The following is a 144,179-nucleotide window of genomic DNA, read 5'->3' on the forward strand; positions in this document are numbered from 1 at the left end:
TCCTGTCTGACTTTGGACGGCATCTTAAGGATGGGAAACTTTCTGAATCGACATTTGCAAAATGTAAAACTCTGATTACTTCTGTTGTCTTTCTGGCAGCAGCTGTCACCACGCCGACGGGATTGTACGAGAACTGCGGCTTCGGCGTGGAAGCCACGTAGCGGAGGGTTTCCCACGGCTTTCCAAAGCTTTTCTCTTTCATTTCTTTTTTTTCAGTTGTAAAATCATATAATTTTCTGTTGCTTGTTCCACGTTGTGGCATCTTTATTAGAAATTCTCTGATCACATGACCCCCTGTAATGAAACACTTATTTATTTTGCAGGATCGTAGGAAGTCGGCAAATAATGAACACACAAACTCTCTGCCAAATGATTAACTCAGCGTTTTATTAACCTTGCAGCACAAGAGTAAGCACATCGGTTAAGGCACTTTTCAGTTTCCAGCTCTTACCGTAACGCGGATAGGTTGGGGAACCCACAACCCCGGTAGAGAGTGCCAAAACCAGCTGGGCGTCCTGATCAGATAGACCCGCAGCAGACTCCACCGAAGTCTGGGGCTTCCCCGCTTTAATACCCCTCATTCTGCAACATAACGTGGGAGCGCTAGGGAGGTGGCCAACCATCCCCCCACACACACACACACACCATGAGACCATAACTTTTGTTGTTTCACACGCTCAGTTTACCTTCTTCAGTGATATAAGCAAGCAGCTCTGCAAAACAGGATTCTCTTCCCACAACACCATTGAATGAGGGCACACAACATCACTAATAAAGTTTATACTTCATTCCACTCTTGATGTTTTGTGACATCATTCAACTTATTCCCGTCTCACGACACCATTGAGTGAGGGCACACAACATCACCATTGAAGTTTATACTTCACCCCCCCACATCACGTCAAGGGACACGAGAAAGAAAAAACGTGTTTCCATTTCGCTTTTGGATATACATGAATGTCGCTGCGTCTGAAAAAAAAACCACCTCATGACTGCATAGAAACGTAACGATGTTTGAGAGTTTTTTAAAATGTAGATTTTTCCGTTAAAGCTTCTTTTTTTATTGTGATAAAGGTTTTGCACAATTCCAGGTGTGGAAACGAAGAAACAAGGCTAATGATTGAAACCTTTTTAGACACACACACACACACACACACACACACACACAGACTGTGGAACAACTATTAACCCTATTTCCGTTGTCCAGCTTTTGTCCCAGGCGGTCCGAGACCCCGTCCTGAAGCGGTGTAGACATCACGCTGGAAGTTTCGCTACCTGTAACAAGCTACACACACAGCGCAGACACGTACACACTCGCTGCAGCAAAGTAACATGGTAGTAACACACACGTTTCTGTGACGCTAGCATGCTAACACTGTCCTGCTCTCCGGTTTTCAGCGTGAAACTGAAGAAAGTTTGCTGCTGTTGGTGCAGTGACGACCAGCTTACACTTCACGGCACCCGTAGGACGCTAAATGCAGTCGAGGAACAGCTTGCACCACAGAGTTGGACTTAAGGGTGACAACTTTCCCCGCCTGGCTGTTTCACAGCGCTGCTTGTTGTCAAAAGGATTTGCATTCCCTGCTTATGCTGACATGATGAAATCAGGTGAAATCAGGTGAACAGGGACAACTGTAACAACTGATTATGTTCTGAACTGTAGCTCTGCTACGAGTGTTTTAGAATTTGTGCTTTTAGTAGAACTTGTGTGTCTTCAGCTACAACTGTCCCAGTACATAGTGGTAAATCTAACCCATCAGTTAGTGGTCAGGTCGGCTGCATTAGATACACGCCTCAACTCAACATTCACACACAGTGAACGGCACATCCTGACGCAAGCAGCGGTTGGCCTGCTTACATCACTGATTCCTTCACAGTTACAGTCAAGCCAATCCCTGTACGAGGCCGTCTCCCAGGCTGAGAAGATGAAATGAAACGGAGATGATCCGTCCTCCTGAGCCCAGCGCTGCAGTGCTTTACCTCTGACCTGAACACAGAATATATTCCTGCTGAGTTTGACGGCATCTTGGAAGTCTGTTTTCTCAGACTTCCAGTAAAAGAATCAAGTATAAAAAAAAGCCTTAAATCTCCCCGACCTTCATCTCAGACATCCTGACCTGCTGTCTCCTCGGACCGCTGAGATCCAGAGACACACACCTTGTAACTGTCCTCACATCCGTTTGGGATGAAATCTGTGTTTTCCAGCGGAACAAGGTGGATCTGTTAAAGCGGTGAGTGGTTGGAACGCCTCAATATGAAGTCCGACCAGCATCTAAAAGGTTTTTGCACTGATGTACAAAGTTTACACGAGTAGAACCCCAATGAATGGAGTCGTAATCTGAAGCTGCTGTGTTTTTTTTTGCCACCGTTCCCTTCCTCCTTCACCCTCCTCATCACCGTTTTCAGCATTTTTTCTGCTTTCTGTTCATCTGTCCCCTGATGAATCAGATTTTTCCTAAGTTGAACTGAAAAATAAACACAAATTATTTCAGTCTTATGAGGTTTTATTGTTGGAAAAAACACTTAAAACAGTTTTGTTGTGTAACTTTTCATTTTCTGAGCCGCAGTTTGAAACTGTTGATTTTCTGGAAGATAACTGGGAGAATGAAGGAAAAAAAGCAGAAGATTCTACACTTTTCAACAGTTTGCAAACAGAATTCCAGCGAACAGGACCATTAGCAGCGTCTTTAGCATCGTGTAAGCCTGAAACAGGAAGTGTCTTCATCCTAACAGGATTGTCAGGCGTTCCCTCCTTCATGCTCGGACCCTCACAGCCACCCGTTGGAGGAGAAGTCCCGTCTCAGCTGCTGAGTCTCAGCCTCTGTGAGCGGCTGCAGAGGCGATCGACAGGCGCCGCCATGGAAACCAAACCACTCCATTGCCTGCTTGAGGGCAGGAACTCCCAACTTTCTGGTAACCTGGTAACAAAAAGCTCCAATCAGCGACCATACAGCCTGATGAGCGGCGCTTTGTTGTTTCATAGCTGGAGGAACAGAGATGATCAGACACGATGGGGACTGCTATCTGGCTGCTGAGCGGCGTGTGCATCCCATGTGACTTCCTCCATGATGCAGTGTGTAGGTGGTGCTGAGCTGTTAGGGCAGTGACATTTAACACACCTTAATGAACATGTTCGTAGCCTGAAGCACACTCAGCAGGACTCACTTGGGCTCCGAACCTCTCGGAGCAGAACAGAACCCACATATCTGACATTTAACTTTGTCAATAACTCGCAGTTCAACCAAAACAACTTCAAGAAAATGTTTTCTGCTTTGTAGGTTTCCAGCAGGAGTTTGACTTTGGAAACGTTTTCCTGCAGAGGAATTCAGCATCGTGTGCACAGACGGCAATGATGCACCGTCTTCCTGTTCCCAGTCTGACCATCATCAGGCGCAGAGTTCCCCCAGATCGCCTCAGTGTGTCGTCTTTGTCTGACATCAGGATGCAGGACAGATGGGACAGGTCAGGCAGTGTGTGTGTGATGGGGACCGGTGTGTGTGTGTGTGATGGGGACCGGTGTGTGTGTGTGTGTGTGATGGGGACCGGTGTGTGTGTGTGTGATGCGGACCGGTGTGTGTGTGTGTGATGGGGACCGGTGTGTGTGTGTGTGTGTGATGGGGACCGGTGTGTGTGTGTGTGTGTGATGGGGACCGGTGTGTGTGTGTGTGTGTGATGGGGACCGGTGTGTGTGTGTGTGTGTGATGGGGACCGGTGTGTGTGTGTGTGTGTGATGGGGACCGGTGTGTGTGTGTGTGATGGGGACCGGTGTGTGTGTGTGATGGGGACCGGTGTGTGTGTGTGATGCGGACCGGTGTGTGTGTGTGTGATGGGGACCGGTGTGTGTGTGTGATGGGGACCGGTGTGTGTGTGTGATGGGGACCGGTGTGTGTGTGTGATGGGGACCGGTGTGTGTGTGTGTGTGATGGGGACCGGTGTGTGTGTGTGTGATGGGGACCGGTGTGTATGTGTGTGTGTGATGGGGACCGGTGTGTGTGTGTGATGGGGACCGGTGTGTGTGTGTGTGTGATGGGGACCGGTGTGTGTGTGTGTGTGTGATGGGGACCGGTGTGTGTGTGTGTGTGATGGGGACCGGTGTGTGTGTGTGATGGGGACCGGTGTGTGTGTGTGTGTGATGGGGACCGGTGTGTGTGTGTGTGTGTGATGGGGACCGGTGTGTGTGTGTGATGGGGACCGGTGTGTGTGTGTGTGTGATGGGGACCGGTGTGTGTGTGTGATGGGGACCGGTGTGTGTGTGTGTGATGCGGACCGGTCACACCGAGCCACCGCCACGGTGTCGCGCTCCATGCAGCTTATCGGTGGAACGACCCGATCAGGGAGAAGTCCGCTGGAACCACCACAGAAAAGCGGAATAAAAATGTTGGAATTTTCCTCATGAGGTTTGTAGTTTGGTGAATTCCAGCTGAAGTCGATCTTTAGAAGGTTTCCAGCTCTTTAACTGATGAGGATTACTGGGTTTTATTTTCAGTGCTGGGTAATGTGGTTGGACGGAACATTTCTCAGAGGACAGATAAAGTTTAGTTTGGCTCAACATCAAACTGTCTTCGCTTGTTCCCGACACGAGGACGGCTGTGGTTTTACCGCCAGGAGGATTTCAGGCTGATCAAACCTGCCGTCTGGCTGCTTCGTGGCGCGCCTGATAAAAGCATGCAGCAGATGGTACTCACGGCGGCGTTGGGCTCGATGAGGCGCTGCTGCAGGACTCTGGCTTCCTCCCAGCGCCCGGACACACACAAACGCTCCAGCTCGCACAGCTCCCGGCCCAGAACGTTAGCCAGCGCGCACACGCCACCAACGGCACCTCAACACACACAGAAAACCTGCTGAGAAAGCACCAAGCAGGAAACACGACAGAAAGGTTTTTTCTCCGGCTCAGGAGGAAGAGCAGTCGTCTTTCAACTGGAAAGTTGGGACACAGATTCCCCTGACTGCATGCCAAAGTGTCCTTAGGCCAGACACCGAACCCCAAGTTCTCACACCCGCGTGCCTATCGGGGGTATGAGTGTGTGTGTGTGTGTGTGTGTGTGTGTGTGACATGTCGCACTTTGACTGGAAAAGCTCTTTTTAAGGTCAAGTCTGTTTACCTAAACGGGTAAAATGATCGGCTGCTTTATGAGGAAAAGAAAGTCTTTGTTGTAATCATCATGTTGGGTCATTTATTAAAGAAGGAAAGTCCAGTTTTTCCTGATTCCAGTTCGTCTTTCTGATGTTTGCTTCGCCAATCAACAACCTCAGAGTCAAATCCCACAAGCTAGCAGGGAGTTTTTTTCATTTTCTATACCATTCGGTCCAATGCAGGGTCCTGGTGGAGACCCTGCATTTCAGTCCTGATGACTTTGTTCTAAACAAGCTGATCAGTCGATCAATGCAGAAAGTGATAAAAGTTCTTGTGGGCTCATGTATAGAGTTTATGTGTCGGTAAGTGACACGCAGGCTGAACTCTACAGCTACGTGATGCAGCTGCTTCACCTGGCTTCACATCTTCCTCACACACAGCAGATGAAAGGTTTCGTTCCGCTGTAGTTCCATCAGTTCTGGTTCTGTTCATGTTCCTGGAGGAGGCTGTAATCACAAAGGCTAATCTACATTTGTTTTTCTCTTTTCTCTGGTGTTAAACTACATGTAGAAACCCTTTTAATCCCCGTCAGCATCCAGACGTGATGTTTCCATCTGCAGATGTCAGATTATGAGGCTGGAACGTGTATCAAGGCCCAAACAACCAAAACGGAATTTATGACCAACAGAACTTTGTAGAAGTAACACACAGATGGACATTAACGAAGACTTTTCTCATCCGTAAACATTTTTATTTTTATTGGCATTATGTCTGCTCAGGGGGAGGGGCCACACAGCAGCTGGGGCTCCGGCCCACTCAGAGCTCATCTTGCATCCGACCCAAACTTTGCCGTTTTGTGGGGCTTAAATGAGATTAAACTATTCAGCGTTTAATCCAATATTTAACTGATTGATAAAACAAAAAAACAAATCAACTCATGAGTCCCTGTAAATGAGGGACACCTCAGTGAACCACGAGTTAAAATAACCGTTGTCAGGGAGACCCTGCAGCCCACATGGCGTCCCAAGATCATTTCGCCAGTGGGGGTTGCCAGATCATGGCGTTATCTTGGTGAGAGAAGCTGATTGTTACACCAGTGAACCAAATCCACCAAAAAGCACTTTATCCTCCTTATTTCTGAAGATTCTGGCAGTTTTCACGCCGACGTTCAGACGATGCTGCAGGATGAAACATCTGCTGTTTCCCCAATAACCACTCAGTTGTCGATCTGTCGGGATCTAAAGTGGTTGCAGTTTGTGATTTAGATCAGGACAGTGGGTGGAGTTGAATCTGATGGGCAGTGGGTGTGGAACAGGACACTCCACACAATGAATCTCTGTGGTTACTCATTTCATACATATCCAACTTTTAGCCCAGTTTTGTGGAACCGGATTGCAGATGAGTTGAGCCAGGATGACCAACGTATCCCTGCTTCATCCCTTCTCAGCCCAGCACTCGATGAACCAATCAGGTCTGCAGAAACCTGAGTGGAGGTGTGTGTCGGCACAAAGCTCTGAGCTCTGAGGGGTTAAAGGGCTGTCTGCAACCCAATCATCAGGAGGGTTGTTAACAAGACATGTTCAGGAATCCTAACTTCACTGCGTGGACACGTTATCATACGAATCAATCTGCTCTACGTTGCTCTGCAGCAGCTGTGTCAGGCTCACATATCCTTCCATATTTTACATGTGCAGATGAGATGAAACATCAGACAGAGCGTTAGTCTGAGAGCTGGCAGCAGAACGCCACTCATTAGGTTGTAGAGCGTCATGCTGACGCTCATCCCCAGCATGCTGCGCGTGTCCAGCATGGTGGAAGGCCTTCACTTCACATCGCTACTGTAATAAAAGTGCTCAGACTTCATCATTTACTGTAACTTCACACTAAGGAGAACCTGCGTTCCCACAGGATGAAAACACGGCCAGAGAAACGGGAAAAATGTGGGACTGCTACGCTGAAGGGAGGACGATTATCCGCTGCTGGTCTCCTGCGTGCAGGAGCCTCACGAGAAGCAAAATCCCCGTTTTTCTGTCAAAAGTATCACCAGGATGTGGGCTGTGCTGTTCTACGGCTTCTCATCATCCAATCACGCGGCAGCATCTACTCATGTAGACACGGTGAAGATGACTTGCTGAAGTTCAAACTGAGCATCAGAACGAGGAAGAAAGGAGATTAAAAGGTCTTTGAAAGCAGCTTGATTGTTGGTCTGGCTTTGTCAGAAACTGCTGATCTGCTGCGGTTTCCACACAAACATCTTCTCTAACTCGTAGAATTTAATCTAAACCAGAATAAAGATTCTGTGAAGAACCAAAGTGAGACGGAACCGAGAGAAACATTTACCAACACCACAGTCCGAGTATGATTTCACATTTCAAAGTTCTGCTAAAACTCAGACTCAGTAGCGATTATATGAGCTGGTCGGATGGATGTTGATCTAAAAAACACACAAAAGAGCATCTGAACATCTGAGTGGTCTGTGTTCTTCAGGATCCTCCTGAGGAGAGCTGCAGCGTTCCACAGGAGAGAACCAGAAAGTTCAGCTTCCATGAAGATGCTTAATGCAGACCTCACACTCATGAGACACACAAAACATCTAAAAAGTGAAATAAAATCTATTTTATTTGAACCATGAAGAAATAAATTAAATTCAAGTAAAAATGCAAAACAAATAAATCTCAAATAAAATAAAAAGTAATTAGATAATTAAATAAAGCAAAATAAAATAAAATAAATTAAAAAATAAATAAATAAAATAAAAAACTTTAAATAAGGAAAAGCTCCACGTGAGGAGCAGAAGCTGTTGTGGCTTCCTTACCAACACAGTAAGCTGCCATCAGAAACCCCGCTGAGCCGGCCAAAACCTGGAAATCCTGCATCTTGGTTCTGTGCACGATCAGGCCGAGCCGTGTGATCTGAGGATCATGTGAAAGAACACAGAGGAAGAGAGAAGAAAGTGTTTCATCATCAGCTCTCTTCCCTGGTGCCACTGCTAATATCTAGCAGAGTGTTTTAATCCCAGGAGAGGCTGTCACAGGAGACAACAACAAACTCAGCTTCTCACAGGGTAAACAAATCGCAGAAAATGAGACAAGCGTCGTCTCTTCACAGCCACGTTTCTGAGGCGGATCGCTCGAGATCCAAAAGGAAAACAGATCAGCCCCAAGTGAGACAGGAAAAGAGGAATCGACTTCAAAGACGGGAGGGACGGCGTGATGGGAGACGCTCATGAATATCAGCTTCCTGTTTTGTTTTGCCTCTTTTAATTCTCTTTTGTCAGTCCAGAAATGAAGCACAGAATCCAAATAAACCTGAAATGTTCAAAGAGAGCAGAAGATAGAGCAGCTGAAAGCTCCACAGGGAAAACCCACCAATCCTGCTCCCGCCACAAAGAGCCTCTATTTTTAACTGCCGCCTGTCAATCACCTTCCCCACATTAGTCATTTCAAACATGCAGGACTGTAATTGATCGGTCAGTCAATCAGGTTATAAGAGCTCCTGCTGCTCTCCTGAAAGCTTAAGCACTCTGGCTATTTAGATATCGCTCCCTGATGGGAAAAATAAGGTTAGACTGAAGTCTCCCTGGGAGACAGAAACACTCATTAGCTTCATGTTTTTAAGGTCTCATTATTGTCATCAGCCTTGTGTGTTCAGGTTAAGGGAAAACTCAAGTTTCAGCTCTGCTGCCACCGCAGTAGGTCCTGTCACATCATCACGCTCACAGAAGGAGTCAGCGCTCACATCGTCCTTGTTTTAGCTGCGCTAACTGTTAATAACATGTCATCCGGCTGAAACACAGCGCTCAGTCGCACAAAGACAGTGAGGTCATCACCAGCAGGTATGGGAGCTGAGCCAGGCCAGGTAAACCTGCAGAGTTACCAGAACATAGAACACGCCTGGCATGATTCACACGGTGTCCAGACAGCGCAGACCACACAGAGCTAAAAGTGCATGAAACCACGCTGCCAACATGCAGCGAGGCGTCACGGTAAAGGAGTCCGAGCTGCCCGGAAGGATTTCCCAAAATCCCTTTTTTTTTGTTGTTTCTTTGGGGAAAAATCTGTCATTTGTCCTGGTTTCAAGTCAGCAGGGAGCTTGTTCCATTCTTTAATGGCTTCAACACAAAGTGCTGACTGAGCAGAAGCAGCTTGCATTTAGGAGCGCCACAGCGCCATCTACAGGCAGCTCTGCTTACTGTTCGTTTGTGGAGATGTGAGGTGAAAAAGATCTTACGACGCAACAGAACTTGTGCAGAAGACTCGACACAATAAGTCCCCCCCCCCCCCCCCCCCCCCGATGAAGAGCTGTTGCTTCTCGGCCTGCTGAGGAACAGAAACGCTCCACGCGAGTCTGGAAAGCTTTTAGGTTGGGAAGTTGCGTAATGTTCCTTGGAGGTGGAGCGTCATGGATGGGTTAAAAAGTTAAAAGTAAATCTGCAAATGATTTTCCAGCCATCATGTCCGGGAACTGCAGAACAACTCTTTAGTTTCTGTTAGTTTTGAACCTCAACTCTTTCAGTTTCTAACGAAACATTTGGTCTCTCCGACCGCGGCCGACCGGATCAGCTGACCCGACATGTGGTTGCAGCAGCAGAGCTCCATGGAAACGCAGCCATGAGTTAAAAAGAAAACAAATCCAGCAAACTCCACCATGCTTGTTGGATGAAAGTGTAGGAGGACTTCCTGCTCAGTCAGGACGTGGGGACACGAGTCTGGGACTTGTGCTCGAGTCTCACTTAAGTCTCACAGTGACTTCAGACCGGACTCAGACCAGTAAACCGTCTTTAAAGGTCCCACATCATGAAAATTCCCTTTGTGTGTCCACTTGTCCAGTATGAAACATCAGAACAGTCTGTCTCCTCTCTCCGACTCGCTCCTTTTTCAGCAAACGTGTGCTCACAGTCCGAGATCTTTCCTCTCGGGATGACGTACTGGGAGACGTCCCACGACGTACTGGGAGACGTCCCACGACGTACTGGGAGACGTCCCACGACGTACTGGGAGACGTCCCACGACGTACTGGGAGACGTCCCACGACGTACTGGGGGACGTCCCACGACGTACTGGGAGACGTCCCACGACGTACTGGGGGACGTCCCACGACGTACTGGGGGACGTCCCACGACGTACTGGGAGACGTCCCACGACGTACTGGGAGACGTCCCACGACGTACTGGGAGACGTCCCACGACGTACTGGGGGACGTCCCACGACGTACTGGGAGACGTTCCATGATGCACTGGGAGACGTCCCATGAATTACTGGGAGACGTCCCACGACGTACTGGGAGACGTCCCACGACGTACTGGGAGACGTCACGACGTACTGGGAGACGTCACACGACGTACTGGGAGACGTCCCACGACGTACTGGGAGACGTCCCACGACGTACTGGGAGACGTTCCATGATGCACTGGGAGACGTCCCACGACGTACTGGGAGACGTCACGACGTACTGGGAGACGTCACACGACGTACTGGGAGACGTCACACGACGTACTGGGAGACGTCACACGACGTACTGGGAGACGTCACACGACGTACTGGGAGACGTCACACGACGTACTGGGAGACGTCACACGACGTACTGGGAGACGTCACACGACATACTGGGAGACGTCACATGACGTAGTGGGATTCATCCCATGATGCACTGGTCTCCTTTCTGCTCTCTTTACTTTTCATGCAGAAACATCTGACGATGTCGTCTTTATATTTAGTTTCTCTTCTTTCTCATCAGGATCCTGGATCAGAGTTCTGCGGCTGGTTGATCTTCTTCTCCCCAACTGGTCCAGGCAGATTGCTGTTCTTCCTGGTCCTGGTTCTGAGGGAAGTTTTCCCTCCTGGTTCCAGTCCTGGTGGAAATTTTCCTGCCTGGTTCTGACGGAGGTTTTCCTCTCCACTGTCTCCTCGTGCAACTCAAGAATCAGAAGGGAGGATTTGATCCAATCTGTCGGTTTCCTTAGCGAGGTCAATATTTCATGAGTTAATATGAACCCAGTTATCACAAACTGGACTAATGTGGATCATGTAATGGATTTGTTTTAACTGGAAGATAACTGGTAAATAATTAATTAGATGTTTTCTGTAAAAGCTGCATGAATACAGCAGAACCGAGTGTTTAAACCGGTGGATTAATTGCAACAGTCGAACCATCAGGAGGTTTTCAGCTCTTTGTCTTACTGATGAGTATAAAATCCTAACCTTCATGCTGTTGGTCTCACAGCCGCGGCTTTTTCAGGAAACAACCAGCAGAAATCCAGTTTGGAGCGTCGGTTAAACTGGACAACCGAGTCTGCCAACCAACACGACCGTTGTGGGGAACAAACATTCAGATACCAAACACCAGGGAGGCAAAGCAGGCTGAAAGGGGAGATATTTCACCAACAAGCTTCAGCACATTTAAGTTTAAACGTAATTTTATTGGAGAAAAAGGTTTTTTTTAAAGTTGTGGAGCAGGAAACATTTGCATTTCATGTTCTAAATAATGTTTGTGCAGCTTCTGTTTCCCTGGAATGACCCATAATCCCTTGTTTTCTGCGTTTGTCCTCATCACGCCCACAGCTGAGCCGGGCCGCGCTGTACTTGAACTACACCCACACGCCGTCTCACAGCAAGTGGACAAACATGTTGTTTCCCAAATCACAAATCCATCTGCAACTTCTGCAAACACTTCCCACACAAACTGCAAGGTACGGCGAGCTCGCATCATTTCGTTTCAGAGACGGCAACATCTGCAAAGAACAACCCATAAAACCCAGAACTGGTCACGTCTGGGTCGTTAGTCAGTGGCAGATTTCAGCTCCGACAGCCCTGGGGGGAGTCCTTCAGCCTTTACTCTGACTTTCCTCCCAGAGAAACGCTGGATTTTAACAGGTGAACGAAGCAATCCGATGTTCTCCGAGAGGAAAATAAAACAGAAAAAGAAAGATGACAAATTTCTGAAAAACCTGAAAAAACCTTCGGAAAACATCGCCTGGTCGGCGTGTTGTAACTGTGTGGGTTGCAATAAAACCGCTGGTGTAACCGGGTTCTTCAGAATGTAGACGGGTTCTTCAGAACGTAAACGGGTTCTTCAGAACATAAACGGGTTCTTCAGAATGTAAACGGGTTCTTCAGAATGTAGACGGGTTCTTCAGAATGTAAACGGGTTCTTCAGAACATAAACGGGTTCTTCAGAACATAAACGGGTTCTTCAGAATGTAAACGGGTTCTTCAGAACATAAACGGGTTCTTCAGAATGTAGACGGGTTCTTCAGAATGTAAACGGGTTCTTCAGAACATAAACGGGTTCTTCAGAATGTAGACGGGTTCTTCAGAACATAAACGGGTTCTTCAGAATGTAAACGGGTTCTTCAGAACATAAACGGGTTCTTCAGAATGTAGACGGGTTCTTCAGAATGTAAATTGGTTCTTCAGAACATAAACGGGTTCTTCAGAACATAAACGGGTTCTTCAGAATGTAAACGGGTTCTTCAGAACATAAACGGGTTCTTCAGAACATAAACGGGTTCTTCAGAATGTAAACGGGTTCTTCAGAACATAAACGGGTTCTTCAGAATGTAGACGGGTTCTTCAGAATGTAAACGGGTTCTTCAGAACATATACGGGTTCTTCAGAATGTAGACGGGTTCTTCAGAACATAAACGGGTTCTTCAGAATGTAAACGGGTTCTTCAGAACATAAACGGGTTCTTCAGAATGTAGACGGGTTCTTCAGAATGTAAACGGGTTCTTCAGAACATATACGGGTTCTTCAGAATGTAGACGGGTTCTTCAGAACATAAACGGGTTCTTCAGAATGGAGACGGGTTTCTTCGGAATGTGAACAGGTTTTCAGAACATAAATGGGTTCTTCAGAACATAAATGGGTTCATCAAAACATAAACGGGTTCTTCAGAACATAAACAGGTTCTTTAGAACGTAAACAGGTTCTTCAGAACGTAGACGGGTTCTTCAGAACCTAAACGGGTTCTTCAGAACTCGGACAGGTTTCTTCGGAATGTGAACAGGTTTTCAGAACATAAATGGGTTCTTCAGAACATAAATGGGTTCTTCAGAACATTAACGGTTTCTTCAGAACGTAAACGGGTTCTTCAGAATGTAGATGGGTTCTTCAGAATGTAGAAGGGTTCTTCAGAACATAAACAGGTTCTTCAGAACATAAACGGGTTCTTCAGAATGTAAACGGGTTCTTCAGAACATAAACGGGTTCTTCAGAACATAAACGGGTTCTTCAGAATGTAAACGGGTTCTTCAGAACATAAACGGGTTCTTCAGAATGTAGACGGGTTCTTCAGAATGTAAACGGGTTCTTCAGAACATAAACGGGTTCTTCAGAATGTAGACGGGTTCTTCAGAACATAAACGGGTTCTTCAGAACATAAACGGGTTCTTCAGAATGTAAACGGGTTCTTCAGAACATAAACGGGTTCTTCAGAATGTAGACGGGTTCTTCAGAATGTAAACGGGTTCTTCAGAACATATACGGGTTCTTCAGAATGTAGACGGGTTCTTCAGAATGTAGACGGGTTCTTCAGAACATAAACGGGTTCTTCAGAACGTAAACGGGTTCTTCAGAACATTAATGGTTTCTTCAGAACGTAAACGGGTTCTTCAGAATGTAGATGGGTTCTTCAGAATGTAGAAGGGTTCTTCAGAACATAAACAGGTTCTTCAGAACATAGACGGGTTCTTCAAAACATAAACGGGTTCTTCAGAACGTAAACGGGTTCTTCAGAACATAAACGGGTTCTTCAGAACGTAAACGAGTTCTTCAGAATGGAGACGGGTTCTTCAGAACATAAAAGGGTTCTTCAGAACTTAAACGGGTTCTTCAGAACTCGGACAGGTTTCTTCGGAATGTGAACAGGTTTTCAGAACATAAATGGGTTCTTCAGAACGTAAACGGGTTCTTCAGAACATAAACGGGTTCTTCAGAATGTAAACGGGTTCTTCAGAACATAAACGGGTTCTTCAGAACTCGGACGGGTTTCTTCGGAATGTGAACAGGTTTTCAGAACATAAATGGGTTCTTCAAAACATAAACGGGTTCTTCAGAACATAAACGGGTTCTTCAGAACATAAACGGGTTCTTTAGAACGTAAACAGGTTCTTCAGAACGTAGACGGGTTCTTCAGAACTTAAACGGGTTTTTCAGAACTCGGACAGGTTTCTTCGGAATGTGAACAGGTTTTCAGAACATAAATGGGTTCTTCAGAACATAAACGGGTTCTTCAGAACATAAACGGGTTCTTCAGAACATAAACGGGTTCTTCAGAATGTAGATGGGTTCTTCAGAACATAAACGGGTTCTTCAGAATGTAGATGGGTTCTTCAGAACATAAACGGGTTACTTCGGAACGTCAACAGGTTTTCAGAACATTAGTGCCGTGTCACAATATGAACCGTTCTTCGAGAGAACAATCGAGTCGAAGTCAAGTAGAATTTATTTAAAAACATCCTCAGTCGACCGGAGTGTTGCACACAGCAGATAAAATCCCGTCAACGGTAAAATAAAATAAACCAACGTATCTAATAGAAGAGTAAAACAGAAATAAAATCAAACACAAATAAAAACAAGGAGACATTAAAAGTCAGATTAAACTGGATGAAAAACCAGAATGACTGAAAACGCTCCGTGTTCTGGACAGGTCTGACAGTAAGTGTTCTGGAACAGAAACTGCTCCGCCTCGCCGCCTGTACCTGCTGCTAGGAACCAAGAAGAGCAGCTGCTCTGCAGATCTGACAGGACTGAAAGGTAAAAGCTCTGATGGGTCCGGTGGCGCTGCAGGACCTGCAACCGTGCAGGAAGCCAGAGACGTGGATTCAGCACCGGCGTGATGTGTTCAGGTCGTTTCCTCCCTGTCAGAAACCGAGCTGCTGATCCCAACCAGAAAGACCAAAAAGCCAAACGGCGGGGGACGAAGGCCTGAATAGATCTCTGACCTCACCTCGCTGTAAAGGAAACTAGACCTGAACACAGAGCTAATTTGTTTTTTACATTTACAACCAGAATCAAACATCCAAAGCGCTGAGAATGACGTTCCCTCCAAACATCTGAGTCACTTAAAGCAAAGAGTTCTGTCTTGTCCCTGTTTTAAAACAGGAAGTTCGTCCCAAACCATGAAGGAACTTCTGCAGGTCAGCTCCGCAGCGTCTTTAGCTCGACTGGACCGCATCTGTGCGGGTTGGGGTTTGTAGGTCATCAGCAAAACAACGTTTCTTCTGAACATGAAAAGCTTCATAAGAACATGAGCGGTTCTCCATAACGTCACTTTCCAGCTCCTGGATATCAGTCGCTTTGAATGCAAATGTCAACAAAAGCAGAGTTGAAAAGACAAGAGGCAACATCAGACCAACTTTTACTGGCAGGAGAGATCTTAGAGGAGAGACAGGATGAAGATTATGCTGGATTAACCGACTGCAGAAGAAGTTCACTGACAAAATCTGTCAAAGCTCGTAAGTCCTTCATAAACTCTAAGGTTTCCGTTCAAAACACGGTTTAATTTCTCTGAGAGAAGCTACGAAAACATCCATCCTATCCACCCATCTACTGAAGTCCTGTGACATAAAACAAACGCACCCCCAGAGAGGCAGCGACATCACAAAAACCATTCCAGATGGAATTTTTCATCGTGTTTGGAAATCCAAGAGCGAACAGAGAAACTGAGTTAGTAGAAACACAGAGAGTTCGATCCCTCGTTCCGAGAGTTCCCTTGTTCCGAGAGTTCGATCCCTCGTTCCGAGAGTTCGATCCCTCGTTCCGAGAGTTTGATCCCTCGTTCCGAGAGTTCCCTTGTTCCGAGAGTTCGATCCCTCGTTCCGAGAGTTCCCTGGTTCCGAGAGTTCGATCCCTCGTTCCGAGAGTTTGATCCCTCGTTCCGAGAGTTCCCTTGTTCCGAGAGTTCGATCCCTCGTTCCGAGAGTTCCCTTGTTCCGAGAGTTCGATCCCTCGTTCCGAGAGTTCGATCCCTCGTTCCGAGAGTTTGATCCCTCGTTCCGAGAGTTCCCTTGTTCCGAGAGTTCGATCCCTCGTTCCGAGAGTTCCCTTGTTCCGAGAGTTCGATCCCTCGTTCCGAGAGTTTGATCCCTCGTTCCGAGAGTTCCCTTGTTCCGAGAGTTCGATCCCTCGTTCCGAGAGTTCCCTTGTTCCGAGAGTTTGATCCCTCGTTCCGAGAGTTCCCTTGTTCCGAGAGTTTGATCCCTCGTTCCGAGAGTTCCCTTGTTCCGAGAGTTTGATCCCTCGTTCCGAGAGTTCCCTTGTTCCGAGAGTTTGATCCCTCGTTCCGAGAGTTCCCTTGTTCCGAGAGTTCGATCGCTCGTTCCGAGAGTTCGATCCCTCGTTCCGAGAGTTTGATCCCTCGTTCCGAGAGTTCCCTTGTTCCGAGAGTTCGATCCCTCGTTCCAAGAGTTCGATCCCTCTCTCCGAGAGTTCGATCCCTCGTTCCGAGAGTTTGATCCCTCGTTCGGAGAGTTCGATCCCTCGTTCCGAGAGTTCAATCCCTCATTCCAAGAGTTCGATCCCTCGATCCGAGAGTTCAATCCCTCATTCCGAGAGTTCGATCCCTCTCTCCGAGAGTTCGATCCCTCGTTCCGAGAGTTCGATCCCTCGTTCCGAAAGTTCGATCCCTCGTTCCGAGAGTTCGAGCCCTCGTTCCGAGAGTTCGATCCCTCGTTCTGAGAGCTCGAGCCCTCGTTCCGAGAGTTAGATCCCTCGTTCCGAGAGTTAGATCCCTCGTTCCGAGAGCTCGAGCCCTCGTTCCGAGAGTTCGAGCCCTCATTCCGAGAGTTCGAGCCCTTGTTCCGAGAGTTCGATCCCTCGTTCTGAGAGTTCGATCCCTCGTTCTGAGAGTTTGATTGCTCGTTCCGAAAGTTCGATCCCTCGTTCCGAAAATTCGATCCCTCGTTCCAAGAGTTCGATCCCTCGCTCTGAGAGTTCGATCGCTCGTTCCGAAAGTTCGATCCCTCGTTCCGAAAGTTCGATCCCTCGTTCCGAGAGTTCGAGCCCTCGTTCCGAGAGTTAGATCCCTCGTTCTGAGAGTTCGAGCCCTCGTTCCGAGAGTTCGATCCCTCGTTCTGAGAGGCACACCAGTGCAGACTTCCTGAGTCTGGAGATAAAGGAGAAAAGAAGACAAACATCCTGCTCACATCTCCTCCGCTGTCTTTCAGGCCCAGGATGTTGGCGTGATGGGAAAGCTCTACCACAGCGTCCAGCGGCAGGTCCAGACCCGTGTTGGCCGGGACGCTGTACAGAAGCACCGGCACCGGGCTGCTGTCGGCCACCTGCAGCACGAAACTTAGTTTAGTTCTTCGCTCTGACAAAACTTCTCACAAATCCATCTGTTTCTCTCCCTTTTAAATGGAAGCACATTTCCAAGGCGACGAGCTTCTGGCTGATGACGGTTCGGACGTAAGCGCCAGTTTGGGCTTCATGTGGGCAAAGACGGCTGCAACCTGCCAGCTGGATGAACGGGGTGAGGAGGAACACCTGAGAGTTCATGTAGAGCTCAGATGAAACGGTGTCGATGTGGAAGAAAAGAACGGACATCGTGTTGCTTTACTTCCACATGTTTGTGCTCGCTTCTGATTTATGTAATAAACGAGTTAATCCTGCATATTTACACGTTTTCATTAATCCCAGAATATCTTCACTGATCAGAAACTCACGGAGAAGAACATTTGATTTCAGCATCCGAATAGTAAACCTTTACTGAGTGTATGGATGATGAGGATGATGATGGTGGAGATGCAGCCGACAGTCTTCATCCATCTGGTTGTAAAATAACTGCGTGAACATTTAGTGATTTGTCGTTTATTTCTGACAGGTTCGAACTTCCACCGAACACCAGGTGACGCCTGCCGTCTGAAACCGATGGCGATGCACGCCGTCCTGAGCTTCACTCGCTGTTCATCAGCATCTGTGTGTGTGTGTGTGTGTGTGTGTGTGCATCGTAACGGCGCTTCACGCCTCCTGAGACGACGGTTCTCTTCAGCGTGTTTGTGTCTGGGTTTCCAGACACAAACAGGTAAATGTTGATGGAAGCAGCGACCCGGCGGCGCCGCTAACGACACGCTCGCTCCGTTTAAAGCCTTTCTGGTAAAAGCTGACCTTTGTGAAGTGACCAATCAGAGCGCGGCTGTCCATCTTCCCCTTGTAGAAGCAGGGGGTGACCACCAGGGCGGCGTCGGCTCCAGCTGCTGCCATCCTCTCAGTGAGCCGGACTGTGGCTCTGGTGGCTGCAGAGGAGAAGCAGCTTTATGGCTTTTCCGTCTCATATCTGTCGTTTCTCACATACTCGTGTTTTTTAATGGTTTTATTCCTTCGTCGCAGCAGTTTGCCAAGAGGTTCCACATGAGCAGCATCTCGGCCAAGGAGGCAAAAAGCCTTTAATGCAACATGCAGATGTCCCTGGAACACACTCTGAATCTGTACATCTCCTGTTCACGTTAAATTATTGATGAATCCAACAGTTTTTTTTATTGATCAGCGGGAAAAGGAGGCCGAGAGAAGATGGAGCGAGTTATCTCAGAACACTCAGAGGCTGCGGCAGCTTTACATCGGATGGTTCTGTAACAAGCTCACTGAAATCTGTAACACAAACATGCCAACAGATTCCAGCTCATAAACATCTGAATTCTTCTGGTTTCATTCAAATGATTGGGAAGATCGAGATCAGAGGAAGTTGCATGTTCCGTTTGCATCGTCTAAAAGCTGGAATTACCTGATAAAGTTTAACGCTCTGAACGTTTCCAGATGTTCTGACACAACATGAACGTCACGCTTTACACACAAACACACTCATACATACATTCACATCCTGATCCGGCGATCAGCAGTTTTCCAGCCGGCAGGGATCGTCTGACCGTCCTCACCACCTCCACTTGCTCCTCCTCCGTCAGGTACGGATACTCTCCGTTTGAGCCCTGAACCACCAGACCTGCAACACCAAACACGTCATCTCTGCAGAGAAGCGCATCTGCTTCTGCTCCTGATCCAGGAGAAACGTCTGCTCAACATTATCGTGCATGTGTAACATACGACTTATAAGTTCTAAACCATTTAGTGTGGAGCTGTGGATACCTGCAAATGTTTGTTTAAATGTTCACACATATCAGGCAACTACGAAACAAAAGTAACTTACAGATGCACAAATTACAAAAATGCACAAACATTGATAATGTAAACAGATTTTTACCTTCAGAGTCACAAATGAGATAATTCTGTTGTCAAAAAAGGCTCCAGCGCAGACGACAGGTTAAATATGTGCACAAATCGCCCGACGCACAATAAAGCGTCAGTCTGAAAACGCATCAAACTGTTGGAAACCAGAGATTTTCACCATTTTTAAACTCTGATGGAGGTAAAGAAGCGTTGGCACTCTGTGCTTCTGGCAGCTTTAAACCATCTCAGCAGGCGACTCTGAAGAGCAGTAGAACGCTGTGCACAACTAGAAAACTTTATTTGCAAATTTTTTTCTAAATCGCCTGTTTTAAAGTAACTTAAATTTATACATATAATATATAATTATAAATATAATATATATAATTGTAAATTTATCCATATAATATATATATTATATATTATGCCCTGCGATGGACTGGCGAGCTGTCCAGGGTGTACCCTGCCTGTCGCCCAAAGCCAGCTGGGATAGGCTCCAGCTTCCCCGCGACCCTGAATTGGAATAAGCGGTTCGGAAAATGAATGAATGAATGAATGAATGAATTATATATTATATGACATAAAACAAACAGATGTGGTTGTTTATCTCTACCTCTCTTTCTATCTCTTTCTCTCTACATACATAAAGGTATATATATATATATATATATATATATATATATATACACACACACACACACATACATATATATATATATATACAAATATGTATATATATATATATATATATATATATATATATATACATACACACACACACACATACATATATATATATATATACAAATATGTATATATATATATATATATATATATATATATATATATATATATATATATATATATATATATATATATATACATATATATATATATATATATATATACCTTTATGTATGTAGAGAGAAAGAGATAGAAAGAGAGGTAGAGATAAACAACCACATCTGTTTGTTTTATGTCATATAATAAGTTAATTTATTTCTCAAGGAAATTATCACTAATATTAATATTTGACCAAAAGTAAAGAATTCAGTCATTCAGTTAATTAAAACTCCTACAGAATTTATTGATGTCCTTCCAACTTGGAATATCCAGTTAAATCCAGCTAATCCAGTTTTCCACCCACATTTAAATGCGTGAAATTTCCACATTGTGCATTTGGACAAACATGCAGACAGTTTATTAATAATGTGTTACACATGCAGGATTATGTTGAGTCAACTTTTTCTCCATGATCTTAAGTCCAACAGTCATCCAAAACAGCTCTGACTGGACTCAAATATGATGGAGATTTAGGTAAATGTATTAAAATATCTTTGTGCAGATAAATGATCAGAACTTTATCAATAATGTGACCACTTGTCTGTAGTTCCACTAGATAACCAGCAGAGGGCGACACACCACCAGATAAACCAGCGGGTTGAACTTTGCTCCTTCTTCTTCTCCACTAAATAACCAGTAACTTACTGGATAATAACCAGACAACTAGTCCCAGTTTAGATAAGCTGTAACTTCTGAGTGAACCCAGTACCGACCCGCTTCTGGATTCCTCTGCTACAGAGTTCGGTTCGTGCACTATGGCCTGACCTTTAAACGGTATCTTGGCATATTTCTGCAGGTTTTCCTCCAGTTTTTTGTAGTCGACGTCCTCCGTGGCGGTGAACGGCGTGGCGATGGGCGGGTAAATTCCACTCAGGTCCATCCGGACATCGGCCGTGTGGTTCCGGGACCAAAGCCACGGTCCGACCCGAGCAGCTCTGCAGAGGGAAGTACGGACCCGCTGCATGGTGAGGCGCTGTGTGCGCGTGCGGGTGCTGTGGAGCTTTGCTGCTGCAAACATGCTCCAGTTAATCAGTAACCTCCTCCAGAGATTACACCCGCTCACCGAGGCGGTCCGGACTGGACCTCACGGACCGGAACTCCAGCTGGCTTTCCCGAAACGGGAACATTTGTTTCTGGTTCGGAAACAAATGTTCCGAAACATTTTCGGAAACCTTGGCCCCGCCCCCTGCACGGCCAAGGTTCATCCAGTCCAATCACCCCCCCCCCCCCCCCCCCCCCCCCTCCACACACACACACACACACACCCCATAGGGTCCCCCGGCGTCTTTACTTATAAAAAGGATGTAAAAAATTATTAAAGTTATTGATTGACACATTTCATCTTCATCTTGTTATCAACTAGGTATAATATTATAGCCAGGACAAACTACCAGACCACAAACTTCCAGAAGAGACAACAAACTACCCAACAACAAACTATCAAAGTGGACAACAAACCACCAGATGAGACTGTCACAACCGTCTCATGAGCAATGATGACAAAGCAGAACATGAGACGTGTTTTCAACCAGAAGTAACAGAATTTACTAAGTAAAGTGAGATAAAAAGTAACGACAGCAAGAGTAACGGAGCAAAGGAACGGAGTTGGGGGGGAATCAGACTGCATGTGCTTTGTGAACTCGCCACATGCTTCCAGTAACCCTGGTGGGCTCCACCCACCCTCCCACCGATCCCTGCAAAGGAAAAACCAGACTAGTGAAATGGAAAACAAAGTCTAATGAATGCATAGAGGGACTACTACTACTGGAGGTGACAGATGTCCAAAGACAACAAACTAGCAGATGAATATCTAAACTATCAGATCCGTTTTAATCTGGAAATCAGTCAGGAGTTCTGATTGATTTCCAGAGTAAAACGGATAAATAACATATGAATGTTTTTAGATTTGTCAGATCTCTGTTTCAGTAAAGCAAATAAACCCACTAATACCCACTATCACCTGTATTAGTATTAGAGAGTGATGGCTCAGGCTTGGTAGCTGTAACACTACCGCCACCATGTGGACAACTGTGTAACTGCATTACCAATTGAAGAGGGGTGTCTACTGCAGTTTTATGCATAGGAGCATTCACATTATTGAGATCCTGTTCGGCCATTTTTATTATTATTCCGCCAAACTTTGGCACGCTACTCCTCCTGCGGCGTTCAGGTCACTTCAACCATTCACATCTTAAACCCTGCAGCTCCTTCAGGAGAAGTGAGGTATGACTTGTCGTTTCAAATCTTTGTAGTTTTTGAGGTATGTAGCAATTTGTAAAAAATTAATTCGGCCTTGTGATTGGATGAAAGTCTTTTAAACCCACTGTGCATGGGACGTTGCAAAAATTCAGCTCTGTGATTGGTCAGTTTTTGCATAAAAAACTGAAAACTGCTTCGACAAGGTTTTGGAGTTCTGCACCAGTTTGCAGTGTCCGGTTCATCAAGTTCCCGTCCCCATGGTCTTTCCTGCAAAATGTTTGGCACGCTACTCCTCCTACACCTTTTGTCTCACTTCAACCATTCAAATGTCAAACTGTTCAGCTCATTCAGGAGATATGTGCCATGACTTCTGGTCTTTCTAACATGTAAACTTTTTAAGTTATTCACATTTTTGCCAAATGTTAAAATCCCCCCCAGTGATTGGACAAAACAGAAGTCAGCTCAGCGATTGGTCCATTTTGTGCACCGCTACACAGGTCCACATACAAGGCATGGGTTCAAATGCAGCATTTAACATATAGTTCTGTTGTTGTTTGTTGGCTGTTGCTTGTATGATGGCGTGCAGTTCTACAGGGTGCTCAATGTGAACTATTGGTCTCAGCTGCACACTTCAAGCAGCAAAGGAATTTATTTGCAAATGTCACAGTTACATAAGAAGGATTTGTTCCAACAATGCTCCCTGCAACATTTCAACACTTTGATAAATCTTAAACACATTAAAAATAAGTTTCTCACATTGAACAAAGTCTTTCAGATCTTCACTGGAGTTTAGCTCAACCTTGTACATGTTTTTGTAATCCTGCTAATTCCACCCTGCTGGAAGTGAAAAAAAAGGCGTTCCCATCCCAACTAGAAAAATCTTCAACACTTTCAGGAACATCCAGTCTTTAATCTCCTTGATCTATTTACCAAGATCATGCACAGTTCCTCGCTCTCCTGGTGACATTATGATATAAATCTGCATGTCGTCTGCCTAGTTATGGTAACTAATGTTGTTCAGGATGAGCCCTTATAGGGTGGCGACAGCATCAGGAGAACGCATCACATCGTTGAGAGACTACAATGACCAATACAGAATACTATATTTGTAAGTATTGATGCAGACAAAGCATTCAATTTCTGTTCAAAGTACAAATTCCTTCCATCTTAAATGGACTTTCTAAAAACATAGAAATTGGTCAATTAATATTAAGAAAGCACATTTTGAACTTAAATTTAAAATGTATACACATGCCAGAAGTGTATGGAGTTTCTATAAACTTAAATGGAATGCAAATAAAATGTTTGGGAAGAATACTTACAAAAAATGATATGGCATTATTAATGAAATAGACAAAGATTTTCAATAAGATATGAGTCCACACTGCAGTTAGATTCAAGATTCAAGACAATGCATATGAACAGGTTTTACATTTCAGTGAATATTATTTGATACTCTCCAGACATATAGTACTGCATTACATGGAGCAAAGAATAATATAGCTATTTGGGGAGGGAAAAAAATCCCAAAGTTAAGTACAAATCTCTTCAGCCCTTCAGATTCAGAGATGGATATTCCAAAACTGGTAGTGTAACTTGCACAGTTTAATTTCAACTTACTGTATGTGTATTTTGTTATGGTTGATTGCCACCAGAGGGCACTGTGGCGCAAAGTGGGCTTTAATTTGCAGAAAAATTTCATTCTGTTGATAGATGTGATCTCTCAAGTAAAAAGGAAACCTGGACAGTAAGTTAAAGCCTTGAGAAAAATGAAGTAGGATAAGAAGAAAGAAGAAACAGCTCATTCCTCTCTCAGTACTGAGCCAACAAGGTATTGTTTGGCCCATTTATTTAATAGTTTTCTCATATCTGTCAATTGTTTTTATTTGTCTTTTAAGATAATTATTGTTTTGTAGGTCTTATCCAGCGAGGCCAGTTGTGTGGATGGTGACAACTGCATTCAATGTCAAAGATGGCTAACTGTCAGAGCTATTTTATTCTGTTTTTATAAGAATTTCCTTTTAGTAACCAAACTGACGAAGATAAATTGGCAACAAAACAGTTTGATCCAAATCTGAATATCAAGCACATTTCCATGAAAGGTGGGAAATCTTATAATCAAGGATTTTCACAGCAATGGTTCGAACAGAACAGCTGGCTGGTGGGGTTGAGGGTGGCAGTGTGTCGTTCCACCCTGATGGGGGTACTTACTTTGACCTTCATCTTGTGGACAACTACAGGAGTTGCTGATCTGCACCGCCTGCCTGAAAAGGTGAACAAACAAGAGGCGTACAAGATTCATTGGGAACAATTGTAGTTTTCAATTTCTGGTCGCTAGTGAATTGGATGATGTTTTTGAAGACCAGAAAAACCACTACAGTTCAGAGAAACGTCAGAGATTGTGAAAAACAAGCTTTTGGAGTGTATGCTAGCTGCCATCTGCAGTTAAGTCTGCTAAGGTTGTCGTGATCCAAGGTGCTAAAACCACCGATGACTCGACACAGATGCAGCTGGCGGTTGTGGTGAGGCACGTCGATGCACACCCAGTGGGAGAACGCTTTTTTTTTTTGTTTCTTCCTGTTGCAGATTCAACATTAAACAGGTTTGCCAGTGTACCTGGCAGACTGATCAGGTTTGGACAGACTGAACAGGTTGCTTTCTGATGGTGACAAGGAAAAACTCAGCAAGAACATGATGATGCCATTGTGGCGCAGTACCTCTTTTGTTGTTCTTGGAGCAGCGAGATCATGTGTTGATTTAAGCTTATGGATACAATGTCTAACGATAAACCTTTGAAGAGACCTTAACGGACACAAGTCCACTGGCCCTGATAACATCCCGTTTTTAAGACCTACAATGAGAAACCTGCTCCAGCATGGCAACACATATTCCACCACATATTGTCCCATCAGACTGGAAAATATGTCACGTCATTCCAGTCCAAAGAAAACATACCCAAATGAGTGTAAGTATTATCGTTCTAAAGCTCTGACTTCTCAGCTGGAAAAAAATCTTCACATCTTTCTGTCTTTGTTTAATTCAACATACTCAATATACTAAGACAAGAGGAGAGCCACCATCCCCCAAATAAGCATTCCCACGCTACGTGTCCTGCTGTGTTGCCAAATCAGTAACATTCAGCTTTTTAGCAAGGAATTGTTATCCTAAATATTGCACGGAGTAATGGCATTCTTGTGCAACAGTATCTGGAGAAAATACAACAATGCCTCTGGAATGTGGGCGCTTCTTTTTCAATATTATACAGAGCTACCGATGGAGCAGCTCTTTGGGGAAGTTTGGTGCAGCTGAAATTAGCCAAAACTGGCAACTCTGACCAATAACCTCCGACTGCAGCCTTAAGAATGGGGCAGGGCTGGATGTTGGGCGGGGTTGGACTTCCAACCCTGCCTCATTCTCCAGGCTGCAGCCAGGACCCTCTTACCCTGACAGGTCAGTTAGGGCCGTTACAACAGCAAAGTTTCTGCAAGCAGTCTGCAGCTCTTGTTTGTGGAGAGAACTGCACCGTTGAGGATCATTATGACTTGTTCAGATAGCTGCTTCATGAGCTGCAAGCCAAGAGTCAGTGAGCCGCATGCGGTTTGCGAGCCTTCAGTCATTTTATTCCAAGTATCATTTAAAATCTTTAAAAGGGCCGTTTCTGCACTGTGGTTCACCCTAAAGTGAGATTGAAATGTCTCAAGAACACAGTTTAAAAATCAGTGTTCTTGAATAAAAGCAAGATCTTTTCTGCCCAGCCCATGTGGACAGCCTGATGACCTGATACATCTTCTTGAATCAGCTAAATTCACTGCTGAGCTTCAGGAGACGAAGATCTCAGACATCTCAGTTCCATCGGCCAGATGAGGAAGAGACCGTTGCCTCATTTCTGCCACTGATGGACAACATTGTTGTCTGGAACACAAAAACAGGTGGAATGATAAGAGGCCAAAACAAATGTTTACCAGGAGCTGAGTGAATAGGAAGAACCAGAGTGATCCAGGGAAAATGATCTCCACAATCCAAACTCTCAAGGTCAAAAACAGTCCGGGGTCCACACAAAAGACAAGGGAGAGAAAGAAATCCAAGGGGCGAGCAAGAGGCAAGGTCAGATTCAGGCAGGGTTCAGCAACAGGTGGTCAATCTCATACCAACAAGGATGAAGCAAAGACAGGGGTTGGGGACAGGCAGGGTCAGGACCAGGTATTCTCTCAGAAACAGACACATGAACAGCACTTGAAGGCTGTGGAAACCGACAGACGATCCCACACCGAGCAGATCTAGGTGTTAGATAGAGAGCAGCACAGGTGAAGATAATCTGCAATCAGGCAGGGGAAGAATGCAGCTTGTTTAGGGCAGAGCAGAAATCATGACACACATATGGTTCAGTCAATAAAAACAAAACAAGGGCACAATCATAAAACCCTGCTGACAATCTGAGTAAAACATCGGTTTCAGACCGAAACTTTTGCTTGTTCAGGTGTTCTTTCCACTCAGTTACACACATCCATTCATTTTCTGCTTATTCCAGTGTAGGGTCATTAGCAGGTGAGTGGGTACCTGGACAGGTCACCCGTCCATCCAGGTGACACTTAATCACATCATAATGCAAATAAATGTTTAACATCAGTGTTACAAAAACAAACAAGACAGTCTGCAGGAGCCTCAACTTTATGTCCCTCCAAAGGAAACTAAACCTCTGCAGCTGTAAAAGGCCAGCTTGTGGAAAGCCGACCTGTTCTTGCTGTGGCACCTGAAAGTGATGGGATGACCCTCCCCCCCTCCCCCTCCCACACGCTCCCACACACACACACACACACACACACACACACACACACACACACACACACACACACACACACACTGACTCGTGAAGTCATGTCTAGCAGATTATAAACGCAGATGAGAAACACTTCTATGTCTGTAAACTCCAGGTTATTAACAGAGTGACGTCATGGCGCTGAGCGCGCATCTCCGCAGCATCGTCATAACCAGCAGCATGGAAACGGACTGGTCCCTACTTCTCTCACATGGGCCGGAACCAGGCAGCACCACGTGACACTGGATCCTTCGCCTGAGCCAGCTTCTCATACCGCAACATGGCTGCGGAGGAAGCGGCCGCGCGGCACCGGGTCGGAGCGCCGCTGCGCCGCGGGGCTCCGCTCTCTCCGTCCCGCCTGCTGCTCACCTCCGCCTGCCTCTGCTCGCTGCTCCCCGCCCCGGCACTCGGTTTGCTCGGCTTCCGTCCGGAGGAGACCGGGGCGGAGCTGTCCGTGGAGGACGGGGTGCTGAAAGCCACCGAGGGGACCCGCTTCATGCTGCGGGTTTACTACTCCACCTCCCCGCAGAGGCTCAACCGCACCGCGGGGACCCGCGCCAACAACGCCGCGCCCTGGATCGCCTTCATCGAGGAGCCAAGTCCCGGCAGAGAAGGACAAGTTCATCCCAAGAGAAACATGTGCATGGACAAGAGCGCCAGGACATCCGACATCGAGGTTTTGGGCTCTTTCAAGTCCGCCTCCAGCCAGAACTCGGTTCTGGTCGAGCTGCTGGCCAAAGACCTGCGCAGGGGAGAAAAGATCAAGTACTACTCGATGTGTGCCTTCGACGGATCCAAGTGGGAGCATTACCGGACCCGGGACTTCTGGGTGGCCGTGATGGAGCGCTCTGCTGTCCCCGAGCTGTGGCTGCAGGTGCTGGTCTCCGTCCTCCTGCTCGGCCTGTCGGCTCTGTTCAGCGGGCTGAACCTGAGCCTGTTGGCTCTGGACCCGGTGGAGCTGCAAGTCCTGCAGAACAGCGGCACCGACACGGAGCAGAACTACGCGCGGAAAATCGAGTCTGTGCGTCGGCATGGAAACTACGTCCTGTGCACGCTCCTGCTGGGGACGGCCATCATCAACGCCTCGCTGGCCGTGTGGATGTGCCAGATCCTGGGCATGACCTGGATCTCCACGGCCATCTGCGCCTTCGGCATCTTCTTCATCGGGGAGATCCTCCCGCACTCCGTGGCGTCGCGCCACGGCCTGGCCATCGCGTCCAAAACCATCTGGGTGACGCGGCTGCTGATGGTGCTCTCCTTCCCCATCTCCTACCCCATCAGCAAGCTGCTGGATCTCATCCTCAACCAGGAGATCTCCAACTTCTACACCAGAGAGAAGCTCCTGGAGATGCTCCGCGTCACCGACCCGTACCACGACCTGGTGAAGGAGGAGCTCAACATCATCCAGGGCGCGCTCGAGCTGCGCACCAAAACGGTGGAGGACGTCCTGACGCCGCTGACAGACTGCTTCATGCTGGCCTCGGACGTCGTTCTGGACTTCAACACCATGACTGAGATCATGCAGAGCGGGTACACCAGGATACCAGTGTTTGAGAACGAGAGATCCAACATCGTGGACATCTTGTTCGTCAAGGACCTGGCGTTTGTGGACCCGGACGACTGCACACCCCTGAAGACCATAACCCAGTTCTACAAACACCCGCTGCACTGCGTCTTCAACGACACCAAGCTGGACGCCATGCTGGAGGAGTTTAAGAAAGGTGAGCAGTAGGAGTTGCAGCCAAGTTCAGCTGCAGCAGTCATGGGAAATTCATCCACGCAGATCCTGCTGCAGGTCACACACACACACACACACACACACACACACACACACACACACACACACACACCATAATGAAGTTTTTCTGGGACTTTTCAGCCATCAGAGATCAGAGTCTGGATCAGGATCAGAATTTGGTCCCAGGATGTTGACAGACTCATTTTCCTGCTTTGTTTAAAAAAATATTCTGCAGCTGGAGCTCAGAAAATATGAAATAACATTTATTGAGTAAAATTTCAGGTAAATTCCATGTTAAAAATACAGTGTATGTCTCAACAAATACATGAAATCTTTCATGTTCAATAAAACATGTTATATAATAACAACTGAAATACCTATAAATTATTTGAAAACTGCAGAAATGGCAGCAGATGGTTCTTCTCATTTGGTTTTAGTCTGAAAACTCTTTTTTAAACATTCTGCAGTGCAGAACAATAAAACACATTTTATTCTAAATATGCTGAATTGATCCCCTCTGCTTTTAAATCATCTGTGTGGATCATCATGAAGTGGGATGTCTGATGCTGCGGTTCCCAGGAGCAGTCGGGAGGTGAGGGCTTAAGGGGACCTGAACCTGGATCCTGCAGGCCCCACTTTACCGTCCAGACCAACTTTATGTTATGTACTGTATTTATGTACACAAATATGAATGACAAACTGATATAAATTCCCAGTGTCAACAGTCCTTAACTTTTATTTTGCAGTTGAACTATTTTCTTTAGAAATAGAATTTCAGTGAAATTAAGATAAATATAAAAATGACTCAGAAAAGCCGATAAATAAATACGATGACATTCAAAGCACATAGAGTTACAGAAATAATAAGCGCATCCACCAACATCAGCAGTCAACATAAAAACACATTAGAGCACAGAAGGAGAGTTAGACTAAACATGAATGTCTGTCGTGCTCCGTGAGGACAGGAAGCCGTTGGATTGTTCTGGCTTGACTTCCTGTCTGTGACGCTGCTGCAGGTGAAAGTCTTCCAGCAGGTCGCTGTGGGGTTAGTTTTCTGCTGCTTTCCTCAGTCTGCAGGTCAGAGCAGCTTCTGCAGGCGGACGTTTTGGTGGCTCTCGCTGCTGTTTTCCCACCTGAGCCTGTGATGATGATGAGTTGATCCTCTGAGATGTGCAGGCCTTCGTCGGAGCACTTCAAGGCCGACGTCCTCGCCACTCTCTCGTTTTTAGCAGTGTGGAGAAAATCCTGCAGTCTGCAGAGTTTCTGCCTCATTCTCAGTCCAGCCTGCAGTACCTCTGCATCAGAGAGTCATCAGCTGGGCTTACAGAGGGTGGGGTTGAGCCGGTCCAATCACAGGCGCTGCTGCTGCTCGCTGCCTTCCTGCACAGTCAGCGGTTTGTGTCGGCGGCGAGGACAGGAAGCAAACAGAGCAGGACACCTTGACTCAGGCAGCTTCTGTTTACAGAACACTTCCAACAGCAGCTTCGCCTTCAACATGATCCATGACCACAGCACCATCAAGCTTTAGATTACTTTTAGGAGCTTTTAGTGCAGCAAAATTATCTTTAGATATTTTATAGGTGCAGGAGTGGAAGAGTTTTCCAGACCTGCAAGATCTTCTAAGTGAAGCTCTTTTTCTTCCACGCTGAATCTTGAGTCAAAGTGGATCCTATCTGTGCTGTTAGTGTGTTTAAATGTTCTCTCCTGTCTGTGCACGTGGTCCCTGAGAGGCTTGTAAGAGGACAGATGTTATCAGACATGAAGAGTGAACAGAAATGGTTGTGTCTGCACCGGGATCATCTACGCAGGCAGAGGATTAACAAGCTGTTGGCCTCCATCTCTCTGCGCCGCTGTTTTTCCTCCCCTCCTGGTTTCAGGCACTGCAGCAGAAAAATGCTGTTGGCCTCTTTCATCCCACCAGGCTCCTGCAGCCGCTCCCGCTGACGCAGCTGTTCAGACTGAAGGCCAAAACGTGTCCTGAGCAGGAGCAGGGTTGTAGAACGGGAGCAGGTGTTTACGCTCTCTGAGAGGCTGAGGGATCTACAAATGTTTGGTGGATTTGGTTAACGTTTGCAGCCGCTGCCGGGATCACGAGACGTAGTCAGGGAGAGAAGGGCTTCTAGTTTGGGGCCCTCAGGCATCTTGTTTTGAGGACCTCAGGCTTCTGGTTTGAGGACCTCAGGCTTCTGGTTTGAGGACCTCAGGCTTCTGGTTTGGGGCCCCCAGGCTTCTGGTTTGGGGACCTCAGGGTGGCTTCCTGGTGGCCACAGCTTAGCGTGAATCGGTTGGCTGGGAAGTCGCTCCTCCAGTTGAACACTGTGGACTGATGAGAGGACGGAGGAGAAAATGAATCAAGGATCTGGACTTTGTTCTGCGTTCTCCGTTCCGGTCTGTTGCGGCAAAGATCTGAAAGGAAAAAACTCTTGTATTGTTCATCGAGTTACAACGTCACCTTTAAGCACCAGATTTGGGTTTTAACCAAAAGAATAAGCTACAGAAACAAGGGAGTGAAATGAGCCCAGAAACCTGGACGGGTCCCAGTCTGGAGCCGCTGCTCAGAAGCTGGAGGCTCCAGGCACATCCATGCTGCCCCTGGAGGGAATGTCCCTTCTGGGTCGGGAACGCTGCGACGTCCAACAGGAGGAGCTGGAGAGAGGGAGGTCTGGGTCTTCTGCCTTCATGACCCAAACTTGGACAGATGGAAGAACAGGAAACCCACTGCATGTGTTTTCTTGACCACTGTGAAGTTTATTTCAGCTGTTTACATGCCAGCCAGTATGCTCACGGCAACACGGTAAACAGCTTTATAAGCTCGATGTGCATCGAATGGATGTTAAATACATTATAAAGAAAAGTGGAAGCTATTTACCAAATCGTAGAAACTCGGTTGTAACTACTTTTATGGCGTCCGTAGAGTCGCGGTAGCAAGCCTGCAGGTCTGATGGAGCCTCTGAGGGAATCTCTGGCCTGAATGCTAATCAGCGAGTCTGGCACAGATAAAACCAGCCCAGAAGCACCGCAGCAGTGTGCTGGTAGGGGAACCATGTCAGCACCAGGCAGACGGATCTTTCCACGGCTGATCCTTGATGAGTTTGCATGTCCTATATAACATAAAGATGCCGAAATTAGTCCAGCTGGAAAATAATCCACGATGCGCCTCACTTTGTCATCACAGCTGAAAAATGTCTTCAGGACTGAAAAAAGGACAAATTCTAGTTTAATTCTGTTAACTTTCTAATGTATTATAGTTCCCTTCCTTCTCCTCGTCCTGGTTCGTGTTGCCTCCCAGGACAAAGTATGAAATATTAATAATGCTGCTTTTTCATCTTCTCTCTCTGCCGTCTGTTCCCTGCATTCATTGTGCTGAGTAACTCGTCATGACATACAAGTATGTGTGTGTGTGTGTGTGTGTGTGTGACAGGAGAAACTTGACTGTATTCACTAAATGACAATAATGAATCATTTCCGTCCATAATAAACCAATAAAAACTGTAGTTGGTTCAGTTAAAGCCTCCTCTTTCTCACTAAACATGACTGTTTCTGGCCAGTGTGTGTGTGATTCCAGCGTTACACACACAACGCAGCCTGCTGAACCTGCTGGCTGCGGTTGCTATGACGACAAAGACATTTCTTTCCTGCTGAGTCACTCAGAAAAGACACAAACTCAGAGCTTTAAGCTGATTTATGGCTCAGTTCATGGCCTTGAACAAACGGTTGGTCTTCACAAACGAAAAGTTGTTCAAAAAGAACCTTTTGAACTGCGAGCAGCAGGAAAAACATTTACATGTCATTTTTATTTATTTAGATTTTTATTGTTCATCTATCTTCCATGTAGATCCTTTATTGAGGAGTTAAAAAACACTTCTGAGCTGAGAGGGAAAGTACGTACAGTTGAAGTGAATGGAGCCAGCATTGGGTCACTGTTTGACAGGAAACCATGAGGCATGTTGCAGTGGTGGTCATACTGGATGAAAGCCAGGAAAATGCCAACGTTTGTTTATAAGTTTTTATGAGAAAGTACATCTGAGTTGTAGAGCTCCAAAGTAGACTATTTCAGCAGACCCCAATTCATCTCAATGGGTCAAAAACAACATTTTCTCCCAATCAAGATGCACATTTTAATGTAACGTTTGTGAGATAAACAGCAGAAAATAGAGCGAGTAATGGAATAATAAGCTGATTGCACTTATTCCTGCAGTCATGTAATTTCCTAACATGAGGAAATAAATAAGTTGAAAATACCCAGGAGGTCCACTTTCCAACATTTTCTTCGATCATTAATATTAGAAACCATCCCGCTTTGTTTCCTTGTGACTCCATGTTTCCCTGCAGTGATAATGGACGTCACAGGACAGTTGTAGTTTTTGGAAGAGACTTTTATTATCATCCTATTCCAGTATTTTACAGCTTGAAGCTGTGGAGTTACAAAAACAAGACAATACAGCATTTAAATACGGCTAAAAACTATAATTTTATAGTTTTGTCCAAATGAATCTCATGAGATGAAAATCAGTCAAATGTAAATCCGAGCAAAAATGTCCAGCAGAGTGATGCCAGGTCCATTTAGACTCGACGCAGAGGACGGATACGTAGATGGATGTGCAGATAGACAGATATGCAGATGATAGATACGCACATGGACCGATGCGCAGATGGACAGATGGACAGATACACAAGGAAAATACCTGGTTTATCCAAGGAATAGTGGTATTCCAGGTTGGATAAACCAGGAATACCTGGTTTATCCAACCTGACTTAACAACCACAGCAATGTAAAAGACACATGGAAGAATAAAGGCTGCTTTATACTCACGCAGCGTTTGCATCAGGCTGGTTACCGTGTAACTGCCATAAGGTGTGCGTAGGTCAGCAGAGGATCAACACGCACCTCTTCGAACCAGAAGGGCATTCTGGCTACAGGAACACAGTTACGTGGAAGGATTCCCTTGTGAATGGTCAGCATGTGATTATGTGTTTCTGGATGTTTGGGTCTTGTTGAATGCCATCATTGTTGTTGTAAAACAGGAAAGTTGTGGGAACTAAAGCGAAGTTTTTAGAGTTTACTGGCTGATGCCAGCCCTTCTGCCACCTGCAGATCCAGACAAGAAACTACAACACGACGCTTTTACCCTACGCTGGAGGATAAACACACACTTCCTCTGCTGGCCCAACCTGACGCAGACTATGTGCATGTATAAACCAGCTATTAGAGCGGTGAAAACATTTCAGACACATGTAACGGAGCATAAGTGGGATTTTTCTGTGTGATGAAAAGTTTTCTTACAGGTTTGAATTTTTAATTCAAAATGAAACATTTTCAGTAAAACAGTGAAATTCAGGTAAAGATCAGCAGGTTGGTAGAAATTAGGAGTTAATCTCAGTAGAGTGTGAGAAAAGCAGCGCTCCAGGCCGAGTCCTCTCAGTCCATGCTGTATGGCCGTCTGACCTACTTATAGAGCAGTGCTGTGAGAATCATGTGCATTGGTGTGATTCTACAAAATGTTTGTGTGTCAGTGTGCATGTGAGGCAGCATTTGGCAGGAAGGGAAGTAAAACCTCAGTGAGGAAGCTGATGCAGAGCCAAACTGTTGAGATGAAGCAACACATCAGAATTCATTTATTGTTTGTTCCCAGAGCCTGAATGTTTGTTACTGAGAACACGTTCTCACTAAAACGTTAGTTTCACAACCACCAGCCTTTTTTTAAAATGTTATTTTTCTGCAGACTCGATTTACACCTTTAGCAGGTTTATAGCAAGTTTATTTAGTCACATAATTAAATCACATAATATTCAACAAATGTATTTAACACAAACATAACACGATATAGTGACTAAAAGGTACAGACTAAAGCATAATGCTTATATTTAAGCCTGTCCTATTAAAAAACTTAAACTACCCGTCAATATGTTTTAGTATTACAAAAAAAAAAAAAAATTCACAATAAAAGCATCTCATCAATAAATTAAACTCCTCAGAAAAGAGAAAAAAATGAAAAATCCGTAACAACCCGTTCATTTTTCACTAGCCTGGCCAGCCAGACCCTCTCGCTGTACCAGCGTAAAGTCTGGGGACTCGCTCGCATCAACAGATTTATAGGGCGGGACAAACAAGGGCGGAGTCAACCAATCAGAAAGATGGCGGACGTGACGTCAATACGGCAGCAGCCTACGATGTCCGGAAGTGTTCAGTAGAGCGACCGCAACAGAAGAAACTAAACATGGCGTTCAGTGCAGAAGACATAAATGACCCGAGTCATTTTTGCTGTAAAATCCTGAGGCTACATGGCGTTACTGGCAACTCGTGTTGCTTTTTGAACCAAATCTTAAGTCAGAAACTACGGCAAAAAGAAACAAACTTCCTCTACGTCCATGCGCCATCTTGAATGTTTGGAAGAATACGTGGTGGCACAAGGCAAGAGTCTCCTCCGATCAACCAATCAGAGTGTCTGGTTTGTTTAAGACCGATGCGATGCTCCATGAAGGGGACGGACTTCAGACTGAGTCGCTCTGTGTTGAAGATATAGAGCTCTCCAGTCTGGCGTGCCAGGCTACATTTTTACCTGATAAACAATGTTTTTGTCGGAGTGTTGCTGTGCACAGAACATTTGTTTTAACTATCTGTTGCCCAGGACTGTTTGAGTAAAGTGCAAACCGAAGGTGTCGAGGTTTGAAACTTTTTGAAAATCCCTGTCCAATCACGGCGAGTCCTCCAGACTATCTTTACGTGAACGTCCCCAGACAATCCTGGTTACAACTTTTGCACTAAAAGCACAGCTTGTTCAGCAGAGTATTATGAGGTACAAGGTGGGGGTAACGTGGTTAGGTCCTGTATGAGAATGGAGAACCTGCATCAGTCTCATGAATGATGTCACACACAGCATCAGCACCTGCTTGTGGTGGATCACAAACAAATATGGCGACGATGTAGGAAAAGAACATGGTTTTCGTCCGACTGCCATAGTTCAACAACTGGACAGCAGATTCTCTCCTTAATTACAGTATTTCCAGGATGACACCATCTGTTGTTCACCTATAAAATCAGACGCCTAACTCTGTTTTTCTGACTTGCCATCGCTTGTATTATATTTCCATCTGGCAGCTCTTAGCCTTTAATTTAACTTCTGCAACCCCAATATGGCTTCTTTAGTTCAGCTGGAATAAAATGCTTAAGAGCATGTCCAGATTGTTGTGGTGCAAGGATATATTTACAAGTACACAAGTTTCCTTGCTTGTACGCACATCAATCACAACATACACACACAGCAAAAACGCAGAGCTTTGTGAAAGTACTGCGTGAAAGTGTGACACAAGCTTGTGCAAAGATGTGAAAAGAAGAAACAATCCTCCTTATTAGGATTTAAACATTACCAGGATTTGAGAATGCTTCATTTGTCCTTAAAATGGTCAATCACACTGCAAATTTAGATGGTTGAACTGGGGTTGTGGGGGAGCGACAGAGTGATGGGTCCAGTCAACAACTGAAATCCCAGCAACATCTTTGTACCTCGAATGAGTCTCCTGCAGAGAAGCTATGTGGCTATCATGATGTTGTCCATCCATCCATCTTCTGCCTTCTTACCCGGGGTCGGGTCGCGGGGGCAGCAGCATAAGCAGGGAAGCCCAGATTTCCCTCTCCCCAGCCACATTTGCCAACTCTGCGGGGGGGATCCCGAGGCGTTCCCAGGCCAGCCAAGAGATATAATCCCTCCAGAGTGTCCTGGGTCTTCCCCGGGGTCTCCTCCCAGAGGGACGTGCCTGGAACACCTCACCAGGGAGGTCCAGGAGGCATCCTGACCAGATGCCCAGCCACCTCCACTGGTTCCTCTCGGTGCGGAGGAGCAGCGGCTCTACTCCGATCTCCTCCCGGATGACCGAGTTCCTCACCCTATCTCTAAGGGAGAGCCCGGCCACCCTGCGGAGGAAACTCATTTCAGCCGCCTGTATACGAGATCTCGTTCTTTCGGTCACGATGCACAGCTCATGACCATAGGTGAGGGTAGGAACATAGATCGACTGGTAAATCGAGAGCTTCACCTTCTGGCTCAGCTCCTTCTTCACCACGACAGACCGGTGCAGAGTCCGCATTACTGCAGACGCCGCACCGATCCGTCTGTCCATCTCACGCTCCATCCTTCCCTCAGTCGTGAGCAAGACCATGAGATATTTAAACTCCTCCACTTGAGGCACTTGTTGTACTTAATGCAAAACCATGATATGTTTCACTGGTTTATTTAGGCCTTTACAACTTAAACTGACACCTTTTAAATCAGGCTTCATGAGCTGTGAATCAATTGAATGGCTCATTACCAGGCCTCTGAAGACCTGATCAACATGTAAATGAGGGCATTGAGCCATTTGATTCAGGTGTGTTGGATATGGGTTACATCTAATCATTGCTGGTAGATCTCAAAGACTGGACTTGGGTACTCCTGTTTAATCCCGTCTGCATTCCCACGAGGCCCTCCTTCTGTTTATCTTTTAAAACAGTCGAAGATTTTATCTTGAGAAGCCAACACCCTTGAAAGTAAACACGGTAGAAGCTCTGCAGACTGTGGATATGAAGCTGATGGATTGTATTTTTTCACGCAGAGCATCTTCTGTGTTGAATCTTCCCTGCTGTTGAATCGTTGACTGCAAACAGACAATCCACTCCTACTCGCTATGAGTCACACATGAAAGGGGTTTAAATGTAATCATTATTTTACAGGAAAATGTTTTCAGGCTTTGTATTTGAGCAACTGCAGGTTCCCAGTTGATGAATCAAAGCAAACAGAGGAAGAAAGGTCCAACAGAATCAACAAACTCCCTCAACTTGAAAGATGTTGACAAAACTGAGACGGCACAAAAAAACCTGAAAGATTTTCATACCTTTCTCATTGGCTTTTTTTTGTAGCAGAATTGTAGTGATTCTATGAAGTGCAGCTCCTTGAGGTAAATTCAAAAGTAGCAATAAAGATTATTTAAAGGCCATCTCAGTAACAATAATCTCTAAAACAGCTCAGAAAACAACATGAGTGAAAATCACAAATTGCCTTTAATGGCGCCGACTCTGGACTCCTTTCTGTCTCCTTCCTCTAATGCAGCTTCTGACACCATCTAGCATCTGAACCATCTTCTCTCTGTTGAATAGACAACGCAGATCTTTTCTGTTAACGTTATATCTTTCCAGTCACACCCACTTCCTCCGATTGAACTACCATTCCTAGCCCTGCACAGTCAGCAGTGGTGGAACCCAAGGCTCTGTCCTGGGGCACCTTCTGTTTATCATTTAGTTTCTCCATCTGGTTTATAGTTTCAAAGACAATTTCTATTACGCTGCAACCTGGATGATACCTTCCTCTTCGTCTCCTCCAAGCCCACCACCACACTTCTTCCTCTTCCTCCCTCCTCCACCACTTACAAGATAATATAACTTGGTTTGTTGCCATTTTTCCACACCTGGAGCAGAAATCTTTTTTACTGACACCAAACTTAACTTTTTCATTGCTTAATGATGCCTTTTGTTAACCATCTTCTCCACCGCACACATCAGTAACATCAATCGGTCTGATTACTTGCACATGTGTGACATAGATTCCTTCTGGCCATGGCTCCCCACTAAGAGCACTGCCACACCAGTTAATGGTCAAATCTGCTCTTAATTACTGCAGGTCTCTTTTATTTGGTTCATCCCCCAAATTCCTCATCATTTTCAACTGTTCTAGCACTTTCTTCTGACAACATACCACCCCTTTCCCCAAACAACTTCACACTGGTTTCTGGTGGTGCAGCTATGCTTGCGACATCTCAATATGCAACCACAAGCAAAACGTCCTGAGACAGTCATTCAACGACTGCAGAATATGGACAGACCTCTCCTTCCATGCATGCTTTTTAGCTTTATAGCTAATGCACATTTACAGAAATGTTCTTCAGTGTTTACTGTCCCTTTACTGTTTACTTTTATTACAGTAGCGATGTGAAGTGAAGGCCTTCCACCATGCTGGACACGCGCAGCATGCTGGGGATGAGCGTCAGCATGACGCTCTACAACCTAATGAGTGGCGTTCTGCTGCCAGCTCTCAGACTAACGCTCTGTCTGATGTTTCATCTCATCTGCACATGTAAAATATGGAAGGATATGTGAGCCTGACACAGCTGCTGCAGAGCAACGTAGAGCAGATTGATTCGTATGATAACGTGTCCACGCAGTGAAGTTAGGATTCCTGAACATGTCTTGTTAACAACCCTCCTGATGATTGGGTTGCAGACAGCCCTTTAACCCCTCAGAGCTCAGAGCTTTGTGCCGACACACACCTCCACTCAGGTTTCTGCAGACCTGATTGGTTCATCGAGTGCTGGGCTGAGAAGGGATGAAGCAGGGATACGTTGGTCATCCTGGCTCAACTCATCTGCAATCCGGTTCCACAAAACTGGGCTAAAAGTTGGATATGTATGAAATGAGTAACCACAGAGATTCATTGTGTGGAGTGTCCTGTTCCACACCCACTGCCCATCAGATTCAACTCCACCCACTGTCCTGATCTAAATCACAAACTGCAACCACTTTAGATCCCGACAGATCGACAACTGAGTGGTTGATTGTTAATCAACCTATTAATTATTCCTTTTATACCAGCTGAACATCTGGTATTTAAACTGTAAGCGTCCTCATTTCCCTGATGCAGTCAGTCCCAGCAGTCTTAAAGTTTGGACTTAAATTGCTAGATTCTTCATAATGCAGATCAAAGCACATGATGTTAAACACTTTTCAGGCCAGGAGAAAAAAATAACTTAAAAAAATAAAAATGGTGCATTATCAGAGTTTATGAGTAAATAGATGGCAGTTTTTAAAAAGCAAAAAGACTCAAATACATTTTTCCCCTCTGTGATGCTTTTTATTGATTTATTGTCTCCAGGAAAGTCCCACCTTGCCATCGTGCAGCGTGTCAACAATGAGGGTGAGGGCGATCCCTTCTACGAGGTGATGGGCATCGTCACCCTGGAAGATGTCATTGAGGAGATAATCAAGTCAGAGATCCTGGATGAGACAGATCTCTACAGTATGTAGGCAAACACACACATACTCACACATTTATTAGTTAAAATGTTTAAGAAATTAACAGACGGATGTTTTTTGACTCGCTGTGTGTTTCTAAGCTGATAACCGCACTAAGCGGCGTGTTTCTCACCATGAGCGGAAGCAACAAGATTTCTCCATCTTCAAGCTGTCAGAGAACGAGATGAAAGTCAAGATTTCTCCTCAGCTGCTTCTGGCAACACACCGCTTCCTCTCTACAGGTACTGGCCAATCAGCTCACGGTTGTTTTGATGCTTCTTCTAACCAATGGAACAAATATTCTCTGACAGATGTTTACTGCATTTTGACTTTTGCAAACCTCTCTGTCTCCTGAAATCAGAGGTGGAACCTTTCAAACCAGCTTACATCTCAGAGAAGATTCTGCTGAGGCTGATCAAGCATCCCAGTGTGGTTCAGGAACTTAAGTTTTATGAGAAGAACAAGCGAGCACCGCAGCATTTCCTGTTCCAACGCAACAAACCTGTGGACTACTTCATCTTAGTACTGCAGGTACCAACAGCATCCCCGCTTGTTACCAGGGCAACAAGCATCCATGGCTGTGATATATGTACAGTTACAGATGGATTGGTTTACTAACATGACGTTTCTCTCCTGTGTTCATAAGGGTCGAGTTGAGGTGGAGTTTGGAAAGGAGGCCCTGAAGTTTGAGAATGGAGCTTTTTCATACTTTGGAGTACCAGCCATCATGCCAAGTGGTATGAATGCACATTCATACAGCTTTACGTAAACAGGCCCTACAGTGTACCAAAAATCCTTAATCACATACATCTCTGCATGTCTTTCTCATCCTATGATGAGTACTGATGAGAGATGGGGGGGACGATACCAGTAAGAGCAGTTTATAAAACTTTGAAATTCTTCTACAAGTAACTTAGTCAAAACTGTAAAAGATCTAAAAAGTCCTTTTCAGACACTAAAAGTTGTATTCTTTGTGTCCAGATTAAAGTTTGAAGGAATTAGTACGTGACCGAAACTTCTATGGTCAGGTGGATCATGAAAGTGAGACCTGGAAGAGAGTAATTGGGAAGCATGTAACACCCCCCCCTTCTTCTGTGCTCATCACGGATTGTCCAGAACAAACGCCATATTTGAATATAAGAGAGTTCATGTGCACACCTGGTATCAGGACACTCTGGGCCACTGTTTGATGTTTGACTTTGTAATTGAATCGTCGGACCTGCGGCCACACACTTTGGACGAAATTGTCAACTGATCACCACCTGGTGGTGAGATGGCTCAGATGGTGGAGGAGGAAGCTGGTCAGGTCTGACAGGCCCAACCGTGTGGTGAGGGTCTGCTGGGAACGTCTTGCAGAGTCCCCCGTCAAAGCGAGTTTCAACTCCCACCTTCAGCAGAGCTTCAACCATGTCCCGGGTGAGGCGGGGGACATTGAGTCAGAATGGGCTGTGTTTCATGCCTCTATTGTTGAGGCGGCCAGCTGGAGCTGTGGCTGTAAGGTCGCTGGTGCCTGTCTTGGCGGTAATCCCAGAACTCATTGAGGACACCTGCAGTGAGGGATGCCGTCAAACTGAAGAAGGTGGGCCTTCTTGGCCTGTGGGACTTTGGAGGCAGGAAGGTAGAAGGAATACTTTAAAGACCTCCTCAATGCTACAAACATGTCTTCTGATGAGGAAGCAGTGCTGGGGAACTCAGGGGTGGACTCTCCTATCTCTGGGGCTGAGGTTGTTAAGAAGCTCCTTGGTGGCAAGGCCCCGGCAGTGGATTAGATCTGCCTGGAGTTCCTTAAGGCTCTGGATGCAGTGGGGCTGTCCTGGCTGACACGCCTCTGCAGCATCGCATGGACATCGAGTACAGTGCCTCTGGACTGGCAGACTGGGGTGGTGGTCCCCCTAATCAAGAAGGGGGACCAGAGGCTGTGCTCCACCCAAAGGGCAATCACACTCCTCAGCCTCCTCGGAAAGATCTATTCAGGGGTTCTGAAGAGGAGGGTTTGTTGGATAGTCGAATCTCAGATTGAGGAGGAGCAGTGTGGTTTTCGTCCTGATCGCGGAACAGTGGACCCAGCTCTATACCCTCTTTGGGGTCCTGGAGGGGCATGGGAGTTTGCCCAACCAGTCTACATGTGCTTTGTGGACCTGGAGAAGGCGTTCAACCGTGTCCCCCAGGGGCTCCTGTGGGGGGTACTCTGGGAGTATGGGGTGCCGGACCCCCTTGTACGAGCTGTTTGCTCCCTGTACAACAAAGTGTCACAGCTTGGTCCGCATTGCCGGGAGTAAGTCTCTGACTTACCTTTTAGGGTTGGACTCCGCCAAGGCTGCCCTTTCTCACAGATTCTGTTAATCATTTATATGGACAGAATTTCTAGGCGCAGCCGAGGTGTTGAGTGGATCCAGCTTGGTGGCCTCAGGATTGGGTCCCTGCTTTTTGCAGAGGACGTGGTCCTGTTAGCTTCATCTGGTCGTGATCTCCAGCTCTCCCTTGAGTGATTTGCAGCTGAGTTTGAAGTGGCTGGGATGAGAATCAGCACCCCCAAATTAAAGACATAGGGTGGATTGTCCTTACTGGGTTGGGAGTCAGGTCCTGCCTTAAGTACCACAAGTCCCTCAAATGGAGGCGTTTAAATATCTCAGGGTCTTGCTTATGAGTGAGGGAAGGATGGAGCGTGAGATCGACAGATGGTGCGAGAGGAACCAGTTGAGGCGGCTCGGGCATCTGGTCAGGATGCCTCCTGGACCTCCCTGGTGAGGTGTTCCAGGCATGTCCCTCTGGGAGGAGACCCCGGGGAAGACCCAGGACACGCTGGAGGGATTATATCTCTTGGCTGGTCTGGGAACGCCTCGGGATCCCCCACACTGAGTTGGCTGCTGCCCCTGCAACCCGACCCCAGATAAGCTTCAGATGATGGATGAATTACTAGATGAAAGTATTACTGAGTTACAGGGCTTCAAAGTTTTTGTAAAGGATTAGATACAGGCCTTAAAACACTGTAAAAATACTTCATCACATAGATCCCACAATGTATTTCTCTGTTTGATGAAAATATGTCCCTCTAGTCCACAGATCCCCCTCTCGTAGCAGTGGTCTGGACCGTTCTGAATCTATGCTGTACGGGGGGAGCATGAGTCAGCTGAATGGAGGAAGCAATGTCTACCTGCCAGACTACTCGGTCAGACAACTCACACCCCTTCAGGTCATCAAGGTAACATCTAAAACTCAGACATGTGAACGTTCTCCACCATTTGAGTTGGTGACAGAGAGTCAGCACAGTTTGGATCACATCTGAATGGGATGAAATGTGTAAAATAATTTCAACTTTGACTAAAAAGAAGTTGAATAAAAAGTATATATTAAAAAATGTCAATAAAAAATAATGTGAGGATTCATAAATTTTACAAACCAATGTTTTAGTTTTAATAAAACAAAGAACATGATATCAGATACTGAAAATGAGACATTTCTCATTAATCTGATGAGCGCAGCATATCTCACCAGTTGGTCCAGGTCCTAGCATTCAGTGTCTCGTCTGCAACAGCATGGAAACATCTGGAACTGAGGAGAGCAGCTGCTGGACCTTTACAAGAGGAATGCTGTCCTGTTCTGGTCTGACAGAGGATTCTAGCTGCTCATCAGTCCTGTTGGCATATGTGGTTTAGCATTATTAACCCCTAACCCTAAAAAACTGTCTGAACTGAGTGGTATTCTGGAGTTCACTGAGTGGTTGCAGATATTTTAATGACTCCTGGACTCATTGAGTCGCTCACTGACACTTGATAACAGCAAGCATTTGGTTGACTGCTCTGCAGAGTTTTCAGCTGAAACAAATAAAATAAAACAACAATATAGCATCCAGAGGCAGTGTGTTGTTGACGGTCTTATCATAGTCCATAAAAAAACCAAGGCTGTGGCTGCAGGTAGGTAAGATAAACTAAACTGAGACGTCAGTAACAACAGACTGTGCATGCAGGTTAACAATGTATTAAACTCACTAGAAACAAAACTACAGATTCAGACAGACAGACTTGCAGGAAGCCTAAACAATATTGAAGATGATGAATGACTGTGATGACAAATGGGGGTCTGACAGAGAAAAAAGGAAAGCGGGTAGATCATTTACACAGGGACTGATGATGAGCAGGAAGCAGGCAATCAGGAAACCAGCCAGTCAGAACCTGGTGTGACAGATGAACAGGGCGTGACCGCAACAGAATACAGAGAGGGAAAACCTGGAAAACAGGCTGGAGATGAAAACTAGGATAGATGAATAAAAACCGAATTATAACGTGAACTTTAAGAGGCAAAGATCCAAAACTAAGTCGGCAGAAAAAAACCGATCTGTACCTGCAAAAACCGACCCGTATCTGGAAAAACCGCCCGATACTTGCAGCGAAAAAGCTCTAAACCTCTGAGTTTGTTTAACTTTGTTCAGATCTTTTAAAGCACCAATTTTCCCTAAAAAAAAAAAAAGAGTAAAAAATCAACTGGAAGACATTCAGACTGAATGAAGACTTAGTTTAGGCTGAGTTTCTTGCTGCAGTTATTTTCATGGCTTCATGTTTTGGTCCAGACAGGACAGAAAACACACAAATATCCTGCTGAATTTCCAGTCTGAAAACAAAAATATTAATTTCTCTAATCTCAGAAACATTTCAAGTGTCAAACAAAAGAAACAAAATGTTTTCCCATCATGAGGAGGATCCACCGAGGTATTGTACATGTAGGCCCATCAAGTTTAGTTTGGAGAAAACCTTTCAGCTTGTACGTCAGCCTAAAATACCCAGAATTCTCTGCTCCTGTTGTCAGATCACCCGGAGCCACTACCAGAACGCATTAACAGCCACCAGGATGGACAGCTCCCCTCAGACGCCTGACGCTGAAGCCCGTCTGACAGAGGGCAACACCCCCACCCCAGACCCCCCATCCTCAGACCGCACCACCATGCTCTTGCCTCCCGAGCACGCCACCGCCACCCTCATGCCGCCACCCCGAGAGCCCAGCCGGCCCAGCTCAGCTCGGACCAGAGGACAGCAGTCGAGCGTCACACACAGCACCTCCCTGCTGAACAAGAAGAACCGCATTGTCCGTAAGTGTCCAGGAGGTCCGGTGAAGCGGGTCAGACCCAGGTCACAAAAAGATTATGTGATCAGCGAGAAGAGCTGCAGGAAGATCTAGTTTTTGTCTGTTAGGGTGTAAAATTTCATTTTCTGCCCAAGAGTTAAACTTCAAGCAAACCAACAGTTTACATGGGACCTTGTTGTAGTTGGTGTGTGACATCCAGCATGTAGGCTGAAGTCTGCTGAACATGCTGACAGCAACATGCTGAAGCTGATATTCATTCATTCTTTACTGAACCATCATGTTGGATAAACTGTCAGCGAAAGAAAACCTGACGATGTCTTTCTGTGTGTGTATGTGTGTGTGTTACAGGAAGTAAGTCTGATGGCCAAAAGAGTCCCAGTGATTCAGTGTTCCTCAGGATGGATGAGATCCCCTACATCCCAGAGGACAGACCTGACGACGACCAGCATGACGGTGTGTCTGATTTCTTCTGAACGCCGGCAGAACCAGTAAAAATGAAGCTTTTGAGCAACAAGAATATTTCTTAGAAATAAACAAACGGAAATCCCCAAAGACTGAAACTCAACCTGTGAAAGCTGCTCCAAAATATTTTGTAAGCGTTTCAGAGAACTTTTATAAAAATCATGTGAAATGATGTTGCATTCAATGACAACTGGGAATTTCCACATCTGAATCAACATGCATAACTTAGATGTTGTTTCATTTGGATGACACATTGGCAACATAAGTTTTGTGTCCTTTTAGCTCTTCTGGGGTGTTTTTTGTGCGACTTGAAGGACAGCCTGGTTTTTTTCCTCGTTCCACACATCCGACATCAGGAAGAGTAGATACCGCGCAGCATGATCATGTATCACATTCCACAGACAGTTTAAGGTGTCTTCATGCCTTTTCCTTTGAGGAAAGGCCAGAATATTATTAATATGGACATATTTGACCCTTTAATGACTGAATTTAGTTACAATGATATAAGAACAAAAATAAATTCAGTTAAAAAAAAACGAAAAACTGGAATAAAATACACAACAATGAATTTAAAAAAAAAAAATGATAGCACACGAATAAAAACAGAATAAATAAATAGATTCAAGTGAAGAAGAAAAAAATTTAGATGTGAAAAATTGGAGGTGGAGCAGTAGCGGATTGCTGCAGGTTTGTGAGAAAGCGATGAAAGAATCTCACGGCTGTTCTGTTTTAATCATTCAGAGAATTTATTACAAAATGCAACGTTCCTTTTTCCGCACAGCCAAACGTCCCAGAAGTTCCCTGTTAGGACTTTTCAGTGGGCCCCACAGGATACTAATCTGTCCTCTGACACAAGCCTAACCTCTCTCTCCCTTTCTCTTTCTCTTTTTCAGACATGGCCTCTGTTCCCATGGAAACGGACACGTCTCCTTTCATCAGCAGCCTGTCGCTGAGCAGCTCGGAGGACACGCTGGGCAAGAAACTCCTGCTGAAACTTAGTCAGTTCACACACACACACACACACACACACACCCTCTCCTCCTCGCTGACTCTGATTCACATTCAAACCACACACACACACACACACACACACACACACACACACAGGAACTGCCTGCTTTGTATTCTCATGTAGTTTCTGTAAAAGCCTGCTGCTGTTCCTTCGCTCCACGACGGCCCGGATCAGAGTAGTTCTTTGTTCTACGTTAAAAACCACTGCAGAGATTTCTGAGCGGATGTTTCTCAACCTGAATGAAAAATGAAATGGAGAAATCAAAATCCAACCACAACGAAGCTAAAGTAGAGTTTCAGGTCCTGATTTTCTGCAAACCTTCAGACAGACAAACGGACAGATTATTTACTCTGAAAACAAGTGAAATTTGACATTTTCAGCTGTGAAACTGATCATTACATGTTAACGCCTGAGAAGAATGGAGTGATTCTTTTTTCTCACCTGCATGAGAACAAATCAGAGAGAAATAGTGAAACTTTTCCTTAACTGGTAACCTGTCTTCTTCCCTCAGGCCACAAGAAGAGGAAAAGATCTCGTGAAGGAGACAAGACCCCGGAGGACCTGTCAGAGCAGCCGCTGGTGAAAACCTAGCAGGACGCGTGTGAAACGGACCTGAACGCCTCGTCATGCCACGGTGATGTTAGCGGCGGCTGAACTACAGCTGAAAACACACTCCTCATGCCTGCACTGCTGGAGACAGAGAAGTGATCCATCACCACTCATGGGCGGAGGACACCACCTCATCACGAAGGTGCAGGAGCAGCGTCGGCTTTATGAACGCTTCACAGCCTCCTGCTGAGCTTCACGTTTAAAACCAGACTGTGAATGTGAAGCAGAAATCTTAGTTTTTATACACACGGAGCAAACTGAATGTTAGCGCACAGGAAAAGATGGAGGACACCAAAGAAGCTGTACTCTGAGTACTGCTCCACACACAGCTGAGAAAACATCAGCAGAGCAACAACAGTCACTGTATGTTGATAAAATCATTCACCTTTTAATGAAATATGTTTAACCACAAGCTCATACCAGAATCGGTGGCTTTGGATGTTAGAAATGCAGATGGACAACAGATCACACGTCATCACGCCTCCGTTCGTCCCTCCGGGTTTCCTCCTGCTGACGTCCGGACCGAGCTACTGGCTGCAGGTTTTCCTGCAGTGTGTCGTCTGCACTGCTGACATGTTCATGTCTGTGTGCATGGATCAGGAGTTTTCCCAGTCTGATGAAGGTGGTTTGACCTGAGCTCCAGTCTGTCTTTCTGTTCCGGGTCTCAGTGTTTAAATGTGAACTGGATCCAGGAAAGGTTGTTGGATGGTTTATCGTCCCCAAAAATCTCTTTTTTTTATTTACTATAAGATGTTTCAAACATGTTTCTTATTAGTTAAACTTGTTTATTTAGCAGGACCATCTCACTGCTTCATGTTTTCCTTTTATTTTATCGATGTCTTCACTTCCACATGTGCATGTGATTCCTTTAAATATGAAGAAATCCAGTCATTTAGATGAATGTAGGTGGAGCTCAGACACAGCTGAGCAGCTTTCACATCACCTCATCTTCATAAATGGATCTCATTATTTATTCTTCACTGCAGGAGAAAAGAAATCAAACTAGCGGCTTTTGGATCTTTCTCCTCTTGGATTTATTTCTGATTTTCTGATTTATTTATTTCCGTTTCAAGAAAAGTTGGAAAGTTTCTGAAATGCAACAAACCTGAAACCTGTAACTGGGATAAAATCTTCAACTTCCTGTTAAAGACACAGTTTTTCCCCAGTTTGGAACTGACCAAGCTTGTTTCAGTCGTCCCAGTCGAGTTGTAGTTCAGCTTCATCTGAGCAGCTCTGCTTTACAATAATCATCTTCAGGTACTTTCACAGGAAGTCCAGTTCAGGCCAGTCAGTTAAAACTGATCTACGATTCACATCAGTCCAGTTTAGAATAACTCTCTTCATACGAAGCAGTTCGTAATGATCCACTAAGGAACCAACGGACTGGATCAAGTCTGATTCAGTTCTCCATCCTGATCTGCATGAGGAGACAGTGGAGAGGAAAAACCCAGCAGAACCACTACCAGGAAGGGTGGCCATCGTTCTGGGCCAGCTGGGGACGTAGAGGACAGGAAGGAGGAATAAAACACACGTGTCACTCTGATCCTGCCTGGTCGCCGACATCCTCCACCATCACAGTCTGGAGGACGTTTCCCATGTCTCCATGGAGAAGCAGACATCAGTTTGTCCTGAAAGCAGCTCATCTGGACTCATCTGTCCACAGGACATGAGCTGGACAGGAGATGAGCCGCTGTCCGGAGAACTCCAGAGTCTCTACACGTCTTCCTGCTTGTCAGGTTCTGGTTCTGGATCCAGTGGTGGACTGTACCGATTATGATGGTTTCCTCACTGCTGCCTGAGGGAACTGACGACCCAGCAGTGGTTTCTGTTCTCCGTTCCAGTCGGAGATTCTTCCAGAACCCCAAATCGTTTTCCAAGCCTCTGCTGAAACGGTCTTCTGTTGTTGGTTCTGATGGAGTTTGGACCAACGTATTTAAACAATAAGTCCCTCCTGGCTCTGGTTCTGATGGAGGTTTTCCTTCCTTGTTCTGGTTCTGATGGAGGTTTTCCTTCCTGGTTCTGGTTCTGATGGAGGTTTTCCTTCCTGGTTCCTGTTCTGTTGGAGGTTTTCTGTCTTGGTTCCTGTTCTGTTGGAGGTTTTCTGTCTTGGTTCCTGTTCTGTTGGAGGTTTTCTGTCCTGGTTCCTGTTCTGTTGGAGGTTTTCTGTCTTGGTTCCTGTTCTGTTGGAGGTTTTCTGTCTTGGTTCCTGTTCTGTTGGAGGTTTTCTGTCTTGGTTCTGGTTCTGATTGAGGTTTTCTGTCTTGGTTCCTGTTCTGTTGGAGGTTTTCTGTCCTGGTTCCTGTTCTGTTGGAGGTTTTCTGTCTTGGTTCCTGTTCTGTTGGAGGTTTTCTGTCTTGGTTCTGGTTCTGATGGAGGTTTTCTGTCTTGGTTCTGGTTCTGATGGAGGTTTTCCTTCCTGGTTCTGGTTCTGATGGAGGTTTTCCTTCCTTGTTCTGGTTCTGTTGGAGGTTTTCCTTCCTGGTTCTGGTTCTGATGGAGGTTTTCCTTCCTGGTTCTGGTTCTGACAGAAGTTTTCCTCTCTACGGTCTCCTTGTGCGGCTCAGAATGTTGAACTGAATCAAGAGAAGGTTTGATCCAGTCTGCTGGTTTCCGAACCACAACAGTATTTTAATGAACTGGTTTATAGAAACATGAACAACATTTTCTCTGGTTTTATTTCATAATTTCCACTAAACTGGTCAGTAGGATGTTTCCACCAGACATTGACCCTCCTGAATGCAACCCACATTTCCACCATACAGTCATGTAAGCGATCATAACTTTTAGCATTTGCTTATGACCATCAGGAAACATGGTATTGTGCAACTGAACAGGTTATTGATCGACTCGCAGCCGCTCAGCTGCTGAACTGATTCATTTGATTACTTTCAGAAACGAGCCCAGAATCAACGAATGTAGGCGTTTCCAGTTCTGTGTGTGCATCGTGCTGCAGGGGCAGGATGGGGTCAGGCACCACCAACTGCAGCCCTGAGCACGAGGATGGCTGGGATTGAACTGGAAATCCTCTTAAAGGTCTGGATTTTATGTCGGGATATAAAGATGCTGCCTTTCCAGCGAGTTTTTAATGTTGGTGTTTCAGCTGCTCCAAAGGAAGAGTTTTCTCTGGATGTTTGAAACATGTGATAGTTTTTATGGCTTTCCCATCTTTTAATACAGAAAAGTTAACTGGGAAACAGTTTCCACTCACATTGGATGACATTCATCAAATGAAAGATAGTACTGGCAGCGGATGTTGACGATTAATCACATGCAAGGATCAGACTGGACAGGCCTTCTGCTCTCTCATTCGCTGCTGGACCAGAGCGGGGGGGAGGAGGAGAAGCATCCCTGCTGCGTGGACACGTGAGACCTGCTGAGTCACTGCTGCATCAGAGCTGCAGCCAATCAGCATCTGTCCCTGTGATCCAGCGCGTCCATTGTGTCCTGCGCTGGACGGACCAGCAGAGACATGTGGACGCCGTCCCTGGAATCACGTGAACTTAATCCTTGTAAAGTCAAATACAACTCTGTGAGAGTATTTTGCATCAAAATACTACAAAAATATAAATGCTAAACTCTGAAAGTCTGATGTTTTTACACACTGATTTTACATTGGAAAGTTTAAAAATGATCCAAATGAACCCAGCTGCAATCTGATCCTTCAAACAGACACTTAACCATCACGATAATCAATTTTACACACTTCTTTACACCTTTTCTTACATGTATCTGCCACATAACCTGCTCCACCAGTTTCCTTCAGAACTGCTCTCATTCTTCATGTTACAGAATTCAGTTCAGGTGTTTCTGCTTGAGTTTTTTTTTTTTTTATTTTGGAGGTTTTGTTGACATGGAAACAGTTTTGAGAGCTTGAAGAATCATCAAAATGTAATCAAAAATCAAAATGAAGTGGGGCTCATGAAAATATTTTAAAACATACCTGTAGTCGAAAAGTTAAAAGCTAGTTGGTAGGCCACAGCTTGTGTGTCCGGTCAGCTCTGGTCGGTGGGGTGTACACCCAGCTCCAAGGTGTTATGCAAGTTGTATTTAAGTGTCAGAGAGTTTTGTTTTCTAATTAAACTCATGGATGTTATGTGTGTGTGTCTCATGGCTCTTTGGATTCACTGAAGTTTATCTCAGACACCGACGAGGATTATTTTGCCAGGTGAAGTCAGCTGAAAGAGGACATCCCACATCACTAAGCAGACCATCCGTCCCGAGCAGTATGGGAAAGTTAAAGGACCTCTCTGGGGCTGCTAAGTGTGAAATAGTTGAGTCCATCAGACAAGGTCTGAAAACCCTTGGAAATCTCCTGAAAACTTAGAGGTGATTGTCGTACCATTTAGAGATTTGTGGCGGATTCGGTGTAATGAAGGTTTCTGCCAGAAAACACGTCGCATGAAGAAGGCAGCTGCTAAAATGCCATCAGAAAGCAGCAGGCGGGTCTTGGAAGCTGCTGGTGCTTCTGGAGTCCTGCAAACATCAAGGTGTAGGACTGATGATGTAGGCAGCTTGTATTGGGCCACCACCACCCCTGAACAGCGCTCACAAGCAGAAACAGCTGCAGCGGGGCCAGAAATACATGAAGACTCCTTTTCAGCCTTGCTCAGCGATGAAGGCCGAGCAACCCTGGACGATCCACATGGCTGGAGCAGTGGAAGGTTGGCAGATTCTGGCCACTATGTGCCAGCAAGGAGATGATGAAGTCATGTTCTGGGCCAGAGTCATGGCGAGAGGGTTGGCTGGTCCCTGAAAGTGTGAAAATAACCTCCTGAGAAGTACGTGGTGTTTCTGACTCTGTTTGTCCATGGTACAGAAAGTAGAACCATGCTTCCTGAAACAACAATCTTCATGCATGACGATGCACTGTCTCACGCTGCAAGGAAAACCTTTCAGTCCACAGCAACCTGGCTGCTGAGGGCTTAAAGGGGAGAAACTCCTGGTGTGGCCCCATCCTCTCCTCTCCTGACCTCAACCCTTCAGAAAACCTTTGGAACATCTTCAAGCACAAGATCTATGAGAGTTGGAGGCAGTTTGCATCCAAACAGCAGCTCTGGAGGTTATTCCGACAGCCTGCAAAGAATTCCAGCAGAAACTCTAAAAACTCTCCAGTTCAATGGAAGAACCTCGACGCTGCTGTAAAATACGGGGTCTCATGTTAAAACGTAACTTACATTAAACTTAAATGTTACTTAACCAACGCTGGGGGGGGGGGGGGCTTCTCACAGAGAATAGGTCGGGAACCACAAACCACTGTCATAGATTCAACCAGGTGTTGGAAATATTCCTCCGTATCGACATGAAGCATCACACAGTTCCACCTCATCACCATGACAACCTGCCATTCCACCTCGTCCCAAAGCTGCTCTGCTGGACGTAGATCTGGTGACTGTGGAGGCCGTTGGAGGACAGGGAACTCATCGTCATGGAGATGATGTGAGCTTTGTGACATGGTGCATCATCCTGCTGGAAGTTTCCATCAGAAGATGCTACACTGTGCTCAGAAAGGGATGGACATGGTCAGCAGCAGGACTCAGGGAGGCTGTGGAGGTTAAACCAGGTCATGGTGGTACTAAGGGGACCAAAGTGGGACCAGAAAACCTCCCCCCACCGTTCCAGCAGCAGTAGCGTTGATCCTGACGGCAGGATGGATCCATGTTGTCATGATGTTTCCAGCAGATTCTGATCCTACCATGTGAATGTGGAGCTGAACTGGAGACTCATCAGACCAGCAACGTTTCTCCATCTTCTATTGTCCAGTTCTGGTGAGTCTGTGTGAATTGTAGCCTCAGTTTCCTGTTCTTACTGACAGGAGGGAACCCGCTGTGGTCTTCTGCTGCTGGAGACCATCTGCTTCCAGGCTGGACGTGTTCAGATGATGTTCTGCAGGATGGAACCAGTGCTGACTGGACTTCCAGTTGTCTTTCCGCCATCTCCAACCAGTCTGACCTCTGACAGGAAGACCAGAAAACTGCTCCTGTTCCTGGACCAAACCAAAAAACCCTCCTGCGTTCGGTCACTTAATCCCCCTTTCTTCCTCATCGTTATCTTCGCCACGTCTCCATGACTTGACTTGCTGCCATGTGATTGGCTGATCAGAGCAGTGAAAAGGTGGAGCTGATGACAGAATGAAATCTAAATATAAAACTGTGAAGAGTAAAAGAGCCCATTTGGATTCCAGCGTGTACTTCTGATCCTGCTCTGATACACACATCACCACATGGACATTTAAACATGCTGATCATATGTGATTAAGCTCTGGACTTGGGCTTAAACTCCAGTCATTTAGGAAGAAATGCGTTCAGATTGACCACCTAGAAGAGACTGGTGTGGAGTAAACATCTTTCACTTTCCAACACGTCCACCAACACATTCAAAAAGATTCATATTTGGGAAACTAACAAATGAGGGGTGAAATTAAAGGACCTTGAATAAGAAACGTAAGTAAGAGACGTATGGGTTCATGTGGTTTAAGTTTATTTGAAACGGCACGAGGTGGGCGTGTACGTGGGAGGCTGACAGCCGGTGGCACCGGAACATAACACTGGCAACATCAGGCACATGCACGTTTCCGCCAGGGAGGATAACCATCTAAATGTGCGTTTACAGTCTTCTTCGACGACTTCATGAGCAGTTTGCATAAATAAACCAAAAACAGATTAAAAGCACTTAAATATTTTTACATTTTAAAGAGGCAGAAAACAGGAAAATGTGTCTTTTACATTTTTCCAGCTGAGAGCAGAAGCAGGAAGCAGTCGGACCGCTTCCTGACTCCACTTTAACCGTTAGATCATACTTTAAATAAACACAAAACAAAATTCACGCGAACCTTTGACACCAGAAAACTTTATATTCATCCCCTGCAGCTCCCAAAAGGTTTACGTGTCCTCCTATTGGTTCATGAGGTAAACCACTGACAGAAGAGCGAAGGTGAGGGTGGGTGGGGCGCTGAGATGATGCGTGGACACAGACAGACTTTACTGGACCTTGGTGACAGCCTCGTGGATGGACTGGGCGATGTAGTCGATGTTCTTGGTGGTCAGACCGCACATGTTGATGCGGCCGCTCGCCATCAGGTACACGTGCTTCTCCTTGATCATGAACTCCACCTGTTTGGCTGTAAACACACAACACGGTGAACAGAGGAGCATCCACCGACTCTAAAGCTTTTCTCAGACTTTCAGAGGAAGAAACGAATAAATGCAGAACCGAACAGAGGTCTGGGTTCAGAGGACGGAGGATGCTGCCGAGTTTCATGCCAGGTTTACGTCTGGGTGGGCAGCAGATCTCCAGCCTGCCTGATCGTCTCGTTACCGAAGCGTGAAGCTCGTTCACTGATCATCTGTTAGACTGCAGAGGCACTGAAACGTACAGTCGACTTTTAATTCTGGGGTTGTATTCATTACAACTCATCTTCTCTTAGGGGTTGACTTGAGAGTAAAAATAATTCTCTGGTTTGAGAACTTTCCACAATAACTTTTCTTCTTAAGTTTAGGAGTCAGACTAAGTTCCACAAATTCTAGGCGCTTTGGAGTAAAAAGTCACGAAGATGCCTGATAAATACGGCTCCCGGTTTAAAACACAAAATCACACGCAGGATTCAGGATCAACGTCTGCTTCATTATGTTTTGGATGTGAAGTGCCGTGCCTCATCAGTAAACGGGAAAACAGCCCACGCTGCATACCAGCCATGTCACAATCACGCCCCGCCCCGCCACGCCACGCCACATCCCACCACGCCCCGCCACATCCCACCACGCCCCGCCACATCCCACCACGCCACATCCCGCCCCGCCACATCCCGCCACGCCCCGCCACATCCCGCCACGCCACATCCCGCCACGCCACATCCCACCACGCCCCGCCACATCCCGCCACGCCACATCCCGCCACGCCACATCCCGCCCCGCCACATCCCGCCACATCCCGCCCCGCCACATCCCACCACGCCCCGCCCCGCCACGCCACATCCCACCACGCCCCGCCACATCCCACCACGCCCCGCCCCGCCCCGCCACGCCACATCCCACCACGCCACATCCCACCACGCCCCGCCCCGCCACGCCACATCCCACCACGCCCCGCCACATCCCACCACGCCCCGCCCCGCCACGCCACATCCCACCACGCCCCGCCACGCCACGCCACATCCCACCACGCCCCGCCACGCCACATCCCACCACGCCCCGCCCCGCCACGCCACATCCCACCACGCCCCGCCACGCTACGCCACATCCCACCACGCTACGCCACATCCCACCACGCCCCGCCCCGCTACGCCACATCCCACCACGCCACATCCCACCACGCCCCGCCCCGCCACGCCACATCCCACCACGCCACGCCACATCCCACCACGCCACATCCCACCACGCTACGCCACGCCACGACACATCCCACCACGCTACGCCACATCCCACCACGCCACGACACATCCCACCACGCCACATCCCACCACGCCACATCCCACCACGCCCCGCCCCGCCACGCCACATCCCACCACGCCCCGCCCCGCCACGCCACATCCCACCACGCTACGCCCCGCCACGCCACATCCCACCACGCTACGCCACGCCACGCCACGCCACATCCCACCACGCTACGCCACGCCACGACACATCCCACCACGCTACGCCACATCCCACCACGCTACGCCACATCCCACCACGCCCCGCCACATCCCACCACGCCCCGCCACGCTACGCCACATCCCACCACGCTACGCCACATCCCACCACGCTACGCCACATCCCACCACGCCCCGCCACATCCCACCACGCCCCGCCACGCTACGCCACATCCCACCACGCTACGCCACATCCCACCACGCCCCGCCACGCTACGCCACATCCCACCACGCCCCGCCCCGCCACGCCACATCCCACCACGCTACGCCACATCCCACCACGCCACGCCACATCCCACCACGCCCCGCCCCGCCACATCCCACCACGCTACGCCCCGCCACATCCCACCACGCCACGCCCCGCCCCGCCACATCCCACCACGCCCCGCCCCGCCACGCCACATCCCACCACGCCACGCCACCAGGTGGGAAGGAAAGGAAACGCCGAGTGTCCAGAGAGATTCGCTGCAGCTGAAGCGAATTTGAGCCAGTCGGAGCGATGCCAATCAGGCTGTTGCTCACGTCGGATCAGTTTAACTGTGAAGATGGTTTTAATCCTTCAAGCTATGAAATCTTCTGGTTCTAATAAAACCCAAATATCCTCCAGATGTTTGCTAATCTGCTCAAGTTGATGTTTCTGTGTGGAAGTGTGTGCTTTCAGCTTACGGTTCAGGCCGGTGAAGCTGAACATCCCGATCTGCTGCGTGATGTGGTCCCAGGTCCCCGGGGTTCCCAGGGCTTCCAGCTTGGTCTTTAGCTGGTCCCTCATCAACAGGACTCGGTCTGCCATGGTCTTCACGTTCTCTTTCCTTCAGAGGGGGGGGAAAGACGGTGAACGTTACGCATCAGATGGAAGAAGAGAGCTGCGTATCATGAGGTCGTGTTTGCAACGGACCACTCTGCAAACAACTCAGGGCAGTTGAGGGTCTTGCTGACGATTCGCGCTCCCTGGGATGGAGGGTTGGACCAGGTGGTCCTCACAATCTTCTCCATCTGGGACAGGATGCAGGTCAGGTTCTCTGTGTCCATGGCAACCACCGTCAGGTTCCCCACCCTCTCATCTGATCACATGAAAACAGAGTGAGGCGCGCGCACGTGGCAGATTTAAAATCACAGAAAACAACACAAAAATGAGTCGTCCGTCCTCACTGTACAGGCCGAAGTTTTTGGAAAAAGACTGAGCAACGAAGAGCTCGAAGCCCTCGGAGACGAAGAAGCGGATGGCCCAGGCGTCTTTATCCAGGCTGCCAGAGGCGAATCCCTGGTAGGCGGAGTCAAAGAACGCAAACAGCTTCCTCCTCTGGAGAACAGAAACACACAGAACATTTCAGAAAACTAGTTCTCCATAATATACACATAAAAAAGATAAAATCAACACGTTATGATCTGAAAACAACAACATCCTTCTACCTTCATGACCTCTGCGATGGTCTTCCACTCCTCCTGGGTGGGGTCGGTCCCGGTGGGATTGTGTGCACAGGCATGGAGGATGAAGATGGAGTGTTCAGGAGCTTTCTGTTAACGGCAGACACGACCATCACCAAACTCCTCATGTCTTTTTAATCTTTTTCATTCCTTTCTTCTGGTTTATAGGAGCTTAGCGTCAGAGAGCTGATAAAGGTGAAGCAACGTTGCTTCAAGGCCATGCGGTTTTAACATTCGCTTCATGCCATCATGTCCTCAGACGTCAGCTCAGAAAACTTCTTCACATCTTAAACGTTCTGTGACGAATATCAGCGTCCTTCCATCCTCACCTCCAGGTCGTCCAGGAAGCCGGTGAGGTCCAGGCCCCTTTTAGCAGCATCCCAGTAGTGATACGGACGGATGTCCTTGAATCCAGCGTCAGCAAACACGCCGTTATGATTTTCTAAGTTAAAAAAAACAAATAGATAAAAGAGGAAAAAAGTGTTAAGTTTTATTTGTCTCTATCCTCTCCTTCCTATTCCACAGCTGTGCACAGACCCCATGTGGGTGCTGACACGTAGACAGGCGTGGCGGTGTTGTTGACGCCGTTGTACCACCGCCTCAGGAACTCTGCCCCAATCCTCAGCGCACCGGTCCCTCCCAGAGCCTGAACTCCTCCAACCTGAAATAAGAAGACGGAGGTGTTGCTAAGCAACATGGAGGACAAAAGACGACAAAAGCCCAACTGGCCTCATCGTGGGTCTGACAGAGAAAGAAAACGGAGTCCAGACGTCACCCTGTTCTGCTTGATGGCCGCGCTGTCGTCTCCCAGAGCGACCTTGGAGGCGGCAGAGCGGAACTCGGGCAGGCCGAGGATGGGTAGATACTCGTGGTTCAGGCTTTCATCCTCCACAATGAGCCGCTCCACCTTCTTGACCACTGGCAGCACCCAAGGTTGGCAGTCATCAGTACGGTACGCTGGAGTGGACAAAAAGCAAGAAACGTCGACTGATGTTACAACGAAGCACAATCAGACGTTAAATCCTTAAAAGAAACTTTTAAAAATCCTTAAAACTTCAAGCAATTTTCCACCTCCATGTTTTTTTCATGTAAAAATGTGTGTATTAACTCAAGTTTTTTAACCCCAGTCAGCTGCAGCCATGACGTCGTCATCCTCAGTTATCAGATTATGAAGCTAAAATGAATATATTAGTAGATACAGCAGCATACAGACCAGCCAGAAGAAACCAGAAGTTTGTAGAAATAACACAGATCAAGACTTTTCTCATCTGCACATTATTCTCTCACATCTTGACTTCTTAGGAGACAAAATATTGGAACAAAACACACAATTATTTGCACCTTTTTGTCAGCTGCATTTTGCTCTTTGACAGACAGACAGATACCACCCTGCATCAAAGACATCTTCTTGGCTTCATTCTGGCAACAGAGGACCGTTATTTATGTTCCTTTCTGTCAGCATTTTCTGGCTGAACTGTAAACCTGCTGGACGGGATACAAATGCCAGGAAGACTTCTGTAGGTCACCGAAAGCGAAGCTCATTCGTCACAGTTCAAGCTTTGGTCTTTTAATGCAGAAACATGTGAAAATCAGAGCAGCTCAGATGGCGTAATATGTCAGCATGACTATTATCCTGTTTTGTTTATACTTTGAGGAGACAACCCATTTCGCCATCTTTCCTTTCCACGTTGTCTTTGAAAAATCATGAGTCCTTTGAGAAATACACACTACAGACAGGAGTGCAACTATAACCACATATATTTCGCTTTCACACCGTCTGCGGGTCACAGAGACTAAACTAAACTGAGCGTTCACATATCTGAAGAACTCAAGCTACTTCACACTGAAGTCAGCATCAAATATCAGGATCAAAAGGCCAATGGCAGAAGGATAAAATTATTTAAGACTTCAAAAGGTCAGAAAGAGCCGTATTTAACCAACTCAGCTTGGAGAAAGTTGTCACTGTGAAATCTGTTTCTGCAAAAACACACCAGCTGCTGTTTCCTGAACCTAAATACAGTTTCTAAAAAAACTGTCTGCTGATCCCAGAGTTACAAAATGCTATTTTTCCTCTTTTCCCATGACAACCCATTAAATACAAATAATTTACTACACACATGTGGTTGTAACAAGATGAAGCTGTGGACTAGAAATGTAGGAGTCCTGACCGTTGAGTAAAAACACTTATCAGTAAGTTATGTTTAGGCTCACACACACACAGAGTTAAAGTTAAGTTTAGGCTCTCACACACACACACACACACACACACACACACACACAGAGTTAAAGTTAAGTTTAGGCTCACACACACACACACACACACACACACACACACACACACACACACAGAGTTAAAGTTAAGTTTAGGCTCACACACACACACACACACACACACACACACACACACACACACACACACACACACACACACACACACACACACACACAGAGGTTTATGTTGCCTTAAAGTTGTGATGATCTGTATTCAGTCAGTCTGGCAGAACTAGTTCTGCTGTCTCTACAGCTTGCTATCAGTACAACGTGTTTTAGCCTCTGACATGTGAGATATTCTTACTGTTGCTACCAAAACACACGTCTAAACATCCAAACTTTCAGTTCCTGCTGAAGGGACACAAGTCACTGGGGAGTGATGCGTTCAAGGACACAGATAGTGGAGCAAGAGAGAAACGCTTTCTAACCATATGAACCGTCATGTCATGCCCCAGTATCTAACTGGGAAAGACTAGCTCCAGTCTCCAACTGGGAAAGACTAGCTCCGGTCTCCAAATGGGAAAGACTAGCTCCAGTCTCCAACTGGGAAAGACTAGCTCCAGTCTCCAACTGGGAAAGACTAGCTCCAGTCTCCAACTGGGAAAGACTAGCTCCGGTCTCCAACTGGGAAAGACTAGCTCCGGTCTCCAACTGGGAAAGACTAGCTCCGGTCTCCAACTGGGAAAGACTAGCTCCGGTCTCCAACTGGGAAAGACTAGCTCCAGTCTCCAACTGGGAAAGACTAGCTCCGGTCTCCAACTGGGAAAGACTAGCTCCGGTCTCCAACTGGGAAAGACTAGCTCCGGTCTCCAACTGGGAAAGACTAGCTCCGGTCTCCAACTGGGAAAGACTAGCTCCGGTCTCCAACTGGGAAAGACTAGCTCCGGTCTCCAACTGGGAAAGACTAGCTCCGGTCTCCAACTGGGAAAGACTAGCTCCGGTCTCCAACTGGGAAAGACTAGCTCCAGTCTCTAACTGGGAAAGACTAGCTCCAGTCTCCAACTGGGAAAGACTAGCTCCGGTCTCCAACTGGGAAAGACTAGCTCCGGTCTCCAACTGGGAAAGACTAGCTCCGGTCTCCAACTGGGAAAGACTAGCTCCGGTCTCCAACTGGGAAAGACTAGCTCCGGTCTCCAACTGGGAAAGACTAGCTCCGGTCTCCAACTGGGAAAGACTAGCTCCGGTCTCCAACTGGGAAAGACTAGCTCCGGTCTCCAACTGGGAAAGACTAGCTCCGGTCTCCAACTGGGAAAGACTAGCTCCGGTCTCCAACTGGGAAAGACTAGCTCCAGTCTCTAACTGGGAAAGACTAGCTCCAGTCTCTAACTGGGAAAGACTAGCTCCAGTCTCCAACTGGGAAAGACTAGCTCCGGTCTCCAACTGGGAAAGACTAGCTCCGGTCTCCAACTGGGAAAGACTAGCTCCGGTCTCCAACTGGGAAAGACTAGCTCCGGTCTCCAACTGGGAAAGACTAGCTCCAGTCTCTAACTGGGAAAGACTAGCTCCAGTCTCCAACTGGGAAAGACTAGCTCCAGTCTCCAACTGGGAAAGACTAGCTCCGGTCTCCAACTGGGAAAGACTAGCTCCGGTCTCCAACTGGGAAAGACTAGCTCCGGTCTCCAACTGGGAAAGACTAGCTCCAGTCTCTAACTGGGAAAGACTAGCTCCGGTCTCTAACTGGGAAAGACTAGCTCCGGTCTCCAACTGGGAAAGACTAGCTCCAGTCTCCAACTGGGAAAGACTAGCTCCAGTCTCCAACTGGGAAAGACTAGCTCCAGTCTCCAACTGGGAAAGACTAGCTCCAGTCTCCAACTGGGAAAGACTAGCTCCAGTCTCCAACTGGGAAAGACTAGCTCCGGTCTCCAACTGGGAAAGACTAGCTCCGGTCTCCAACTGGGAAAGACTAGCTCCAGTCTCCAACTGTGAAAGACTAGCTCCGGTCTCCAACTGTGAAAGACTAGCTCCGGTCTCCAACTGGGAAAGACTAGCTCCAGTCTCTAACTGGGAAAGACTAGCTCCAGTCTCCAACTGGGAAAGACTAGCTCCAGTCTCCAACTGGGAAAGACTAGCTCCAGTCTCCAACTGGGAAAGACTAGCTCCAGTCTCCAACTGGGAAAGACTAGCTCCAGTCTCCAACTGGGAAAGACTAGCTCCGGTCTCCAACTGGGAAAGACTAGCTCCAGTCTCCAACTGGGAAAGACTAGCTCCAGTCTCTAACTGGGAAAGACTAGCTCCAGTCTCTAACTGGGAAAGACTAGCTCCAGTCTCTAACTGGGAAAGACTAGCTCCAGTCTCTAACTGGGAAAGACTAGCTCCAGTCTCTAACTGGGAAAGACTAGCTCCAGTCTCTAACTGGGAAAGACTAGCTCCAGTCTCTAACTGGGAAAGACTAGCTCCAGTCTCTAACTGGGAAAGACTTGATGGGTAACATGAGCAGATGAGGGAAGTTCAGTCAGACTAAGGTCGACATTAACAGACGTGCTACAGAAGAGTTGCATAACTAAAACAACCGGCTAGTTTCCTCCAGAGTCGGCTGGTAGTGACTAGCAGTGAAGGTCATGTCGGGGGAAACATGATGAACCATGCAGGCAGCGATCAGCATGTTAGCTCCAGCATTAGCCGCCAGCGACCAGCTGTTCACCTCCAACTCCCAGGTTGACTTTCTGCGGGTGGCTGTCCTCTCTGAAGTCCGCGGTCAGCTTGAAGACGGCCACAGGCGGGGCTTGGGGGACCTCGCTGAACAAAGACATGGCTGAGGACAGAGCAGGTGGTCTCGGTTTGGAGCAGGAGGAGGTGCAGACACGTCCAGAAACAGCCAGGGAGACTCAGGTTCACCTTCACCCAGCTGGTTCAGCTGGAGCACGGAAGAGGCGTCACTCTGGCAGCCAATGAGAAGGCTCGTAACACCAGGGTAGGTCCTACAACAGCCAATCACGGCACAGAATGGAGCCACCGCGTTTCATGCACTAGAAGACAGCTATGGAAGCCCATTCCCGCCACTTGAAATAATTTTTTTTTTTTTTACAATCTCATGCGATTGTTTGTAAGATTCTTTTATTTCTAGTGGCGGGAATGGGCTTCCTTAGTCAGCTCAATTTGTTTAGCATAAAACATAAAAACATTACAGAGGGGTGCAACGAGAAACAAACAGTTTCAGAGAAAAATAGAGAAGAGAAGGGAAATGCTTCATATAAAATGACTGGGTTTGGAATTAACGGTTATTTTAATAAAAGGCAGCAAATAAAGTTTTTAACCTTGATTTAAAACAGATGAAAGTTTCAGCAGACCTGTGTAAAGATTATTGTTTTTGTTGTTTGTTTTTTTTTGCTTTTCTTTTGTTCAGCATCTGTCATAGTATGGGTGTGAGCTAGAGTAAGTAACTACACATCTATGTACCATTATTGCTAATTTCAGCAACACAATGCCAAGCCACATTTTGAATGTGTTACAACAGTGTGGCAGTAAAAGAGTGCAGGTACTACACGGGCCTGCCTGCAGTCCAGACCTGTCTCCTACTGAAAACGTTCGGCACATTATGAAGCACACAAGACAGACACCCTGTTGAGCAGCTGAAGTTGCAAATCAAGCAAGAACAAGGAAGAACTCTTGGAACAGTTTGTGTCCTCAGTTCCCAGACAGTTCCCTCACTAGGTTTGGTAAAGGATGTTGTAACGGATAACTGGGAGGACCCAGAAATTCAGCCTCACACAAAGGAAAAAAGTGTGATAACCTCTGTATACGTGCAAGTATTGTGTGTGTGTGTGTGTGTGTATGTGTGTGGTATCAGGGTGAAACTCACAGAGGAGCTATGATACGTCATAAAATATCTTGATCATATCAAATGACATCATTACGTAATGAGTTGACTTTTAGTACACAAGACTCAGATGCAGTATCCAAGTAACGTTGTGTCTAATAAACTGCTTTACTTTATGATGATTTGCTGTTTCCTTCATCAGGTCCAGAATCTAACATCAATCCTCCCTCTGAATCAGGATGTTGTCAGACCTACAATGACAAGTACAAAGCAGATGCAGCATTATTTTAACTGTCAACCTCCTGCTCAGTTCCTCCTCTGTCACAAACAAAACTCAGAGTCACTTGAAGCTCCACACTTGAAACAGGACCTCATCCCAACCCAGAAGAAGTATTCCAAATTTTCCTGCCGAACATCATGTTCCTGGATTTGAAGCAGATTCCCATCCCAACAACTCCACACTAGACTGATCTGCTCCAGTAAAAGCTGAAGGTCACAGTCAAGGTTTCCAAAAAGCAGAGCTCATACTGAGGTCACAAAATCTGCCCCCTCATTCCCCCTTACTGCAGCTTATAATCCTTTCCATAACTGTAATGAACCAAAAAGGTGACAAATGAAATGAAGTCAGCAGCAAAATAAAACATGGACAACAGGAATTATTGACCTTCTGACTTCACATCCTTTGCAGATAGTTGTGTGTCTTGTTTGTGGATCATGGGCTTTGCTCTGTGGTGTGTTTATACACACACACTGTTGCTGCTGTTAGATCTGTTTATTTTTTACAGTTATAAATTGTAATAAACTTTTGTCTTGTTCTTTTGCAGTCACATCCCACTGTAGTTATTTAGATTATTTGAAGGTTCAGAGTCAATGGGAGAAAGCATTTAAATTAATTTATTTTTTATCAAAAAGACATCAAAATATACAAACTAGCTCAAATGAAATAATTAGGAACACAAAGTTATAGTTGAAGAAAGAAATGATAGAATAAATAAATATGCTGCCAGAGCCCTGCAAAATGAGCTCCAGGCCACAAATGTGCATGTGTCTGCTCAAACAGTCAGAAACAGACTCCATGAGGGTGGTATGAGGGTCTGACGTCCACAGGTGAGGATTGTGTTTACAGCCCAACACCGTGCAGGACGTTTGGCGTTTGTTAGAGAACACCAAGATTGGCAAATTCTCCACTGGCGAAATATGGAAAGAACAAAGTATTTCATGAAAATATTTAATTCATTCAGATCTACAATGTGTTACTTTAGTGTTCCCTGTACTGAGGTATCCACACCTCAAAAAATATATTAACCAGACTTCAATTTCCTCAGAAAAATAACTTAATCTAAAATAACTGTCAACTCCTGGCTTCAGAGACTTGAGCCTGTTTGGCAGAATACTTCTCACGAAAGCAGATGGATTTTCCCATTTTGCATATCCTTCTCTAATTTGTTGAGAATTAAACTATTTCTGGATTTTATTTGGAAAAATATACCTCACAAACTTAAAAAAAAAAAAGTTTCTCTCAAACATTAAAAATCTAGGTGGACTTGATTTTCTGAATTTCAGATATTAACACTTTGAAAGTTAACTGGATTAAAAATGTCTTATAAACCCTAAAAAAAAGAAATCTATAAAAATTATTTATCCTTTGGATCTCATATAGCTATACAGTCTACATTACTTGTGAATAGTATTACAATAACAGACAGAAACTGTAATAAACATATTTGTCAGACGTTTCAAATGAAAAGAAAAATCACTCTACGTAGAAAACTATTTTGGATATCTCACATTCAAGATGTGAATTGGGAGTCCTGATAAATACTGCATTTCCAACTAAACTAAAGAAATTCATCTTAAGATCCTCCATAATATTTACCCGGTTAATATTAAATAATATTTGAATATAACTAATAAATGCTCTTTTTGTGAGGCAGAAGATGAAACTGTAACACATTTTTTGATTGTGAGAACAAAATGATTTTTAAATGTTCTCAAAAGTGTACGCTTTCAAACTAATAGATATAATTTTCTATTATGAAAACCCACCAGCAATAAACATCTTGAACATGTAGTTAACTATTTCATATTACTAGCCAAATCTTTTATTCATAGACAAAGATTCCTCAAACAATGGCTGTTTCCCTTATTCCAAATGGAAATTAACTCACTTTTTAAATTTCTGAAACTAATTTAAAACAACATGAAGAATATGAGACTTAATTTTTATGAAAATATTTTTAATTGTGTAGATCCCTCCTCTTCATATTTTATACTTTATAGTCACATAAAATTGTATCCTCTCATGTTTTTGTTCTTGCTTCAAGCTGAATTCTAATTAATTTGTATATAACCTTGTTTGTATTATCTGTATTGATTTATTGTTCCTATTTTGTTCAATTTTGTATGTATAATTGGTATTTTTTGTGGTTTCAATAAAGTTTTGTTGGACAAAAAAAGAGGAGTGGAAGGGGTGAAGAGCATTGCTCATTACTGCCATCTGGTGTTGGAAAAAATCGCCTTGAAATCTTACATAATTACATACTCTTTCATACATACCTTTATTTGCCAAATTATCAAACATAATAGTCTTAAAAGCATCAATAATAGTTCATCTAGTCAACGCTCTTCCCATGTAAATATACACCCACCTGGAACAATCCTGATATCCTACAAAATTAAAAAATGCTGAACTTTTCTCAATAGAGCAACCATGGAATAAAGCACTCGGAGGATATCATTATAAACAAAACATTTAGATCTTTTGACATTTTTCCCTCACAACATGGAATCAGTAGCAACACATTTCTAGAATATCAGCAACTTAGATCTATAATAAGTAATGATTAATAACTAAGTATAAACTGAATCTCATAGACTTGCAACTTCCGAACAGGGTAGCAAAGTTTTTAATTTCTCCAATTTACACAATGATGTCTGAAGTGGATGAGACTCTCTCCCAACCTTAAAATGGGAATCTGATTTATCCATTAACCTTTGTCAGATCTTCTGATCACAAATATATTTAAATACCTTCACAATGATTAAACACCCAAACTTATAACTTATACAATATAAAATTCTTCACAGAAAACATTATACAGGAAAAAGAATGTTCCAGATGGGTCTTGCATCATCTAACCTGTCTTCACAGTGCACAAACAACAGACCAGATGACTACATGCATGGAGGGGATTGGCAAGCCTTGGTCGGGGGTCTGCCTGCCCTCTGCCCCCCCCTTCTTTTCTTCTCGATGCTCTTTCTGTCCCTCTTCTGTCCTCTCCGGTCCAGTCCAGCAATACAAACTTTGTAATGCAAACAATTATTCAAAATAAATAGAAAAATAAAATAAGAATCCAGAACATCAAGGGCAAAGTAAATTTGCTCAGCAGAACACAGCACCCAGAAAATCATTCTGCTTGCTTAAATGCTGGACAAGACAAAAAAAAAAGAACTCTTACACACTGCCATTAAAGCATTCAGGGCAGCTTATATACAACAGATCTGTCACACAGAACATCTGCTTGATGAGGGACAGGACGGGGTTAAAAACAGCTTTGTACTCCTGATATTGAACTTCTCCTTACATCCCTTTTTGTTTGCAGATATGTGGTCTCCAGAAAACCAGTGGAACTGTTGGGATCCAGTACTCATCTACAGAGCATGACGTCTGTGGTCCCGTCAGCATTTTGGTATTTCTCTGCAGGGACTGGGACTGTTTACTGCAGTGATCTGGATGACCTGAGACAACAAAGCTGATGTTTTCTCTTCATTTGCTGTTCAAATGAAGAAATAAATTACATATTTTCTTGTGTTTTTACCTTCAGACTCTCCTGAAAACAGGATTAAAAACGTGAAGACAAATAAAGTAAGTAAGTCTGTGAGTACGTTCTCCAGCCAGAACAAAGACTGAAGCAGAATAATGTTCCATGTTTTTAAAGAACACAGAACAAACACCTGCTAGTTTAAAAATGTAAAGAACTTCTTTTACAGCACATTTCATTCGTGCATATCTCGACCCGTTTAATAAGACTGGTCTGATTCTCAGGGACATGTTTTCAGATGCTGGATGTCTCTTCTCATTAAAACTGGAGAACACGTTCTCTCATCTGGGACAGGGAACCTGCTCCTTTAACAACATATCAACGTACACTTCATTAAACAACAATAGTTTTGTTTTTCACATTTTACAACACCACACACTCAGCCACAAACCAGTAAAACTCTGATGCATTATTTAACTCCAGCTTTCAACAGCAGGTTAAAAAAAAAAAAAAAAAGCATCTTCCCATGTTGTGCTTCAAGCAGCCAGGAACAGATCTGAGATCAGACTTCTGATGATTTGATGTTTTTCCTCACTGAATTAAAGACAAACAACAGAACGAGATTTAGAGTTGACATAATTTTTCAGCACAAAATATCATCTAGTTTTTACAGCCAGTTCCAGAAAAGCAAAGTCTCCGTGTGAAATATAGAAACAGTCTCCTCGCATCATAACTCCTTCCCAGTAGGACACAACCATGATGTTACATGATGAGGATTTTATCACCTCATGTAAAATATGAATCTAAATATATAAATATGAGTTTGACTAATTAGGTTAAGTATCAACAGATTGGCAATGTGACCAGTTTAGGTGGTAACAGGTCAGTACCATAACTGGTCTAACTGGGAACACATCAGTACCATAACTGGTTTAAATGGGAACAGGTCAGTACCATGAATGGTTGAACTACCATGGCTGGGTATACAACGTGTCAAATCATGTTTGCTTTTAATGCAGAAGATCACCAGCCTCCAGTCTTGTCCCAAGCATCCAGAGATTCCCTCTGATTCCTTGATTCTGTAGATGATATTCTACAGTGTAGAGTTAGTCAGAGGAAAATCGGAGAGACTGCTTCTCTAAGATGCTCTTTCTATGTCCAGTTAAGTTACCCACATGTTTCCAGTCAATTTACTGAGCTGTTTCCAGTTTAACCAGTAAAAGCTCCTCTATGTATCGCTGTATTGGATTCATATTTTCCATCAGATGATAAAATGTCTCAGTAATACGATGTTTATTTTCTAATGGGGAGAAAATATGACCTGATGAGGTTAATTAATCATTGCTTTTGTACGTCCTGCACGTCGTCGTGAAGTTTCTGGAGCTTTCAGCCTACAGACTCTGACAGGTCATGAAAAGTTTATGAAAATCAGGAAGTGCCTTTTTAAACCTTGGATCTGTTGGATACTGATCAGCTTAATTTTCCTCAGGTCTCTTTTATTAACGAAAGCTCCTTCTTCAGCCGAGACAGCTTGTCATCCAGGCGACCATTCTTCACCTTGGTGGAACTATTGGGGACGAACCAGGCTGCTACAAACTTGCATATCACCACCACATGCTGCAGAAGAAACAACATTTCAAGGAGCTTTTAAACAGAAACGGACAGCACAGTCACACATCTGAGATACGCACCTCAAACAGAACAACAAAGGCAAAGCGCATGGCCAAAACCAGCCAGAACTGGGGGGTGAGCGAATAGTCCTGGTTCCTGTAGTCCTTGTAGCTGCACACACCAGACAGCACACCCACTTCACCCGTTTGTTCATTAATAAGCCAGCATGCTGTGCTTATTCAGTCGTCTTACCTGCACTGGGTGACGTTGAAGTTGTGGCTTTCATTTCCAATTATAAACACACCTTTTTTGTCTGTACTCATGAACGCCGTGGCAAGCGTGTCATTAATGTAGCCCTGCATGCAGCTGCAACAAGAGAACATGTGTGATGACTGACACCGAAACCTGTCTGTTCACATGTACGGAAGTTTTTCACTCTCACTGACTGTGTGTTGGCGATTCCTGTGGCGCATGGGCCATAAAGGTAACGGTAAACAAGACGAGGGATGAAATCTGACGAGAATCCGATGACCAGGCCGTTAGCAATCACTGCCAACACGCTGACGGCCTCCAACACCAGCGTCCACACGCCTACACACACACACACACACACACACATACACACACACACACCATCAATATTGAATATTTATTATGTTCGACGCAGCACACCCAGTTTGTTTATTTACACAGCTCACCAATGTCATTGGTCTTCCTGGGAATCAGACGTTTTTCCATGCGGACCATCTTGATGGCGTCCAGTCGGATTTCAAAGATGTTATTTATGCAGGCCAAAAGGGGGGCGAGAGGGAAGGCCGCCACAAATATGGTGGTGAAGCTGAACTGGATCACTGGAGGAAGCAGAGTAAACACAGAAACACAGCAATGCACTAGCTTCCAACACAAAACATCCATCCATCCATCCTTCCGTCCATCCATCTGTCTGTCTATCAATCCATCCGTCCATCCATCCATCCATCTGTCTGTCCACCCACTAACTGCTTATCCGGGGTTAGGTAAGATAAGGGTCAGCAGTCTGAGCACAGAGATTGGTAATCCAGATTAGTAACTTCTTCCAGTTCATCCAACCAGTTGAGAGATGTAGTCCTTCCAGCTTGTCTTGGGTCTCCCCCAGGCTCTCGTCCTGGAGGGACATGTCTGGAAAACCTCACCGGGGAGGTGTCCTGGACACATCCTGATCAGATATTTGGTCCACCATATCAGGGTCCTTTGGATGTGGAGGAGCAGCAGTTCTACTCTGATCTCCTCCTGGATGACCAAGATTCTATCTCTAAGGTTTGAGTTGAGTTTATTTATCAGATCCCCATTAGCTGCTGTCAACTCACAACCAATACTCTTCCTGGGGTCCCAACAACTTCTTACATCATTATCTTAAATACATAAACATACAAGCACCTAACAACACAGACACCAAACACAAAAACACTTGCTTAAAGTTCAAACATCACAGCCAACACAATGGCATTATGTTTACATTCCACTTTTATGTTAAGAACTGATCCTCTCCCATAATGTTACACAAAAATATCACCACAGTACTATTTTTGCTGAACCCACAGAAATAATTTCAGCCCCTTTTAAAAGCTCACCATTTTGTTTTCTAAGATTAAAAAAAAATCTGGTCATGTATGGTGGTCATGTATTTCAAGCCACCATTGCTCTGTAAATTACTGTCTTTTGTTTTAGAATAGTTCTACATAAAGGCAACAAGAAACGACCTGCTGACATCTGCCTTGTGAAGTGATTGTGTACGTCTGTGAAAAATGACAATTTTCTATGCAATATTCCTGGTGTTTTGGTCATAACTACTTTTTTAATTAAACATATCAGTTCAGACACGCTGAGGAGGAAACTTATTACCTCCGTTAAGTAGGTTATGTTTTACCCGGCATTTATCTGTTTGTCTGTTTGTGTTCAAGATAAGTCAAAAATTCATGGACGGATTTTCATGAAATTTTCAGGAGTTGTTGGAAATGTGAAAAGGACGAACTGATTTCATTTTGGTGGTGATCCGGATCAGCATTTGGATCCAGGAACTTTTAAAAGGCCTTAGCGGAGGTTTGCGCTCTCCGAGAGCTTTTCGAGTTTCAGACATTTGTTCTTGATCTGGTTCTTTGTCTCTACAGCTGGTGATCAGAGGTGAGGGTTGGAACCTGGACGGATGATAAATCCAGATCTTCTCCTTTCAGCTCCGCTCCTTCTTCACTAGGACAGACCAATGCCAAGTCCACATCTCTGCAGACCTGCACCCATCCTCCTCCATCATTCTTTTACTCCTGAACAAGTCCTGAGATATTCCATCTCCTTAAACACATGTAGACTGTCCCTTCCAACAAAAGAGAGTGGAGGGCTGGTCCTTATCCAAAACGAGAGCCAAACTGTTCTTCCTCAATCCGAGGTTCACCTTCCTCTCCAGGACCCCTAAGTAGACTTCACCAGGGAGTCTGAGGAGTGTGATCCCCTGTAGGTGGAGCACACCCTCCAGTCCCCCTTATTGAAGATGGGGACCACCACCCCAGTCTGCCAACCCAGACGCACGGCCCTTGATGTCCATGCAATGATGCAGAGGCGTGTTAACCAAGACGGCCTCACAGCTTCCAGAGCCTTAAGGAACTCTAGGTGGACCCCCCAGGGTCCTGCCACGAAGGAGCTGTTTAAGCACCTCAGTGACCTCCTCCCCGGAGATAAGAGAGCACATCCCTGAGTCCCCGGGTTCTGCCATCTCATCGGAAGAAGAATGGTTAGGATTAAGGAGATCTTTGCACAGCGTCCGTCCACCTTCCCACGACACCCTGAGTCTAGGTCAGAAGCCCCCCATTCCCACAGTACACAATATTGACTGCTTCGCCCCTTGAGTTGGCAAATGGTGGACCAGAGTCACTGAAGTTGTTCTCCACGGCCTCCCTGAACTCCTCCCATCCCCAGGTTTTGCCTCAGTGACTGCCAAAGCTGCCTGCAGAGTCCCACAGGGCAACGAGGTCTAACATGCTCCCATACCTTCCCAGCTGAGGACTTACCCATCTCCAGGAATTCATTGAACAGGCTGTCGGAGTCAGCTAGGTGGTAGTTTTTCAACCAGTCTTGAAGTGTGCAGATTTCACAGGGTTCGACGCATCTCTGCTCATCACGGCAGGCTTTCCTGTAACACTGCCCACACTTCCTCTGCAGCTTCTCTGATTTCCTTCTCTTCATTAAACTCTTCAACCATCTGGAAAAAGTGTGAATGGAAACTACTTTAAGGTCCTATGGACACGAAGCCGTTTACTGAAGCTAAGAGAAACACTCACGGCCCAGTGAACTCAAAGATGTTGTTAAGAGTCTGTTTGAGCAGCATGATCACTGCCATCTGGATGAAGAGGTCCGTCAAACAACCACTGGGATGGCACTAAAACACATCAAAGTTCATGCATCACATCACAGTTGGACTATCTAGAGCTGCTGGAAGGAAATCATCTCACCTCCTCTAGTCTGAACCCTGCAAGCCGCACATACTCGCCTGGATGTCCGTTTATCCTGAGCAGAGTAACATCAGACATCAACATCTTTAACCAGACTGAAAGAGGGAAGGTTCTAGGGACATTAGCTTTACCTGCCCAGAAAAAAGGCCACATAGAAGAGAGAGGAGAAGAGGGTGAAGAACTGGAAGGTGAACATCTTGACTGTGAAGCTCCTCTTTTTGGCAGCCAGCGAGTTCAGCTGCTCTGAATACAGACAGAAACATATCAGACAGTAACACAGTTGTGCCAGGAACTATAAGCCAAGACCACTTTTCTGAAGGTGTCCTGTGGGATCTGGTAGTTGGAGCTGTGATGGCTCAGACACATTGTCTGAGGCCAGTTCTGGGTTTGACCCCAATCGGTCTTAGAGGCACACAAAGCTTGTAGTTAAGCTAATTGCTGGCTGACTGTTGTAGCTCAGACAGCGAACACAAACTAGACTTATGAATTCATGGTGGCAACTGTTTATTTCTATAAAAACCTAGCACATTTACTCAGTAAATGAGTGTTTGGTGATTATTTCTATATTGCAACAAAGCTTCATTGTGACAAACTATTTAAATAGAGACACATCTGAGAGTTCAGGATGGGGGCTCCACCCATGAAGGAGGCACTGCGCTGGTGTCACCAACCTGTACCTGCATTTTGTCCAGCAGAGAGTCCAGATTCTTAAAGACTTAGACTTAACTTTTTCTTGATACCTTTGGGATGACTCCCTCAGGGAAATGAAAATTTGCAGCAGCAAAAGGAAAAGTAGCATGCACATACAAATGAAATAAGTACAAAATAAACTTGTAAAATTTGAAATGAATAATAATTTAAAAAATTAAATAAACAATAATAAGATGCACAAACAACTGACTATCTACCCCCCCCCTTCTCTACTGGATCTATACTCTGTGTCCTCTATGCTCTCTTACCCCCAGCGAGGAGTTATAGAGTGCAATGGCAAGATGGACAAAGGAGTTTTTAAGCCTGTTGGTCCAACACGTAGGAAGCAGCAGTCTACCACTGAACAGGCTCCTCTGGTTGCTGATGACAGTGTGCAGAGGGTGGCTGGCATTGTCCATAACATCCAGCAATTTGTCCAGACTCCTCAGCTCTGCCACCGTCACCAGAGACTCCAGCTTCATGCCAACAACAGAACCGGCCCGCCTGATCAGTTTATCCAGTCGGGATGTGTTCTTCTTGGATATGCTGTGCGCCCCCCTCCTTTGTTTTAGAGCTGCAGGTGGTTAGTGTGGCACCATGTAGCAAAGTCTCCTACCAGTCTCCGATACTCCTCTCTGTCATCCCTGATGCACCCAACGATGGCTGTGTCATCAGCATATTTCTGAATATGACTCAACTCCGAGTTGTGACAAAAGTCTGAGGTGTACAGGGTGAAGAGAAGAGGGGCCAGGACTGTGCCCTGGGGGGCTCCAGTGCTGCTGACCCCCGTGTCAGACGTAATGTTCTTCAGCTCAACATACTGTGGTCTGCCAGTGAGGTGGTTGGAGATCCAGTCCACCAGGTGGGGGTCTACTCCCATCCTGCTCAGTTTGTCCTGAAGCAAAGGGAGACGGATGGTATTGAAGGTACTTGAGAAGTCCAAAATCAGAATCCTCACTTCACCACTTCACTCATCCAGATGGGAGTGGGTTCAATGGAGCAGGTAGAGGATGGCATCCTCCACACCAATACCTGGCCGGTAGGCAAACTGCAGGCGACCCGGGGCGTGTTGCACCTAGGGTCTGAGGAGCCAGAGGAAGAGCCGGTCCAACTTCTTCATCAGATGTGAAGTGAGTGTCACTGGTCAGAAGTCTTTCAGCTCGCTGGACCAGTTCTTCTTTGGAACTGGAATGTTTCTTCCAGAGGGTTGGCACTCTCCCAATCTGCAGGCTAAGGTTGAAGATCCATTGTAGTTGTTCCCCAAGTTCTGCTGCACAAGTGTGTGACGATCCATGGTTTGTTGGGTCGTTGTGTTTTTTTTTTTTAGTTTGCTTTGATTTCTAATTACTTGTTGTTGCAGGTGGAGTTAATGGCTGATTTGTGACAGCTGGCCAGGATATCCAATCGACTATTTAAGATCTGCTTCTCCCACGGCACGGCACGGTCCACAGGAGTTTGGGCCTGGCCTTTTTGGGTTGGATTTTGGTTTAGTTAATATATTTTTGTATTCTGGATTCCTTTTCTTCATTTATTTTGTTATGGTCCTTGCAACAAGTGTTCAGAGGTCTTGGACACTTTTTTCTGGACCTGTGGCTTTCTTGGGTCAGAGCTTCCTCAGCTGTCCTCTGACCTGGACTGTGGTGCTGAGTGGCCAAGATTGTGTGGGTGAGGAGGTGGGGCATGTTGTGGTGTCTGGGGGGATGTGTGTGGAGATGGCTGTGGTGAGGATGTTGGGGGGGCGTTTGTCCTCTCCATTGTCCCCCCTATGGCTCTGGTCTTTTGTTGAGACCTGTGATGGCCCTTTCTCTTGGCTTCTGCTCCACCTTTCTCCAGTAACTGTCCTTGGCTTCCTTCACACAGTGTTTCACCTCCTGCTGTGCTGCTTATATGGCCTCCCTATTGCTGCTCCTGAAGGCAGCCTTCTTCTTGACGACAGTCTTGACTTCCCATGTCACCCATGTCTGAATATTAGGGTAGCAGCGAACAGTCTTGACAGGTGATACCACATCTGCACAGAAGTTCAGGTAATCTGTCATCCCCTCTATGTCCTTTATCTGTCTGTGGTGTTAAAGCAGTTCCTTAAGGCACTGTCCTTCTCAGGGGATCATCTCCTGATGGATCACGTTGTCACTGGTTGCTTTTGGACCAGGGGGTATACAGTGGGGGGAGGAGAGTCTCTCAGTATGGATCCCAAACATTTACATAAAACAGATCAATTGTTCTGTTTCTAGTTGAGACAGTCTATACTTGATGAAAAACAGCCAAATAGAGTCCAAAGTTGCATGGTTACAGTCCCCAGAGATGATCCTGAGTCTCTCAGGGTGCTGTGTCTGCAGCCTTGCTGTGACAGTGTGGATTTTATCACAAGCAGTGGCTGCGTATGCTTTGGGAGGGATGTAAATGCAGTAGGTGATCACGTGACTGAACTCCCTCGGCAGATAACATGGCCGCAGATAATATGGCTGCTGTAATGGGTTACACCATCAGTTCCTGACATACATGATCAGTCCCTCACTTTGCTTTTCCCGCTTGCTTTAGTGTCTCTGTCGACTCTCACAACAGTTCCAGTTCTAGGTAGTTCAGCCATGTTTCTATAAAGATGAACAGGCTGCTCTCCTGCTGGTTGATCAGTGCAGACAGCTCATCTATCTTGTTCGGCAGTAAGTTCGCATTCCTCATGATGGCGGAGGGAATCGATGGCTTCTAACTCACCTTCAGCTTATCCCCAGCCTTGCAGCCCCGGGGCTGTCTCCTCAGCTCTGCCGGGATGGGGTGTCGTATCCCGGCTCGTGCCTTGATCACAGAGCCAGTAGTTCCTCTCATGAATAAGCGAGGAAACTGGCTTTTGGTTCCAATTTAAAGTTGAAAATATCCATGGACATATAACACACAATCACACAATCTATTTGCAAGAAAAGTAAAAGAAAGTAGAAGAAAGAGGTTAAAAAAAAAGAGTTTAAAAGAAAGTTTGAGAGCTACTGGAAGGGCAGCCATCTTTACAGCGCCATGGCAACATTCTTATACATACAATTATAAAACACACATACAAAATTATATATATAATAATGTATATCATATACAAATATACAGCATTCTCATGCAATTCTGCTGCATATGTTGGACCACAGAGTGAAAGTGTGGCGAAGACCTGAGGAACTCTATGCTGGTTTTGTGCTTTCCTTCAGAGGTTTAAAGATCCACCAAACACTCGTTTCCTGAGTTTTTCAGGAGGAGAATTTATCTGATAATGTTCTTACCCATCTGACATAGCTTGAGGGCGACCCATCTGTTCACCTGTAGGTGGTGTTAAGACACACAGAGATATTACAGGGATAAGACTGGCAGGGCTGGGTGACATGACCTCAAATCAATCTCACAATTAATTCAACAGGTTACCTTGATGACCATTAATTAGCAATTATTTCAGTATCTTTTTAGTTTTGAATAGTGGCCTTTCTATGTGGCGTTTGCATGTTTTCCCCATGCATATGTGGATTCTCTCCAGGTACTCCGGCTTCCTCCCACCCACAAGACATGCATGTTATTGTATGGTTAACGATCACTTCTAACATGTAAGTCACTTTGTGTCTGTCAACTGACTGGACAAGAGAATAATTCTTATAAATAATGAGCCTGGTACTACTACAATACTATATAAAATGGGTCCTGTTTGGGATTTCTTGGTATCATATATTAGTTAATATTAGATGTTGTGTGAGACAGACCGGTGGAAATTTTGATGTTGCTTGGTACACAGGTCCACATCTGTCCTTGTCCAACTCAGTACCAGCTGTGAACTGAGCCAATGATGAACTTTTCATCAGTCTAGGTTAAATAGTAATGAGGGAACCTTTAAACTGAATCAGTGGGAACCCCTCCTAAAGACAGACAATCTCTCATCTCAGCTGTTTCTTTTATTTTTCTAATGTTACAAAAATCAGTTCCAGTGTAGTTGCTTTAGACTGCGTTGTGTTTTTACTGTAGTACTATATAATTGTGCTGGTGTGTTATATGTAGGACAATAAACTGGCATGATACTTTTATGTTTATCTCAACATACAGTAAAAGCATCATTGACACGAGTCCTGTTCTGACTGTTGTGTTGAACCCGTTGAAGAGAAAACTAGCCTTGGAATTTGCAGTTTTATGTGCATGTGCTTGGTCTGAAATAATGAGCTTTGGTTATTAACCCGTATGTGTGTACACGCATACTTTGGAAGTGCAAGCACATGCATGCAGTAGTATGTGGTAGTCTGGGGAGTGTATGACTCCCAAGCTGACTTTGTGTCTCAGTCTGGTCCTGATACGGCCTACGAAGGATTTTCCTGACTTCTGTCTGCAGTGATGAAAACAATGTTAGAGAGCACATACCCGGGTCATAATCTGCATGGTGAAGTAGTGCAGAACAGCCCCGAGCATCACAGCCACAGTACTGGCATGGTCTTTCAGGAACTCCCACTCCAAATCAGACAATAAGGGAGCAGCCACCACCCGAAACACCACCAGGGCCTGAGTAAGGCCGATGATCACCATCAGCTGCAACAAAAATCACACAAGCATGGCAGAGTTCAGCTGGACTGGCAGAACTCTTCTGCAGGAATTGTATCTGGGAAGAGGCATCAATCATTTAGTTAATGACCAGAAAACACCAGTTTTCCAAAAATCTTTTCTTTTCTTGCCACAAAAATGACAAAAAAAAAACCTCAGTTTAAGTTACAATTTACTAAATAAAATGGTTCAATCCCATCACCACCAGAAAGCTTTGAGATGATTAACCCAGTAAGGATCTGGGATCTAACTCCCTCCTCCAGGATCTGGGACATGCGCCGTCATGTTGCTGGTTTAGCTCTGAGCCTCAGCAGATGCTGTGTAGCAGTGTGTCTTACCATGATCGTTACCATGGTGAGGACCAGAGCACTGCGAAAGTACGAATGCTTGAACTTATTGGGGTAACCGTTTGGATCATTGACGACCACCATGATCAATTCCTCCTGTTGACAAACAGACACAAGCAGGCAGAGAAGAACATGTTCATCTGTCATGTTTAATGTTGTGTGTTTGTATGTGTGTAATCTGAAAAAGCACTAGTTTAATTATATAAACTCAATACGGGCACAGCTTGTGACAAGTCCTGAGGAATAGAGTCGGTAGCAAATCAATACATGGATAAACTGATCTTCATCAGTGGGAGTTGCTAGATAAAAGCAGAGGTCATGTCAGGTAGCTGCATTCATCGTGCCAAGGAGGAAAGACACCAGCACTGATCTTAGACTGTTGCCGTCCATCAGTCTGGGAAGGTTACTCGGTCATCTCCAGACTATCTGAAGTCCACACATGGAAAACATTACCGACGGCTGCTAATCCTCCAAGGAACATTTCCGCACTTAGCTTAGCTCTTCAGAATGCTCATACGGTGAACAATCCAAGAGCTTTTACACTACATGTCACATTCCTCCTATCACACACACTCATTTAGCGCCTCTACTGGTTTATACTTAGCGGTTTATTTTTTTACAAACACACACATTTAAATCCCAACAAAGATCAGGAGGCAGTGTGGGGTTCAGTGTCTTCCCCAAGGACAATAAGGCATAGAGTCTGAGAAGCCAGGACTGCATCTACTAAAAGCAGAATTCATCCACAGCTATGAGAGAGACAGAGGACATCATCCAGGAAACCATGACTAATACTAGAAGCTTCTAGAAGCTGAAGATCATGGAGAAAAAGCAGTTCTGATTCTTTTCTTTTTCCCCCAGATGGAATTTGTTGGTGTATAATGTTGGAATATTGTAGGATAAGGTGGGAGTAAATTAGAGAGAAGAACAGGCTGTCTGCCATTAGTGATTCTGTCTAGTTTTCAAGTCAGAAAGGAAGCTTTACCTCCTCCTCACACCAGTCATACACCTTCCAGTCACACACATATCTGGCTCTGTGTCTCTTCCACAGCTCCAGGAACAGTGTAGCTGAAATAACACACAGAAAATTAATTGATTTACTCATTCAGAGCATCTCCAGACCCAGAAGAGTGCGGCTCAGATCAGACTTACTCCAGATGGCCATGAACATAGCAAAAGCCACAGTGCCCTCATTGTCGAACAAATGGCTGATCTGCAGAGATACAAGCACATCAGATCATGAACAATCACTAAGCTAAAAAGATAGTTGAGGACACGTCAAGACTGTGACCAAAACCACTTCCAGATGTGAGCTAAGCAGCTAAACACGATGCTTGTGCAACTTAAATTCCAAAACAAGCTGTGACTTATAAGGTTTATAAACCTCATCAGGTAACATTTTCTCCCCAGCAGGAGAACGTGTCACATGTTGAAAACGAGACATTGGATCATCTGATGGGGAACATGAATCTGACACAGCAACACACAAAGGAGCCTTACTGGGAAAAGACTGGTCACATAACTCGTTTAACTGGGAACAGGTTGGTAACTATTTCAGAGACCCTCTACAGCCCCCTTCGTTCCCAGCAGGTCTCTGAGATCCAGTTGTTAAACAAACGGTGACAGAGCCTTCGCAGTGGTGGTTCCATCCCTCTGGAACTCCTCTTCCTCCCCTCTTCATCCCTGCCTGAGATCGGTGGACTCGTCTTTTCTTTTAAAAGCAGCTAAAAAGGCATCTTTTTAAACTTGCTTTTACTTAGTTTTGTTTGTTTGTTTTCCTCTCTGTGTCGTTTTGGGTTTTATAGTCTAGCACTTTGTGATCTTTATTTCGAAAGGTGCTACATAAATAAACATGAACTTACTTAACGTGACTGGTTTAACTGGGAACAAGTTAGTAATGTGGTATAAAAGAAGCATTTTGTGTTCCTCAGACTGAATATCAACCATCTGCAGTGTAGAATATCATCTACAGTTTCAGAGAATCAGGAGGAATCTCTGTATGCATAGGGCAGCGAAGACCTTAAAGATTTCAGCAAAATAATGCTAAACCACATCCTGCATCCATCACAACAGCATGACTTCACAGGAGAACTGGTCTGCCTGCAGTCCAGACTTTTCACCAATGCAAACATCTGGAGCATCAGGAAAGCAGAAATCCAGCAACAAGGTCCAGTAGCTGGAATCCTGCATCAGACCAGGGACACGGGACAAGATTCCTCTCCTAAAACTCCAGCATCTGCTCTCCTCACTTCCCAGATATTTACAGACATATGTTGAAAGAAGAGGAGATGCTAACAATGCTAAACATCATCCTAGAATTATGTTGTACACATGCTAACAGCTGCTAACAATGCTAAACATCATCCTGGATCTACTTTGTACACATGCTAACAGCTGCTAACAATGCTAAACATCATCCTGGATCTATTTTTTTTTTTTTTTTTTTTTTTTTTTTTACACATGTTGCTGCCATCAGGTTCACAATCGGCTCATATTTGAATTTTTCAGCTGCTAAATTTAATCTAAACTTTGCCATGTTTCTTTATTTACTTAGTTATAATGTTTATTCCAGCTGTTTGAAGAGAACAGCTTAATAAAATCCCACCTTAGCATAGGAGCAGGTGTCTGACAGTTCCCACACTTTGCATGTCTTATCACAGCGAGGACACATGACGATGTTGGACTCACACACTTCCTTACTGTGAAGACACATATCAACCAATCAATGCATTAATCAAATCCAAACATCACTTCTTGACAGACTTAAGATAAATTTATAGTTACATTAATAGAAGTGAAAGCAGTCAGAACGCAGTTCAAGTCTTTTTTTTATTCATGTGGGCATTATGTTTTAAATGAGAAGTTCCACTGGTAAAATGATCCCCACCTCCTTGCAGACAGGATCAAACCTACGTTACAACCTGGTGGTCATGTGACCATGAACAGGTTGCTGGTGAAACAAAAGGACATTGTGTAAAATGTAAATAAAAACCGAAAACCATGATCTGTTAATTCTTCTTAATTTTTAAAATCTGAATACACTACAAAGACCAGATACTTAATGTTCAAACTAATAAAAAACAAAAAGCTGTTACAGCGGCAACTAAAGTCTTCAGAAAACCATCGTCTGTTACGAGAGTTCGTTGCTATGTCGACAAGTTAAAACTCGACCATGCAATATCAAAGTACCAGGAAAACAGCATATCTTTGGTATGTGGGTGTTTATTGTTAACGTGCACAGCTGTGATGGCTTCTTAAATGCTGAAAGGTTTGTACAGGTTCTGGAGCAACACCTGGCCTGACTACAGTCCAGACCTGTCTCCCATGAAACATGCAGAATCCTACCGGACTCTGGAGCCACTGAACTTGTGTATCAAGCAAGAATGGGAAAGAATTGTATCTACAAATCTTCAGCAGTTACTGTCCTCAGTTCCCAAACTGAGTTTTAAAAGAAAAGGTGATGCAACACAGAGGTAAACATGATCCTGTCAGCTTTACTAAAACCTGTTCATCACATTCACAATGAGTCAATAAGAAGAAAAATAAAGTTCATCAGTTTGAACATTAAATATCTTTGTGTTGTCTTTGTAGTATCCAGACAAACGAAGGTTAAACATGATTTTCAGTTTTTATAAAAGTTTTCCATAATGTTATTGTAACTGACGTTGTAGATTTATCTTTAATTTTCATAGTTTTCTATAAATATGTGAATAAAATGTGTTCTAGTCGGCTGTTATAAACATATATGTTCCACAGACAGAGAGACAGATAGATGGATGGACAGATGAAAGGACAGAAAGACAGACAGAATGAAGGACACATTTAGACAAAATCATTACGTCCTTTTTGGATACTGTAACTGTAGCACAACTAGAATGGTACTGGTGTGGTACTGGTGTGGTACTAGTGCGGTACTGGTGTGGTATTGGTGCACCTTACTCACATGAGAGGGCTGGTGTTGAAAAAGGCCAGTCCATACAGGAACACTACAATACCGATGGCAGCAGCTGGAATCAGTAGTCTAGTGTACCAGTCCAACCACAGGTAGTACAGAGCCACCTTCTCTCCAAAGTAACACCTGCAGGATCACAAACACATCAAAACATGTTCCTCTAGAGTCTGCACGGAGACTAACATTCAGGATGGTGTGCTAATGCTAAGCTCTGCGGCAGCACATCCTTCTCACATCACACCTGGAATCTGTGTTGATTCAGGTCACAATTTAACCAGACTTGTGTTTTTAAGGCTTCTAGCAAGTTGTTCAAGTGTGAGGATTCTCTGATGAGCTTTAGAGCACATTCACATCAGCCCTTTTGATTCGAATCAGAGTCCATTTGCTCGGAAAGTCGCTTCGTTTGGGGAAATGTGAACGCTCCAAACAAATTCTGATTCGGACTAAAGAGCGGACTCGGTCCGCCTACAAACGCGGGTCTTGGCCCGTTTCAAGCAGACCAAACACAGGAAGGGGACCAAAAAAAGCAGTCCCTTCATGCATTTGGAGCATTGCATTGTGGGTAAATTCAATGGCGTTAAGGGTCCTCTGCCTCGTCTGGTGTTCATACTGCGTCCATTGTTGCAGTGGATTTCTGCAGTATACTTGCATAAGACAATAAAAACCCAAAACAGTGATAGTTTGGTCTTTAACTCGAATGGAGTTTTCTTCTTCACGCGGGTCTTGTTTTCTTATTTGCTAAATACTAAATACTATTGCAATCCTGGTGTAAATTGGGATATTTTATTTTAATGGTTTGGCTCGTTTGACTAAAGTGCAGCGTGGATACACCCCCCTGAAACTAAGCCGAGTCCCCAATCGGACAGAGTCTAGCGGACTATCCTGATGTGAACGCAGCCTTACGCAGTCTGTCGGTGCTCAGCTTTTTCAGAAAAAAAGCTCAACTGCGAGGAGGAAGTCTGCAGTTCCAACATTTCACTGGATTTGCTTGTTGAACACATTTTATTGGAGAAATGGGAAAGAGAGGCCATCTCTGGATGATTTATTAGCCTCGTGTGTGTCCAAGTTTTTTTTGTCTGCCGAGTCCTGGACACCCAGGGCCTCATTTATAAAAATGTGGCATACGTAAGGAAAACAAGAGCACAGAAACTTTCCCATTTATAAAACAGCATGGATACATGTTCTACACCCGTTTCCTTTTATAAATCAACACTAAACTTGCCGCACATGAGGGAGCATTTCGTTATGCCCACATGTTGGCTATGGAAGGTCAGGTGGATGCCTTTGATAAATATTGACTGATCTCATCTCCATGGTGGTTCAGCAGGGAAAAAGGCGAAAAAAAAAAAAAAGAGGAATTTTCTGGAATGTGAGGTAGAAATTCTAACATAAAGTTGTAAAGTGTAAAAACCAAATGCACCAGAGGCCCCAGATGATGCTGCAGGTGGTTTACTTTGTTTCAGATTGTTAAATAAACGTCCTGACACAAATGAGACGTCTTTGACTCCAATTCATTCCGAGATCGGGGGTAACACTTGTCATTGGCTCGTTTAGTGCCATATTATGTAGCAAATGCTCTCACTATTTGCACACCTTTGCAGGTGTGTAACATGTTTCCTCCTGTGCATTGATACACCACAACCTGCCCCTTATAAGCTGTATGGCAGTCCACCAAGGCGTGTCTGACTGTGGTGCACATAGTTCTGTTCCTCTGCGTTCTGGGTTGGTAGAAGGAGTGAGCAGCCCCGACCTGACGGCTGGTTCCCTTTGGAAGGTGCTGGTTTTCAGCGCTTGCAGAGGGACCGGCACGGCCTGGTACCTCCTGGCACGGCCTGGTTCCTCTAGGCACAGCATGGGGCAGTCGGAACCAGCTTTAGAGTGGATTATCTCTGAACATTCACTCATTCCAGTCTTCCATGCGCCATCATGTCTCCCAGCAGGAACAGATAAGTTGATCTGCACTTTTACGTATTTTATACCCAACTATCACTTTTCTGTCCACATTTTCTGTCCATCTGCAAAAAATATCTTTATCAGCTTACTGATGGGCAAATTCACACGATGAACAAGGCATTTTAATTGTAATTAATTTAGAATGTTATTTGTATGGCACCATACTGTATGGCTTATTCATTTGTGTCAACTGGTTTTCATAACATGTAGAACTACATTGTTTCATAATGCCTTCACATATTTCAGTGGTTGACGTTCTTAATAACATTTCTGTTGTAAATCCAGATTTCTTTATGTGGTGGAATATTAATATCAATTTTTTTTTCTTTAATTTCTAAAAAATATTATGAATGTACATTTTCTGTGAATGTTTTATATTTGATTTGTCACAAATATCTCAAATTTCACACCATTTCTTTGGTCTTATTCTTCTGCCATTTTTGTTGCCGCTTCCCGTTCTTCACATGTTGGCTGAGACATTCTTCCTTCATGTCGTGTTTTTATAAATCCCAAAAGTTGACTATAATTGGCATACACTGGGTTTGTATGTATGACAGCTTTGTACATAAGACCTCTGGACTGCAGCTTTTCTGCTTCTTCTAGCTTCTCATGTCATTATTTCCTCACATATGAAAAGACCCGACAACCCCCGAGATTCCAGGTCACCTGGTTCATAGCAGAACCTCTCCAACAACATCATGGCCAGGAAATGTGGTGCAAATAGAAACAGAGATGTTCTAGACTCACTTGATGTCGTTGAATGGCTGTTTTGTCAAAAGAGCAGTCCACCGTGCCCATTTCTTCTCCAGCATTGTTTGCCATTTTTTCTGAGAATTAGGAGAAACACACACATCTCACATTAGATCTTATCATGCATCAGTGTTTCATGTCTGCCACCTGCTCTTTTCCACCCTGAACTTTGCAGCAACACATCAGTTGTGCACTACGGTATATCCTCATGAGGACAGGAAACAACAGAAGGGCTGTGTGGTGACGAGAAGAGCGAGAAGAAGAACAGGATATGCAGCAACATTTTCTAGTTTTATGTGGACTGACAAAGAAGCAGAATAATTTCTTCTTGTGACTCTAAATACCAAATCTTCACATAACCAACATAATATTGACTGGGAGTAATGCCAGGTAAGGTATGCTCAAAAAGCCTCCACCTGCACAGGTGTGCACTTGTTATCTTCTGCATGCAACCTCCGTATTCACTGATGACAAATATTCAACCAAAACTAGTTTTACTCCAACAGAGCAAAGGAATAAATAAAATGCAGCAGCACCAACATGAGATGGAGGTCCACCATGTTGCTGTTTCGCAGTTTCATCAAATGATGAGACAGATGGTTGCCGTTGATCCTCACCACCAAAAGTCTCCAGTTCACACCAACCGGACTCGCCTTGCCTTGGAGGAAACGCTGTCAAATTTTGGTGGTTTTATCTAACCAAAACTCTGTTACCGGGGCAACAAAAGACCCGTCTAGATGTGCGATGTGGTCTGAAAACCAGCCATTTCCAAAATAAAATCCCTTTTGAAAAGTTTTGAACAATGTCATCGGCTCATTGACCACATGATTGAAATACAGATGTAGAGTGATGTATGTTACACCCCTAGTTACCATCAACATGTATGAATCATGTAAGAGTTTTGAGTACCATGTGCAATCAAGCCCAATACAAATCGAATACATTATCGTTATTATTGTTATTATTAGGCGTCCAAGCCCACAGAACAGCGCAGGTTCCCGGCACTACAGCATGCTATTGAGTTTGTAATGTTTTTATTTTCATTATACCGTACTTATAATTCTCGAATTGTCCGTCAGTGTACAGCCTGTACCGTATTTGTATGGGCGATGATATTTACAAGGTTTGCAACAAACCTGGATGGTCAGCAGACAGAAAAATATATATATATAAATCACACCTGTCAAACTATGTCCATGCAGATGTAAAAAAATTAGACTGTATGATGATAATGATGTAGTGTGCACAACAGGCCTGTAGTGTGTCGGGGAAACTTCTCAACAACACACCTTAGCTACTTTCTCATCAGACTGGGATGCACAGCGCAACTACAAGAGATGGAAACCATGTGTTCGAGCTTTGTGTGCATTCATAAAGTGCATAAATGCTGCCATAGAAACAGGTTTTGTATTAAGAGACCCATCCATCCATCCTGCCAATGCCACTTATCTGTGGTTGGGTCACGTGGGCAGCAGCCTAAGCAGGGAAGCCGAGGTCTGCCAGTCGATCTCACACTCAATCCTTCCCTCACTGGTGAACAAGACCCTGAGATACTTAAACTACTCCACTTGGGACAGGACCTCATTCCCAACCCAGAGAGGACACTCCACCCTTTACCGGTTTTTTTTGTGGACGATGGTTCTCAAATTTGGAGATGTTGAACCTCATACCAGCCTCTTCACACTCAGCTGCGAATCCGCCAAACCGGATCCGGCCTCGGCTGCACCTTGAAATTCTGTCCATAAAGATTACGAACGGAATCTGTGATAAAGGGCAGCCTTGGCAGAGTCCAACCCTCACTGAAAACAAATCTGACTTAATACCGGACAGCCCATATAAGGGGATCTGGTATTCCATACTCCTGGAATTATAAGTATTAAGTAAGACTATTAAGAGACCCAAAACCTTAAAAAGATCTAGCAGTGTTGTGTCTCAGGTGTGCAAGTGCAGAAGATGTTACGTTTTGGCATGTAACAAAATACGAAAGTTGCTAAATTAATTATGATCCACTTGATTGATGCCCCATCTGGCCCCGGTTGAATATTTTTGCCGACAGACATTTTTCTGGATCTGTGTAGGAAAATATGTAAAACGTATTTTTGTTACCTTGTCTAATGGTGTTGACCCAATCAGTATGAAATTTTTGCTCATCAAGCAAGAGTCCAAGCTACAACAAACTACTTTAAATAGATGGTCAGACTAAACCATAAGATTTTTGAGAAAGCTATTTTCAAGGAGATCAGTCAGGAAAAATGACCTTGGACAATGCAGGCATTGCTTATAACACAGTTAGGTTCTTGGTTTACATGCTGAGAAATTTCTCAACATGTTCGGACTTCAGATTGTGACCTAAAAGGTAAAGGTCAATGTCACCAATGATTCTGCGGTGCAATGGCTAGGAAAGGCAGCGGACGGCTGTGGCATTGGCTAGACGGGTGTCGCTTTAGGGGTTTGGACCCCATCATCACCTCTTGCAGTTATTATTTTTTCCCCATCTGTTTCCTGTCCTGATGTTTTGTCACCATCATGAACCATCAGACTTCATCTTCCGTCCTGGCGTTGGGTTCAGACTGCTATAAAGTTGTTCGCAACTATCTACCAGCATAATCTCCTTCATCCCTTTCACATGTCCCTCACATCATCATTCTGTTGGAGTTTGTCCTCCAGCTTCATCCAGAAGTTGTCCTTCCTCCTCTTCAGTGTCTCTCAGAGTTCCTGTTGGACCTTCCTCTTCTAACCCTGGTCTCCTGACAGTACAGAACAGCCTTCAGGTGTCCTCCTGTCTAAAAAAAAATAATATCCCAGTATGTTTTCTCAAAGCAGTCCTTCAGCGTTTCAGCAGCGTCTTCAGTCCACCTCCTGTTTGTTCTTCTGTGGGACAAAATTTGGTAAACAGTACAATCCCCCCACCTCTCCTGTTTCCCCTGCTGAATGTATCCCGGTCAACGGGAACACTGGTGGAGCTGGGTATCTCTTTGCTGAGAAGATGTGCCGACGTAAAGCACGTGAAACTGGACCTCCACTTCTTCATCCTGTTTTTGCATCCCAACATCTCCTTCGGGACAACAGGTTCTCCACTCCAGCGCCATCAGCTGGTCATGATTGTGAACAACGCTCCATCGATAGCGTTCCTGTCCTTCAGTCACCAGGAGTCACACCAATAGCGCAGAAACCCCGAGCAAAGATTTTAGGAAATGAGTAGCCATCTGCTTTCTTAACACATCACTCGCCTGATATAAAAACTAAAAATAACAAAAAACATCAAAAAGACATTCAACATGGGAGCAACAGACGACCACCCTCCGAGTTTCATCATCCACCGTGTTTAGCTTCTACTGGTGATAAGAGATGACCTGATGAGGTTAATAGGTCCTTCCTTTACATCTGATACAGTGTCCCAACCATACACTGTAGATAAAAAGATGGATGGAGCCTCCGTAACATCAGCCATAGGTTTCTGAAGAGCTGAACTGAAGCTCCATGGGGGGTTCCTACCATTGCCATCTTGGCAGGGGCATGCATGTCTTCTCGTCTGGAAAATACAAATATGGGGTAGAGCTGAGAGGGGGGCTGTGAGGGTTATGGTGGATGATTGACACTGAGCGAACTCTGAGCTGCCAGTAGCTAAGAGCTAACCGAGATAACAGGAGCTAACCTGATAACAGAAGTAAGCAGGCTAAAAACCACAGTTCTTCTACGTTTTTCTACTTGAAGCGGGAGATCGGGTACCTGTCAATCAAAAGGACACGCTCCTAAATATGCTTAGAGATTAAATTACTTTTAAACGGGTGAGTTAGAAAAAAATTCATTTCATGAAGGTAAACCTGACCTATTAAACCTAAAATGGATTTTTGAACCAGGCTGTAAACATGCTGTGAAGTTGGTCTTTTTAACATGGGATTCTATGGGGATTTGCGCTGTTTTGCAGCCCTAGTGGATGAGGGGGGAACTACAGTTTTATGTACTTCCGCATAGGCTTCACTTTTACCACCAGAGGCTCCGTCCATCTTTCATATACGGTCTATGGTCCAAACGTTTCAGAGTTGTACTTTTTGACTCTTCTGTTACTGGTTTAAACCTCTGAAGCTTCATCCCGTCTGCTACAGGAGACAGTATCTTTCACTGGTCTGCAGATTTTCCTGGACGGTTTAGTTTTATTAAACATTAACCAATTTTATCAGGTTTAAGAGCTGCCGCCATGTACAGAAATACATCAGCTGGTTCTGGCTCAGCAGGTGAACCTGAAGAAAAGCTTTAGCATCCACTCACCTCGTGGAGGCAGAACATAGTTTCAAACACACCCTTCAACATCAGCTCCTCCAAGTTCTCTGAGAAAAGAAGACACAGTATGTCCCGTGAAGATGTTGTGAAGTGCAGCAGTTTCTCATAGCTTCTTCTTAATGCCAATACATCAAACTGCTCACCTCCGTTATCAAGGCAGGTCTTATGAAGGATGTAATGAACAATCCTGATCCTGCAAGAACAAACAGTTACCATGGCAACGATGTGTACTCTGAGGGTGGGTATATACCATCCTTTACAGGACAACCAGGAAAGTTTTACATATATGAACGTGTACATGAACATGGACCGTCCCAGCTGAGAATGAGCAGCTTTACATCTGGATGAGGACACATTCTGGGTGAGAAGTGGACACAGAGACGTCCTCGGCCTGCTGTTTGATGTTTATCACAGCTGTTGTGTTTGTTTACTTTCTAGCAGACAGACTTCATCATGTTCTGATTGCAGAATAAACAGTGTAAGAGGTCAGACCTTTACCAAGCAGCTAACCAAGCAGCTGATTTCCAGTCGATTTTCTAGTCCTACCTTTATTTTATATGAACAGACTATATTGTGGTGTTTGTTGCATGCTTGTTCTCTTGCATGGATGAAAAGTTGTTCCTGTTCTGGATGGTAGGATCCGGAACGTTATTCCTGTTCTGGATGGTAGGATCTGGAACGTTATTCCTGTTCTGGATGGTAGGATCCGAAACGTTATTCCTGTTCTGGATGGTAGGCTCCAGAACGTTGTTCCTGTTCTGGATGGTAGGATCCGGAACGTTGTTCCTCTTCTGGATGGTAGGATCCGGAACGTTGTTCCTCTTCTGGATGGTAGGCTCCAGAACGTTGTTCCTGTTCTGGATGGTAGGATCCGGAACGTTGTTCCTCTTCTGGATGGTAGGCTCCGGAACGTTGTTTCTGTTCTGAATGGTAGGATCCCGAACGTTGTTCCTGATCTGGATGGTAGTATCCAGAACGTTGCCAGGATCCACATCTGTCTTTGATGTCTTGGAAAACCTGTTGGGAACTTCTCCTGGATTTTCGCACCATTTATTGTGGAGTTATATGCAGATATACTGAAAATGGTTCTATCTCGCAAGGAGAAGGAATCCTTTACAGTATTCCTGGGTTCAGATGGAGATCCGGTTCATTCCCTACATTTAACTGAGTCTATGTTAGACTAAGACCCATTTATAGAAAAATATCATGAAAATCCCTCAAGTGGTTTTATGCAAAGTCGTAAACAAACTAAACTAACTAAACAACGACTAAACAACGTAAACGATTAAACAACCACCTCGGTGGAGGTAAAAAAAAAAAAAAAAAAACATTTTACTGACTGGTATCATCCTGGTGTCAGACTGGTCAATCTAAGCTTCTTCTGCACGATTGGATGAGCAGCGAGGGAGCGACAGACGCGGTACTGGGAAGTAACTGAATAAACTGGGAGTGGAAATCAGGTTCATTCAGCTTCAGCCTTCACATTTCCAAGAGTTCTTAACAAACTTGTTTTAAAGAAGTGACGTGATTGCAGCTCTTTCAAGCAGCACTGAACAATGTTCTTACGTCAGGCTGAATTCCAGGTGCACGTCACACATGCACACAGAAAGTTAAAGTAAATTAAACTAAAGACAAACTCTGTACAAATACTTGTTATTCTGTTGGAGAAGAATAAAATAAAAGCAGACGTGGCTGCAGTGGGGCCCGCAGCCCTCCATGACACCGTGCTCTGCATTATGGCCAGACACATGGAAGAAACGTCATTTCTTCTCTGTTTATGTCCTATGGAGGTTGAGCGATGTGGCGAAAAGTGCTGCCCTCAGCCACTAAGATGACATACGTGCACGTGAGATATCACCCTTGTTCATGTGGACATTCACACGGGGACTTGCGACACAACTCCAGCTTCTGGAGAATGCCCTCCTTCATGCTTATGTTTTTCCTGAAATGTTCTTGTGATCTTTTTCTACACAGGAACAAAGAGTTCTTGTGTTGTGGAAAACATCCTGTCTTGATCCAGAACATAAGAAATCCCAACCATCTGGACCAGAAGACTACAGACCAGTGTTCTCAATGTCTCACATCATGAAAGTCCTGCAGACACTCCCTGAGTCTCACCTCAGTAAGCAGGTGGACACCTTTTACATCCTGCTGATCGTTATGTTCTTTTTAAAATGACATCATCTACCTGCTTCAGAGAGACCACTCTCACCTGGACCAATCAGAAAGCAGGATCAGCTGCTCTGTTACGTGAAAAGCATTTGGGCTGTGACAATATGCTTTTGTCCCGATTCGATTCTGATATTTTGGGTGCCGATTTGATTTAAATTGCGATTCTCACAATTCCTCAATATTGCTGATTTTTGTAAACTAATAACAAAACAAAACAAAAAAAAAGGTAGAAAACTTTTTTTTGCCTGTCATTTTTAATTTTTTTTTTTTTAATAAAGGACAAAACAGCACAGTAGCCAGATCATGATTCTGCTGCTGTAATGCCCTAGAAGACAAGTAAAAAGATGAATAAAAACAATAAAAATTTATTGTGGATTATTTTTATCCATTTAAAAAAAAAATAATAAAAAAAATCGATTTTAAAATTGTGAAGCAAAAAATCCTGATTTCAATTTTCCTATTCGATTTTCCCACCCCTAAAAAGCATCCAGCTGGATTAATGTGTGCAGCTGTGAGTGTGTGTACAGGCGTGTGTGTGTCTACACACGTGTGTACAAGTGCGTTACCTGTCAGACTGGGGGATGGCGCCCTTCACGTCTCCAGTCCAGTTACAGGAATCAGACACCTTGAGCAGGTACTGGTAGTCTTTAAACATCTCGTTGGGCGCCCGCAGGCCAAAGAATATTTTGTCATGGTGGACAATGTCCTTCCAGACAACACAGACACATTCAGTGTTTTCTCTGGTTCCAGCCAGGATTCAGCGTTTACAGCATCAGATTTCTTTAGAAAACTCACCATGACTGTGATGTTTTTGTTTTTCAGCTTCTTGATGAAGGCGGCCCTTTTCTGGGCCTTCTGATCCTCGTCTGCATCCTCCTTGTTGCACACCAGTATGTAGTCATACGTCGCCTTAACGGGCTGTTCAGTGAGAACCGTGACAAGGGTGGAGGAAACAAGACGAGTTAAACCGTTGTCTCACATATTTGTACAAAGTACAGACAACTTTATTGATTCCAAAAGGTCAACTGGTTAATAAGCTCCCCATATTCCGACTCAGAGATCACAACAATGGTCCAGTCAGCTCCAGCAGTCCAAACAGATGAAAAGATAACATATTGAGCCCAGACTAAAGTCCAAGTTCATTAGAAAGACTGCTGTGAGAAACGGTCATACAGAATCAGACAGGACATGAGCTGGTCTGGGGGTCCACCATAAGTCACATGTGTCTCATCAGGACTTCATGCTAAACTTTAACAAAAGACAAACTACATGAACCAAGAATATGTTATCCAGCAGAAAAGTTACCCTGGGCTGGGTCAGACAGCTTGATCAGCTTTAGTTACCACGGTAACTAGACAGGACAATTATCCTGGGGTGGGTCAGACCGCTTGACCAGCAGTTACTACGGTAACTAGACAGGACAATTATCCTGGGCTGGGTCAGGCCGCTTGACCAGCTTTAGTTACCATGGTAACCAGACAGAACAATTATCCTGGGGTGGGTCAGGCCGCTTGACCAACTTTAGTTACCATGGTAACTAGACAGAACAATTATCCTGGGGTGGGTCAGGCCGCTTGACCAGCTTTAGTTACCATGGTAACCAGACAGAACAATTATCCTGGGGTGGGTCAGGCCGCTTGACCAGCTTTAGTTAACATTCAATTCAATTCAATTCAACTTTATTTATATAGCGTCAAATCACGGCAATGCCATCTCAAGACGCTTTACAGACAGAGGGGAAAACATAATGAAGGCCAATTCATAATAGCCTATATAAGGAAACCAACAGATTGAGTTGAGTCCAACTCAATCTCCCATCCTGAGCAAGCACACTGGCAACAGTGGGAAGGAAAAAACTCCCTTTTAACAGGAAGGAAACCTCCGGCAGAACCCGGCTCAAGGACAGGCAGCCATCTGCCTCTGCTGTGTGGGGGGAAGAGGACAGAAAGACAACAGACAACAGGAACTGCTACTCCCGACCAGGGAGACCTGCTGAGACAGGAGACATACATGTTAATGATGCAACACTGTTATGGGGGGGGGGGGGGTAAAAGAAAGAGATAAAGAGAAAAAGAAAGAAGCTCAGTGTATCAGGAAATGTCCCTCAGCAGTCTAAACCTATAGCAGCATAACTAAGGGATGCTAACCATCCCTAGCTATAGGACTTATCAAAAAGATAAGTCTTCAGCCTAGTCTTAAAGGTGGGGAGGGTGTCTGCTTCCCTAACACTAACTGGTAGCTTATTCCATAAGTGAGGGGCCTGATAACCAAAGGCTCTGCCTCCTGCTCGGCTCTTTGAGACTCTAGGAACCACAAGTAAGCCTGCAGTCTGCAAACGAAGTACTCTGCTTGGTATATAAGGAACTATGAGGTCTTTGATATATAGTGGTGCCTGGTTGTGGAGGGCTTTATATGTAAGGAGAAGAATTTTAAATTCTATTCTAGATTCAACAGGCAGCCAACGAAGAGAGGCTAAAACTGGAGAAATATGATCTCTCATGCTGGTTCTGGTCAGGACTCTGGCTGCAGAATTCTGGATCAGCTGAAGGGTTTTCAGGGCATATTTAGGACAGCCCAGTAATAGAGAGTTACAGTAATCTAGTCTCGAAGTAACAAAAGCGTGAACCAGTTTTTCTGCATCACTCTGAGACAGAATGTCCCTAATTTTGGCTATATTACGTAAAGGAAAGAAGGCTGTTTTAGTAACCTGCTTAATATGTGGACCAAAGGACAGGTCAGGGTCAAATATTACTCCAAGGTTTCTCACTGTAGCACTGGAAGCTAAAGTAATGCCATCCAGGTTCATTACAAAACCGGAAAATTTAGCTCTGAGTTTTTCAGATCCAACGAGAATTACTTCAGTCTTATCTGAGTTTAAGAGGAGAAAATTTCTAGACATCCAAGTCTTTATGTCTATGAGACAATTTTGTAGCCTATTGGGCTGATTTGTTTCATCTGGTTTAAAGGATAAGTATAGTTGAGTATCATCTGCATAACGATGAAAGTTTATTCCATGCGGTCTAATAATTTTGCCTAAAAGGGAGCATATATAGCGTGAAGAGTATTGGTCCAAGTACAGAACCTTGAGGAACTCCATGACTTACTGTAGTTTGGGAGGAGGACTTGTCATTTACATGAACGAACTGAAGTCTATCAGATAAATATGATTTAAACCAGCTTAACGCTGTACCTGTAATTCCAATCACCTGTTCTAGTCTTTGTAACAGAATGTTATGATCGACTGTATCAAATGCAGCACTAAGATCAAGCAAGATAAGTACGGACACAAGTCCTTTGTCTGAGGCCATAAGAAGGTCATTAGTAACTTTCACCAATGCTGTCTCAGTGCTATGATGAGCTCTAAATCCTGACTGAAACTCCTCGCATAAATTATTTCTGCTCAGGTGGGCATGTAGCTGAGCGGAAACTATTTTCTCCAGAATTTTGGACATAAACGGGAGGTTAGATATAGGTCTATAATTTGCTATCACCTCTGGATCCAGAGATTGCTAACCATGGTAACCAGACAGAACAATTATCCAGGGGTGGGTCAGGCCGCTTGACCAGCTGTAGTTACCATAGTAACTAGACAGAACAATTATCCTGAGGTGGGTCAGGCCACTTGACCAGCTTTAGTTACCACGGTAACCAGACAGGGAAATTATCCTGGGGTGGGTCAGACCCATAGACTGTATATTAAAAGATTGGCGGAGCCTCTGTGACGTCACCCATAAGGTTTCTGAAGAGCTGAATTGAAGCTCGGTGGGCGGTTCCTACCGTCACCATGTTGGCAGCGTCATGTGCGTCGTCTCGCAAGGAAAACATAAATATGGGCAAAGAGGTGGAACTGAGAGGGGGGCTGTGAGCGTCATGGTAGATGATTGACATCGAGCGAACTCCGAGCTTTCTGTAGCTAAGAGCTAACTGAGCTAACCCCGAGATAACGGGAGATAACCAGTTAACAGAGGTAAGCGGGCTAACGCTAAGTCACGTTGTTAACCGGCTAAAAACCGCGGTTGTTCTACGTTCTTCTGACTTGAAGCCAGAGATTGGTACCTGTCAATCAAAAGGACACGCCCCTAAATTTGCCGAACTTTGAGATTAAATTACTTTAAAACGGGCGAGTTAGAAAAAAATTCACTCCCCCCACAGTTGTCATGAAGGTAAACCTGACATATAAACTGAAAATGGATTTTTGAACCAGACTGTAAACGTGTTTATTTCTGCTGTAAACATGTCTATTTCTGCCGTGAAGTTGGTCTTTTTAACATGGGAGTCTACGGGGATTTGCTCTGTTTTGCAGCCTCTAGTGGACGAAGGGTGAACTGCAGTTTTGTGCACTTCCACATAGGCTTCACTTTCAACCGCCGAAGGTTGCCGCTTGGTCAAACCGCTTGACCAGCTGTAGTTAACATGGTAACTAGGCAGGACAATTATCCCGGGGTAGGTCAGACCGCTTGACCAGCTGTAGTTACCATGGTAACTAGGCAGGACAATTATCCCGGGGTAGGTCAGACCGCTTGACCAGCTGCAGTAACCACAGTAACTAGGCAGGGCACTGGTCCGGGTGAACATGACATCTGCTGTCAACAGTAGACATTAACACTTGAAGCTGCAAGAATGTTCCGTTTTGTATCAGGCAGTGAGCAACCAGTTTGCTCCAGTAAACACCAGAAACCATGTTTCATCAGTCCAACAGCTTCCAGATCACGGAGACTTGCAACAGAGATGTTTGCATGTGCCGTTATCTGGTTGGTTTAGGAAAAGTTGTGATGGGATGGGAGAGCGGATTCTTACCCCAGGAGGAAGTAGAGGGTCAGTGAGGCTGGCCTTTATGTCCTGCAGCTCAAAGTTCTTTTAGAAACAGAGAAAAAAAACACAATCAGGATTTTATCTTCATTTAAAATCATTAAAATGTGAAAATCTTACTGTAAATGTTCAGATAGGGGAACAGAAAGTTAAACTTCTGAGAAATAAGTTTGGTTTTGTCCATTCAGGTTTGTCCTGACAACTCCTGTTTGGCTGCTGCTGCATTAACTCCTGATTAAAAGGACAGGAATGAGACAAACCTGCAGCAGGAGCTGTCTGACAGACCTGCAGCAGGTCCAGACCTGCAGCAGGAGCTGTCTGACAGACCTGCAGCAGGTCCAGACCTGCTTCACTCTGGGCTGTGCTGCCATGTGAAACCCTGTTTTACTGCTTTTGATCTGCAGAGATAAGACCAGTTTTTGATCTGGGAGTTCAAATCTACAGTAAACTTTTACAATGGGTGTGACTCCCTTTTACAGCCTCGCTGCAGATCACTGGTTCTTTTTCACAACTTCAGTCCGAACAGCAGCTGAAAGTATTCCGTATGGAAGACTTGCCTTGTTGGTGGGTCTGAAACTCCACAAAGCAAAACACACCATGGACACCAAGAAGCTTACAAAGACACCAGACAGACAGAAACAGAGACAGACACAAGAAAAACTCAAGAGTTAAGTTATAAAAATGAGTTCCAGTTGATCAATCGTCGCTGAATGAAAGGAATCCAACAAGGCTGCAGAAAGGACCATCCACCAGAGGAGGACATGAATCACAGAGACAACAGACCAGAGGACACCTTGCAGCTGAAAGCTTATGCTAAAGACTGTAGGACATGTCCAGGGGACAACTACAGGCTGGACTGTAAGGAAGACCGGGCAGAAAAAAAAACCCCTGCTAACATGAAGACCCCAAACATCTGGAAGAAGGTCTCTGGTTAGATGAAACTAAAACAGAAACATCTCCCATCATCTCATCCTGATGCATGGCAGTGGCAGCATCATGATGTGTTTTAGGCCAGTCGGGACTAGCGGATGGAGCAGGGTCCAGGAAAATGTGGAGGAAACCTCCTGAGACTAGGACAGAATGTCACCAGCAGGACAAAGACCTTGAAGAACCACAGACTGTTTATGGAGAAAAACAGACGTGTGTTGGATTAAAATCCAGTTTCAGTTCAAACTGGATTAAACAAAATAACCAGTGTGAACTGGTCCAGGAGGCTGGTAGAGTCCAGATGGTGGAGACCGCAGAGGGAACTGGTCCAGGAGGCTGGTAGAGTCCAGATGGTGGAGACCGCAGAGGGAACTGGTCCAGGAGGCTGGTAGAGTCCAGATGGTGGAGACCGCAGAGGGAACTGGTCCAGGAGGCTGGTAGAGTCCAGATGGTGGAGACCGCAGAGGGAACTGGTCCAGGAGGCTGGTAGAGTCCAGATGACGGAGCCTGCAGTGGGAACTGGTCCAGGAGGCTGGTAGAGTCCAGATGGTGGAGACCGCAGAGGGAACTGGTCCAGGAGGCTGGTAGAGTCCAGATCATGGAGACCACAGTGGGAACTGGTCCAGGAGGCTGGTAGTCCAGATCATGGCGACCGCAGAGGGAACTGGTCCAGGAGGCTGGTAGAGTCCAGATCATGGAGACCGCAGAGGGAACTGGTCCAGGAGGCTGGTAGAGTCCAGATCATGGAGACCGCAGAGGGAACTGGTCCAGGAGGCTGGTAGAGTCCAGATCATGGCGACCGCAGAGGGAACTGGTCCAGGAGGCTGGTAGAGTCCAGATCATGGAGACCGCACAGGGAACTGGTCCAGGAGGCTGATAGAGTCCAGATCATGGAGACCGCAGAGGGAACTGGTCCAGGTGGCTGGTAGAGTCCAGATCATGGTGACCGCAGTGGGAACTGGTCCAGGAGGTCCTCAGTTGTTTGCGCATCTCTTCTTTTTGCTTATTTTGTAAAGGTTTTTCTCCTGACTGGATTGTTTTGGAGTATTGTGGAAAAACAGCCCAGGAGGATTTCTCTGGATCAGAAACGGCTTCATTGAGGCCATAAAATCAGTTTTCTGTGAAACTTTTCCTGTTTTTTTTTCTTTGCTTCTAAACAGAATGTTTTGCTTGTTTTAGTGAGACAAAATTATCATTTCCAGTTAACAAGTAAAAGCTACACGTGCTTTGTTTACATTGTTTACCAGCTGAAAGCTGTAAACAGGCTGCGATAGAAACGGCAGGTAAACCAGCAGCTGAAGGCGCGCGCAGGGATGAAGTTGTTGCTGGACAGACAGACAGACAATGTCCTTACCTCTTTAAATTTGAAGAACATCCTGGCAGCAGTTTTCTTCAGGAAAGGCTCCTCATCTCTGACTCCGTCCGGCTGGAAAGCTCCTCCGCCGCACGCGACGCTTCCGCGTTCCGCCACAGTTTCGAAGTGCGCGTGCGAGGCGGACAGGTGAGCAGTTTCATCTACGGGCCAATGACGTCACTCCTAACGCTCCTGAACAGTAATGTGATGTTTAAGATCTACGGAAAAGATCGGAAATCCGACACTTCTAAGCCGGTAAAGTTAGATTGTGTTCATGTGTCATAATAAACTTACAAAACCAAAACACAATAAAACAGACAAACGTACACTACATATACATAAACACACAATAAACACGCAAACATATAGTAAATATTCAATAAACACATGATGGTATGATGATCTGCTGATTCCAGTCAGAATCAGGACTCATCAAAAGAGACCTAGACATCAGGACACCCCACAAGTGTCGGCACTTTCCACACCAGAAGAAAACTTATATGAGTTGGGTGTTCCTTCTGGATGTGCAGGACAAACTGGAAGAGAGAGGACAACAGGGACTTCTGTGGTCTTCTGTGGTTCCATCCACCTGAAAGAACTGGCACCAGAAAGCTGTCAGACAAGGTGTTACATGTCTGGACATGTGTGAGAACCCATACAGTGTAGATTTGATGGAACATTACAGAGCTCTGAGAGACATCCATCAACTTTACCACGAGCTGTCTTCACTCAGTAATGTGGAAATGCTTTTACTTGGAAACTACTGAGACCAGTTCTGAACTACAGAACCTGATCAACAGGTCTAGGTCTGGGAGTACTGAATGATGTTCACATAAAGACAAGTGTCAAAACAGTTTATCATCTATCTGTCACACAAGTTAGAGACTGAAAATGTGACAAGTTACAGTCACTTATGACTCAACTTTGTAAATTACTTTCACCAAAACGTAATCTTTTACTGTCAACAATAAAATGACCTGGATTATAGTTTCTGCTGCAGTTCCCTCCTCCCTCTAGTTAATCACCATTTACTGACCGATTGTTTTTCAAATGAGGTAGTCTGTATGTTGTTTTCATGCCCAGATTACAAATCACGAAGCAAGTGGTACAAGAGTTTTGTTTCTTTAGAACAATTGTTATTGCGTAGAAGTAAAAAGTACCCATCTAAATACTTACTTGAGTAAGAGTAAAAAAGTTTGTAGTAAAACCTACTGAAGTGCTGTGTAGCCTAACATCTGGTTTTGTTCAATAAATAACATTAATGCAGTCATTCAATCAAAATAATTATCAGCGATCATAAAACTCATTTACTTTAAACTTTAACTACCACAAAATAAATAAAATGCATTCAAATATAACAGTCAAAGCAACACAATTATTCTGATTTTCTACACAGAAGTGAGTAATCTAGTAGCCTGATAGCAGCCTAACTTTACTTGATAAGTAAATGTTACTTACATCAAAACAACTCCCAAGGTACAATTTACCCAAAAAGTTATGCAAGTAAATGTAACAGAGTAGATTCTACCACCTCTACCTTAACTAGCTGGTTTAGCTAATTAATTGGCCATCTGTCATCTTTAAAGTCCACGCAGGTAATGTGATATATGACATACAAAACAGGATGTTTCTGTTTCAGCTCAGCAGCTCTACATTCAGCTGCATGACTCCTCTTACACGGTTTGTTTGGAAGAAACTGTCTGAAGTTTTTTTTGTCTCTTAGTTGGATTGCTGAACATGAAGTTGTGAATCACATCAAACACATCCCTTGTCTGTTTACACGCGTGTTTGTTGTTGGCCGTCATAGCTTCATCTGCTCACATACGTTCAGGTGCGGCTCAGAAAAACGTGTTTCAACAGGCAAATGTATCAAGTGGTTGTAATGGCTGTTAAAGTGCGGGGGACGTGTCCCCCGTGTACCTCGCGCTCGCTACGCCCATGTGTTTGTGTGTAGTGGGTTGCAGTGTGATTCAGGATATTCTAAGTGGGTTATCAATGTCGTGCTGGATGGTGTTTTTTTTTTTTTTTTTTTTTTAATGCTGAGATAGGCGGCTTTGGGAGTAAATGGAGTGGTTGTTGGTATAAATAAATGTTCAAACATCATCTATGCTTCGATCCCTTAGGTCAGGGGTGTCAAACTTTATTCCTGGAGGGCCAGTGTCCACCAGGTGTTTGTTGTTTCCCTCGACCAACACAGCTGATTCAAATCAAATGGATCCAGCAGCTTCTTGCCAACCTATTTCTGAATTTCAGTCATGCCTGTTGGAGCATGGAAACAGCAAAAACCTGCAGGATATCGGCTCTCGAGAGCTGGAAATACCAAAGGCACAGGTGTCAAAACCTGTGCCTTTGGTATTTTCCAAATAACTCCTGTTACAGATGCAACACAAGAGGTGGAGAATTCTTATTTATTCACAAATTTTTCTTTTTGAGTCATTCATGTCTTTATTTCTCTCCATCTCCTTTACCACCTCCTTGATTGCAATCATTGTGTTCCCTGCAGGGACACGGCTTCTGGGAGGTCAGGGGTTGCTGTGGAATCACTGCCTCCCCCAACCTCAGCAAACCCAGCAGGAGCTACAATATTTTACCGGTAAATAACTGGAGTCAGCGACGTCTCATTTCTGTCTCAGTTCAGTAGGCCCCTGAACTGAAAGGAAAGTTACCTGCATCACCGGGAGCATGAGCAACATGACTCCATGACTGCATCATCTGGGTTTGCTGGTCCAGATCTGAGAGCCTGACATGATGATTAGGTTGGACAGTACCTCCTCTGTCCTGGTGGCATGTAAATGGGACGCGTCCCGCTGGTAAACGGTTACTGTCCTGTAATGGCACTGAACTAAAAGGTTAAGGTGAGCAAAGCTTCACGATCTCCTACGAGTCAAGTCTGTTGAAACTGGATCTGCATGTCCAGAAAATTCTGAATATTCCAGAATATTCTCAGATACGTGGAAGACATCCAGGTTGTTGTTGCTCGCAGCTTTGACCTTTAGCAGCTAGCTCATTTGCCTGTACAGCTGACAAAGCTGTCCGTCCATACAGTCTGTCTGTGTTGACTCCTCTGTTCAGACATGGACCCTGACACGAGGAGAGGACCTCAGTTGTCCTCGTGTCCTGAGTTCTTCCTTAGACCTTCCCTTTCAGCTTCCTGAACGAAGCAAATCCAGGGCTGCAGTCCTCCATAGTCTTCATTTCTGCTGAACTCACAGGTTTCTCTTCATCTTTCCCTCCTCCGTCCGTCTTTTCATGAACTTTTCCAGTTCTTCCTCTCATCTCCTTTCTTTTCCAGCTTATTTCTTCCTCCTCCTCCTCCTCTTCCAGGTGACTGAGGTGCAGCTCATTCCCCTCGGCGGTCTCTTAGGTCTGGAGAAGATCATCTTCTGCTGGACATCGCAGAGGGAGTCCAGCGTCCTGTCTGGCAGCAGACTAGACAGGAAGTGGTGAGCCACCATGCTGTTGGTCTGATTGCTGGAACATCCTCCAGGGTGCAGTGGGTCCAGCGCTCAGGGGGCAGCAGGTAGTCTGGTGGATGGAGTCTGGCTCCTCGTCCTTCAGGCCAGAGAGAAGATAGTCTGCTTCTTCAGGCCGTCCAGGCCTTGGAAGATCCTGTGGCCGTGGTGGGAGAGAGCTGAGCTTGCTCCACTCAGGACGAAGGGACCCTGAGGTGAGGAGGTGGCAGCTGGACTGCACACTTCCCCGTCGTTGTGGTCCAGTTCCGGGTCAAACGGAATGATCTTAAGGCTCAGATTCATCGCTGACAGACAGCTCGTCTGCATCATCACCATGGTCTTTCTGATCGGACATTGTCACCATGACGACGGCACGGCTAAACCAGAAATCTGATGAGGAAGAAGAGAGGAGGTCAGAAATGAGGCGTTAGGAAACATTTAGCAGGAATCAATTTAATCAGATCAGGTCCAAACTGTAACAAAAGTCCGAATCATCATCAGACCAGTAGGTGAAGCCCCTGCCTGTGCATACTAATCTAACTAATATTAAGTAGATAAATGTAATTTCACATACTGGTAATCTAAAATAAAAACCTGAATTATGAAGTCGCTTCCATCATGCCAGAATGTTCAGGAAGTAATCCTCCCACACCACTGATATTTAATTAGTGTAAATGTGAAATAAAGTACATGTGATGATAATCACCCTTAACAACAGGGTTAACCGGACCATACACATTCAGAAGGTGGTGAATAAATGCAAATATACATCTAGGCTGCATTCACATCCGAGTCTGCTAGACTCGGTCTGATTGGGGACTCGGCTCAGTTGTAGGGGGCTGTATCCATGCGGACTGAGATTGCGTTCACGCTGGTCAAACAAGCAAACCATTAGAATAAAATATTCCCATTCTCACCGAAGTATTTAGCAGAAGAGAGGACAAGACTGGTGTGAAGAAGAAAACTCTGTTTCCTTCACCTGTAAGTTAAACATGGAGATGAAACTATGGCTGTTTTTGTTTTTATTGTGTCTTATGCAAGTATACTGATGAAAAATACACTGCAACAATAAACACAGTATGAACACCGGACGAGGCAGAGGATGTATTTACCCACAATGCAACACTATGCTAAAGGCAGGAAGTGACGTTTCTTGTTGTCCACTTCCTGTATTTGGTGCCTTTGAAACAAGCCGAGACCGCTTCTTTGGTCCGAATCAGAATTTGTTTGGTGCGTTCACATTTCCCCAAACAAAGTGGACTTTCTGAGCGAACAGACTTGGATTTGGATCAGAAAGGCTGATGTGTCACAGGGAGGTGGTAGTGTGGACCCAATTACAGGACCGCAGGCTGGAGTGTAGAATCAAGAAGAAACTCAAGCTCGCATAGTAACTAAATCAACTCAATGGACCCGCAAAGTAAAACCACACGAGTTGTATAAATACACAGAACCAAAACGAGACACAGGTGATACAAATGAACTAAATGAAACTGAACTGAAACTGAACTGAACTGAAACTGGAAGACTAAAAATGAAGTTGGTTCCTGAAAAGTTGCTACAAGACTCAAAAAGTGATTGCATTTGGTGTTACTCCAGTTTTTAAGAGAGACTTTTCTGTTTGAGAGGTTTTAAATTGTTTTTATTCCCTTGCTTTTATTATTCTGCAACTCCTGCTGTTTGCAGTTTTACTAAATATTTTACATCTATACATATATCAACCACTTTGGAAGACGTAAACACAACCAGTTTTACTATAATACTTGTAAGTATAACCTATAACTACTGTACATATCAAACAGATTGATACAGGAGGAGGAAAACAAATCAAGTTTTTAACTGATCAGAGAGAGACTGTCTCTGTCTAGCGTGATGTCCCAACACGGCAACAACTATCCACACTAAAACAATAGAAACTGATGAAAGGAAATGTTATCTCAAATTAAAACACATAAATCAATAAGCTGATCAGTTTTTCCATTATGTCTGGGACTGTTCAGTCATTGAAGGCCATTCGTGGAAGTTAGCATGCTAATAACTAGCAGTTAGCAGGCTAATGTTAGCAAGCTAATGTTAGCAAGCTAATGCGAACTGACATAATGACGCAGTTGTAAATGCATTGATAAGCTTTTATCAGATCCACGCCAGTTCAATTTAAATTATTTTCCTGGCAAATTTTATTCTTAAAATGCAAATCGATGGAGAATTAAAGTCTCATTAGTGAGTTTATTGTGAAGTGGTGCTGTTATTAAAGCTGAATAGAACTGAATGAATTGGACTGTATTAAACTAAACTGAATTGAAATGAAAACACTTGTAAGAATTCTGTATGCATGCATGTCTTCTGTTTAATACACTATTAAACAATGATATTTACAAGAACCTCTTGCAGTTATAGACCAGCTGAAGGACGTGCATTAATAAGATAACATTAAACAGATAAGCTAAGAGTCTTGTCAAGCTGTCTGATTAATATCTTAATATGTGAAACAAACAGGTCATAGCAGGAACTCTGCCACAAGAGGTCAGTGTGCTAATGAAAAGGAACATCTCAGTCACTTCAGATGTCCTGATTATTACTCACATTCATTCGAAGACTCTAAAATCCACTTACATTCTCCATCCAGTGTGTTATCTGTTAGTGAAAAGGTTAGATTGAAAAAACACTGGAATCTGTAAGAAATGGAAACACAGTAGGACTGATGTTATCTTAACTTTATCCAATAAACACACCAAGCAAGAACAGGCTTTTACACTGTTGCACAGACCAATCAATAGAAAAGAAACAAATGCTCACATATTTAAAAATCTTTATTTTTCAACATGACAAAAAAAAAAAGCTGATCTGTCTATTCCAGTCCTTGGTCCTGTCCTCATCCACAAATTCTGTGCAATTACAAAGTTTCTTCTGCTATTACACGTGGTAATTGGCTTCACTGCTAACCTGGAAATGTTGTGGGCATGGACACATCTCTTATTTATACAGATCCTAACCGGATAATCAGACGGCACTCTGGGAAAGTAGATAAGGATTAGTCCACCACAAAACACAATGCACTGTGACAATATTTTTACCAGGTTTCCCAGCTGATATGTCAAAAGTTTACCCAACCTCACTTGTACCAGCAGCATCTGTAAAGGGTTCAAAGCACTTTCAGCTTCATCTCACCAGAGTGTGAAATAAAGTGTGACCATATGTGTGATAGAACAACAAAGGAAATAATTTTATACATACATTTTCTAGTGCATTTGAATTTTTAAGACTTTCTACATGTTTTCACTGTAAATATAAAGTTTTGAAAACTTGCGAGCAACTGTCTGTTTTTTCTTTTTGTTTTGGGTGCAAATGTCTGGTGAGATTTTGCCATGGAATTGCCACACATGGTGCTTGATCAACCAGAAAGTCCTCACTGACTTCCACTAGCTTGCCATGGCTTCCAGAACAGGATTCAGGTCCTCGATCAAGAGAAACTTCTGGGTCTGCCACAGCAGTTAACTCATTCATAGATTACTCCTCCTTCTGGACCAATTCAATTCAATTCAATTCAACTTTATTTATATAGCGTCAAATCACGGCAATGCCATCTCAAGACGCTTTACAGACGGAGAGGAAAACATAATGAAAGCCAATTCATAATAGCCTATATAAGGAAACCAACAGATTGAGTTGAGTCCAACTCAATCTCCCATCCTGAGCAAGCACACTGGCAACAGTGGGAAGGAAAAAACTCCCTTTTAACAGGAAGGAAACCTCCGGCAGAACCCGGCTCAGGACAGGCAGCCATCTGCCTCTGCTGTGTGGGGGGAAGAGGACAGAAAGAAAACAGACAACAGGAACTGCTACTCCCGACCAGGGAGACCTGCTGAGACAAGAGACATACATGTTAATGATGCAACACTGTTATGGGGGGGGTAAAAGAAAGAGATAAAGAGAAAAAGAAAGAAGCTCAGTGTATCAGGAAATGTCCCTCAGCAGTCTAAACCTATAGCAGCATAACTAAGGGATGCTAACCATCCCTAGCTATAGGACTTATCAAAAAGATAAGTCTTCAGCCTAGTCTTAAAGGTGGGGAGGGTGTCTGCTTCCCTAACACTAACTGGGAGCTTATTCCATAAGAGAGGGGCCTGATAACCAAAGGCTCTGCCTCCTGCTCGGCTCTTTGAGACTCTAGGAACCACAAGTAAGCCTGCAGTCTGCGAACGAAGTATTCTACTTGGTATATAAGGAACAATGAGGTCTTTGATATATAGTGGTGCCTGGTTGTGGAGGGCTTTATATGTAAGGAGAAGGATTTTAAATTCTATTCTAGATTCAACAGGCAGCCAATGAAGAGAGGCTAAAACTGGAGAAATATGATCTCTCATGCTGGTTCTGGTCAGGACTCTGGCTGCAGAATTCTGGATCAGCTGAAGGGTTTTCAGGGCATATTTAGGACAGCCCAGTAATAGAGAGTTACAGTAATCTAGTCTCGAAGTAACAAAAGCGTGAACCAGTTTTTCTGCATCACTCTGAGACAGAATGTCCCTAATTTTGGCTATATTACGTAAATGAAAGAAGGCTGTTTTAGTAACCTGCTTAATATGTGGACCAAAGGACTGGTCAGGGTCAAATATTACTTCAAGGTTTCTCACTGTAGCACTGGAAGCTAAAGTAATGCCATCCAGGTTCATTACAAAACCGGAAAATTTAGCTCTGAGTTTTTCAGATCCAACGAGAATTACTTCAGTCTTATCTGAGTTTAAGAGGAGAAAATTTCTAGACATCCAAGTCTTTATGTCTATGAGACAATTTTGTAGCCTATTGGGCTGATTTGTTTCATCTGGTTTAAAGGATAAGTATAGTTGAGTATCATCTGCATAACAATGAAAGTTTATTCCATGCTGTCTAATAATTTTGCCTAAAGGGAGCATATATAGCGTGAAGAGTATTGGTGCAAGTACAGAACCTTGAGGAACTCCATGACTTACTGTAGTTTGGGAGGAGGACTTGTCATTTACATGAACGAACTGAAGTCTATCAGATAAATATGATTTAAACCAGCTTAACGCTGTACCTGTAATTCCAATCACCTGTTCTAGTCTTTGTAACAGAATGTTATGATCGACTGTATCAAATGCAGCACTAAGATCAAGCAAGATAAGTACGGACACAAGTCCTTTGTCTGAGGCCATAAGAAGGTCATTAGTAACTTTCACCAATGCTGTCTCAGTGCTATGATGAGCTCTAAATCCTGACTGAAACTCCTCGCATAAATTATTTCTACTCAGGTGGGCATGTAGCTGAGTGGAAACTATTTTCTCCAGAATTTTGGACATAAACGGGAGGTTAGATATAGGTCTATAATTTGCTATCACCTCTGGATCCAGAGATTGCTTTTTAAGTAAAGGCTTGATTACAGCAGTTTTAAATGATTGTGGTACATATCCTGTCACTAAAGACATATTGATAAGACTTAGTAGTGATGTATTAATTAAAGGGAAAATGTCCTTAAAGAGGCTCGTTGGGAGAGGGTCTAAGATACAGGTGGATGGTTTAGATGAAGCTATTATTTTAGTTAATTCAGAGGGTTGGACAGGACAGAAACTATTTAGACACAAGTCAGATCCTGGTTCTAAGGATGCTTCGGAGACCACAACAGGCTCAACATTATAGGTAGAAGGAAGAGTATTGTGAATTTGATCTCTAATAGTGTCAATTTTATTCCTGAAAAAATACATGAAATCATCACAGCTAAGTGAGAAAGGAATACAAGGCTCCACAGCGCTCCGGCTCCTAGTAAGCCTAGCTACAGTGCTGAAAAGAAACCGAGGGTTGTTTTTGTTTTCCTCTATCAATGATGAATAATAAGCTGTTCTTGCTGTACGTAAGGCTTTTTTGTATACGATTAAACTTTCTTTCCAGGTTAAGTAAGACTCCTCTAGTCCTGATGAACGCCATCTGTTTTCCAAACGCCTTGATGCCTGTTTTAGAGCTCGAAGCTGGGAATTAAACCAGGGAGTCTTCATAATCTTACCTAATTTCTTCTTCTTTAGGGGAGCAACATTATCCAAGGTTGTACGCATTGAAGCTGTTATAGTATCAGCATGTTGATCAATCTGAGCAGGAGTAAGGCTTAAAGGGGGACTCTCAGTCATGCTAACACATGGTAGATGTGAAAAAATTGATTCAATTGATTGTTTAAATTTTGTAATATTATTGTCTGATAAACATCTACTCTAGTAGAATTTATTTTTGGTCAGTGAGTAATCAAATAAAGTGAATTCAAAGGTTAATAAGAAGTGATCGGACAAGACAGGGTTTTGAGGAAATACTTTGAGCTTATCAGTCTCAATACCATATGTTAGAACAAGATCAAGAGTATGGCCATGAGAGTGAGTGGCTCCATTGACATTTTGTGAAAACCCAATTGAGTTTAGAATAGAGCTAAAGGAAATGTTTAAACTATCATTTTCATCGTCAACATGAATATTAAAATCACCTAGTACAATGACCTTATCAGTAGTCAGCACTAACTCAGACAAGAGATCAGAGAATTCGGTCAGAAACTCGGAGTAAGGTCCAGGTGGGCGATACACTAATGCTAAAAGGAGCGGTTTCTCTGAATTCCATTTTGGATTAGATAAATTTAATGTCAGGAATTCAAAGGATTTATAGTTAGTTTTGTGCTTAGGATTAATTAAAAATTCTGACTTAAAGATAGCTGCAACACCTCCTCCTCTGCCTGTAGTTCTAGGAATGTGAAAGTTTAAATAGTTAGCTGGCGTAGCTTCATTAATACTAACATAATCCTCTTGCTGTAACCAGGTTTCCGTAAGACAGAATAAATCAATGTGGTGATCACCTATCAATTCATTGACTAATAAAGACTTATTTGGGAGGGATCTAATATTCAGTAGGCCACACTTTATTGTCTTATTTTCAGATTTTATTAGATCCATTGTTTTTATTTTTATGAGGTTTTCACGATTAACCCCAGAAGTGTTTTTGTGTTGTTTAATTCTTACTGCTGGGAAGTTGTATAAGGTCGGAATGAGGTTTTGGGTGGGCGGCGGCAGGTGGGAAGCTGCAGAAAAGTGTGTAGGACTACAATTCTGCCTCCTGGTCCCAACCCTGAGTTGTCAATTTAGCTGACTAATAAAAGAGTCCATATTGCTAGATAAGAGAGCGGCTCCATCCAACGTGGGATGGATGCCATCTCTCCTAATAAGACCAGGCTTTCCCCAAAAAGCGCTCCAATTATCTATAAAACCCACGTTGTTATCGGGACACCACCTAGACAACCAGCGGTTGAAGGATGACATGCGGCTAAACATGTCATCGCTGATTAAATTTGGCAAGGGACCAGAGAAAACTACGGAGTCCGACATGCTCTTGGCAAAGTTACACACCGAAGCAACATTAATTTTAGTGACCTCCGATTGGCGTAACCGGGTGTCGTTACCGCCGACGTGAATTACAATCTTACGGTATTTACGTTTAGCCTTAGCCAGCAGTTTCAAATACGATTCGACGTCGCCCGCTCTGGCCCCAGGAATGCATTTGACTATGGTCCCCGGTGTCTCTAGAGCCACGTTTCTGACTATGGAACTACCTATAATCGGGGTTTCTGCCTCAGCGGGTGTGTCGCCGAGCGGGGAAAATCTGTTAGAAACGTGAACAGGTCGGTGGTGGCCAGTGGGTTTTGGTTTGGGGCTCCGCTTCCGCCTGACCGTCGTCCAGCCCGCCTCGGCTCCCGGCTGCGCGGGAACTGCTGAGGGACGGCTCGGGATGGCTGCCCTGGCTGGTAGCTCCGCACTGGCTAATGGGGGCTTGCTGACTAACTGCTTCCCTAACTGAGTGCGGAGCTGGGCTTCTAACTCACAGAGCCTCGCCTCCAAGGCTGCCAAGCTGCTACACTTAATACACCTACCGTTATCACTAAAGGAGGCGGAGGAGTAGCTAAACATCAGACACACCGAGCAAGAAAAGGCAGGGGACCGGGGTGTGGGAAGAGAGCTAGCAGCCATGCTAAAACCGAGTGCTTGAGCTGTTTAAGTCAGTAAACAGAAAGCCAAAGATCCCAAAAATAAATGCAATATATAGAACAGTGGTTTGGGAAGATATTGTGCGCTAAAGTGAGTGGTTGGTTAACAATAAATAGAAGTTAGAAAGAAGTTAAAGGAGCCAACGGCTCGTAGCAATCCGCAGTGACACACGCTAGGGAAACAGGAAATGACACAATACGTTACCGCAACGTCAGGTGCTCCTCTCACAAAACATCATCTGGTTCCACAATAATGGAACAAACTTCCCACAGCTATCCCATCCGGGTTGTTCCTACCCACCTTCAAGAGGCTAGAAACTCCTCTCTTGCATCTAGACTATAAGCTGATCCATCTACTGCTAGTCAAAGCCTCACCAGAAATGGTCTCTGTGGAAGGGTGGATGTCAAGAAGCCATTCTTAAGGAAGGGAAGCAGGAAAGGGCTGAGGTATGCCACACGACACCTGAAATAGGCTGAAAATCAACCAGTCTGATGAAGGGATGGGTCCTTCCCAGAACCGGAACCTCAAACAGTCTGATGGAGTGATGGGTCCTTCCCAGAACCAGAACCTCAACCAGTCTGATGAAGGGATGGGTCCTTCCCAGAACCAGAACCGGAACCTCAAACAGTCTGATGGAGTGATGGGTCCTTCCCAGAACCAGAACCTCAACCAGTCTGATGAAGGGATGGGTCCTTCCCAGAACCAGAACCTCAAACAGTCTGATGGAGTAATGGATCCTTCCCAGAACCAGAACCGGAACCTCAAACAGTCTGATGGAGTGATGGGTCCTTCCCAGAACCAGAACCTCAACCAGTCTGATGAAGGGATGGGTCCTTCCCAGAACCAGAACCTCAAACAGTCTGATGGAGTAATGGATCCTTCCCAGAACCAGAACCTCAAACAGTCTGATGAAGGGATGGGTCCTTCCCAGAACCAGAACCGGAACCTCAAACAGTCTGATGGAGTGATGGGTCCTTCCCAGAACCAGAACCTCAACCAGTCTGATGAAGGGATGGGTCCTTCCCAGAACCAGAACCTCAACCAGTCTGATGAAGGGATGGGTCCTTCCCAGAACCAGAACCTCAAACAGTCTGATGGAGTAATGGGTCCTTCCCAGAACCAGAACCTCAACCAGTCTGATGGAGTAATGGATCCTTCCCAGAACCAGAACCTCAAACAGTCTGATGAAGGGATGGGTCCTTCCCAGAACCAGAACCTCAACCAGTCTGATGAAGGGATGGGTCCTTCCCAGAACCGGAACCTCAAACAGTCTGATGGAGTGATGGATCCTTCCCAGAACCAGAACCTCAACCAGTCTGATGGAGGGATGGGTCTTTCTCAGAACCAGAACCTCAACCAGTCTAATGGAGGGATGGGTCGTCCCCAGGACCAGAACCTCAACCAGTCTGATGAAGGGATGAGTCCTTCCTTGAACCAGAACCTCAACCAGTCTGATGGAGGGATGGGTCTTTCTCAGAACCAGAACCTCAACTAGTCTAATGGAGGGATGGGTCCTTCCCAGGGCCAGGATCTCAACCAGTTTGATGGAGAGATGGGTCTTTCTCAGAACCAGAACCTCAACCAGTCTAATGGAGGGTTGGGTCCTCCCCAGGACCTTAATATTACTGAAGAAGTGTGGGATCATCTGGACAGAAAAGTCACCCCCTTACCATGGTGAAGGGGTTTGGTTGTCCTGAAGATCCGATAGCAGCTATGGTGTCGGGGGCTTCATGCATCCACCAGGGACACTTGTGGAGGCTGTTAATGAGCCCTTTTATTTATTCAGGTGTGTTAAAATAGGGTTACCTATAAAACATGCAGAGCAGAGGGTCCTGAGGACCTGGACTAAGAAACACTGCCTTAGAGATGGGATGAAAAGCTCCTCGAGGGCCGCTGTCCTGCAGGTTTTTGATGTATCCCTGCTCCAACACACCTGGCTTCCATTAAATGGATCTAACAGCCAATGAAGTTCTGCACAATGAATGATTAACTTGAGGCAGGTGTGTTGGAGCAGGGATACATGGAAAACCTCCAGGGTTGTAGCCCTCAAGGACCAGAGCTGGGCAGCCCTGGACTAGAGCCACAACTTCTCCACATCGAGATGAGCCAGATGATGTGGCTCTGGCATCTGGCTAGGATGCTTCCTGGACACCTCCCTGGTGAGGTTCTGGGCTCGTCCCACTGGGAGGAGACCCCGGGAAAGACCCAGGACATGCAGGAGGGATAACATCTCTCAGCTGGCCTGAGAATGTCTCAGGATCCCTCTGAACGAGCTGGGAATGTGGCTCAGGGGAAGGAAGTCGGGATTTTGAAAGGTCCTTCAAGAATCCTTGAGAACTATCCCTGAAGACGACTTAAAGAAATGACTGAAAGCTTCTCTCAATGGATTCAGACTGAGATAAAGCTCCTTTGGCTCCTAAGGCTCATTGGATTTGGGTCAATACTGCTATTGACTCAGATACTGGAATTATGTTTATGTTTGTAGATGTTTCCTGTTTTCCCAGAAATGACAGAGCAGCTTGGACCAGGGCCATAGGACAGATTACTGTATCCAGGGTTTCTAACTGCACAGAGGCATGGATGCTGTTCCTCGTGCATAAGCTCTTTGGATAATACTGTGTGACTAACTGTAAGTGTCAGTGTAAATGTTATGTATATGTAGCTCATCATTTTTACAAGGCACTTGGTTGTTCTCTGTGTTTGAGACTGAAGTCAGATCTGGAACTCATACACTAAGAGACCTCGAGACATCCAGGTGTGTTTTTCTCTTCTTCCTCTCTCTCTTTGTCTCTCTTTCTTCCCTCCTTTGTTGTGTTACATCTGAAGTGTTTGATTAATGTCTTTGGCTTTACTTCTGTACAGCATCCACTCACAGCCCTCCTGCAGCTAAAGTAGGCTGTTTTTGTGTCAGTGAAGTGTTTCTCTGACACATTCATGAACCAATCTCTTTTTTCAACAGCAGATAATCCAAAAGATAAACTCCCTTTGAAAACTACAAAAATGTCAAGTGTAAAGTAAGTATTGACATGAAAATGAGATGGTTTTAAATCTAAATCTAAAAACGTGTTTTTAGGACAGAAACATGCATTTACACACTGGGCAGCAGTTCTCTGCTGCAACACTGTCATGGCTCAGATGATGAGGCCTCTACTTTCCTTCACTGGTTTTCCAGAAAAAAAAAACTGTTGAACCATCAACAGTGTTACATTTCAAAAGGGCCAAAAGCCTGAAGCTCCTGAATGCAGATGATTGAGTCAATTTGTCGACATGATGGATGTTCTGTGGCCTCTGTAGGCTCGGCTGCAGGCCAGGCACAAGACTTTCAGACATTTTTCACAAGCGAACAGAAAATAGGTTTTGTCGAAAAGACAGAAGGTAATAACCATTTGGAAAGACTTGGAGTTATTAATCTGAGGTCTCTGGATAAATTGTATTTAGAAGAACCAACTGAACTTACACTTCACTGATGGATAGAAAAGACCCCCTTCCTTTTTTTAATGACACCTAGATAAGAACACCAGGCAAGACATAAATGTTATATACAGGAACATAAAGACAAAAGAAAAAAAGACAAGCAACAAAAATCTCGACAAACTTATTCAACACAGTTTACAAACTCTTTAAATTATATTTATGATTTGTGAAATGCAAATAAGGCTTTTATTCCAATTTTTAGTATCTAGACCATATTATTTCTCAAAATTTGCATTTGGGTGATTTTATTTCCTTTCCTTTAATATAATTTATATGAGAACAAATTTCATAAATTTTGATGATGACTCACAGCTGCACAAGATCATTGCAGACCTGTTGGACTTTCTAACCAGTCTGCACCATGATCTCCAGCTATAGGATCAAGTTCATCCTGAATGTGTTGCTAGAGGTCAAAAGGGAAATAATATAACTGACCCAAATTTCAGCTAAAACTTAAAGCAAATCAAATGTGTAGAAATGAACTTCATCAGTAAAAACAAACAATAAGAAAAATGTCCAGGTAATGATTCAGGCAACCAGAAACAATCTTGGATCGAACAGGGCAATTGTATTGTCCATGTGGTAATTAATCCTTTCCAATAAAATCAAAAGGCTACAGTACTTAGTATGAATAAAACGACTGAGAGAATCCAATTAAAATATTTACATGTAAACAGATAAAACTGCTACTGAACTGGAGCGAAAAAGGTCCAGTCTGAACGCAGGACTGAGGAGGAAGAGCAGTCTGAAGTAATGGCAAAATAAGTTAGATGACACAAGTAAACTTTCAAAAAGGTTAATAAGGATGAAGCATGGACAAAACCATGTTATGAAAACAGTCGTACAGGCAAACCCTCCAGGTTCTGGCAGAGAAAAGGCGCATTATGGTGGACTGGGGATGGGACAGAGGCTGAGCAGGGCTCAGGCTGTGAAACAAGCCAGGACGGCCACCACTTCTGCAGACAGAGTGTCATTAAAACATTCAATCCTTCTGGAGGAATGTTAGTGTGTGAAGGACAAATGAGCAAGTCTAAGCTGGAGACAGTGATTCCTCAGATCTGCATGTGATGGCTCTGAATCCATCACTCATCAGCTGATAGAACCACGAGAACAAGGATTACGACAGATACCTTCATCAAACTTTACAAATCAGAGATACATTCATAGATACATTCACTTTCACAGGTGTTTCTAAGCTGAAAGGCTGCTGCATAATAACCTGATTCAGAGTTTCAGAGGAGGTACCAACTCTTCTGGACTTGGAAGCATCTTGGCTGGACCATCAGTGGAAACCTGGGCCGTGTTTAGACCAGTCAGTATTCCAGATCTTTGTTGGAAGAAATGCAAAGAGCAGAAGGAGCATCTGGACTGCTGTCAGCAACTAATCCAAAGAGCCGGGTCTTCCATGTTATCTCAACAGGAAGACCAGCTTAGCTTAGCTGTGTTGGTTATGTGCTTTTAATCTGTTTTGTTTTATTCTAGCACATATATTTTATTTTTTGGACCCCAGCCTGCCCTAACCTGGGCAGGTGCTGCGGTGGTGCCCTCTGTGGGTGGGGCTGGGATGGCTTCTTCACAGCTGAAACAAGTCAGAACTTTTGATCTAAATTTTTATACCAACATTCAGTTAAGAGACAGTAATGAGGGATTCATGTTCATACAACGTGGGGTAGGGCTAAGTAAAGGGAACATACACGTGCTGTGGTTGTGTGCATATGATTATAGGTGAAAGAAAGCATGTATAAATAGTTTTTATCATATAAAGCATTTTGAGTTGCTCTGTGCATGAAAAGCACTTTGGAAACAAATTTTGATTTGAATTGATTTTATTAGATTTATTTATTTATTATTATATTATTATATTATATTATATTTTTTATTTATTATATTGATTAGGCAGTTGCATTCACACTTCTAAATGTTTGTTCCTAATGGTATGGGGTTAGAGTTAGGGTTCTGTGATGCTGTGGGGCCCTATCAGGATTGATGGTCTGGAGTTAGATCTGAGTTCACAGCAAGCTTTTCAAGAGACGCTCACGCAGTTTTCCACATGACGATGAAGAGCCACATTCTGCTACATTATGACAGCATGAGGAGGAAGAGGGGGGTATTGGACTGACCTTCCCCCAATTGTGTAATGTTGAACACCGTAAATGTTTTATCCCTCAGCATCCTTAATGCTGAACTTCTTCTATGTGCCGGGACAAGGGACGGAAACGTTGCAGAGAGGAAAATGAATCATGGAGGAAACGTTTGATGATTTGTGGCTAAAGATAAAAGCAACGGACAGAATCAAAGGGACTTTTGTTCCTTTTTTAACTGTCAGTAACCTGGTGAAAAAGTTTATTGAACTACGATACAGAAGTCACTGTAATGCATATCGCTTCATAACGTTATTAACAGCAGTCTGTAATGAGCAGCTTAAGAGTCACAGTAATGAAAGTGGCATTAGTTTAGTCATAACAGGAGAAAACACATCCTTCATCATGAAATGTCTGCAAACTACAGGTTGTTGCTGAACAGGTGGAGCGTGATGGACCACTCATTTGTAAAGCTCCGCCACCTTCCCTGCTGAGAAAAACTGGAAACCAAAAGCCATCAACAGGAAGAAACGATAATAATAATAATTAGATAATCTGATTTCCTGCAGCTGGAAGAACAAAAGTTGCATCAGTTGCACATTTTCAGCCAACAACTGTTATCCTGCACCAAGGATGTGTGGGAAGGGTCTCATGTGCTTCATTCATTGTATGTCTGTATTAGGCATGAAGAGGAGGAGGAGGCTCTTTATCGCCTGTGGGGGAGGTCTGAGATGAGGCAGTCACTGGGTGTTTGGGGGGATCAGGGGGATTCACTGTCAGCTCAGTAATTATCAGATTTGTCAAGCCCACAGCAGGAGCAGGACACACACACACACACACACACACACACACGTGTGTGTGTGTTAACCAGCCCTGGGCCGGTTTATGGTTGAGAGAGAAACGCAGTCAGTTGGACAAGTCGACAGGCCGGCCCCCCAGGGAAGATGATAACCAGCCCTGCTCTGACAGCTGCTTAGTGTTAGATTCTTCATGCTCAAAAACACTCATTTAAACACACTCTCAGAACGGCTCGGATGCAAAAGGAAGGAACAGAAGAAGTTTAAGCATTGTAAATGTGCGGCTTGTCAGAACAGAAGAAACAGCAGAATTCCAGCCACATGTTCATGTGAAAACAGCTGTAGCATCCCAAGTTAAAGGATTTCTTCTGAGCGAGAAGAGGTGACAGGAGGAGAGGAAACAGGATGAGAAAAGTCAGATTCATCTGATCTAAGACACAGAGCATCTACACAGGAAGAGGTTGTGGGCCCACTCAAAGCAGATCCTGAAGCATCGGCTAAAAAATAAAAAACTGGGGCAGCTGTGATACGAACTGATCAAAGTCTGTCAGAATGGGCTTAACTTGATCATTTCTTCAGTTTTACTGTCATCCTTTCTCTGGTTTGCAGAATTTCATGGGTCCTCAAAAGGGTCGAAGGAATGACAGACATATTTAGCTTCTATTAAATTAATAAATGATGCTTACTTTCAAAACTCTAGACAGTATTGTTCACAAAACCAGACTGAAATTATATTTCTAAGTCAAAGATAAATGTTTAGAAAAGATTTAGCTGCTAAAGGTGGTCAATAAGATCTGTGTTCATCGTTAGCATGGAGTCAATCCCTGCCAGATACGGGAAAAAGAACATTTTATTGTAACTTATTTGGGCAGACACAACATCTTTTACAGTGGGAATCATTTCTCTGAAGTCCCAACATGTCCTGAAACACTAAAAACATGAACGTTAGCTGGATTATTGAAAAGTAACTTTACTTTTACTTTGAGTATTTTTTGGTGGTTTTCCTGACGAGGCTATGATGGAGTTTGGTCCCCAAAGCTACTTAGAAAAAGCAACAATTTGACTTTATAATAACAATATGATTATAAGGAGGTGTCATACCTGAACATGAGTCTCTTCAGGGCACTTTCACGCTGATGTTTTGTCTGCTTTGAACCAACCGTGGTCCTAGAATGAAAATGCTCCTCATTATTATTGTCGTACAGCAACTAAATTTGGGTAGCTGATGCATTTAAAATATAAGTGTAAAATAAATTATAAGAGTAATAATAGTGAAAGAAATTGTGCAGTGCAATAATGCAAAAATCATATAAATGACAACAGAATAGTGTAATGAACAGAAAGTAAACAGTAAATAGTTGAGATTGAGAGAATAGACAGTAGTCTTGGCCCTTTTTCAGTCCTCCTCCCTTACGTCACCTCACATCATTTGTAGAATGATGTAATTTTACCCAGCCAATCAGCGAAGATCGATCTCATCATGGTTCGCGCCATTGTGCCATTCGACCAATCAGCTGGTATCTGTGATACGTAAAACATCAATATTTTCCTGGAAACTAAAAACCCTGGTTCTGATGCTCGATCCACTGCATCTTTACTGTTGAATCTCTTAATTCTAATCCTGGGATTTTTATTAAACTTTTAGAATAAGTAGTTGAAAAGTAGTTCTAACAACACAATACAAGTTTTTGGTGGTAGACTTTGTTAAACTGGTGAAATTATCATGTGAAAAACAAAGTGATCATATTTTATCATATGTCCTGAACAGGTAAAGTCAGAAGAGACTATTTTAGGGATATGTCCTGTTCTTCTAGTAAACCATTTTTCATATCAAACAAACCATTTAACTTGAGACAATATATTGCAGTCTTGCTAAGTGCTTATAGGATAGTTCATGAAAATTTATTCAAATATATAACTTACATGCAGAAATTTTATCGCTAAAAACAGTGAATAAGCAGGATTTTGGGTAGTTTTGTTGTAAAGTTTTGTGACACTTCAGTGTTATTTCATATCCAAATTGTAGTTTTGATTTTAACATTTTATCTTTTTTTATTCAGTTATCTTTGTTTATTTATTTATTTTATTGTCAGTGCCTTTCAAGTATATTGATTATCATTCAGAATTATGGCTATAATTACAATAATAAATAAAGCAGATAGAAATAAAGTATTCTACATTATACAAATTTCTATTGTGTACCTTTATTTGTAAAGTAAAATTATTTATGTTATAGATAATATAATGTATAATTTAATGGATATATTACAATAATTTAATTATTGCTGTTATTTATGACTAATTATACTAATGCATATTAGTATTATTTTATTTTAAACAAAAATTTTTTTATTCCTGAGTGTTTTATTATGCTCTATGATATTATTTGTGTTGTAAAGTTGGTATTTTTAACATGGGAGTCTACGGGAATTTACACTGTTTTGGAGCCCGTAGTGAATGAGGAGGAAACTGCGGGTTTTTGTATGTATCATTATTTATTTCTTGAATGTGTTATTAATTAATTTAATCATTAAATACATGATTAACTAGGCTGCACGGTGGAATGGTGGTTAGCACTGTGGCCTCACAGCAAAAAGGTTGCTGGTTCAATCCTTGGCTGGGGCGGGGTTTGAACAGTGGTCTTTCTGTGTGGAGTCTGCATGTTCTCTCCATGTATGCGTGGATTCTCTCTGGGTTCTCCAGCTTCCACCCACTGTCCAAAGACATGCATGTTAGGTTAATTGGTTACTCTAAATTGCCCTTAGGAGTGAGCGTGAGTGGTTGTTTGTCTCTGTGTGGCCCTGCGATGGACTGGCGAGCTGTCCAGGGTGTACCCCGCCTTTTGCCCAGAGACTGCTGGGATAGGCTCCAGTTTCCCCACAACCATGAATTGGATTAAGTGGTTAGGACAATGAATGAATGGAATATATCATTAAATAATTATGTAAATGTGTCAGTTATAAATTGAATGTGTCGTTGATTAATTATTCTGATCTACAGTCATTTAGCAGACGTTTTTATCCAAAGCAATTTACCTACACACTCATATCCTGACAGACACACACACAAACATATATATATATATATATATATATATATATATATATATATATATATATATATATATATATATATATATATATATATGTATGTGTACATAAATACATATATATATTTATATATATATATATATATATATATATATATATATATATATATATATATATATATGCATGTATGTATGTATGTAGGGAGGTAGGTAGGTAGATGTGTGATCAGTTGATATACAGGAACTTAAGTCATAAATAGAGGAAAAAAGACAAATATTTGTCGTGAATAATATTGCAGTAAGTCCATAACCTCAAAATGGCAAAAAATGAAATAGCCAGTTTAAATGAGTGGACTGATGTCATGCATGGCATAAAAAATGTTTAATTTTGGGAAAGGAAGATGTATTTAATAAATATGAAAAGCCAGATGACATATTTCTGTGCCATGTGACCAAGCATTGGTACATTTTGATTATTACTATTTCCATAAAAGGAGGTTTCAGTCCTTTTATTTATTTTATTTATTTATTTATTTATTTATTTATTTTATTTTTATTTTTTATTTTTGCTGCGTCTCTGATGTCACAAATGTCCATAATATCAATGAAAAGAAAATGACAAATTGAAATGTGCAGGTTTACAAAACAAGCACACACATGCTGAAACACACACTGAAGCCAGTTCCTGTCAGCTCTTGTGTGAGTTTCTCTAGGAAAGTGACCCTGAAGACCTAAAAATAGGAGCTGCTGTTCCCAGACTTCAGTCATGTTACACCTCAGAAAGCCTGATGACAGGGTCCAGCTGGTGGCCACCAACCTTTACAATGCAGGCCAGGTTAAAAAAAAACTGAGTAATTGTCACGTAATCTTCCAACACTATCCAGAAAGTTCTCACCATCACAAAAAGTGGAGCCAGTAGCTGCGTTTCCATTACATTTTTTTTTCTCAAAATAAAAGCAATATTTGTACGTTTCAACAACAATTGCAACTTGCAGGTGTTTCCATTGAACAGTGTTTAGTGCCTTAGCTTGAAGTCTCATAAAATCTTATTACTCTCACGAGATTTTAGGAAAATTGAGGCTTTTGCAAAATAGACACGTAGCATTGTTTTGGGGTTTTTTCTACTTGCCACTGAGAATTTGCTACGGATTTTTGAAGCTTCAGTCCCTCTGGAATTCTCTCTGAAATTCCCTCTGAAATTTACCGTTATTTGTTCCACACCGCGCCATCTTTACCAGATATGAACTGGTCATGACCTGCACGACATGTAAATGTGAAAAAAGTGTTTCCATTACACTTTTGCTATACATATATATATATATATATATATATATATATATATATATATATATATATATATATATATATATATATATATATTTCTATATCAAAACATTTGAAAAACCCACTCATGAGAGCGTAAAAATTTATTGGTGATATTTGAGACTTTTGGGCTGCACGGTGGTTAGCACTGTGGCCTCACAGCAAGAAGGTCGCTGGTTCAATCCTTGGCTGGTTTGGTCAGTGGCCTTTCTGTGTGGGGTTTGCATGTTCTCCCCGTGTATGTGTGGGTTCTCTCCGGGTACTCCGGCTTCCTCCCACCATCCAAACACATGCATGATAGGTTAATTGGTCACTCTAAAATTGCCCCTAGGAGTGAGTGTGAGCGTGAGTGGTTGTTCGTCTCTCTGTGTGGCCCTGCGATGGACTGGCAAGCTGTCCAGGGTGTACCCTGCCTGTCGCCCAAAGCCAGCTGGGATAGGCTCCGGCTTCCCCGCGACCCTGAATTGGAATAAGCGGTTTGGAAAATGAATGAATGAATGAATGAGACTTTTTTCAAAATGTAGGTGTTTCCATAAGTGTTTTTTTTATTTTTTTTTAAATTAAGATATTTAGTTTTTGCACAACTCTAGGTGTAATGGAAACGCACTAAGTGAGATGTTTCTGTTGCTGGTTCTGTCATTCAGGACCAGAGAACAAAGCTGAAACCAGGATGGTGGACGAAATCCGCTTTATGCAGTATTCTCCCAACCACATGAATAAAGCCCCCCAGTAGCAAAATAACAGACTAGTCCATCACAGGCCCAATTACGTAATGTAATGTAATGTGTTAACATGCGGATTTGGTAATGGGAGTTATATAAACAGTTTGGGTCCAGATTTCAATATGAGAAATCAGCTGGTTGGTTTTTGTCATTGTAATGCATTTGATTGTGTTTGGAATAGTATGGTTGGACCAGTACAGGACTCTGGTCTTGGTGTGAAGAACATGCGTCTTTTGAACACATGCTGTTGGCTTCGTTTTTCCTCCTGTTCAAACAAAACTCTTCATCACTTCCTTTATCTTCTTGAAACTCTATTGCAGTTGGCTGGACCACAAGTTACAGTTAATGATCTCTAGATGCACACTCTGACTCATAGACTGTATACAAAAAGAGATGGACGGAGGTTTCTGAAGAGCTGAATTGAAGCTCGGTGGGCGGTTCCTACCATCGCCATCTTGGCAGGAGCATTTGTGTCGTCTAGCCCGGAAAATACAGTTATGGGCAAAGAGTTGGAGCTGAGTGGGGGACTGTGAGCATCATGGTGGATGATTGACATCAAGCGAACTCTGAGCTGCCTGTTGCTAAGAGCTAACCAACCTAACCCCGAGATAACAGGAGCTAACCAGCTAACGGAGGTGAGCGGGCTAAAACTAAGTCACGTTGTTAACCGGCTAAAAACCGTGGTTGTTTTTTGTTCTTCTTACTTGAAGTGGGATATTGAGTACCTGTCAATCAAAAGACAAGACCCTAAATATGCCTAATTTAGATATTAAATTACTTTTAAACAAACGAGTTAGAAAAAAAAAATTCACTACCCCCACAGTTGTCATGGAGGTAAACCTGACCCATGAACTGAAAACGGATTTTTGAACGAGGCTGTAAACATGTTTATCGCTGCTGTGAAGTTGGTACTTTTAGCATGGGAGTCTATGGGGATTCGCTCTGTTGTGCAGCCCCTGGTGGATTAAGGGGGGAACTGCAGTTTTATGCACTTCTACATAGGTTTTACTTTTAACCACCAGATGTGTCCGCTTGGTTGCGTTGCATTTAGCCAATGTCTAACAAGTCATTATCTACTGCTAATACTACTGTCTACTACAGAATATCTACTGATATAGTTATTTTTTGCCGTGACTGAGACGTGACTTAACCTGATGCAGATAATGCTAACGCTAATGCTAATGGGACAAGCCTAAAGGTTTAAACTCCTGCTGTGTACATATGAGCTATATCTATCTTATGCTCTGCCACATAAATGTTTGTAAAAGACTTCTCTATTTCTTATTTTTCATGCCTGTTACAACACAGTAAGAACAGTATTTATGATGGTTGGTTTGTCATGATGTTGGTGTTTTCTTCCAACCACAACGTGGCAGTTGTTATCATTTAATCTAACATGGTGACCATCATGCAGTCTGATGCTACCATCATCTCATCAGAAAGGATATGTATTTGTAAATATATATATAAAAAAGTAAAGGTGACATCTTACCACCGCTATTTCCAATAGCATCAGATTTTATCACTGAACCAGAATGAAAACCTTTCATTTCTGACATTTTTACATGATGTGTGTAAAATGGGAGCTGTGCAGGACGTAACATTTGCAGATAAATTTTACTGGTATGAGGCTCCTGGAGGCTGAAATGAAATGAAATGAAATGAAAAATACTTTATTAATCCCCAAAGGGAATTTCAATATTGTAGTATACAATTATTTTGAGGAGGTTTTGTTCTGGAGGCTGGCAGGAATGATCTTCTGTATCTTTCAGTCTTGCATCGGACCTGAAGAAGCCTCTCACTGAACACACTTTGTTGTTTCTTCACTGTGTTGTGGAGGGGGTGTGAAGAATCCTCCATCATCTTCATCAGCTTGTGCAGCATTCTTCTTTGGACAATCAGCTCCAGCAGCTCCAGAGTTACTCCAAGCACAGAACCAGCTTTCTTGATCATTTTGTTGATTCTGCTCTGTGTTCCAGAGGCTGTAGTGTGTGTAGTCACAATTTACTTTATTGCTCCCATAAAGTCCGGTGGCGGAGGGTCCTGCATGTTACCGCTGAGGAGTGGTCCCCCACCTGCTTTTATCTGGGTGGTTGCTATGCCAACAGTCTCTGTGGATATTGGTGTCTGACTTCTGGTGTGTATGGATCTGAAGTATATGTTTTGTCACATTCACATCAAGCCAGATATTTATTACTTTTATTTTTATGTTTTTTTTTTTTTTTTTTTATCTACATGAGGTTTATGGGGGGCAAAACGTTGTCTCTGTATTGTAGTGTGTGAAATAAAATAAGTGTGTTTTTAATATTCTATGTTGAATATATTTGTGTGTGAAAACCTGTTTTATTTAATATACTTTTTTTTTTTTTTTAAAAGTATGTTTAAACTTTGTGTTGCCTTTGGCATGAAAGTGTTTTATAAAGTTGGATTTCATCTACTGGTATTACAATATTTTGATGACTCATAAACTGCAGCTATTTACACCTACAATCTATAAAATCTAATCTATTGATCTGATATTTTTCTAACTTCTATTTGCAGATTCTAGTCGAACACATCTCATGCCATGCGCAGCACCAGTGGTCTACAGGTAGATGCTGGCTGATAGACTGACCCTAAAACACAGGCAATAACTGGAATACAGCTATCATCAAGGACATTCCACCCTCAAGTTAGAAGTACAGGTTTGTCGCTTGATTAATTTTACCTACAGATTATGATAAATAATCAAACACATAAATTCGTAATGGAAGCTAAGAGGCTTGCTTGTTTTGATGTCAGTATCTGGTGCTGTGCAGAAAAGGAACCCAGGCAACAGCAGTGAAGATGATGTAGGAATCTGCACATCTCTTGCTACCGTGGTTCCAGCCTTTCCCAGTCCTCTACACCAGGGATCCCCAACCCTGGTCCTCAAGCACCAGTGTCCTGCAGGTTTTCCAAGTGTTCCTGCTGGAACAAACCTGACTCAGACTCAGACAAGCTCTGCACATGTCTGCTAAATACATATTGAATTGAATAAGATGTATTGCAGCAGGGACACTCGGAAAATCTGCAGGATACCAGTCATTGAGGACCAGGATTGGGGATCCCTGCTCTACACCAACAAAGCCATCACTGAAGAAGCCTCAACTCAGTCTGAAAGAAGATAAAAATTTCTTTTGAAACTTGCTCAGTGGCTCCAGAACTACGAGACACCACATTTAACCACATTTAACCCAGTATACTCAGCTGCTGTGTTAACAGAATCAATAACAAAGAGTGAAAATGATCATTTTTATTTTATTACATTAAAAATTAACATTGATTTTATTTCTGAACACATTTAAACAGATAGGTTCCACACCAGGATGTTAGATCAGACACGGGGGAGTTTGGAGCTTCATGCTTCCATCTGACCACCTAAGAAATGAAAAAGAAACAGTATTATTTTCTAAGCACAGTAATAAGTAATATTGCTGTGCCCCTGTTCTATTTCTATTAGCAAAATTTCCACACGTGCAGCTTAACAGAGATGATAATTAGAACTTCAGAACTAACTTCATGTTATTTATCTGTACAGTAACATGCCCGAATGGTGACTAAATCAACCAGAGATCTGTCATATGGAAATCACGTAATTTTCCAGACTCACGGCTAAAACAACACAACTAAATAGGCTAATTAATTTAAATAAACACTGACGGTAATTAAAACCTAAGCGCACTGCTTTGTGCAGTTAGGTGTTGTTAAAATATGTGTGTGCTCATCTGACTGCCTGTAAGTTCGGTGTGGCGTGTGTGTAAGTTTGGTAGGGAAACATGATGTAGCAGTCAACATTACTTAACTTTTTACATCTCTAACTTTGGATTTTTAAAAAAAGTACATTCTAGTAGTTTAGAAATGGTCCAACATAGAATAAAGTTGAGACGTATGAACATGAACAACATGCCTCATTGTCAACATGCTATCTGAACAGGCAAGGTGAGCAGACATTAAAATGATGACTTTACCATTCAGAGACACTTAGCTGTAAACGTGCTCCTTCCACCATCTCGGTCCCTTCTCTCTCAGGCTCAGAGTCCGGTTCAAACATAAATGGTTGAATTCAGAGAGCTACTGCTGTCAGATTTGTTTGCTATAACTAACTGTTTTTAGCATCGAACATACTGGGCCTGCCCTCCTTCCAGCGTTGGACTTACAGCGACCAATCAGCGTGCACCTCATTAACATTATTTAAACTAACATCTGTATTTATCAAAATCTCGCTTGAAATCTCACAAGAAAAGTTTTATTATGAATAAGTGGTCAAAACAAGCACTTTTTAAACATTTTTTTGGTTTAATAAGTTTTTAAACAAGTATTTAAAAACACTGAGAGGACAGTGGAGACATGAAAAGACCAGGTTATGACTCCTTTAATAAACAGATCACTCTGACTAGTTTGTCACATTATTAATTTTTGGCAAGTGACTTGTGTTTCACGATGTTTTAATTGGATAAAAGGAGAATAAAGAAAAGAAAAAGATAGTGCTAACATGCTAACTCTTTATTATGTTGTCATGTGTCAGCAACAACTATAATGTTGATCCTGAGTGCAGCTTATCCTTCCGCTCAGCCTACAATCCATCTCTCTCTACTTCTTCCGTCTTGTCTGGTCTTTACTGATAGGACAGGACAAGCCTCTGCTCAAACAAACAGCAGACATGTTGCTGGTTTAGGCTGTCACTCAACAGTCTCCGCCCACCCTGACCCTTGAACCTGTCTACCACCTCCTCCTCCTCCTCCTCCTCCTGGTAGGTCCTGTTTGTTGATATGTATGCACTGACATGGATCACTTCCTGTCAGAGATGGACTAGACTCAACACACAGACATAGAGGTAGTCCTGGCTGTACCGAGACAAACAGTACAAAGTAAACTCACTTGTTTTTAGTGAGAAACTTCTCAAAACAAGTAGTGAAACTCATTTCACTGTCCTTTATTAAGTATTTTATCTCATGCGTCCTCTCCTTTCTTTCTTTCTTTTTCCCTGCTGTCCTCTGTTCATTATATGTTGGTTGGTTGGTGGGTTGGTAGGTAGGTTGGTAGGTAGGTAGGTAGGTAGGTAGGTAGGTAGGTAGGTAGGTAGGTAGATAGATAGATAGATAGATAGATAGATAGATAGATAGATAGATAGATAGATAGATAGATAGATAGATAGATAGATAGATAGATAGATAGATACTTTATTAACGTATTTTCTGGACTATAAGTCGCTCCGGAGTATGAGTTGCAACTAGGCCAAATATACGTAATTAGGTAGGAAAAAAGATACATAAGTTGCACTGGAGTATAAGTCACTTTTTTGCAGGTAATTTATTGCAAACTACTTGACCAAACACACACCTTACGTCATCTTAGAAGACAAGTTATAACATTAATAAAAGAATAGAGAACAGGCTGAATAGGTGTAAGATATGCTAACACAACGAAGGTTGTTCAGCTACACAAAAAATAAACATGAACAGAAAAGGTATTCAGTGTTTATGTAACATAACAGTTTTACGAAACTATAACCTAAAGAACAAAACAAGTGTACCTTTACTGAAATTAATAACACGCAATCTCACTCCATATCACTAAATCTGTTGAATTCTTCGTCCTCTGTGTCACTCCTGAATAACCCTGCCAACTCCGCGTGGAGACATAACTGCACTATTGAAAGCTTCTCCCTGCAGCAAGTTGTTGAAGCACTTACTGGTGAACTCATTCCTCAGCCATTTAGCTTTGAGCCCACTATTAGCTTTTTTGTTTTTCTTCATCCCAGTAAGAGTAGCCTCTGCTTTACACCAGTCTAACAAATTTCCCACTTACTCCAAACTTTCTGCACTGCTCGATTACTGATTTTAGCGGGAAATTTTTACTTCTTGCAGCTTGTAGTCTTTCTTAGCTAATGTGTACAATTTTTATTTCTTAAGAAGTAGGAGATATCTGAGTGTAAGTCTAGAGTGCCCTCTTGTTGCTGTCTGTGAATTATTTATTTATTTTTTTTCATGTATAAGTCACTCCGGATTATAAGTCGCAGGAACAGCTAACCTATGAAAAAAAAACGTATTTTCCGTATTTACCGTATTTTCTGGACTATAAGTCCAGAAAATACGGTAATTGGAATGATAAAGTAGCTGCTGGACTACCTGCCCTGTTTCTAACATAAATGTTAAATTGAATAAACTTACCTGTTCCGCAAAAGCTGCAAAGTCTGCATTAGTTTTAAGGTGGAGGTTGAAAGCGATACTTGATTTAATCTAAATAAAAATAAGTAAAGTGTAAGTTAGAATTATTTAAATTTACAGAATGTACCTTTAAATAATTAACACACTGTTCCTTTAATCTTCTATTTATTCATTGAAATATTATCTTTTCTATCCCCGTGAAAACGTAGACTATCCCAAGGGTTACTGTACCCCCATTAGAGAAACACTGGCCTTTGTAAGACGTCTGTATGTGTGCTTGTGCATGTGTGTGCACGTCTTCATTTATATATGTGGGTGTTTATTCCAAGACATGATGGTTTCAAATCGCCGTTTTCTTTTAAATGTGCAGTTTATTGTCCCCAAACATCCCTGGGAAGAGCATGTGTTGGACCCAGGACTGAAGTTCGGCTTTAGCCGCTCTTTATTTACAACGCTGCCATGTGATGGAGGAGCCATGCAGTCTATCCCAATAACAGATTGTCATTTTGATGGGAACACCACACGGGGAGAGAGCAACAGCCTGAGTTCATCTGTCTAAAACACTGTTTACTTCCTGGAAGGTCACGAGGTCGCATCAGAGTGCAGATACACACTCTTACATGCAAACATGTAAACACACTCCTGTAAATGATGACTTTTCTGCAGATTCATTCTTTGTTTTCTTCATTAAAAGCTGCTCGTTTAATGAATCCAGAAAAGCAAAAGCGAAGTTATCCGTCTTTGTTTCCCCTCAGCTGTGTATTTTTGCAGCAGAGAGGATACATGGGAGTTTTAAAGTGCCTCTACAGAACCATAAATCACCTCCAACATTGGCTCTATAGATAGATTTGTGTAAACGTACAGTCATTAGAACATGCAGAAACACACATACACAAGACAACTTCCTTTCACATGAGTTATAGCTTCTCCACAATAGCTCCAATTATAGTTTCCCATCTCTGCTGCGCCAATGATGGTGGTGCCCCCTCCCTGACCTCTCTGTCCCAGTCGACATGGAGGTGCACCGCATCACTCTTGGTTTCATTCACACCAACGAGTCGATGAAAGACAGCTTTATAAAGGTTTCAGATGAGACTGGACGGCATCTGACCAGTAGAGACGCTGCAGGATGTCTCCTGGTTGCGGAGAGAGAGCGAATAAACACAACAACATGGAGACAGAAATGTTGATGTATGAAAGTCAGTTCACCGACTTTAATGTTGATTTTAATGGGCTTCATTTCAACCGTAAAGACGCCTCAGCATTGTGGATTCACCGCTTTAATGAAAGTATGGATGGAAGGATGGAGGCGATGGCAAGATCTGAAGGTCTAACTAATGCATGTGGAGGGTCTCATGATTCAAGGCTCAGGGTGGCATACCTGGAGGCCCATGTGCCGCCTTTCTTTACCTGCAGATGACTCGACTGGTCCATGTGGGCACGTTCATCTGGATATGTTATAAATCATAATATATAAGCTATAAACCTCTCTTTATTTACTAATAATGACAACTTTTCTATCGCTATAGACATGTATGGTGGTGAAGATGATGGTAGTGATAGTTATAGATGTAGTTAGCTCAGCCAAGGATGTTATGTTGTTGCCTGTGTCTGTCAGTAACTACTACTGGGCAGATATTAGGGTTTTTTTTTCTGAGGATGGCTCTTTGTCTAACTTAGATTCCTTTAAATTTTGTGAGGGATCTGGAAGGAATTGTGAACACAGGAATTTCTAAAAGGCTTCTTTGCAGAACGGGTGGAATGAGCTTCTTGGCAGAGGTCTTTGCTTCTGAATGCTTTTCTCGTTGGTATTACAACACTGGAGACTCGCCAGCTTTTTGCCTTTTTGTTAAAATATTTTCTACTTTGTGACTTTTGTTCATTTTCTTTGTGTTTATTTGTAAATTTCTGTTTTTTGTTTTGTCTTGTTTGCTTGTTTTTCGTTGTTTACACGTCATCGCACTACTAACAAAAAGGTTCAGGGTGGGAATTGGTGATCGGGGAGAAGCGGATGATGGAAGGATGGAAGATGGACAGTGGATGATAAATAAATGGAAGAAAATGATGATGGAAGGATGAATGAAAGAAAAAAGGGAGAGCGCATTAAAGGGTAAAGAATGAAAGGATGAGGGAAGGCTGGATAAATGGATGGATAAAAAAATTACAAAAAGGAAGTTTGATGAATGGAGGAAAGAGGGATGGATGGATGAAGAGAAGAGAGAGGAAATGAGGGATAAATGGTTGGATGAAGGAGGACTCGGTGAAGAGACAGATGAGAGAGGGAAGGATTGATGGATAAAGGAGAATGACAACGTGGAATGATAAACGAACCGATAAGTGAGAGATGAATGGATGAGGGCAGGTAGGATGGATGAACAGAAGAGAGAGGAAATGATAAATGAATAGATGAGTGGCAGAGGAAAGGATGGAGGAATGTATGGAAAATAGATTGATGGATGGATGAATAAGGACGAGGAAGGATGGGTAGGATGGGGTGAATCTTAGGGTGAAACAGGTAGAAGTAACTCAGCAGGTGATTGGAGGTGGGTAGGGGGCGTGGCTTCCTGGTGGAAGTGTGGCCTTCATCCTGAACACCAGGTAACAGGAAGTGCTTCATTTGCCATCAGAAAGATCAGATGATAAACCACATCTAGACACGGTGAAGCACGGCGCTGATCTCAGGAGTTTATCTACTCATCTCCCAAAGCAAACACAAGACTCAAGCCTCGGCTGTGGTTGTTTTCATGCTTATCGCACAACAGCCAACCCCCCACCACACACACACACACACACACACACACACACACACACACACACACACACAGACACACTGAGGATTTATCACCCAAATCTCCTCTGACAGAAACGAAGAATCAGAGATTTAGAGTAAAGGAAGCCAGATTTATGTCTGGGTGAATAATTAGTCAAACAACCTGAATCTGTGTGCACTTCAGGTACATCAGGAAATGTCTCTATCCTTCCCCTCAGTGTGTCTGTCTATTTCTACCTTTGCATCCTAACAATTCATGTCGTATAGTGTCTTGAATGCCATTTTTACCAGCCGGATCATTGGCCCTTCCCATTTGATCCTGCTGATAGTTCTGGAAGAGAAAAATTGGAAAAACAAAAGTGGGTCAAACGTTGAAAGATTTTTTCGCTGCAACTTCAACTTCATGAATCCTAACTTATCTTCTTGATGTCTTGATGCTTCTTGCAGATTAGTTTCATGTGATGAGCTTTGCAGCAAAGTGTGGCACCTGTGAAACTCCATGACGGGAAGAAATAAAATGCTTCCTTGATGTTAATGGCAGCGGCACAAAGTTGCCGGATCCCATCAACATGGCAGCAACATCCTGCTGCAGACCACCTGCTGTCCAGTGGGAGGCTTGTGGTTTCCCACATCCGGCGACAGCTGAGCTCTCAGGTACTCACACTTATCTGGGGCAGCAGGAAGTTTCTGCAGCAGGGAAATAATCTCTTCCTAAGACGACTCAGTTAAATAAAAAAAAACAAAACAAAAACAACAACATTGATTTAAAGGGGCAATTTTAAAAGTGGAGCATTGAAGTGAAAACAATAAAATATAAATAAATAAATGAATATGACAGGATCAGTTGAAACAGAAGTCAGTCATAAACTCCACTCAGACACAATAAAAAAGAAAAACTAAAGAATACTTTATCAAGCATAAGCATTATTTCTTCGTTTGCCGTTGGAAAGACGAGCTTCTTCTGGATTCTTCATAGTTTTCTCCACAAGGAGATCGAAGAGATCAGAAGTTGCTGTCTGCAGGAGGAATTCAGATTTTGGCTCAAGGACGTATATGCCGAACAAATGCTGCTCGCCTTAGCAGCTGCAGGAGCCTTCCTCCTCGCCTCCTCACCCTCCTCTTCAGGAACACCAACTTTTAATGCCTTACTTTTATTTTTATGTATCTAGACAACATTTTATGTAATATTTTATGATACAACATTTAATTTTTATGTATATTTAAAATCCATATTTCTTAGCATTGAACGTTTTCTCCTCAGCTTAAAGGGGCAATAAATGGAAAATCAGAAATGTTTTGAATTTATGTGTCAAATGTTACATTCAGACAATGTTAAATTCCCTGAGATGGCATTGCTGTGACGTGATCTAAACAAATAAAGCTGAATTGAACTGAGCTGAACTACGAGGTGGTTCGGCTGAAGTATTAAGGGTCTTGCCAAAAGGACCAACTGGAAGTGATTGAAAGGCTGATTATATGTTTTCCTTTTTTTTTGTTTGTTTAATTTCTATTGTTGCTTTTAAGTGCTAATGAATAAATAAATATTGTGTTGTTCTGGTCTTCAGGCAGTGCACAACAGATAACCTTTCCTTTTGCCTCTTCCTCTCTCAGACCTAATATTTTTTCATGTGTGGGTGGATCCGGTGGCTTCAGGTGCAGCAATCACTGCAGTACAGGTAACTACTTCAACACTGTACATGAGTTCTGTGTCCTTCTGTGGTCTTTTTAGGGCATCATGTATCAAACAAAGGAGTTTTTTCACTTGACAGAGTTTTTTGTATTTTCAGAGACACCACAGTAAAAAAAAAGGGGTGGCCCAATGTGGCAGCTGCCATACATGTGGACCAATGGCAAGTATTTAAAAATGCAGCATTGATGGTCGATCTGACCATTTTTGTGTTTTGGTTTCAGTCAAATTGAAGTGAAATTGGCTTTGCTTCAGACTGAGACAGATCCATATACTGATTCTGGTTGATTTGTTTTGTTTCTTAAACTTAGGTGGCATCATTCTCTGGGTCAAATCAGGTTGTTTAGACTCAGATCTGAGTTTTGGTTATGAATTCATCACTTTCATCTTGTGTAAAATTAGATTCCTGTTTGTTTCCTGCTTCCTGTTTGTTTTAGAAGTAGGTTTAAAGTAATTTTGTGCTTGCAGGAGCATTTACCTTGCAGAGATTTAATAATATTACTGTTTTTACCTCTTTTAAAGTTGCATCTTAATTAATTATTTTTAAGTGTCATTAATTATGATGATTAATGCTAAATCTTATAGGTGATTACATGTTCTGTTTATGCCTTTAAATATAGATCTAGGGCACTTTCGCACCAGCCTTTTTCTAGTCTGTTTGCTTGGAAAGTCCACTTCGTTTGGGGAAATGTGAACGCACCAAACAAATTCTGATTCGGATCAAAGAAGCAGACTCTGTCCGGCTACAACCTCATATTTCTTTCCACCAATCAAAGGGCTTAAATTGACGGCATGTCCAATCAGGAGCAGGTAAAGATCAATAAATGTGCAAAAAGTTCTACGCCAGTAGGAAAACAACAAAAAGAATGGTTTTTCATTATTTTCCTGACACCAAAAAGCAGCTGGATTATAAAATTATCCTTCGGGCCCCATAAAGGCTCAGGTCGGCCCTGAAGACACTTGTTCTGTTTCCATGGTCTCGTGTACACTTCAGGGTTTCTCTGCAATGTCAGGTAAACTATGGACTTGTGTCTGCTCGACATCAGTGGATGTTTCTGATCTTCCTGTAATATTTACCTCGTGTCATTCTGCAGATTGATGGTCGGCTCGTGATCACACGGTTGTTGTTGTTCAGCAGAACCAACTGCGACCATGGGCGCTGCATAGCTGCAGATCAGAGTCAGAATGCAGCACACACTGCCTGACATTCCTGTCGCCACTCAGATGCAGCCAAAAAGGGAACACTGCCATGTGTTCTACCTCTGTGATCTCCTGCTCAACATTCACACGCTAATCTTAACTGTCAGGACTGACTTTCTAACTGTGACACGCTCAACCTAAAAAACACATTTCTGCTTCCATGTTCACAGAAACTTCCCAGAAGTTGCAGCACATTGCAGCTTGTCCCCATTATGATATATAAACACACACTGCAGTGAGGGCAGGTCTATACATGATGCGAGCGCTGCAGCATTGCACTGTTTGGTGTGTGTCATTCCATCTCTGTCAAGCCTCAGACTATTTCAGGGTGTGGATGATGAGATCATGGAGGGATATGTTTGTATGTGTTTGAAAGTCTCCAGCTTTTTTTCTAAGATCATTAATCGCCACATATCTGTTATTTTCTACAGGTGTAAAGGTCAAGTTTGGGTTAAACTGGAAGTCTTTAACAGTGAAGCAGTGTTTGCAATTAAAACAGAACTATAAACTGCTGCATCTTGTCATCATCCAGATAAAATGTGAGTGTGAAGCAGCAGACACAGAAGGTCTGATTAGATCTGCAGAGGGCCACAGTAGCTGCTTAATCCTGAGCAGGTCAGCCAGGTCACACATGCACACAAATACACACACACACACACACACACACACACACACACACACACACACACACACACACACACACACACACACACAGGAAATATCTGCATAATCACAATGCAGTGCACAATGTGAGAGTAGGAAAAGCTGATAAATATTCTTTGACAAAAAAAGGAAAAATAATCATGAAGATTTTTAGATTTAATTGACTTCAAGTGTTTGTCATAAACATTATCACACAAGCTGACTAAAATCATAATTTCAGATGCTAAATATGCAGCTAAATGAGTAATAAATTCTCACAAATGCAGTTTTTTAAGTAAAGTTTTCACTTAATTTTTACAATCAACAAAAAATGAGCTTAAACAGACTAATGTTGGTCCTCTAACACATGCAGTTATTTCACACGCAACCCATGACAAACTTTATGTTCTGTTCAGATTTAAGGATCATTGTGCAAATGTGGGCCCTGCGATGGACTGGCGAGCTGTCCAGGGTGTACCCTGCCTGTCGCCCAAAGCCGGCTGGGATAGGCTCCAGCTTCCCCGCGACCCTGAATTGGAATAAGCGGTTCGGAAAATGAATGAATGAATGAATGAATGTGCAAATGTGTGGTTAACACAACACAATTTTTATAAACATTTCACACCTTGCTGACACCTAAAATACTTGTTATAATGAAGGGCTTCAGTAAAGTGGTCTTCCTTCAGTCGAACAGTCGGCACTACGATGCACAGACTTACAAATAGGCCATAGATGCCTTTCTGAACTCACTTAGATAAAAATATCCACTAAATAAACAGTGTGAATTAAATAATATACCAACTCTGGACAGAGGTTCTCAAAATCATATTTCTTTTAGTGAAGTTTTCTTGTGTTTCCTTTTTTTTTAATTTTTTACTTCTTTTTAAATGTAAAATTGATGATAGATAATAAATAATAGATTCTGCATTAAATATTTATAAATAACATTCAGCTTCCTTACAAAGGAATCAGATATTTATTTTAAAGAAACACACACACACACACACACACAAACTCATTACGTGTCCGATGAAGGGCTGTCAGCGTCATTACATCAGTACATGAGTCTGTAGCTAATTACATGTCCAACAGGCTCATTAGCTGATTTGCTGGACCAAGTTTCAGCATCAAGTTCCCGTCAGAGGAAACTCGACCCGATAACACCAATACACACACACACACACACACACACACACACAGGTAGTGCTGTACAGACATAACATAAGCTCAAGGAAGGAAAGCTACTGAGCTGCATGCAGTTAAATGTCCAGAAACACACACACACACGTTTCAGAGACTGAATACACACACACTCATACACAAACACACACACACACACACACACACACACACACACACACACACACACACACACACACACAAACAAACAAGAATTGTGTTATTTATTTCTTCTTCTTATTTATTTCCTTTTGAAGAAGCATTTGGAAATACATGAACAGATCACAGTATTCAATACATAATTAATACTTCAATTTAAATGTAATGTAATAAAAACATTAAATTGATTTTTGTATGAATTGATTGTTGAATTTAAATTTATATTTAGCAATCAATATTTTTATTTCACAATGAATTACTTCTCATGAGATTCCTGCATTGAAAGACCCTGTTTGCCTCCGTAAGGCTTAGCAAGTTTAACAACAGCTTTAAAGATTATTTTTTAAACAGCTGATCAGTGACAAATCCAACAACTGTTACTGGTTTTACTGGACCGACATTAAAGCTCTAGTGTGTCAGAAATACTCCCATCAAGTGGTTCGCATGTGAATGCAAACAACCAAGTGGCGCTCTCTGGCACCTCCCATTCTATTCTATTCTATTCTATTCTATTCTATTCACAGTTTAAGCATATTATTACTGCTACTGAAGCTGCAGAGTCATAAATGTGAAATGTCAACATCTTGCACAAGCTGGAGCGTCCAGTCATGTGATCAGGTACATTAGCTACTGCTAATAGCTAATAGCCGCTAATAGCCACTAGCCGATAGTTTAGCTTAAATAAATGGCGAAACAGGAAAAATTCTGTGAAAATGCGTCTGAAAGCAGCACACAGTGGCCTGCCGGTATGACGTCTGCAAAGAGTAACAGGAACTGCTGCATCGTAGCTTTTCCACTGTATGCTAACTAACAGATTAGCATCTCTGCCATTTTATACAGCAGTAACAGTAAATGATGCGACTCTGACGGAGGATAAAGTAGCTGCTGGACTACCTGCCCTGTTTCAAACACCACAATAAACTTCACTGTTAGACTGAATGAATTTAATGTCCAGCAGAAAGCTGCAGCCTCCACCTCAGTTCTGACGTCCCTCTCCATCAACCATCGCCATTTGGTCAACGCTACGCCCATGTAGACTCTCCTTTTCCTAGGTTATAATTTATTTTTCTTTCCTGGCTTTTTTCCTCCCCCTTGTGGGGCAGAGTATGGATGCTCTTCCATTTCAATGTAAATTGGCAAGTTGAATGATCAGCGCTCATCTTTGCTTGTTTCCCTCCCTCCTCCTCCCCCTGCGACGACACACCGGGATTCACAGCTAAAACACGTGAAGCTAACAGGTTTCCGGGATTCACAGCTAAAACATGTGAAGCTAACAAGTTTCCCCCTTTTTGGCTAAACCTTTCAAAGATGGCGACGCAACATGGCCGCCTTCTCTTGGGTGCCACCTATGTATTTATATTAACTCATTCTGCTACGAGAACACTTTCTTTTCAATGTGATTGTGATTTGGCTTTATAAAATATGTATTTATGAAAGCAATATTTGATTTCTACTAATAAAAATCCACATTAGTTACGATCTGTACCTTTAAAGCACATCTTTTCAACAATGGGCCCAGTTGTTTAATATTTAAAGAGAAACTTAGTTAATGAAAAGTCGCAGTTGTGACGGGATTTGTGTCTTTAAACACCATGTGTTTTATACAAGTTTATATTTTTTCACCTTCAGCTGTCAAATGAAAAATTTCTGTTCAACCTCCGATGCAGAAGTGACAACTTTCTACTCGCGCTTTTCCATTTTAACCACACCCAGGTCAGAAGTCTGATCAATCACACATCAATTCTCAGACCCCCACTGATGCATCGAGAAACAACCTGTAAGATCTCTCCAGTCACATCTACGAGAACAAAAGTACTCCATTTTGTTCTCGTAGCCTCGATGGGGGTTTTTGCTTCTTGCCTGTTAAGTCCTCCATGAGAAGCAACACCTTTTATCTGTTCTCAAGGCCACGAGAATAAAATGATGTCACTTTGTTGTGGTGGATGGGATTTGGGACATCTTTCAGGTTGTTTTCATCACATCGACCAACACTCTCAAAAATAGAGGTAGAAGATAAGGACATTTCTGTACCTATAGGTACATTTTAAAGAAATGTTCTCTCAAAAGTACAATAATGGTGTTTAAGAGACCAGAAGCACACCTTCAGAGTACGAAAAAGGGTTCAAAGTGACATAAAGTACAAATTTGTACCATTTTGACCATAAGGGTACCTGCAGCATTGAAAAATGTAATGTTAATGGCTGTAATGTTACAAACTAGAGCAGAGTTGAGTGATGACAGTAGTACTACTTAACAGTCATTTACTACAGCAGACAATGAAGGTCAGATGCTGCAAACTAAGTGTACGTCTGGTAAGTATTTTGAGTTTTTGAAGATTATTTCTAGATTAAAAATAAGATAATATTGCTAAGTGGAATGGACCAGGCCTAATGCTGTGATAAACATAAAAAACATAACATGAAAAGGTGAGGTTGAACTTGATAAGGTACAAAAATAGACCAGAACTGAAGGGTACAGAAATGTCTCTCAAAAGAGTACACCCCCAGCGACAAGCATTTGTACCGTTTTAGGTACAAGCTGGTACCTCTATTTTTGAGTGTGAAGCAGATCTTTCTTCTTGTGGGTCTCCATGAACTGCTGTGTGATTGTTCATACTTTTCAGGTGGAAGCAGTTAACGCGTAAAAAGGGTGAAACGAAAAGTTGTTTCTGAGGATCCTGAGATTCCAAGTTGAGATACGGCCTAAGAACTTGTGTCTGTATGGTTTATAATCATCTAAACTGGCTTGTGTTCACGACGCACATTTTTACATTGTCATTTTCTGCTTTTACAGCATTTATGCTCACAAACTGGCTGTTTTCTTCCATTTCTAACAAGTTGGTGCCACTGGAGCAGCTGCAACTTGGTAATGATGTCATACTTTCAACTGCTTGGCTTTCCGAGACAACTGGAACGCACCATTATCCATGCCCTGCAGCAGGCGAAGCCTCTGGTGGAGATCAAACTGACTGGATGTTTTTCTTGTTCTTTCAGCCTCGAGGACAACATAAGTTCTGGTTTCTCTGGGCGTACATAGAAAGCTTTACCATCAGATAGTAATGCCTATTAATGAATGAATAAATGTGCCTGAAAACATTTTTAAAAAGGCTCCAAGAAAAAGATATTCAGCAAGAAGCCTTTTGTCATTTCTACCCTGTAAATTGTGTGTTTTACTTCCTGCGTTGTGTTTACATGTCAACAATGTTGTTGGGATTTTTAGTTCTGTTTGGATATATAAGTTGACTCCATGTAATAAATCTGTGTAATAAACACCACAAGAAGCCCCATGCGCCACAGCTAATCTCTGTGTTTCACGCAGAGTTGGAACGATGCCGGAAAAGAACTGAATAATTGATCTTAATTAACTTAATTCTATCAATTATTACTCTCTCAAGAAAATATTTGACTTTTTTTCAACTATTCTTGCTCTTGTGTGCATGAATGTTACAGAGCTTTTATAGATTTTTTCTGGTTTGGAGCGATGATTGTGTCCTCGCAGTTTACAAAAAATGTCCTGGTAAAAAGACCACTTCTTTAGCATCTTGCTCAACACTATGTGTGTGGCAATTCTTAATTTAAAGCTACATAGTTTAAAGACAGCATAAATTATTGTTTAAAGAAAAGTGCATCAACAGTGTTAAAACTGATTTTTTTTCTTTTAAAAATACTTTTTTTAAAATTATTAAAATCCCTATAAAATGACAAAACACATTTAATGTGAGATTAAATTAGCCTTTAATTTTTTGTTTCAAATTTACAGGATTTTCATTTTCTATGTAAATTTGAAGTCTATTCAAATTTTAATTTACTATTTCTGTAATTACATTTGCATTTCTCTATAATTTAAGAGGACAGGAAAAAGTGAATAATACAGCAAAACTATAATATTTTTATTTTACGGTAAGCTATGAAAAGTATGAAATAAAGATTAATGTGTTTTTCTGTCACTAATGGTGATTTATGAACCAATGAATCCATTTTAGTTCTGAAGTAAATCACAAGTTATAAGTGACAACATGCAGTTTTATAAGTGGATCCTAGCTGTTTGAGTGTTGTGAAAAATATTTCAGATTTAATCTGTTTGAAGAACTTTAAACTCTGAACCTTTAAAGAATCCAACTATAAATGGACAAATAAATGGATTAACTGGAAGCAAAGTAAATAAAACCTCAAAAATGAATTTTAATAGAAGAGTTTTCCTCTACATTATTAATCATTTTCTGTTGTTTTTAGTTTGCTAGCATAGTAAAGCCTTATTATTGTTACTACTATTATTATAATTATTATTATTATTGTTACGCACACTGTGTGTTGTGTGTCTGTTTCTAACCGAAGCAGGAAATGAAAGTGAAAGTTAAAAGCAGGAAACTTCCCTGACAAACAGCAGTAAACATCCTCCAGCTCTCCGCCCTGCTGCTGTCATCCAGCAGGACTAAAACGATGACAAATTCCCGAACAGCAGAGGTGCTGGGGCCCTTGACCCCCAGGCGGCCTCCTCCCCCTCCCTGGTCCGGACCCTGCATCCAACAGTCTGCTCCACAACTCGGAGCCTCGACGGTCGGAATGATCTACAGCCGGTGTCCGTCCGGCTCCAAACAGGTTGGTTCCGCAGGAGCGCGCGGGCTGTGGGGGCCCGTGTCCCGCCTGCAGGAAACAGGCCCTTCCTCCCACTAAACACCGAGACCCTGCTGGGAATAAAGTTCGGCCTCCATCATCCGGGGTAACCAGCAGGTCAGCGGGGACTGAGCTGGTCCGAATAAAACCCACAGCGTGAGTGTGACGCGCGTGAAACTGAGACGTGAACGAGCCCGTGTTGTTGGCAAATCAGACCAGTTTGAGAATCTGCAGAAGGATTTCTGTTGCATTAATCAGGACTGACAGAGGTCGTGTGAGAGGGAACTTTCTCTGCATCATCTGGGAAGATGAGGCTCCACACATTTCTTTCTTCACTTCTTGCTCGTGTTTTTATTTTTTAGTGGAAAGGATATAAATAAGACATAAAGGATCAAAGATGGATGAATCTGAACTGAATAAAAAAACAACTAACTAATTTGAACTTAAAACATAAAAAGCAACCTGTTTGGTTTTTTTCGTTTCTTTCTCTTTTAAGACAGAAGTTTTATATTTAAGATGTTTAAAATCTGTCTTTTTTTTTTTTTTTTTTTTTTTTACTTAAAATATCTTAAAAACATCTTTCTTCTTTACAAAGCGTGAAAAACCATAAAAGAGAAAACGAATTAGATTTTTGTGGATGATTTTTGTTGTAGAAATGCTTCGTGATGATACAAAGTTTCTGCAAAATATGTTTTTTTTTCGTTTGAATGAAGCCACATTTGGAGGTAAAATGCTCATCTTGAAGAGAGCTGCGTGACATTTTCACAGCTCAAAATGCATTTTCTTCCAAATCATGCTCCGTTTAAAGGAACATTTACAGCTTTTTCAGCATCAAAGCAGTAAAGAAATGATCCAGCAAACACTCATTTACTGACCTGCTGTGATAAAGAACAATTTCACTCAGACAGAAAAACATGTTTCCATTTAGAAATATTCATTAAATATTTTAATAAAGAAATAATTCTCATCAAATATACAAAAACTGGGAACAAATGTCTTAAAACATATGTATACTATGATGAACATATTCCCAGTTTTGGGAACTTTTAAATGGATCCACTTCTGACTGATCAAGCCGAGCTGAGGTCCCGTCAGTCCTGGTTCTGGTGTGGGACTTTCCCGGACCGGGACGGAGACCCAGCGGCCTGCAGAGCTCAGCCCGCGGTGGCTGATGGCTGAAAACCTCTTGCCGGTTGTGCAGCACCCGATTTGGACACTGTTGTGCTGATAAAGAGCTGATAAAGGAGAGAAAAACGAGTGAAGGGCTCTAATGGAGGAGGAGGGGGGATCCGGACTGTCTGGGCCATGATGGAGTGGTCTGTTCTCCCCTCATGATGCCTCTGAAACGGAGACGCAGGAGCAGACTGAGGTTTCCTGGAGAAAGGGATTTAAAGCTGCTGCACTCATCCAAACTCTGACTAAATGACTCCCTGCTCTCAGATGAGACTAAAAGTGTCTCTAAAGCTAATGATTCTCCAGTTTCTGCGCTTTTCTCATCACCAGAGCAGAAAGGCCTCTGTGGACATTTCTGCTTAACGTGAGAAACAACACGGTGATAAATCAGAGCTGCGGCCTGAATGACTTGTTTCCTCTAAAACAATGGAGAGCAGGTGAAGCTGACTGCTGGGTTTACTCCTCTTCATCACAATAAGAGACAGAGACGTACAGAGGAGGCATCCATCACCGCCATGGACCTGTAAACACATCTGCAGCCTTAATGGCCGCGGGTGGAAATCATTCACTTTATTTGCATGTTGGAGAAGAAAAAAGAAGTTGCGTCTCTTTTCATTTCCCACATAAATCAGGAATTCCTCTGCAGCCAAAAGTCAGCAGAGTCTGGCGTGGCGCGTGACAGAAACGAGAAACAGAAGTCCAGTTATTTAAACTGTTCATCAGCAGTCCGGCGGGTTCCTAAACACACCGGCTGCGCGAGGCGCTCCATCTGCGCCTGTCCGCCTGTCTGCGGCCGCAGTGACCTCCAGCCACCTGCCTGATCCTGCTCCTCATCCTGACTTTACTTTCTTTTATTCTAAATGGAGCTTCATTCCCTCCGTCCTGCTCTCTGTCCGTCCTGCTTTGGAGATCAAGTCGAGCTGCTCGGGAGGCGCGCGCGCGGCTGTCGGGACGGACAGAGACGTTCTGGATCACTGAGACAGATTCTGCACTCTGCTTAATGGACCTGTTACTGACTGCAGGCCTCTCTTATCTAAACAACAGCACGCACGCGCGGGTGAGACGCGCGCCAACTACTTTCAAGGTTCCAAGACCGCTAAAACTTGCGCACGAGGGCTCAGAAAAATAAAATAAAATAAAATAAATTAAATTAAATTAAATTAAATTAAATTAAATTAAATTAAATTAAATTAAATTAAATTAAATTAAATTAAATTAACAGAAATCAGTTTCTCAGGAAGGTCACTTAAAGATGTTTGTATTGATCAGGATTTAAAATTTAAACCTGGAGTTTAGAGGTGGAATTATTATTCTTATCTTCCAAACACCTTCAGGATTCATGTTGTTAATTATTTTTAAGTCTTTTATATTTAAAACCTTCATTGCCTGTTTATTATTCCACACTTTTTTGTCTCTGACTCCTGCGTTCTGTTTGATCAGATGAACTTCTGCTTTTCTTTCAAGTGAAACTTCAGGTAGACTGTTAGAAAACACACAAACACACACTCACGCACGTGCAGGAACACGGCGGGGGGGTGACTGAGATTATCTTCTCCTCTCTTCTCTCTTCATGCAACCACCCAGAGCCGCCTGGCGCCTCCGCTGCTCCGCAAATGACAGCAGACAAGAGGTGTAGCGTTTCCTATTGTCAGCCCCCTCATCCATAACACACACACACACACACACACACACACACACACACACACACAGGTCGGGCTGGGGGTCGCAGTCTTTTCTTCTTTAAGGTCAGATCTGATAAAACTAGGAAACTTTTGCAGAAAAAAAAACTGATAAAATGATAAACTACTGATCTGATCACGTGATCAAACAGGTTACAAGCTGGTGAGGAGTTCATGTTTCATAGGAAACTGTCCGGGAGGCTGCAGCCATGACCATCAGCAGGTGTCACAGAGGAGGGAAGGAAGGATCAGTGTGAGGTACCGTGTGTGTTAAAACCAGAACTGTCCTGGCTGGACGTGAAACTGCTGAACTTAAATCCGTACAAGCTTCTGACAGACATTTATCTACTGACAGACATTTATCTACTGACAGACATTTATCTACTGACAGACATTTATCTGACATGATGACAAACAAACAGGAAAAACTGAGACCTGCTGGTCCTTCAGAACTGTTTCATCTCTGGAAGATGAGTCCAGTCCGAACCTCTGCTGATCCTTCTCACCTGAACACCAGAACCTCTGACAAGTCTGGATCCCACAAGTCAAAAGAAATGCTTTAATAAATAACAGGAGATTCCAATAAGATTTTGTTTGTTTCTTCTTAATCAGATGCATCCGCAGTCTTCCAGTTTGTCTCTGCTCATGTTTGATGAGGAAAACTGAAGCAGTTCACCAAAACTCTAAAAAAAAAAAAAAGAAGTGGATTTCACTGTTTATTTTCCTGATCTTACAGTTAAAAATGTTTTCCAGTTTAAAGAATTAAAATCTAGATGTTTTTCTAATAAAAATGTTTGGATTTTGTCTTTTAATGAAGATTTATCTGTCCTGACCCTCAGTCTTCCGAGTCCCCCTGCTTTTATTAAAACAGACATTCACATTTCTACACCAGGCTGTTGAAAACATAAGACTCTTCAGCTTTGAGGATGTGGTGAACAAGATCATTTTCCTTCTGACCAAGTAACTGACGGAGTCCCTTATGGTGAATTATTTCCCTCTATTTGGGTCCTTGGCAGGACTCATCCTGGCGTCTTTGGATTTAAAGCTTATTTAAAGTGAGTGAGAGCCGCCTTGTGCCAGTCTAAACATTATCCGGCCTTGTTTGGCCTTTTTTACGAGGACGTGCTGCTGATGATGATGTGGAGAAAGTCGCCGTGGAGTCTGCAGAGACATCCTCACATATATCTGCCTGATTCCAGCTCCATGTTCCACTGCAGCAGGATATTTACTGTCTGAGTCGCAGTTCTGTAGAAACTGCTCCTGCAGGTTGGATTTATCCATCTGTCAGAACAGAATACTGCATTCACAGGACAGTGCACAGCTTTAAGGGAGATTTTAGGACTAAACTGATGTACTCTTTAGTTCTGGAGAAATGACATCAGAGCTGATCAAAAATCAAACTTAGAATAAAGGAAAATGTCTCGACACCCCCCCCCCCCCCCCCCCCCCCCCCCCCCCCCCCCCCTTGTCCCTTAACGCAGGAAGATGCAGATTTATCACGCTGCTTGTGGCTCTGATCAGATGTCCAGACAATAAATGAGCCAGTCATGCCATATGGTGGGATGGGTCGACAGTTCAGATATCAACACACATATCTAATAATGAAACACTGAATAGGTTAAAGAATGTATGGTTCCCATGAACATGTCTGTACAAAAATAAAATGAGAATTTATTTCACAACACAAAAGTGTGACAATGTGGAGGTGAAGCTGTAACGCCTTAGCCATATAAATAAATCCATCAAAATGTGCTGCCTAAAATATTTAAGATGGGAGGATATGACAGTGTAAATTATCCCATAAAAATATGCTACCTTGTACAGTGGTTTATGTTTCTGCAGGTCTGCCATCACAGTGTAAGAGACCGCATCAATAGGCTGCTTTTTATTGTTAGACTTTCATAATAATAATAAAAACTCAAATGCTTTAAATAAAGATGCATAAAACAAGAGATAACTGAGAGTGTTTAGTTTATTTCTTTAGTTTAAATAGAGCTGCTAGACACAGACTTAAAGCCATGGATTTCTGGACGTGTCTTTAGTGGAGATTTAAATTACGTTTTCATGAAATGCGCATGCGTGCAAGGAATGAAAACGTGAATGAAATGTTAGAACACCTGTTCAGGTCTGTGAAAAATTATGCAAAAAAGTACAATAATTAATTAATTAAATAATTAATTAATCCCAGTAATCATCGGTAATCGGAGGGTCACTGAAAACGGATCCTTAAA

General features: G+C 43.6%; 4 protein-coding genes across 5 annotated transcripts; 1 reads left to right on the forward strand and 3 right to left on the reverse strand.

Moving 5' to 3' along the window:
* Positions 1 to 2,492: 2,492 nt before the first annotated feature.
* hoga1 (4-hydroxy-2-oxoglutarate aldolase 1) lies at positions 2,493 to 21,196 on the reverse strand. Of its 2 annotated transcripts, XM_079261802.1 has the most exons (7): positions 20,839 to 21,196; positions 18,881 to 19,009; positions 18,181 to 18,308; positions 17,220 to 17,354; positions 7,890 to 7,986; positions 4,686 to 4,819; positions 2,493 to 2,918 (listed from the first exon to the last, which is right to left on the reverse strand). In XM_079261802.1, the coding sequence occupies exons 1-7, from the start codon at positions 21,089 to 21,091 to the stop codon at positions 2,769 to 2,771; spliced, it is 1,026 nt and encodes a 341-aa protein (XP_079117928.1). In that variant the 5' UTR covers positions 21,092 to 21,196; the 3' UTR covers positions 2,493 to 2,768. The 2 variants fall into 2 exon arrangements, with proteins under 2 accessions (XP_079117928.1, XP_079117929.1); XM_079261803.1 differs by lacking the exon at positions 7,890 to 7,986.
* Positions 21,197 to 27,368: 6,172 nt separating this feature from the next.
* LOC306772081 (metal transporter CNNM1-like) lies at positions 27,369 to 47,008 on the forward strand (the record flags this gene model as incomplete). Its single annotated transcript, XM_079261480.1, has 10 exons — positions 27,369 to 28,809; positions 39,725 to 39,868; positions 39,966 to 40,106; positions 40,226 to 40,395; positions 40,511 to 40,601; positions 42,921 to 43,066; positions 44,668 to 44,947; positions 45,292 to 45,396; positions 46,299 to 46,403; positions 46,929 to 47,008. 10 exons carry the CDS (start codon positions 27,369 to 27,371, stop codon positions 47,006 to 47,008), a joined length of 2,703 nt encoding a protein of 900 aa, XP_079117606.1.
* A 6,474-nt stretch (positions 47,009 to 53,482) lies between these two features.
* On the reverse strand, positions 53,483 to 62,219 carry LOC306772175 (aspartate aminotransferase, cytoplasmic-like). The gene is made up of 9 exons (XM_079261589.1): positions 61,990 to 62,219; positions 57,853 to 58,034; positions 57,615 to 57,738; positions 57,407 to 57,519; positions 57,063 to 57,167; positions 56,802 to 56,952; positions 56,548 to 56,713; positions 56,319 to 56,461; positions 53,483 to 54,143 (listed from the first exon to the last, which is right to left on the reverse strand). Exons 1-9 carry the CDS (start codon positions 62,096 to 62,098, stop codon positions 54,004 to 54,006), a joined length of 1,233 nt encoding a protein of 410 aa, XP_079117715.1. The 5' UTR covers positions 62,099 to 62,219; the 3' UTR covers positions 53,483 to 54,003.
* A 6,132-nt stretch (positions 62,220 to 68,351) lies between these two features.
* Positions 68,352 to 99,544, reverse strand: LOC306774876 (anoctamin-9-like; the record flags this gene model as incomplete). Its single annotated transcript, XM_079265054.1, has 24 exons — positions 68,352 to 68,483; positions 68,558 to 68,648; positions 68,730 to 68,869; positions 68,920 to 69,068; positions 69,176 to 69,328; positions 71,516 to 71,706; positions 71,786 to 71,883; positions 71,957 to 72,011; positions 72,088 to 72,199; positions 75,904 to 75,940; positions 77,018 to 77,182; positions 77,533 to 77,637; positions 78,527 to 78,609; positions 78,694 to 78,754; positions 80,147 to 80,240; positions 81,485 to 81,619; positions 84,194 to 84,273; positions 88,466 to 88,524; positions 88,621 to 88,670; positions 91,216 to 91,355; positions 91,445 to 91,567; positions 95,447 to 95,503; positions 97,740 to 97,900; positions 99,520 to 99,544. 24 exons carry the CDS (start codon positions 99,542 to 99,544, stop codon positions 68,352 to 68,354), a joined length of 2,496 nt encoding a protein of 831 aa, XP_079121180.1.
* Positions 99,545 to 144,179: the final 44,635 nt, after the last annotated feature.

The sequence above is a fragment of the Telmatherina bonti genome, assembly GCF_933228915.1.
Source record: "Telmatherina bonti genome assembly, chromosome: 3".
Taxonomy (NCBI): domain Eukaryota; kingdom Metazoa; phylum Chordata; class Actinopteri; order Atheriniformes; family Telmatherinidae; genus Telmatherina; species Telmatherina bonti.

What these genes read in the sequence shown, in the direction of transcription:
- hoga1 (XM_079261802.1), bottom strand. Translation starts at nt 21,091, where the DNA reads ATGTTTGCAGCAGCAAAGCTCCACAGCACCCGCACGCGCACACAGCGC. An exon ending in TGCCAAGATACCGTTTAAAG is followed by an intron (nt 19,010 to 20,838) that starts GTCAGGCCATAG and finishes TTGGTGTTGCAG; the next exon opens with GTCTGGTGGTTCAGGGCTCA. An exon ending in TGATTGGTCACTTCACAAAG is followed by an intron (nt 17,355 to 18,180) that starts GTCAGCTTTTAC and finishes TTCGTGCTGCAG; the next exon opens with GTGGCCGACAGCAGCCCGGT.
- LOC306772175 (XM_079261589.1), bottom strand. Translation starts at nt 62,098, where the DNA reads ATGTCTTTGTTCAGCGAGGTCCCCCAAGCCCCGCCTGTGGCCGTCTTC. An exon ending in CGGCCATCAAGCAGAACAGG is followed by an intron (nt 57,739 to 57,852) that starts GTGACGTCTGGA and finishes TTCTTATTTCAG; the next exon opens with GTTGGAGGAGTTCAGGCTCT. An exon ending in CCATCGCAGAGGTCATGAAG is followed by an intron (nt 56,953 to 57,062) that starts GTAGAAGGATGT and finishes TCTGTTCTCCAG; the next exon opens with AGGAGGAAGCTGTTTGCGTT.